At 42.3% G+C, this 121,896-nt stretch overlaps 1 protein-coding gene across 1 annotated transcript; it reads left to right on the top strand.

Moving 5' to 3' along the window:
* Positions 1 to 1,168: 1,168 nt before the first annotated feature.
* ZDHHC17 (zDHHC palmitoyltransferase 17) lies at positions 1,169 to 113,740 on the top strand. Its single transcript, XM_077474116.1, has 17 exons — positions 1,169 to 1,313; positions 21,917 to 22,023; positions 30,516 to 30,638; positions 35,342 to 35,419; positions 48,571 to 48,715; positions 57,401 to 57,465; positions 60,084 to 60,246; positions 61,078 to 61,203; positions 64,756 to 64,898; positions 71,675 to 71,775; positions 89,741 to 89,865; positions 92,119 to 92,181; positions 92,790 to 92,883; positions 99,113 to 99,196; positions 100,042 to 100,199; positions 100,810 to 100,904; positions 105,231 to 113,740. Exons 1-17 carry the CDS (start codon positions 1,251 to 1,253, stop codon positions 105,367 to 105,369), a joined length of 1,872 nt encoding a protein of 623 aa, XP_077330242.1. The 5' UTR covers positions 1,169 to 1,250; the 3' UTR covers positions 105,370 to 113,740.
* The last annotated feature ends 8,156 nt before the right edge of the window (positions 113,741 to 121,896 follow it).

Genomic DNA, 121,896 nt, shown 5'->3' with positions numbered 1-121,896 from the left:
ATTCTTTCTGTTTTATAATATACAAATCTTTAGACATTAAAATATATTTTTTTATTGTGCATTTATAGCTTCTATATATACATAGACACCCCTCCCCCCGGGAGTTCATTCTCAGCTCTTGGCTTTCTGTGCCAGAACAAGTGTACTGTAAAGTGCTTTAAAAAGCCCACATAACGTCCCTAACAGCTATTCACCCCCCAAATGTCATGATTTCTACCAAGAGATACCAATCCTAATGTGATATCTCACTGGACTGAGATCTCGGTGCCAAAGACCACTGATCTTCTACAGGGGGAGCCCATTGTGGTTTATTATGTATGCAGCCTGCGCTGCCTGTTTAGTAGTCCTTGTTTTGTAATGATTCTTCCTCTCAATTCAATGTCATCATTCTGCTAAATCCTAAATAATAATGATCCCAGTATTCTGTATTTATTTAATTACTCTCTATAGTATTACATTAGTTATGCAGCAAGGGTGCAATTTGAACTAATATATATATATATATATATATATATATATATATATATATATATATCTCATCCATATCTATCTCCATATATTACACACATCACACATGCTGGATGTGCCTTTACAGTGTGTGTATATATAATTTATATATAGTAACCAATGTTTAAAAATGTCAGTTTTACCACGCTCGCGTGTAGAGGCTTCTTTTTATTAAATTACTTTATTTATTTTTTTATTAAATGGTCAAAAATGTATCTCCATTAAAAACACCTGTAAACGAAACTTGGCTAAATGCGATACTTACTCCCACCTTTTTTTCTTCAGGGTGCATTGTGGTAATAAATAGGGATTGAAATTTTGTAACCCGATGCTATGAAGCTCAACGCATGGAAACGAGCTACTATTGAGTGGCCCTCTATAAGGCGCCGTGTTGGGGCCCTCTCTAATTCCCACTGCTGTCCTATACGATGTCCAGACAAGTCTTGTCCTATCCCAGGAAAGTGGCCTTCCATCCTCCATTAGTAATGGCAGCTGTGGCACATAGGTGAACTGTTCCACCAAACTTTTTTTCTTTATTTTCTGTATAAAGTTGGTGAATTGGTGTGTGTGTGTCACCCTCAGGTCACTGTGTACAGCCCAGGCTGCTCTACTAATGAATGGGAGGATAGTTGAGGCTTCATTGAGACATTTGAGCCGAGCTCAGCACCATCCTGCCCTGTGTGTGTCAGCCTCTCCCTCTGGCTCCTCATTACCCAGCATGCAGCGGGGGATTTAACACCAAGATGGCTGACACTATGGAGGAGTATGAGAAAGACGCTGGCTGCGTCCCGATCCTGCACCCGGAGGTGAGTTGTCTGTCATCGGCGGGCCGGGCACCGGGGTGGCAGGGTTATAGAATTCGGGGAGGGGGCCCCCCAATAATGGACGGGCTGGAGGCCGGGGGGCGGTGTGTCCGCTGCTATAGAAGATGCTCGGGGAGGTGCAGGGGAGCATCGCGGCCTGTGTGTATCCAGAGGACATTATCAGCCAGTCCTGGGATACCATGGCTGGCCTCCCATCACTGTATGATCAGGGACTGTCACTGACTCCCCCCGGATGTGTCATGTCTCAACCCCGGGGTCACCGATTTGCCTGACAGCCAGGGGACGGAGACAGGTGTGATCAAAACATTGTGGCCCCATGTGTATGTCAGGGCCCCATAGAAGGTGCTGATTACCCCCATTCCCATCAGCTGACCATCTGACCCCCCAGAGGAGGGACAACCCGGAGCACTGAACAAGCCGGACAACTGGGTTTGGACTCTGGAGGCCTGAGTACAGCATGATCATAGATCTGATTGTATACACAGCAGAGATCTGTGAATGTATTCTGGAATCGTGTATACAGTCTGATCTGGATGATGTATACATAGATCTGATTGTACACACACTGGAGATCTGTGACTGTATTCTAGAATTGTGTACAGGCATACCCCACTTAAGTACACAATGGGGTTTGTTTACTAAATTTGGAAAGTGCAAAATCTGGCTCACTTCTCCATAGAAACCAATGAACTTCTAATGCCAGCTTGTTCAATTAAGCTTTGGTAATACAACCTGGAAGCTCATTGGTTTCAATGCAGAAGTGAACCTGATTTTGCACTTTCCAGCTTTAGTAAATAAACCCCATTGTGTACTTAAGTGGGGTATGCCTGTATACAGTCTAATCTGGATGATGTATACATAGATCTGATTGTATACCCAGCAGAGATCTGTGCATGTATTCTGGAATCCTGGGTACAGTCTGATCTGGATACTGTGTGTATATGTATCATAGATAGATGTGATTGTAGACACCCTGGAGATCTGACTGCATCCTGGAATCCTGTGTACAGGCTGATCTGGATGAAATCTATCTATTTCCATAGATCTGGTTGTACACACACAGCGGAGATCTGTGATTGGATTCTGGAGTCCTGGGTACAGTCTGATCTGTCAGCTGATCTATAGATATGGTTGTACAGGGTCCAAGGTCCCATGCTGCTTGTTCTTCCCTCTTCTTTTTTTTTTTTTTTTTTTAAAACAAAACTGTCATTAAAAAGTAAACATGACTGGGCCTATATGATTACATGAGAAGTAAAGCTTAGCCCAATTTTTACATGACCTGGCACCTGCAGACAAGGGGCCCCAGCAGGTTAAAGTGGTTGTAAACCTCAGACATGAAATATGAACAAAACATATCCCGCCATACAGTGTGTGCTTGTCTCAGTTAAGAGCACTAAGTGTCACTTTTGTCTGCTGCTTTGTTCCTCTGCTATCAGCATAAATCACTTCTGACAAATTTTCCTGACACCAAGAGAAAAAGGTGACGGGAGGGAATTCCAGCATACTGACATCCTCATTTCTCTTCTTCCTGTGCCCTCATCTCTCTTCTCTCCAATCAGCTCTCAGAACTCTCCTCACTAAGCTCTGCAGAGTCTAACTTTAGCTTTCCATCCACTTTTTTTCCTGAACTCTCAGACAAGCTTTAAAGTAAGTTCACCTTCCTCCTTTTTTTTTTTTCTTCTTCCATGCTTCCCTATGTACCAATATAGCATTATTGTACTTATTTTGCAAAAATAGAACAGTTTTCCATTTTGCCCTACACAGGCTTACCTCACTCTTCCAATGGCTGTTCAAAGCGGAGTTCCACCCTAAAGTGCAAGTTCCGCTCATCAGAATCCCCCCCCCCCCTCTGGTGCCACAGTTGGCACCTTTCCATGGGGAGGGGGGTGCGATACCTGTCTAAGACAGGTATTTGCACCCACTTCCCGGCATAGACTTCCACGGGAGTCTATGCTTCTTCCTGTCCCGCCGCACTGTCTGCTGGGACACACACGGGTCCTAGAGACAGCGCAGACCATTCCCATTGCGCTGCGTGACATGCGGCTTCACTTCCCGGTTCTCTACTGTGCAACGCTTCACTTCCTGATTCCCTCACCGAGAATGGCGGCAGCAGCCGAGTGATCTATCGGCCTCGGCTGCCGACATCCCTCGACCCTGGGACAGGTGAGTGTCCATTTATTAAAAGTCAGCAGCTGTAGTATTTATGCTGCTGGCTTTTAATAATTTTTTTTTGGGTGGACTCCCTCTTAAAACACACTGCTCAATTACTTCTGCCTTACTTCCTGGGCAGACTTTAGGTAATGACACAGGAAGGAATTGACCAGCTGATCTCAGTAGCACACACCCTGCATCATCTACCCTTCAGCTGGTAAACTTCTTCCTGTGTCATGACCTAAAGTCTTACCAGGAAGTAAGGCAGAAGTAATCGAGCAGTGTTTTTTTAACCAGTTTTTTTTTTTTTTTTTTTTTTTTTTTTTTTTAAAGCAAGTGAGGTGAGCCGGTGTAGAATTAATGGAAAGCTGTTTTATTTTTGCAGAATAAGTACATTAATGATATATTGGTACATAGGGGAGCTGGAATTTAGAAAAAAAAATAAGTGAACTTAGCCTTTAAAATTCTGCACTTTGAAAGGATGTGGATAAAACTGCAGATGGACAGGTACAACTTATGTAAGAGGATTTGTTTAATCTCTGTATAAGCTGAAGCCAGTCCCTTCGCTGGGTATATGTAAGGGTTTACAACTTTAAATGCTCTGTGCTGTTTTTCAAAATGTTGCTCAGGGTTCCTTCCCCACTCTTCTGCACAATCCAACTTCCTGTGTGGGTGTTGACTTCTGTTTTATAGAGCAAAGCACTGTTTTTTGTTTTTTCTTTTTCCATAACGTGATACTAAAGGATTACTGTTTTTGTTACAATAAAAAGGAGATATACTTGCCTGTTCTGTGTAACTACATTTCATAGAAAGATTCCTTACCTCCTCTTTGGCACTCTCCACCTGCGCTGTCATCTTCTACCTCCTCCACATATCTTCCGAACAATTTGGGCACCCATGCCCCGTTCCTGAGCCAGACTGTGCATCCATAGACGCACACAACACTGGTAATCCACTCCCCACTACTTCCTGACAGAAGTTTGACTGACAGCATTAGGAGCCTATGGCTTCCCTGCCCTCAGTGTCTTATTTGAGACCAGGAAGTGGAGGAGCTGTGCTACAGCCAGAACGGCCCTAAGGACCGTGACCAGAGCCAGGTAAGTGTTTTTTTTAGGGAGCCAGGGGCTAAGAGAGATAGTGGAGTGTTTTTTACCGTTAAAGCTGAGAATACATTAAGGTAAAGATTAGGGATGCACCGAATGGGTTTTTTGGTGCCAAAACCGATACCGAAAATGAAAAATACACTAGGCCGAAAACCGATACCGAAACAGCACCGATACCGAAAATGACTGTTTTTAAAAAATATTTTTATACAGGAGGTGGTCAGAGACTGGGGACATGGTACAGGAGATGGTCAGAGACTGGGGACATGGTACAGGAGATGGTCAGAGACTGGGGACATGGTACAGGAGGTGGTCAGAGACTGGGGACATGGTACAGGAGGTGGTCAGAGACTGGGGACACGGTACAGGAGGTGGTCAGAGACTGGGGACACGGTACAGGAGGTGGTCCGAGACTGGGGACACGGTACAGGAGGTGGTCAGGGACTGTGGACACGGTACAGGAGACGGTCAGAGACTGGGGACACGGTACAGGAGACGGTCAGAGACTGGGGACACGGTACAGGAGACGGTCAGAGACTGGGGACACGGTACAGGAGACGGTCAGAGACTGGGGACACGGTACAGGAGACGGTCAGAGACTGGGGACACGGTACAGGAGACGGTCAGAGACTGGGGGCACGGTACAGGAGACGGTCAGAGACTGGGGACACGGTACAGGAGACGGTCAGAGACTGGGGGCACGGTACAGGAGACGGTCAGAGACTGGGGGCACGGTACAGGAGACGGTCAGAGACTGGGGGCACGGTACAGGAGACGGTCAGAGACTGGGGGCACGGTACAGGAGACGGTCAGAGACTGGGGGCACGGTACAGGAGACGGTCAGAGACTGGGGGCACGGTACAGGAGACGGTCAGAGACTGGGGGCACGGTACAGGAGACGGTCAGAGACTGGGGGCACGGTACAGGAGACGGTCAGAGACTGGGGGCACGGTACAGGAGGCATCCCCCATTGCAGCCAGTGTGCCCCATTGCAGCCAGTGTGCCCCATTGCAGCCAGCCTGTGCACTGTGTGCAGGGAAGAGAGCCGCCTTCGCCGCCTGTTTGATCACAGCGCCGGGAACATCACAGCTTTCATTTCAATAGCTGCGTGTTCCCGGCCGCGCGCCGTCACACGCAGCCCCTCCCCCTTGTCCGGGCACTTTGATAGACAGATCATCCGTCCAATCCTGCGGATGATCTGTCTATCTAAGTGCCCGGACAAGGGGGAGGGGCTGCGTGTGACGGCGCGCGGCCGGGAACACGCAGCTATTGAAATGAAAGCTGTGATGTTCCCGGCGCTGTGATCAAACAGGCGGCGGAGGTGGCTCTCCTGCGCTATACACCCCCCATGATGGGCGTCACCAGGGACGGGGGCGGAGCCCCGCCCCCACCCAGGCCATGCCCCATTTTCGGCTCCATTATCGGACTTTTTCTCTTTCGGCAACTTGCCGAAAAGGGCATTTTCGGCCGATATGTTTCGGCGGCCGAAATTTCGGTGCATCACTAGTAAAGATAAACTTTAGAACTACTTAAACATTATTAAAGGTACATTCTATGTACTGCAGCTCATCATGGATATAGAAACATACAGACAGACCTATGGGCCCCATTGTAGTGTGGTCAGGGCATGTATTTAAAAAAAAAAAAAAAAAGCGCAGGTCACCGCACAAGTGTGAATGAGCCCTAAGGGCTGGTTCCCACCAGAGCCATTATGTGACGCTTACTAACACAATGTCAAGGGAAATAACATTGGTGGCAATTGGTGTTCTCACCTGTGCGTTGCCTTGCACTGTGGTAAAATGTTGCATGCATCATTTTTGCGCAACAAATTGCTGTAGCAATGCTATCCAGTGTCTCCCACTGCAATGGAACATGACGAAATGTGATTGCTCAGTACAAATAGTTTGCCACCATTGTGTTTTCCTGCGCTACATTCAGTCAGCAACCATGATGCAAGTGATGTTATAGGACAGTGATGGCGAACCTTGGCACCCCAGATGTTTTGGAACTACATTTCCCGTGATTCTCAATCACTCTGCAGTGTAGCTGAGCATCATGGGAAATGTAGTTCCAAAACATCTGTGGTGCCAAAGTTCGTCATCACTATTATAGGAAATAAGCACACAGCTCCATGCAACAAAAAATACACGTGTATCGTAAGTAAACACACTGCAAATGGGCTTCAATTTGTTACAGTAATGCACAGATTCTGTAATTTTTGCTGAGTTTTTAATGTAATTGCAATACCTGCAGACTTGTGCTAGGGGCCCCCCACCACCATACTTTAACCTTGAAAAGCCCACATAACTGTGGCGCAATCCTATCCAGCACAACCCCCAATAATTTTTAAATGGGACGTTCGACAACGGTGGTGCACACTGAACAGGATGGCTATATTTTGGCTGCAGCATGTGTACAGCTCCCTTTAGTTGCTGGTTTGGTTAGGGGGTCCGTAAAACCGCGGCTCAGTCATGTTAACCACCCCTTGGTCGCATGAGTGACCAAGCCCTTAGTGTGTTGGTGAGGAGCCTATGGCATGTAAGGGAGCTCTAGATTAAAGCTAGCCATAGATGGAGTGACATTCTGCCCGTTTGGCAGGACTGGCCAAATGTTGATATGTCTATGGCTGTTCTTGTTTGTGAGAAGTCAATCTTATAATCAACTTCTCATGAACGGGTATATTGGAAAATTTTTGTTTGCTCCGTGCTGCAGCCAATCGCTTGCAGCGCTCATCATTGTCCCACTTCAGTTTGGGCTGATCAAAAAAAAATAACTGCTTCATGTATGGGCACCTTCAAACTCTGTGTTTTTCTATGCCCTGGGAGCCGCAGGTGGCCCATACAGCTCATGTAAACGCTGATGTTCCTTGGCACCTAGCACAATGCCAATATTTTATTTTTTTTGCATACAGCCACATACATTTGAATAGAGCCATCAAATGAAATGACCTAATAAGTGTGCTATTGCTTTGCTAAGAAGTTTAGGCTATAACAAGCCCCTGGGTTGCTTTATTGCTCGCTTAAACCATACTTGTGTTTTATGTATTGCGAGTGGTGCACTGCGGGTCAGCGCGGCCCAGTGCACTCATATGCATGTGGTGTAAATGAAGGCCTCTTGAACCCTTTAGGGCAGTGATGGCGAACCTTGGCACCCCAGATGTTTTGGAACTACATTTCCCATGATGCTCATGCACCCTGCAGTGTAGTTGAGCATCATGGGAAATGTAGTTCCAAAACATCTGGGGTGCCAAGGTTCGCCATCACTGCTTTAGAGTAAGAGAGCCATGACTTATGGGGGCAGGACCAGGGCGGGGTTTTCAAGTGACCATGGGGTCGTCAGGAATGGTTGGTGAGGAAGGGGGCTGGGCCTGAGCTCAAAAAAAGCACTGCCCCCAGCAAGCACGGACCTTTTCGGAAGCATGCTGGGGAAGAGCTGCCCACCTTCCCACCGTAATTTTCATTGGTATGTCACAGCTTGTGGCGGTTTTTTGACCTTGCCAGCTTAAAATGGCGGTTATGGGGATATGAGTTTGACGGAAATGTGAAGCAGACGGCCTGTCCAGCACTTATGGTAAGGACAGGCCCCTTCTTATCTCCTTCCCCCTTCTTTGGAAATTATGTGCTCACAGTATAACTGTGACAAGCACTGTCTGAAGTTGTTGGATTTAAATAAGTTGGAAAGGGCAAGGCCACAGCTTTAACAGTTACATGTGTATTATTCAAGGGGATGAAGGGCAAGTGATGGTATGCAGACGTTATGCCTTTCGGCCTGGATTCATTGCACCTCGGCAGGCAGTCATGGATCCTAAATGATGCCAGAATAAACTAGCTTCCTGATGACCATGAAATGCATTGAGGCTGCATGTTTGCCCCTATGCTGAAGTCATTTCCAGTACGGCTGGTTCTGTGTTGTGTGTGTGTGTGTGTGTGTGTGTGTGTTTGTTTTTTTTTTTTTTTTTTTTTTTGCTGTGGTGGATCGCACAGTGAGATGTTGGGAAATGTTGTATTTTCTGCTGTACATGTTGGTGCTAGCACATTAGCACCTTATAACCAGTTGCCGACCGCCGCACGCCGATGTACGTCGGTACAATGGCACGGGCAGGCATAAGGACATACATGTACGTCCCTTGCCTCCCGCGGGTCGGGGGCCCGATCGGGCCCCCGCCCGGTGCCTGCGGCGGTCGGTATTCGTACGGGAGCGATCCCGGACGAGGGGACGGCCATTCATTCATGGCCACCCCCTCGCGATCGCTCCCGACGAATAGAAATCCCCGGTGACATCACTTCCTCTCCTGTAATGTAAACACAGGAGAGGAAGTGATGTATTCTCTCCTCCGTGTCGGTATTTTTCGTTCCGACACGGAGGAGAGCGGATCAGTAAGTTGCACCAACACTCTACACACACAGTAGAACATGCCAGGCACACTCACACCCCCCCTTTACCCCCCGATCACCCCCCCAATTACCCCTGCCCCCCAGTCACAGTGACACCAATGTCATATTTTTTTTTTTTTTTTTTTTTTTTTTGCATTGGTGTCATTTGTGACTGTAATAACTGTTAGGGCAGTTAGAGTTAGCCCCCTTTAGTTATAATGTACCCCCCTAACCCCCCCAATAAAGGTTTAACCCCGTGATCACCCCCCGTCGCCAGTGTCACTAAGGCTGGGTTCACATTGCAGCGGTTTATGAGAACGAATGTGATTCGCACCGCACTGCAGTGCAAATCACATCCGATCTCTGTGCGATTCGAGTTCAGCCATTCGCCGCACCCGCCGCACCCGCCGCACCCGCCGCAAATTCGCACGGGACCCTTTTTTTGGCCCGCAGCAGAATCGGATCGCATGGGTGTTCACACCATGCGATCCGAGTTTGCAGATCGCACTGCGATATGCGAACTGATCTGGGGGTGTCAGTAACATTTCACTGACACTCCCAGCAGTTCGCATAGGGCAGTGTGAACTGCCGCCGGGAGGCATGCGATGCGGGAACCCGCCGCGCATTCGTGGCGTTCCCGCATCGCTCCAGTGTGAACCCAGCCTAATAAGCGATCGTTTTTCTGATCGCTGTATTAGTGTCACAGGTGACGCTAGTTAGGCAGGTAGGTATTTAGGTTCGCTGCAGCTTTTTATAGCGCCAGGGACCCCCATATACTACCGCATAAAGCCCCCTAATTGCCCCCTAGTTAACCCTTTCACCAGTGATCACCATATAACTGTTACAGGTGACGCTGGTTGGTTAGTTATTTTTTTATAGTTTCAGGGCACCCGCCATTTATTACCTAGTCTGACTAGTGTACCCCTAAATTTAGGGGTGTCTACTTTCCAAAATGGGGTCATTTGGGGGGGGGGGTTTGTGCCATCTTGGCATTTTATGGCCTTCAAAACTGTAACGCCCTTAGAAAGCCTGAAGGCGGTGCTTGGTTTTCGGGGCCCCGTACGCGGCTAGGCTCCCAAAAAGTCCCACATATGTGGTATCCTCGTACTCAGGAGAAGCAGCAGAATTTATTTTGGGGTGTCATTTCACATATGCCCATGGCATGCATGAGCAATATATCATTTAGTGACAACTTTGTTAAAAAAAAAAAAAAAAAAAAAAAGTTTGTAATTTTCCCGCAACTTGTGGCAAAATATAAAATATTCCATGAACTCAACATGCCTCTCAGCAAATAGCTTGGGGTGTCTACTTTCTAAAATGGGGTCATTTGTGGGGGTTTTGTGCCATCTTGGCATTTTATGGCCTTCAAAACTGTAATAGGTAGTGAGAAGTGAACTCAAAAATTTACGCCCTTAGAAAGCCTGAAGGCGGTGCTTGGTTTTCGGGGCCCCGTACGCGGCTAGGCTCCCAAAAAGTCCCACATATGTGGTATCCCCATACTCAGGAGAAGCAGCAGAATTTATTTTGGGGTGTCATTTCACATACGCCCATAGCATGTGTGAGCAATATATCATTTAGTGACAACTTTGTGTAAAAAAAAAAAAAAATTTTTTTTTTTGTCATTATTCAATCGCTTGAGGCAAAAAAATAAAATATTCAATGGGCTCAACATGCCTCTTATCAATTTCCTTAGGGGGTCTACTTTCCAAAATGGGGTCATTTGGGGGGGTTTTGTACTGCCCTGCCATTTTAGCACCTCAAGAAATGAGATAGGCAGTCGTAAACTAAAAGCTGCGTAAATTCCAGAAAACGTACCTTAGTTTGTAGATGTGACAACTTTTGCGCAAACCAATAAATATACAATTATTGACTTTTTTTTTACCAAAGACATGTGGCTGAATACATTTTGGCCTAAATGTATGACTAAAATTGAGTTTATTGGATTTTTCTAATAACAAAAAGTAGAAAATATCATTTTTTTTCAAAATTTGCGGTCTTTTTACGTTTATATCGCAAAAAATAAAAATCGCAGAGGCAATCAAATACCATCAAAAGAAAGCTCTATTTGTGGGAAGAAAAGGACGCAAATTTTGTTTGGGTACAACATTGCATGACCGCGCAATTACCAGTTAAAGCAGCGCAGTGCCAAAGTGTAAAAAGACCTCTGGTCATTTACCAGCGAAATGGTCCGGTCTGAAAGTGGATAATGTAAGTGAGCACTTTACCATTACTGCCATTTGGTTTATGCAATCGGTGGTCCCATCATGCTTCTGCCTCTGGGTGTCATGCTTGTGTCTGTCAGTCTTGCTGTGCCTCATGGGACTTGTAGTTCTGCAACAGCTGGAGGTCCGCTAATTGCATATCCCTGGTTTACAGTATATTGAGGCATATTGCGCTATGTGAAATTTTTTTTTTGCTTTTAACCGAGCCATATAGTCCTATGAGCACAAGGATACATCAAAGAATTTATTTTATCTTCCAATGGATCTGAGCATATGAAGTCCCATGATTTAGCCATCTGGTGAGTCTGTATTTCTCCCACATGAGTGAAGGTGAAGCACAGCTAATTAAGCGCACCTGTTATCGCACAGACTTTCTTTGGTGCTTTGTTCCTTTTTGAGGACTTTCCTTCATTTAATTTTGTATTTGTGTGGTTTATGCTTATTGTTATGCACTTGTTAATCACTAAATAACTAGCAACTATATTTGCATTAGCGCCAATTTTTTTATAATTTTAGATTGGGGGGGGGGGTCAGTTCAGTTTGCGCTGATCAAAAAACCCCAAAAATTGCTCCATGTATGGGAACCTTCAGCCTAGGTTCAGACTAGTGCGATGCCGGTGTCCTATAAGATACTGTTCCCCCATCACATAGTGTCCGCTGAGAAGCTGAACATTTCCGAAGAAGAACGGCGCCTGCACATTGTGTCCAGGTTCAAGCCCCACCATCCATGTGGACATAGTTAGAATATAAAAGAGCCAAGAGAAAATTGAGTACTGTCCGTGATACTTTTTTTATTTGCACTAACATACAATTTTTCAGGACAAGCTTTCGGGTATGTCCCCTTCTTCAAGGTCCAAGCAGTACTCACTGAAATCGCACTGGTTCCAGTGTTCTGACAACAAGTGTCTGCCTATCGGATAGTGTCCGGGCCGTACTGCGCAGGCGCAGCACGGGGGACGAGGAGGAGGAGGAGGCGGAGTGGACATAGGGTTGCAGAGTAAGTATGATAAAAGAGCCAAGCAAAGCGAGCCCGTGAGGGGCCCTCTTACTCTCTGCAACCCTATGTCCACTTGGATGGTGGGGCTTCAACCTGGACCCTCTTCCTCCTCCTCCTTGTCCCCCGTGCTGCGCCTGCGCAGTACGGCCCGGACACTATCCGATAGGCAGACACTTGTCAGAACACCGGAACCAGTGCGATTTCAGCACTGGTTCCTGCAGGCAGTTCACCCTGCCCTCTGTGAACCGCTGCAGGTGTCAATACATTGTTAATGACACTGCCAGATCAGTTCACAGATGGCAGTGCGAACTGTGAACTCGCACCGGAATTGGATTGCATAGGTCAGTACACCCATGCTATCCAATGCCAGTGCAGGGGAAAAACAAGTTCCTGCACCTTTTTTCTATGTGAATCCAATGCGAGTATGGCTGAACTCGCATTGCTCAGACATCGCATGTGATTGGCACATGCAGTGTGTGCGAATCACATGCGATGTGAGATCGCACTAGTCTGAACCTAGGCTCAAACTCTGTGTTTTCCTATGTCCAGGGAGCTGCAGGTGGCCCATACCGCTCATGTAAATGCTGATGTTGCGTGGCACCTAGCACAATGTGATGCTTTTTTGCATACATCCACACACCTTTTGAATAGAGCCATCAAATGTAATGACCTGATAAGTGTGCTGTTGCTTTGCTAAGAAGTTTAGAGTATAACAAGCCCCGTTGCTTTATTGCTCACTTAAACCATATTTGTGTTTATGTATTGAGAGTGGTGCACTGCGGGTCAGCGCTGCCCAGTGCACTCCTATGCATGTGGTATCAATCAGTGGTCATCAACCCTGTCCTCAGGGCTCACTAGCAGGCCAGGTTTGCAAGATAACTGAAATGCATCACAGGTGATATCATTTTGCTGCTCAGTGATTGCAGTATTCTAGTCTGCATCTCCCCAAGGTAATACATAAAACCTGACCTATTAGTGGTCTCTGAGGACAGAGTTGATGACCACTGGTATCAATGGACCTTAAGCCCTGGTTCTCGCTGAGCTGCGGGAATTTCACTCCCGAATGTTAGTCCAGATTTCAGCAGCGAATTCAGACATCTGTGCAGGTTTCTGCACAGATGCCAATGGAAATTGCAAGCTGAAATCGTAAAGTAGTACAAAAACTATTTATTTATTTTTTTAAATCTGTGCGGTGCCGCACCAATTAGGATGGTGCCATTGCCACCGGTTTACATGTCAAATCGCACCAGTGTAAACCAGAGATTAGCGTTCACCTTGGTACGATTCGACATCCGAATTATGTCAAATTGGTGACAATTGCCAGCAATGGCACTGTCCTAATCGCACAGTTCCTGTACTACTTTTTGCAATTTCCGGCTGCGATTTACATTGACATCTGTGTAAAAACCTGTGTGGTTGAATGCTTGCTGTGCTTGGTTTCTGCTGTTGATCTCTTTTGTAGATGGTGTCTGAACCAGCAGGGTATGTGGATTTAAGGGGCAGATGTCTTCTTTGTTATAGTTTGTTGGTATTGATTTCAAGTAAACCTGTCCTATGCAGGAATACGAACACCCATGCTGAACAGCAAGCACCATAAGGCACCCCCACCCCCCTTCCCTAACAAACACTGAAACCCTCTTTACAAAAAAAACAACTGCTATTGATTACAAATGTACCTCCTCCCTGACTGCTCACCACAATGCAGGGCTTTAGCATGTTTTGCACTTATGTTTTATTTTGCCAACATTGTGAACTGTAAACCTGTCACAAACTGAGTATGAGATGGAACGCAACGTAAGCAAGACATAAATTAATAAAAAACTAAAGGCAGTACTTTTTTTTGGAAAAAATAAGGAGTTGTGGTAGAACATGTGTGTGAATAATTTTTTATTTTTTTTTCTTCTATGACCCCATTGGGTACATTTCCCTTCATTTCCTGCCCCATACCCAAACCAGGAAGTTAGAGGAAATCCTTCCAAAGTAGGTGTCTGTTTATTTATGAAGCAGTGAACAGCGTCGATCCCGAGGATTGCCACTGGTCACAGTCCATAAACGCTTTATGAAACGGAGATAATCGGGGGAGAACATGTTTGAACACGTTCTTCTGCTGATTATCTCCACACACAGAGAATCCTCACTGACAGACACAGAAATGGCCAGTTTATGAAGCTGCGAGCTGAGTCAGAATTCACACTCCATGCTTCATAAACGGACAGCGTGGTGAGGGGATGCTTGGTTTTCACCAGAACGAATGTCTCCGTTGGGTCATAAAGAAAATGATTCTGGATGGCTGCACTTCCAAAAATCCTCTTTATTGAAGCTCATGTGACTGGTGGTTAACAGATGGAGCAGGGGACAAGGAGGTAGATGTGTTTTGTACAAATGTTAGCGCTTAGGTAATGACTAATTGCTAATGTGTGCAAAATGCATCTACCCTCTTGTCCCCTGCTCCATCTGTTAACCACCAGTCACATGAACTTCCATAAAGAGGATTTTTGGAAGTGCAGATGTCCGCAATCGTTTGATTTGTGAGATAAAGCATGTAAGCCGGGCTAGCACCTGACTGTGTGTGTGTGTGTGTGTGTGTGTGTGTGTGTGTGTGTATGTATGTATGTATTAACCAGAGACTCGCTCACCTGGAGCGACTTTCCTTGTTTCATTGAGGACTGTCCCCATAGGATGTTTCCCCCACTATTTCTGTTTTGGTGACAACCACACACAAATGGATAGGGGCGTCTCTCCCTAATGGGCGTGTAATCCCTCTCCACAAGTAAAATACTGCATTTTGGCCACTAGCTGAAGTTGATGATCTTAGGAAATGAATACATTTTAGGTTCCACGCACACTGGCTTAAAAAATGCTGCTTCTACAGGAGTTTTGTGTTCTGTCTGTCGAAGCAGCTCAATGTTATCCTACGTGACCATACACATTGGGACGATTTACAGGCATATTTTGAGCTCCGCATATATGCTGCATTCACATCTCAGTGATTTGAAAGCGCTAATGTGTAAATGACAAATCAGGGGAGTGGACTCGCATTTGAGTTGACACCTCAAATTGTGGCACGGGTCTGCCGTGATTACAGCACGATTTATCATGCGACAATCTCAGCAACATGATTCACGGGAAGCATGTCGCCCCAACAAAAAGTTCAGGCGCTACATTTGAATGACGGGCTTCCTCTGATGTGTGTTGCCGCGATTGCAGCACGATTTATCGCGGCAGGCCCGCGCCAAAATTTGAATTGTCATTCAAATGAATGACATCTCAAATGCAAGTCCTGCGATTTGCCATTCACCCTTTAGTGCTTTCAAATTTCTGCCAGATTTGCTGAATTGTAAATTCAGAAATTGGGGGGGGGGGGGGGGGGGGGGGAGCCTAGTTTGTGTTTTGGAGATTTCAGCCAGAAAGGCGCAAAACTGTGTACAAAAATACTCTATATGAGTGTTTTTTTTTTTTTTTTCTGCAAAGGGAACTGCCTTTTTATATTTTATTTAGATTCCTATGTATCCATAGTAAGAAGAGATGTAAGAGTTCTAGAAAATGCTGGCAAATGTAACCATTGCTACTACGGGATGCCAGTTTTATATGCGACTTCCCTCCAGAGTTCTTTGAAATTGTTAAATAACTCTTCTTACTAAAGTGTATTCATTTCCTATGATCCTTAGCTCCTGTGGTGGCCATAATGGTAGAAGTGGCGGATGAGGAAAGGATACTGGCTGTGTGGATCAGCACTGTGTTTAACCCTTAGGCTACTCTCACACTGCGCTGGGCGCGCTGGCGGTAAAGCGGCGCTATATTTAGCGGTGCTTTACCGTCATTTTAGCAGCGCCTTTTGGCCGCTAGCGGGGCAGTTTTAACCCCCGCTAGTGGCCGCAAAAGGGTTAAAACCGCCCGCAAAGCAACGCTGCAGCATTGTTTTCAATGGGAAGGGGCGTTTTTAGGAGCGGTAAATACAGCGCTCCAAAGATGCGGCTTGCAGGACATTTTTCAGCGTCCTGCAAGCGCACCGCTCCAGTGTGAAAGCCCTCGGGCTTTTACGCTGGAGATACAGCAGCGGCTGTTTGAAGGCGCTTTGCAGGCACTATTTTTAGCACTCTAGAGCCTGCAAAGTGCCTCAGTGTGAAAGGGGCCTTAAACTACTGCAGTAGGGTAGAGCAGCACTGCTAACATGCCCGGTGGGTAGATGTTTTCCCTGACCGTAAGCTCTTTTTTTTTTTTTTTTTTTTTTTTTTTTTTTTACAGTACCAACCTTGTGCCTGCAGTCATATGATAACAGGGACTGTCCTCATTTCATGAATTGGTGACTGACAGGACACTAATCGCATTATTTCGCCACACTTGGCTATTCTGCCATTGCTACTAAGTTGTTTACTTTGCTGTTGTTGATACCTGCATTGTCTCTGTCTCTACTTCCTGGTCTCATCACCAATGCTTTTTCTTCAGGTTAGAGAGCAATGAAATTGGTGTTGATGTTCAGTGATCTCTTGAAGTGTCGTCAGTTCGTTGAAACGTCACTACGTTCGTGTTTGTTGCCTAAAAAGTCCTGCCGCGTGTATGTAATACAAACTTGTGGACTACGCCCTTTGTACAAAAGTCCACGGGAAAGTTTGTACAAAGTCCGATCGTGTGTATGAGGCTTAGACCTTTCACAATGGAGGTATTTTTCAGGTGCTTTAGCGCTAAAAATGGTGCCTGAAAAATGCCTCATCTGCAAGCAGAGTTTGAAAGCCCAAGGGCACTGCGCTAGAAGGACATCAAAAAAGTCCTGTAAACAGCTTCTTTTGAGGCACTTTAGGAGTGGGCTCAGGTAAGTATTTGGGGGATCTGCAGAATGTTTGTGTTTTATTTTTTTTTTTTTTTTTTTAACCTTCCTGCATGAAGGTAAACCTTGTGCCTTTTTTAAGGCCTGGTTCACGCCTATGCATTTATTTTTATTGATTTTTTTTATTTTTTCAGTTTTGAAGAAACGCATTACAGTCCAGATAACATGGTCTCCTATAGCGTCATGTTCACATCTGTGCATTTTATGGAACGGGCCAGGGACTTTTTTCTTCTTTCTTTTTTGGTTCCATAGACGTCAATGGATCAAAAATGTCTATTGAAAAAACGCAAAATTCACCTGGAATATGCAAACTGCAACCTGCATAGGTGTTAACCAGGTTTAAAACCATTTTAAGGCCCATTCATACAAGGGGACACTGCTGCAATGTATGTTTTTTTCTTCATACATCATGGCTTGCGATAGATATGTGCTTAAAGTAATTGGTCTTTTTTTTAGTTTACAATAGAGTGGGGAAGCATTAGAGCTCCATTTGAGGTTTTTACAGCTATTGGGGGCTCTGTTAGAGTGATTTAACCTAATTTCCTGTCCGGCTGACAATGGTTTCCCCAGACAAGAAGTGAGGGAAAATTTGCAATAGCAACACAGACACAAAAAAAAAAATATCTGACTAGTTCTCTTCTACTAATGATAAACTTTTTTTTCCCCTGTATATGCTACATAGTTAGTCTGAAGAAAAAAAAAAAAATGACAAAAGTCCATTCAGTTCAACCAAGATGAACTATCCAAACCTTGGAGAGTTCACCCACTTCCTGTCAGGTAAAATGTTGGTGGTGAGGTTATATCTATCTAGCAAATCTCTGGGTGAAGAGATGGATATAGATATATATATCTCTATCTATTAATATAAAATATCTCCTTTTCATCTAAACCAGTTCTCCAGAGGGAAAAGGCAAAAAGTTGCTTTCTTTTAGTAACAATTTTTAAAAAAATGTGTTTTGCCCGAAGTTTCCCTTTTAAACTCCTGTATGTTCCATATAATATTAGGAGTGAGCCTGCATTTTGTTGCGATGACACAGTGAATACGATATGGTACCGTTACTGGAATATCCATGAAAATAAGAGCTGAATGAATCGGATCACTCGTATCAAATCAAAATGACCCACTTTCTGAAGGAATAGCTCGGGCTAATGATTTTTGTGTTAAGCCCTGCTCTTTATTTTATTTCCTCTCTAATCGTGGTTGTGCCTGTAACTGTTCATCTGTTTCTCCTTCTTTTTTCCCTTCTCAAATACAAGATTTTGCTTCCTAGTTTTTTGGGTTAAAGGAGAAAATTCCTGGTTTGTAATGTGACCAACAAATAGAGGGCTAGGTAATCCACAGTGCACATCCCATGTAATTATGAAAGGTGAGAGTTTTAACCATGTTGAACCACGTTGTCCTTGGTTCTTCTAAAACAGGGGTAGGCAAGCTCTGCCTTCCAGCTCTTTTTAAACTACAAGACCCTGACAATCACAGGCATGACTCCTAGAGGCAGAGGCATGATGGGATTTGTAGTTTCACCACAGCTGGAGGGCCCAGGATGCCTACCCCTGCTCTAAACTGTTGCCAATCTGGTCCAAAATCCTCTTCCTTGGCTACCCTTGTAATAAAAGAAAAAAACTCAATTTGGACACCCACACCCTGTGCTGGTGGCGAACTGAGCACATCAATTTATAATCTGCTTTTTAAAAACTGTTAATTTATACAGCTATTCATCCAGGAAACCTTTTATCTGCAGATTGAATGTTATGCTATTGTGAAAGGAAAAAGAGCCCAGCATGAATTGGAAAAATACTGCAATATGGCCACTAGATTGGGATCATAGGAAATGCTTTTTCCATATGATTTTTGAGCTCCATCTGGTGGCCATAATGCAGTATTTTCCCAAACCTCGCTATTTTTTTATGGTGGGTAGCATTCATGTAATAGAAGAAATAGGAGAACATTGGGTTCTGCTCCATTCACACAGAGTTAATGTGCCAGCAATGTCGCATGATGATGAATATTTATGCAATAATTATGCACACTTTGTTTAAAAAAAAAATAAAAAAATTCACCCCAAGGAATCTGCGCAGTGGTTGACCGGTTCTCGAAAAGCTGCCCATAAATGTATTCCCACTACCATTTTTGCAAAATAATATATACAGTTTATTACGTTTTTATTATTTTGCGGTTTTTGCACAAATGGTGGTAGGAATGCATTTTATGAATGTTTGCACACAGTAAAAGATTTAGGAATAAGCAGTACCCTTTTTCTCATTATAATACATATTTTGATGTGATCGAAAGTAGGACAGCAGCTCTTTCTGATTTTCATTATTTTTGAGTTTCATGTGTTTGCAGGTATAGAGGTTATAGTTAATTGTTTGACATCTGTGCCACAGTTCTAATTCAATCTCTTTTAATAAAGTTATATTATTATTATTTTTTTTTTTTTTTTCATTCAGCCAGAATGCAACGGATTCCCCCATCCACACACTATTGTATTCTGACAGTGGGGAGAATTATCAGCTTGCAGAATACACTGATGAGAGCTTCAGCTGTTAAGCAGCTTTTATTCAACAGGGTGGTTGAATTTACAGTTGTGCTCATAAGTTTACATACCCTGGCAGAATTTGATTTCTTGGCTGTTTTTCAGAGAATATGAATGATAACACACAAACATTTTCACTCATGGTTCGTGTGTGGCTGAAGCCATTTTATTATCAATCAACTGTGTTTACACTTTTTAAATCATAATGACACCAGAAACTACCCAAATGACTCTGATCAAAAGTTTAGATACCCTGGTGATTTTGGCCTGGTAACATGCACACAAGTTGACACACAGGGATTTGAATGGCTATTAAAGGTAACCATCCTCACCTGTGATCTGTTTGCTTGTAATTTGTGTGTGTGTGTGTGTGTGTGTATGTATGTATAAAAGGTCAATGAGTTTCTGGACTCTTGACAGATCCTTGCATCTTTCATCCAGTGCTGCACTGACATTTCTGGATTCTGAGCCATGGGGAAAGCAAAAGAATTGTCAAAGGATCTGCAGAAAAAGGTAGTGGAAAGGTATAAAACAGGGAAGGGATATAAAAAGATATCCAAGGGATTGAAAATGTAAATTGGCAGTTTTCAAACTCTCTAACCAAGAAGTGGAAAATGAGGGGTTCTGTTGAAACCAAACCACGATCAGGTAGACCAACTAAAATTTCAGCCGCAACTGCCAGGAAAATTGTTAGGAATGCAAAGAAAAACCCACAAATAACTTCAGGTGAAATACAGGACTCTCTTCAAACATATGTTGAGGCTGTTTCAAGATGTACAATAAGGAGACACTTGAAGAAAGATGGGCTGCATGGTCAAGTCACCAGAAAGAAAGCGATTAATACGCAAATTCCACAAAGTATCCTGCTTACAATATGCTAAACGGCACAGAAACGAGCCTCAAACGTTCTGGCACAAAGTCATTTAGGGTGATGAGACCAAAATTGAGCTTTCCGGCCACAACCATAAATGCTTAATTTGGAGAGGAGTCAACAAGGCCTATGATTTCCTATGTATGATTTCTACAGTGAAACACGGAGGTGGATCGCTGATGTTTTGGGGGTGTGAGCTACAAAAGCACAGAAAATTGTTCAAAATTGATGGCAAGATGAATGCAGTATGTTCTCCAAAAATACCGGAGGAACATTTGCATTCATCAGCCAGGAAGCTGCGCATGGGACGTACTTGGACATTCCAACATGACAATGATCCAAAACACAAGGCCGAATCGACCTGTCATTGCCTACAACAGAATAAAGTGAAAGTTCTGGAGTGGCCATCTCAGTCTCTTGACCTCACTGTCATTGAGCCACTCTAGGGAGATGTCAAATGTGCAGTTTATGCAAGACAGCCCAAGAATTTACAGGAACTGGAGGCTTTTTGCCAAGAAGAATGGGCAGCTTTACCATCTGAGAAGAGCCTCATCCACAAAAGACTCAAAGCTGTCATTGATGTTTTAAAGGGGACAATACACAGTATTAAGAACTGGGGTATGTAAACTTTTTTGATCAGGATCATTTAAATAGTTTCTGTTGTCATTATGATTTAAAAAGAGTAAACACGTTTGATTAATAACAAATGGCTTCTGCCAAACACTAACCATGTGTGAAAGAAAAGTTTGTGTTATCATTCATATTCTCTGTAAAATGGCCAATAAATTATAAATTCAGCCATGTAAACTTATGAGCACAATTGTAAGTCAATCACTAGATCAACTGTGGTGATCACACATGGATCAAAATTCAGCTGGTCCCTGTTGAACTGGCTGAATTTCAATCTGTGTATGACCAGTTTACATGGGCAATGCTCCTTTATCTTTCTGCTTGAACTCTCCATAGAATACCCCTGCATGGTAATGCATTGAAAAAAAAAGTACTAGTAAACCACAAAATAAATAAAAATAAATTGGGCACCTTCAGAGTAATGTCATAATGGGCTAGTATGCACCATAACTTGGCACATAATGACAGACCTAACTAAAGCCCTCCAGCGGTGTACTGTCAACACCATCAGGGCTTCCATCTTCACCTGGTCTTCCTTCTTGGTTTGCAAGTTCTGGCCGTTTAAATGGCCAAGCTTTGATTGTGTCGCTCCCATGCATGCACGTGGGAGTCATGGCCGTGGCAGCGCTCTCTAGTGATGTCACCAGCTGCTACACATGTAAATTATCTCCTGTACGGTCCATGTTTAGGAACTTTACTACCAATTTAACTGCAAGGATTGCTAGAAAAAGTAGGTCAGGAAATGCAGTGCCTTCTTGCAATAAACCCAGACCATGTACAAGTTTCTGTCCTTCCCTTTATTTTTGATGCTTATTGTGCTGTCCTTTTGTTCATTTATGAATACATTGTAATGATATATATATTTTTTTTCTTTCATAGGAAATAAAGTCTCAGGGTCATTATAATCATGCATATAGCAGTGAATCCATGGGTCGGAAAAGTCACATAGATGACTACAGTACATGGGATATTGTTAAAGCCACACAGTAAGTCTTTAGTAGATAATATTTTTGTGTCTGTCTGTTTTTCTTTATGCTCAAGTCAAGCAGTGGTGCTCGACTCTTTTCTAGTTTTCACCACGAAAAGGTACAGGTATGCTCTGGTATATTAACATCTCCTTGTCTGCTAAAACATATGGACACCTATGGGATTTCAACTAAAAATAAGCTACCAACAAGTGAGCAGTTAGTGCTTGGATACCGCAATAGTAAGTCTAGCATACTCTGAAAACGTAGAAAAAGACTATAATAAATGTTTATTTGTAAAGGATCTACAAATAATTTTTTTTTCTATTTATATATCACAAAAATTATTGGGATTCCTGCCATTACAGAAGGGCTTGACAAATTTGCTTGAAATCTAGGAGCCAGCTAAAAAAGTTAAGAGCCAGGTCCGTAAACTGCAATCTGGACCCGTCCCTGGCCTGACATGGAGACGAGTGAGGGGAAGATGGCGCGGCCCCCACCTGTCTCCAAGTCTTTGCCCATAGCTCTTCGAGGGACTTTTTTTTTTTTTTTTTTTTTTTTTTTTTATTGCATTTTAGTGTTAATATAAGATCTGAGGTCTCTCTGACCCCAGATCTCATATTTAAGAGCACCAGTCATGCTTTTTTCTATTACAAGGGATTTTTACATTCCTTGTAATAGGAATAAAAGTGTCAATTTTTTTTATTTTTTAAAAAAAAGAACAGTGAAAAAATAAAGTTAAGATAAGAAAAAAAATAAAATTTTAAATGCGCCCTGTCCCGCCAAGCTTGCGTGCAGAAGCGAAAGCATATGCGAGTAGCGCCCGAATAGGAAAGCGGCGTTCAAACCACACATGTGAGGTATCGCCGCGATCGGTAGAGCGAGAGCAATAATTCTAGCCCTAGACCTACTTTGTAACCTGTAGAATTTTTTTTTAAATGTCGCCTGTGGAGATTTTAAAGGGTAAAAGTTTGTCGCCATTCCATGAGCGGACGCAATTTTGAAGCGTGACATGTTGGGTATCAATTTACTCGGCGTAACATTATTTTTCACAATATTAAAAAAAAATTGGGCTAACTTTACTGCTGTCTTAGTTTTTTTTTTATTTTTTTAATTTTTCCCCAAAAAAGTGCGCTTGTAAGTCAGCTGCACAAATACGGTGTGACAGACAGTATTGCAACAACCGACATTTTATTTTCTAGGTTGTTAGAATAAAAAATATATATATAATGTTTAGGGGTTCTAAGTAAAGGGGAGGAAATGGGCGGGCAGTGAAAGCTCCATTAGCTTTGTTGGCTGTCATACCAACAGCCACCACTAGAGGGCACCAGATTCCAGAATGCCTCAAAGCCGCAGCCTCAATTACCGGGGGTCGTGGCCCGACGCGATCATGCCGGGGTGGTGCACGGAGACAGGACACCCCCAGCTGTTCTGCCCCAGGCGCCATGTTGCTAATCCTAGTCGCAAATGCGACCTGTCGCCCGGCTATTGTCGAGCCCTGCATTACAGGCACATGAACTTTGATGGCATCCCAGCCTTAGTCCGTAGGGTTCAATATTGAGTTGTCCTACCTTTTTTCAGTTCAGGCTTTCATTTAATTTAATTCTCCACCCATGTGCTGTCCTAAAGCATGATTTTGAGATCCTCTGTGCTTAAAGCGGGATTCCACCCTAAAGTGGAACCTCCGCTGATCGGATCCCTCCCCCCCTCCGGTGTCACAATTGACACCTTTCAGGGGGGAGGGGGGTGGAGATACCTGTCAAAGACAGGTATTTACACCCACTTCCGAGCATAGACTCCCGTGGGAGTCTACGCCATTTCCTGCCCTGCCGCACTGTCTGCTGGGACACACACGGGTCCCAGTGACAGCGCGGAGATTACCTATTGCGCGGCGCGGCTCGCGCATGCGCAGTAGGGAACCGGGAAGTGAAGCCGATTCGCTTCACTTCCTGATTCCCTCACCTAGAATGGTGGCGGCAGCAGCCGAGGGCCGAGCGATTGATCGGCCTCGGCTGCCGGCATCGCTGGAACCCGGGACAGGTGAGTGTCCATTTATTAAAAGTCAGCAGCTGTAGTATTTATAGCTGCTGGCTTTTAATAATTTTTTTTTTTTTTTTTGGTGGAATCCCTCTTTAAAGTATAACTAGAGGCAAAACGTTTATTTATTTTTTTAGGCGTGAATAGAGTGTACAGGGGTTTGAACGCTTGCCGTTTTTATTGCTGTCTGTGCCCCTGTTATGGAGAGCCACGTTATCATTGAAAGAGAAAGTAAAAGAAAATGCAGAATTTTGGGTTGTCCCCGTAAAAGTAAGAGGGGAAATCTTTCCTTAATTCCTCTCACTTTCTGTTTTGGCTATGGGACAGGAAATGAAGGGCAATGGAACACAGATAACCCATCAGATTTCTTATTGATATAACCCTCCCTTGCTCTATCCAAAATGGGGGGGGGAAAAAGTTTTGCCTATAGTTATAATTTAAGGGTGTGATCAGAAAAGATGAAGGGGAAGTGGCAAATTGCACATCATGATCCATGATGGCACCATGGGTAATTTTCTAAAATATTTATTGACCTGTTTTGTTTTACCATGGAATTTTTAAAACAAGTTTTTTTTTTTTTTTTTTTTTTTTTTAGATTAAATAATTTCACATGGTAAACATATTTTCACGGAGGAAACAAATCATATTTAGTTGCTTGTTATTACTAAAGCACTTTGAAGTCACTCCAAATGTTGCCTAACTGTCAATTGCCATTGATTAAAGGAAAAGAGGAACATTTAGGGATTTTACACCCTTTTTTTGTCAATTGCCATTATTGGATATTGAAACTTGAGCTATTGAGCTCTGTAAACAGTGCTATTCATTAACTGCTTCAATACTGGACACTTTTACCCCCTTCCTGCCCAGGCCAATTTCCAGCTTTCAGCAATTTCACGGTCACGCAACACTGTACCCAAATGTAATGTCTATCATTTTTCTTCCCACAAATAGCGCTTGAATAGATTGAACGTTTTGAATTTCTCCTAAATGCTCTTTAAATTTGCAGGCCTGGCCATGCAACTAGCTTTGTCTGCAATTTCAATATGTCCAACTGCAGCTAACTGAATTAGGACAATGGTCAACCAGCATGGCCCTGTATTTAATGATCTTGCTGTTACAGATAAATTACAACAAATGCCTTCTGTTTTACTTTTTTTGTGTAGATGCCCTAGATTAGCACATTATGACCAAAATTTCTAGAATGTCTTTATTCTCCATTTTTATATGCGCAGAATCTTTTAGTTAAAAACTTGGATGGCAGAATCTACTTGTAAAAGGCACATTAAACATATGCCTTTCCAAAGAAGGCATTTGTTCAGTGAGGGACTTAATTTATCGTGTCACAAGTGGAAAGGTTTTACTTCCACAGCAAATGGTCCCAAAACCACCTTCTTCAGGAGCCCTTAGCTCTCCAAAACACAGGGCACCTCTTTGCTTTAAGCAAGCTTCAGCTTAAAAACATATTCTAGAAGGGTAAAGATCGCACTAGACTGACTTGTTTGGTCACTGGTTGTAAAGAGGAGGTCCAAAAGGCAAGGTAAAAAAGGTTTATTTCCAGAGTTTGATGCCCGACTGTTTTGTAAACACTGTTATGGGCATGGGCTGCTACCTCAGGGTGCTGCCGGTTGGTCGCCCCCATAGTTATCAAAGGAGGTGAATGTAAAAGAGCACCCGAAATGCAGCAGTTATGAAATGAACCTCCTTTATTTGGAGTATAGATGGTAAAATATAGCCAATGCATTTCAGGGGGCAAAGGACTAAGCCCCTCCCCCCCCCCCCCCTTCCTCAGGGCATGTCTGGGAATGTCCGACCATCACCTGAGGATTGAGAGGCAGCATTGACATTCAGTCCTTCTTTTTATTTTAATTATTTTTTTTTTGGTCTAAGACTTGGCCCACTAAGGTTACCAAGCCTTTTCACATTGAAGGTGCTCCCTCACTCCCTCACAGTATTAGGGGTGGGGTGGGGGGGAGGCAACATCTGTTACAGTTTGCCTTTCTCTAGGTCACAGATTGAACTCCCGGACCTGTGGGTTCAATCAGCCTACAAAATAGAGATGAAAACTACCACCTCACGATTTTCTTCTTTGTAATTGGCCAAAAACTGCCCAAGGACAGTTAGGCCTGGGTTCACACTAGCTGCGGCCATGGCTCGCAGCAGGGTGTCCGGTGCGTCCCTGTTCTCCGTTTCAGGGGCGAATTGGGTCTGCATTTTTTGCATGAATTCGGTCCTGAAACTGAGCCACAGACGCACAGGACCCTTTTCCAGTGTAGACTGCGGCTGCCCTGGAGGTGTGTGAACCGGATCCTTTGAGAAGCCAGTCGGAGTATCCCGTCATGCGCATTGGAGTGCAGGGAAACCTGCATCCAATTCTCATAAGTGTGAACCCAGCCTTAGATTTGAAAACCACCTCTTGTCCCAGAGAGTTCTTGTGCCAGCACTGCAACAAGACTGCATTAGAGGTTTTTTACTCAAGTCTGTTCATTGTACCAAAGGCTAATGGGGATATTTGTCCTATTCTGGATTTTTAATCCCTCAATATATTCCTTCAAAATCCAAAAATATTGCACAGGTTACACAAGTTGAGTAAATGCTTCCCCGAGACGAGGAGAATTTATGGCATCTGTTGACATCCAAGGTGCCCATCTACAATTTTCCATTTATCCACCTCCTCAGCGCTTTCTGTGATTTGCATTGACAGACAACCACTTCCAGTTTGTCACAGTGCCCTTTGGCCTATCCTCTGTATCCAGAGTGTTCACAAAGGCTTTAGTGCCTCTGTTGCCCTGCTCAGAACTTGGGACATAGACTTCACAGGTTACCTGGATGACCTTCATCTGAAGGTTTCATCTCTCTTCCGCTAATCTATCAGAAAATGTCCACAAGACAATTCAGTTGCTCCAGACCTTCAAGTGGGTTATCTGTTTTAACAAATCTGCTGTCTAGCCTTTCCTTCTCCTGGAATACTTAGATTTGGTCCTTGACAGATCCCAAGCAAATATTTTCCTCCCAGAAAAAGTTATTTTTCTTAAGAGCACATGCTCAGCTCTTGGGATTTTCCATGAGAGTTCTGGGCCTAATAGAAGTGTCCTTTTTTAAAGCAGTATGATTCGCCCAGTTCTATTCAGGAAATCTCCTACAAAATATCTTGTTGGTCTGCAACAAACGGGCTTCTTCTATTTGCCAATGCTCCTGTCAGGCCAAGCAAGGAACTCCTTAACAGTGGGAAAGTCCTTTCTTTCCGATCACTGGAAAGTGATCACAGCAGACAAGAAGTCTGTTAGACTGGAGAGGAGTGTTCCAATCCCTAACATTCCAAGGAATATTGGGGGTTATTTACGAAAGGAAAATCCACTTTGCACTGCAAGTGCACTTGGAAGTGCAGTTGCTCTAAATTTAAGGGGTAGATCTGAAATGAGTGGAAGCTCTGCTGATTTTATCATCCAATCATGTGCAAACTAAAATGCTGTTTTTTATTTTCCTTGCATGTTCCCCTCGGATCTACAGCGACTTTACTTCCAAGCGCACTTTCAGTTCACTTTCAAGTGCACTTGCAGTGCAAAGTGGATTTTCCTTTAGTAAATAACCACCATTGCACCTGAGAGAAGTCAACATTCCCATCAACATCTTGGACCTCTGAGCAGTCAGATTGGCACTGCAACACTAGACCTCGCTTCTGAAGGGTCACGCAATTGGGGTGCAGTCAGAAAATGCCACAATGGTTGGGCACCAGGAGTCTGTTTGCCTTGAGGGAAGCAAAACAGTTCATCTCTTGGACATAAACACAATGCAAGCCACATTTCAGGAGTGGAGAACTGGGGAGTGGATTATATCGGCCACTATTGCCTGGTTCAAGGGGAATGGGCCCTTCATCAAATTTCTTCAATCTGATATGCCAAAAATTGAAGTTTCCAGATGTGTAAATAGTCTCCATAGTCAACAACAAATTGACTCCATTTATTTTTCGAATTGGGACATTTAGCCTCAATTGCATTGATAATCCCCTGGTCTCCGTTCAAGTTAATTTACACCTTCCCTCTAGTGCAAATCGTGCCTTGTCTGGTCAGGAAAATAAAGCAAGAAAGATGGAGATTGGTTCTAATTACACCAAACTAGCCCAGAAGAACCTCTACACAGACATAGTCGGACTACAGACAATCCCTGGCCTATTCCAGCAGACCAGGTCTGCTATCTCAAGGCCCTCTATTCTATCCTGCTTGTGAGTTTCTGGCTTTAACAGCATGACTGTTGAACCCCAGGCGTTCAAGGAGAGAAAGGTATCTGCCTTTGTGATTCCTACCTTTGTTTAAAAATAAGAGAGGTCACTTCCAGGTAATTTTATCATACCTGGAAATCTGTGTTAATTTTGTGGATGAAAATGTTTTCGGCATAATTTTTCATCGGCTGCATGTTCTAAGTGACGTAAACCAAAATTAAAATTTTAATTCAGTCGTTTGATGAAAATCTATTCCCATTTTTGGCAACAAACAAAAACGGAACTAAAATGTTAGCCCTTTCCTTTTTAAAGAGCTTTTCCTTATTCTTCTCAATGGTAAGGTTGTCTTGTTCCCAGGGCCATCCTTTCCTCTGAAAGTGGTATCTGCATACCACCACAATGAGGACGTTGTTCTTCCATCCTTATGCCATGCTCCCAAGCATCCTATGGAAATCTCTTTACATTTCCTGGAAGCCATTAAAATATACCTCAACCCTACTGCTCCAATCAGACAAACAAATTCCTTCTTCTGTTCTCTAGCCCTCGCAGAGGACACTCTGCTTCAAAGTTCGTCATTTTACGATGAGTTCCAAATTTGATTACAAGAGCTTCTACATGCCCATTTCACCAGATCAGTGTATGTGTGTGTTTCCTGTGCATTTCAGCACCAAACCTTGGTGGCCCAATTGTATAAGGCTGCCACATGGTCTTCTGTTTATACTTTTTCATAGGTTTACCAAGTGGATGCCCAATCATCTGCTGATGCAGCTTTGTGAATGTGCCTTTTGGTCATATCTTTCACATCATCATGTCACTCGAGATCAAGATTTTCCACCCGTCTCAGTATCTCATAACAAAGGGAAAGGGACCTCATAGCGTGATCCTGTTAAGGCTTTATTCCCATAAGAACCCCCCTTTTTTACATTGCACTTAGAAATTAAAATAATTCTTCTGAACCTACGTACCTATTCCCTCCCATTCCCTTCCAGACACCCTCCCCTTACCCCCGACTATACACTACTCTATGAGTTATAAGTTCGCTCTCCCCAACACTACTCTAACTCCCCCCATTCCTTTATACCTTTATACTATTTCACTGTACTCTATATAATAAAGTGAGTCAAATTTATTGTATCTTGCTATTGACTAGCGGCTGCGTCCGCACTTACTATATGTCCAATTTTTTTTTACAACCTGTGATGCATATGTCTTGTGATATCTTGTTTATGTTCTACTCGTATATCGCAATAAAAATTGTTTATTTAAAAAAAAAAAAAAGAAAGAAATTAAAATAATTAAAAACCAGCATTTGATTATATAAAAGATGCTCCTGCAGTACGATCTCTCTCACCGATCCTTGGAAATCCTGTTAGCAGTTATTCCTGGGTAGAGTTTGTAGCTGCTGGCATTCTCACAAGCCGCGTGGCTCTCTGCTGAAAATGGGTTACAGGAGTGCAAAACAAATTGCACTCCTATGATCCATAGAAGAAGTACAGCCAAATGAGCTTTTGCTATACTTCTCCTTTTTAAGGTAAGAGGAATTTTTGACTTGCCAGTAAATTTCACATCTTGGAATAAATGACACAGCCCGCCCACCCTTCCATTCCTTAGTTTACTCCCTATTGCATGCTACTAACCTGAGGCCTTACAGAGTGGAGTGGTGTTATAGGGGAGGGCTCTGGAGAAGGGGGTCCCAATCTCCATTCAACTGAAGGTACACACCTATAACCCATGGTCTATGAATATTCTGTTTGTGTCCTGTACTGTGCTTCAATTGTCACTTTAAACTATGTCCGTTCCCTGCATGTTTCTGTTTTGTTGGAGTTCCACATTAAACAGAACTATAAGCATTTACATTGGGAAAGCTTGAAAACAAAAATTTTAGTTTTTGGAGTGCATGCTTAGCTGGGCTAAATGGTGGGTTTTGCATAAAGCACTGTTGATTTTAGAGCAACAACTAATACTTGTGAGCTCAGGAAGTACTCATCGTGTTCAAAAGTCCTGTGAGCAGCGGTCCCCTTTTATGCATTGTAAAGGCATGATCCCTTTACCCCATCTAGGCAACATCCAAACTTCAAATGATTTATGAGGGATGGTGATGATTTGAAGTGAAGCACAGGCACTTGTATTTCTTGGGGACAGATATGTCCTTCTCCCCTTTTTTGTGTTTTTTTTTTTTTTTTACAAAGTAGATATAAAATGTATGCAGTAGTTAAGTGCTTTTTTGTTTTGTACTTCATTTTTTCTTTTTTCTTTTAAGGTATGGAATCTATGAGCGCTGTCGAGAGCTAGTGGAAGCAGGCTATGATGTGCGACAGCCTGACAAAGAGAATGTTACTCTGCTTCACTGGGCTGCCATCAATAATAGGATAGATCTGGTGAAGTAAGTATCACATCATGAAAATGGCATCCTTGTTACTATCTCACAGCTAGGAAAGTCATGTCCACACTGAACATGGGCTGTCTGCAGACTGTATGGCGACAGCTATGTAGACATCTGACGTCTCTGTAGAATCTGCGATAAGCTATTTACAAGCAGCTAAGCTTGGAACCTGATTCAATGTAACAGGCAGTTTTGTAAAATTATTAATATCTAGAAATTGAATGCATTTATTCTGAGATTAATTGTATGCTCATGGTTATGTCATTAAAAGTGATTAGTGGCATAAACGGAGGAGAACAGCTGCAGCAACCAAATTTAGATTAATGAAATGAAGCAGCCTGGTTGTAGCAAATCCACTCAAGTCAAATATTGTATATTTCATTGTCTTTTAATGACTGTATATGTTGTCATTCATTTAACTAGATTTATGCTGAACTTTGGTTGGCTGGAGCCTAATGTATCCTTCAGACTTGGAAGTGTTGAAGTGGAACCCCAGGCTCCTTCAGAAAAAGAATAAGTCAACAGCTGCAAATACTGTAGCAGTGTAGCTGCTGACTTTTTTTTTTTTAAATATTGGGACACTTACCTGTCCAGAAATTCAGCGGTGTCTTCACCCAAGCCGATTTATCAATTGGCTCTGGTGCTGCTGCTGCCATCTCAGCTAAGGGAAGCTGGCAGTGAAACCTTGCCGCTTCACAGCCCGATCCCTACTGCGCATGCACGCTGTGCTTTGTGAATGGCCCAATGGCAAGGGGCGGCTCATCCAGAAGTGGGAACGGATACCTGTCAAATGCCAACTGTGGCAGCGGAGGGGCAGACAAGCTTCCCCTTTTGGGTGGAGCTCTGCTTTAAGGTGACCATAAACCATGCCAGTGATGGCAAACCTTGGCACTCCAGATGTTTTGGAACTACATTTCGCATGCTGGTCAACTACACTGCAGAGTGCATGAGCATAATGGAAAATGTAGTTCCAAAACATCTGTGGTGCCAAGGTTCGCCAAAATGGCGCTATGCAGTTTAATTGTACAATCTCTTTTAGCTCTAACTACAACTATGTAGTACAAGTGCTTGCTTGATTTGAAATTGAATTGATTGGTTAAGCATACACTTGGTAGATATAAAGAAATTGTACAGATTCTATAGTGCATGACCAGCTTAAAAGAGAAGTATGTGTTTTTTTTTTTTTTGATTTGAGATTCACCTTGGTGGATGGAGCATCAGATTGATGCTTCAGCTGTCCCCCACTGTCTCTGCACTGAGAACCGAGCCACCGAACACCGCCGATGGCTCGATTCTCACTCCTACCCAAGCAGAGCGATGCTGACTGTCAGTCAGCATTGCTCCTGCTCTCCTCCTTTACGCTCATTGGAGCACTGAGCTGTGGAAGGGTGGGGTACTGCCGTCTTAGCGGTTCTCTGGGACTATCAATCAAGGCAACTGGCAGATCCAGACTTCGGAAGTCGGGGGATGACGTGCTGCCTCGACTGATGACAGTGATGCCAGCTGAAAGTGGACTTCAAACCGCTCTCCGCTGAAAACGGGTCACAGGAGAGCAAAATGAATTGCACTCCTGTGACCCAGAGGAGAAGTCCAGCCTAAAAAGCTCAGGCTGGACTTCTCCTTTTTTTTTGAGGGAAATTTTCCTACATAAAACACACATACAGGTTTGTTTATAGGTTTTTAGTGCAGTGCTTGGGGGGGGGGGGGGGGGGGGTTTAAAAGCTATGATTTCATTAAAAAAAGAAAAAAAGGTGATTTGTTCCTGTCTGCCAGTTGTCCTGTCACACTTACTTGCATTTCCAGTGGAGATTATAAGTGGCTATCCTGACATTTGTTGAACAGGTGTGGTCAGCCCTTGTCTCCATCAGGAAGCCCACACTGTCATGACCTAATGCATGACATATTCAGCCCCTTTAATAAAGCAACTTGTACTTTCTAACCCCTGCTGTAGGTGACCTTATATAATTTACTTGTTGCCTTTTATGCTTTTTATTACTATACCCATCAGTTGTGCATAAATGTTTTCCCTTTATGTATTTAAGTTATTAGCAAATGTTTTTAAAGCCCAATTCTGGGCAAAAAAAAAAGTTTCCCATGCAGTGGGGCTGTGCCTGTACTGCATGGGTCAACCGCTCATTTTGTCCTGGGGAGAGGATAATGTCTCATACTCTACTGATCCTCCATTCTACTGGCAATCAGTGCCCCCCACAATTTAGCAGTGGACTGTTCCCGGTGTCCAAAACCTTAGCAGGTCAATGGGCTTGATGACTTCAGGATCAGTAGAGCGTGGGGGTGCAGGAACTGCAAGGACCGGTCTTGTGCATGAAGGATCAGGTAAGTATGTATATCTTCATCTTTCACCTAGACAGAAACTCACAAATGACCTTTTAGCTTCAAAGCATAACTAAAAGCAAAGCTTTCTGTGTCACCATTGACAAAATTCAGGCTCTCCATTTACCCTGGTGACTGTTATTCCTGAGAGGGAAAGAAAAGCCAAAATTTTTAATTGCAAATACAAGGGCAGCCATTGCTGAACTACTTCTGCAGATTCCAGAAAAACACGTTAGTGCTTATTCCTTTGGTACAAACACAGTGAACACCTCAAATTGGCTCACTGGCTAAGGTGAGGCTGCTCTCAGACACCGGCCTTACTCAATGGCTACCTGGAAGCAACTTAGATTTTAAACCTGCAATTGGGTGCCAAACCACAAAGTGAGAGTCTAACATGCCTTTCATTGTTCGTAATTACTACTTACTTTCGAATTGTTAGACTTCCAATCCAAAAGGAGGATTTGCACCAGATCAAATATACAGTGGATCCAATTAGTTTAGTTTCATTTTCAGCTACAGTAATGTGCAAAAGTTTTAGTCATGGGTTTAGAAATGCTGTGAAGGTAAGAATTATTTCAAAAATATATATTTTAATTGGTTATTTTTACAAAATGCAAAGTGAGTGAACAGAAGAAAAATCTAAATCAAATAAATATTTGGTGTGACTACCATTTTTGGCTTCAAACCAACATCCAATCTTTAAAGAGGCAGTAAACCATGATGTTTTTTTTTTTTTTTTAGTTCCCTGCAAAGTAAAAGCATAATGTACTAGTATGCATTGCATACTAGCACATTATGTGCCACTTGCCCGTGATGACCTTGCTGGAGGCCGCACCCATCTTCGCCCCTCTTCCTTCCAGGGCCGCGGACTCCGACTCTGTGACTGGCTGGAGTCGTGTGATGTCACTCCCACGCATGCACGTGAGAACTGCCGGTGACAGCACTCGCTAGTAAAGAAATGGCCCGGAGGGCCGCTCTTATACAATGCATGCGCCAATGACATCAGCGCACTACAAGGTAAATATCTCCTAAATGGTGCACATTTAAGAGATTTGCTGTACCTATAGGTAAGTCCTATTATAGGCTTACCTATGGTTACAACTTCTGCATTGGGGGCTTTACAACCACTTTATTCTTGCACAAATTCGGCCAACTTTTGAGGGCCGTAGATCGGTGCTTGGCCAAGGAAACTTAATGCAGCAGATGAAAGACACATCATGCTTACTTCCCTTTTGACATCGGAAGATATCCAGCAGTGCCATCAGAACAGAACTGGCGGAAACCAGTGGGACCCAGGTACAGCCATCTACTGTCTGGAGTCTGACCAGAAATGGTCCTCCTGTAAGAATTGCAGCCAAAAAAATCCATGCCTCTGATGTGTAAACGGGGTTAAGCAATTTAACTGTGTACAAAAACATAGGAACTGGGGTGCTCTGAATTCATGAGTTAAAATTTGAAATATTTTGGCTGTAGACAGAAGTGTCTACAGGCAACAGTGAAGTGTGGTGTAGGTTCCTTGCAAGTTAGAGGCTGCATTTCCTAAAGTGAATTTGTAGCTTTGGTCAGGATCAATGGTGTCCTCAATGCTGAGAAATACAAACAGATACTTACCCATAATGCCATACCATCAGGGAGATGTGTGATTTGGTCCCAAATGTATCCTGGTGGCAGTTTTGGCCCCCACAGAGCCTTGATCTCAACATCCAGTCTGTCTGAGATTGCATGAGGAGACAGAAGGTTATGAGGCAGCCTACATCCACAGAAGATCTGTGCTTAGTTTTACAAGATATTTGGAACAAAGGGTGGTCACACCAAATATTGATTTAGATTTCTCTTCTGTTTACTTTGCTTTTATTTTGTTAATTGATAAAAATAAACTATTAACACCTCTAATTCTGAAACCATTCTTAACTTACAGTATTATTCACACCTGCCTAAACTTTTGCACAGTACTGTAGCTTCTGAATATATCAGTTACATGGCTATTTTTGAAATTGTAACTTCGGTTCTTGCTCACTACTATTGGATTTATGTTTTTTTTTTTTTTTTTTACTACTAAATGTATTTTTCCTTTTGAAAAACAATCTTAATTAATCTTTGTTGCAATGCACAATTTATTGTATGTGAAAACATGTATGGTAATGCCTTTCCACTGATTTCAATTGATTATTATTTATTATTATATTTTTATTTTTTTAAATGTCCTTCAAAAATGTATGCCTGGCTCCTTGTATTGGTGTATTTCATGTTCTTTTGATTTCAGTTATTTGTCCTGGAACCATTCTTTGTGTATTCACAAAAAATAGCAAATAAAAAAAAAAAAAAATAATAATTTTATGTGAAGATAATTTTTATGTGGTTTTTGCTCATAGGTTCTACATATCGAAAGGTGCTATAGTAGACCAACTTGGTGGGGATTTAAATTCTACTCCTCTGCACTGGGCTACAAGGTAACATTATAGCTTGTGGAAATGAACAGAATCTTTCATCCGCTTACCCGTCTAAAAATCATTTGCTAAAAGCATTTAATGTGCCAGGTTGAATTCTGTTTTGCTGAATGGATAGAATGTGCTTCACAAATACATGGAAAATATAACCTGTTGATTTCTGAAATTATCAGTGAAGTGTTGAAAGTGCCCTACACACAGTGGTGTGAATTACAATGTCACTGGCAGCTCTATTTTTAGTGTGTGCTTCATACATTAACTGCTCCATGCAATGTGCGAACAAGCACTCAAAAGGATAATAAAAAGATCCTCAGTTTGTTTCCAACAGCGTTCATACTATTTAATAACTACATTTTTATCTTTTTCTGGCTAAAGCTTTTTTTTTTCTGCACATGTAAAAATGCATGTTTTGGGCTTGAAGTTCACTTAAAACCCCCCCAAAAAAGCAGAGTCCCTGTGGAATCAAATGGTAACAGTTGCATTTCTTTTTATATCACACATCAATTGTGCTACTGTTTTATCAAATCTAAATTTTTTTTTTTTCTTTTTTTTTGTAAAATACACACATTTTACTGCACACAGACACAATATATAATAGCCAATTTTTTTGTCAAATGTGAGTTTGCGTTGAGTAAATGGATACCAAATATGTTGAGTCTTAAAATTGGTTCACCTGTAAAACGGCAAAGTACTGTAGTACCCCCCCCCCCCCCCCCCCCCAAAAGTATCCTTGTTGCTCTCACACGGTGGGAGCTATTAAATCCTCATAGTGATTGTGTAGGCAGGCTCTCTTTAGGAAGTAAGGTGTGCAGATTGAGTGTTTCTGCTTTCACATTTTGACGGGGGAGATGAGCCAACATTAGCTCAACTCCTGCCACTCTACATCCTGATGCCCACCATTGAGGTCTCGGGCACGCAGGAAGGACTGATAAGCCTGGGACACATGGCTTCATATGTAGAATTAAATCAATTCCATTGCATAGTCTGTAAGGCTAACCAGGAGTGAAAATGTAAACCTAATATAGTGCCCAGGAGTTTAGTACATTGGCAGTGGTGCCAGCATGTAAAAAAGTTACATTGGTGGCAACAAAAAGGATTGAATGATCCCCTAGAAGCACATACTCCCTATTCTTTGCTTTCCTGCTTTGGCCGCAGGAAGCGATGAGAGTATTTACCACTTAAAGGTATGGTGGAAAATGTGAATGTGCATGGAGTGGTAGGTATGCGAAAAGAAGGTACTACTAAGGAAGGGAGAAGAAAGATGACATCTGTAGACTAAGCACATGTTCACCTTCTTGTAATTGCTTTTCTTTATCTCACTTACCATCTCATAAACTTGCCTTTTTCTCAATTTGAAAGAAACCTGTACGGAAATAAAAGAAAAAAAAAATGTGGGCTACCATTGCTGGTTTGCCCTTTTTGCAAATGCTAGTTGCCTGGCTATTATGCTGACCCAATAGATTCAATACTGTCACTGTCTTAGAACATGTATTTGGGGTTTGAATTCTGGCATTACTTATTCTGTAGTTGTGTTAGATTAGAAACATAAAAAATGGTTAAACCAGGGATACCAGAGAGATTATATTTTCAGCAGTGCATTTTACATATTTCCTTCAGTACAGAATTCCTTTATTATTCCTCATGACAAAGAGCATCTAGAAGTGGCTGAAAAGTCCTGGTTTAGAAAAACGAATTGTTTTAGATTCTTTCTTATGCAAAGCTACTTGTGTGTATTCTTTGCGATCAAAGGGCCGTACACACTGGCTGAATGTTGGGCTGGTATTCGACCCATGTGTATGGCAGCTGCTCCGACAGAACTGAATGGCATGACCGAAAAGGGTCTGCCCATCGGCACCCGATCAGTGGCAATGAGAGCACTGACCGGAGTGTAATGGTGGGGCGACGTCGCTGTACTAACATTGGATTGTTAGCACAGCGGCTCCTTCCGAGCTTTTTGTCTTTTTTTTTTTTTTTTTTTTTTTTTATCATTCAACCCACTGTGTTGAAAGAAAAATAACTTGTGTACCAGGTATTACCCAAAAGGTTGAAAAGGCATTGTCTGTCCATCCAGTCAATGTTTAGGAGATCAATGAATTGCATTATATCTAAACTCATGGCAAAATGTTATTTTTTAAAATGGAGTTGGGAAGTGTTAGACTGGTGTTACCTTACGTGGTCCGTATTGGACTCCACAGGTCTCTGTAGCTGCATGCCTATCCCTATTCTTGAAAATTGAAGTGGCTAGCAATGAGACAGTGATTGCCCAAAAATGGATGATAAGCCGCTAGCAAGTGATTTTGTCCTGAGTTGCCTCTATCGGCTGTGTGTCACTGGCCTCATTTACCAATCTGGTTTGTGTCTTTAATTTCTTTTCTTGCATCAGGAGACACAGAGCCATAGTAATTACTATGTTGGTTATAGGGCAACTGATAGGTGATGGTCACTGGCATGCCATAAGGCAAGAAGTGCACTCCCTATATAACCCCTCCCACTACTAGGAGTCCTCAGTTTTTTCGCCAATGTTTAAGGTGTTGGTCATGAGTAAAGATGTGCTGTGCTGAGCTCCACTGGAAGCTTCCCTGCTGGGGCTAGCCATGCTGACTGGATCTGTTCTGATGTCCTTTTCATGGGCTAAATGAATGGTACCCAGGCCTTGTGTTTGAAGAAACAAGGTTTTGCTTGCGAACGCCTCTATTTTAGAGGGCTGGACCCTGGGATCCAGTACTTTTTGGTAGTAACGCCATGAAGTTTTTTACTGGCACGGTGCTGTCGTAGGTCCAGGATTGTGGGTAACCTGAGGTTCCCCTGTTCCTGAAGGTTTCGGGGCCCACCGAAAAGGGTGAAGATTGGGTTTATCTCAGATAACCCTGCTTCAAGGAAAGGTAAGGGAGATTTTCTTAGGAATTTCTCCTGCTATGTATAATGCTGTCACGCATATGTGTCACCACTGGGGGCTGTATTGAGCACTCACTGCCTGATGCTGGAAACAGCGCAGAAGCCTTAATTTCTCCTCTCCTCCAGCCACAAGCAGATCCTCTGGTAAGAAAAGGGGGTCTGGTTCTCCTCCTGCGCCCCCAATGTTGGTCCTTTTTCCCCTTCGGTGGATTGATATACCAGAAACCGTTTCCTTTAAAAAAAAAAAAAAAAAAAACGGAACTTGTGGCCGCTCAGCAGAGGATTTACCCCCTCGCCATGTCTGTTGTTTCACAGGACGTCTGAGCTGCCTTTCGCATGGGAAAACACTTAACTTTGAAAGGAGGAGGAGGGGGGGGGGGGGTTGTAATTCGCGTGGGGGCCTGGCTAACGGCGTCAGACACTGGCCACATGTGGAGGAAGTGTTAAAGCAGTGTGTGTGTGTGTGTGTGTGTGTGTGTATGTGGCTTCTGCTGGCTGTGGAGGGCCAGAACAGAAGGATGGCTTGTTCAGGTTAGTGACACAGGCATTTCCATTTGACACATTATACTTTTACCAGGCTAGGATTAATAGCAGCTTACAGCGCTGGACTATAGCCTAGCAGGTTATTCTTTTGCTGGTAATGCCTCTGCTTTATGCTTCAGGCTATGAGTGGTAATGAGACAAGGAACTCCTCTAATGCCGCATACACACGTTTGAAATTCTGGACAGAAAAAGACAGATGAGAGCTTTTCATCGGAAAATGCGACCGTGTGTATGCTCCATCGGAATTTAGCTGTCTGAATTCCCGCCAGGCAAAAATTTATAGCATGTTCTCAATTTTCCTGACGGAAAAACTTTTCTATGGGAAATTCCGATCATGTGTATGCAATTTCAAAACGCCAAAAATCACGCATGCTCAGATTTAACTACGAGACGGAAGCTTTTGGCTACTGGCTATTGAACTTCCTTTTTCTAGTCCCATCGTACGTGTTGTACGTCACTGCGTTCTAAACTATCGGAATTTTGTATGACCATGTGTAGGCAAGACAGCTTGAGCGGAACTCCGTCGGGAAAACCATCAGAGCTTTTTCTGACAAGAATTCCGATCGTGTGTACGCGGCATTAGGGTTCTAAAGGGGTCAATGGTTTCACAATAAACAAACTAAATCCATTTCCAAAAGAATGTCATCCTCCTCAGAGAGGGATGCAGCTGGTCAGATTATGCAACACCAGTTCCCCCTGACGGCTCAAATACTTCAGTCCCTATATATATCGTACAAGAGGTTTTTTTTCTTCTACCATTTGTAATTTGGAAAGAAGATAGATGCTATGATGTCTCTCCATAGTGGGGCTAAACATAGCAGATTCCCATCTAATGTGTAGGACCCTCTTATTGAGGTGCTAGAGGCTGGGGATCAGGTAGATCTTCCCAAATATTTGGAAGATGCTTATTTATCATCTTCTGAGGATCCTAATATTGGAGTAGTATCATCACAAGACAGGTTGCTTGTGTACTCCCTTACTCAACCTTTTTGCTGCCTGCCGCGCAGGCTCTTGAGGAACCCCCCCTCTAATTTTGGGTTCATTAGAACCTCCCCTGTCTGGGGGTGTTTTTTCCTATTCATGCATGGCTAAAAAAGCTTGTGTATTCTGAATGGGAACATCCGGATAAACAATATTATACTCCTAAGAAATTCTCCACACTTTATCCTATGGAAGAGGATTTCTATGAAAGAAGATGGGGGGGTTCCAGCAATTTGATGCTGCAATCGCCTCAGTGAGCAAGAATCTCACATGTCCGGGGGATAATGCACTGATGTTAAAGGATCTAACAGTTAAAAAGTTGGAACTTCTAAAAGCAATATGTCTTTAGCAAGTAAAGTAGCACAGCCACTTCTTGCTGCAATTGGTGTATCTCAGTCCATTTAAGGAACAGTTTGTGGAGATACTTAAAATTCTGCTTGATCAGCAGGCCCAGCAATGGACTGGTGTATTGGATGCACTATGTTTCACAGTAGATGCTATGAAAGTAGAGGTCGACCGATATATCGGCCGATATTTGCCGTTTTTTTAATTAATCGGCATCGGCCGATTGAGCTGATTAAAAAGGCCGATTTAGAACAGGGTGACTTGGAAATGACTTCTGTAATAGAAGTCCGTGTAAGTTGCCTGAGTCGTCATAGAAACGACTTTCCTCCTCTCTGGGCAGTCTGCCAAGAAAAGAACAAAAAGATACAATGTTTACACTTGAATGAATGAACTCATCTCTGTGTGTAGAGTTCTCAGTTTAAAGTGGTTGTAAACCCTTACAAACCACTTTGACCTACAGGTAAGCCTAGATTAAGGCTTACCTGTAGGTCCAAGCAATATCTCCTAAACCTATATGGTTTAGGAGATATTTGCCCGAAAACAGGCACCGCTGTCTACGGCGCATGCGCCGTAGACAGCGGCGCGCAGGCGCACTGAGCGCAGCATTCTCAGCGACGGAGCTGCCGCGCGTGTCGGCTCCCATGCGCGGGAGTGACGTCATGGCGGCTTCGCCGAATGACAGCGACGGAGCTGCGAGACCCCACCAACAAGATGGATGCGGCGGACTACAGGGGACAGCGGCGACTTCGCTGGCTCCTGTGTCAGGTAAGTGACACATAATGGGCTACTATGCGATGCATAGTAGTCCATTATGCTGTGCCTTTGCAGGGAATGAAAGAGGAAGTAAACTCATCAGGGTTTACTTCCTCTTTAACCATTTAAAGACTAAGGCCCCTTTCACACATGCGGACGATATGTCCATATTTCATCCATCCGTTTGCGGATGAAATACGGACATACATTCATTCCTATGGGATAGCGGGTGTCTGCGGATGAGCATCCGCAGACACCCGATTTCGTCCGCCTCCGCAACAGTCCGATTCTGCAGACGGAGGAAAATCCTATTTTTCTATCCGTCTGCAGAGCGGATCGGACGAACACGGACAGACGGTCCGTGCTCGTCCGATCCCCATAGAGGAGAGCGGAGATCTGACAGGGCGGTCCCTGCAGCCGGCTCAGCGGGGACAACGGAGCGATCCCCGCTGAGCGAGCGGATCTTCACGGGGCGGATCATTACTGATCCGTCCCGTGTGAAAGAGGCCTAAATCTTTTCTGACACTTGTTGCTTACAAGTAAAAGTCCTGTATTTTCTGCCAGAAAATCACTTAGACCCCCCCAAAAAGTATATACTTTTAGCAGAGATCCTAGGGAATGAAATAGCGGTTGTTGCAACATTTTATGTCACGTGGCATTTGCGCGGAGGTCTTTCAAATGCATTTTTTTTTTCGTCCAAAAGTTTTGAGTACTTGTTTTTATTTTATAGGCTGCTTGCACACTGGAGCGGGCAGGCGTTGATGGTAAAATGTTGCTAGTTTTAGCAGCGCTTTACCATCATTTTAGTGGTGCTATTCTGCTGCTAGTGGGGCGCATATAATCCAGCTAGCGGCCGAAGAAGAGGTTAAATGCGCCCATGAAGCACCGCTGCCAAATAGCATTGCATGTGCTTGGGCAGTGGTGCCCATTAACCACTTCCCGACCAGCGCACGACGATGTACGTCGACAGAATGGCACGGGCAGGCATATTGGCGTACAGGTACGTCCAATATTCAATGCCGCCCTGCCATCGGGAGCACGCCGCCGGCGGCGCGCTCCCGCGCTGGTCGGGGACCCCCGTGAGTCCAGTCGCGGGACCCGCGGACTCGATCGCCACGGGCATCCCCGCGATCATCTCGCGGAGCGGCCGAATGGAGGAAATGCCGAGTAAACAGCATTTCTCCATTCTGCCTAGCAACTAGTGACGCTGATCTCTGCTCCATGTGATTTGGACCAGAGATCAGTGTTCACTAAATGAAAGCCCAACCCCCCCACAGTTAGTAACACACCCCTACACTGCCACCCACTGGTTAACCCCCTTCACTGCCAGTGTCATTTACACAGGAATCACTGCATTTATATAGCAGTGATTACTGTATAAATGACAATGGTCCCAAAAATGTCTGATGGGTCCCCCACAATGTCGCAGTCACAATAAAGATCGCTGCCATTACTAGTAAAAAAAAAATAATAAAAAATGATTAATAAAAATGCTATAAAACTATCCCTATTTTGTAAACGCTATAACTTTTGCGCAAACCAATCAATAATCGCTTATTGGGTTTTTTTTTTTTTTTTTACCAAAAATATGTAGAATACGTATCGGCCTAAACTGAGGGAAAAAAATGTTTTTTTTATATATTTTTGGGGGATATTTATTATAACAAAAAGTAAAAAATAATGCGTTTTTTTTCAAAATTGTCGCTCTATTTTTGTTTAATAGAGCGCAAAAAATAAAAACCGCAGGGGTGATCAAATACCACCAAAAGAAAGCTCTATTTGTGGGGAAAAAAAGGACGTCAATTTTGTTTTGGAGCCACGTCGCACAACCGCGCAATTGTCAGTTAAAGCGACGCAGTGCCGAATCGCAAAAAGTGGTCTGGTCTTTGACCAGCAAAATGGTCCGGTCTGCAAGTGGTTAATATCAATAGGCAGGAGTGGTGGAGAAGCGGCATACACCACTCCAAACATGCTGCTTGCAGGACTTTTTTTTTTTTTTTTAACATCCTGCCAGCGCATCGCCTCAGTGTGAGAGCACTCTGTCTTTCACACAGACTGCAGGGGAGCCATTTAGCAGGCACTTTACAGGCGCTATTTTTAGCCCAAAAGCGCCTAAAAAAAACGCCCCAGTGGGAAAGGTGTCTGTTTAGGTTTTATGAGATGAAGGGAGATAAAAAAAAAAAAATAAAATAAAAAATCTGCCTAACATATCGGCCCAAAAAAAAACGGCATCATATATCGGCCATCGGCCGCCATGATTTCTAAATATCAGCTTTGACCAGAGAAAAACCCATATCGGTTGACCTCTATATGAAAGATTCTATCATTTAAGCCTCATGGCTTATGCTTGGACTAGTGCATTCTCTCAGAGTTCTGTGGCTAAAAAATTGGTCAGCCGAAGCACCGTGTAAAAAGCTCTTAGCCAGTTTTCCCTTTCATGGTGAACGGCTATTTAGACACGATCTAGATAAATACATCCAAAGGATCTCAGTTCTCTTTTTACCTGTGAGGAAGAAGTTCAAATATTTCTCCTTTTTAATCGTGCTGCCTCTCCTGTGCCAAAGGCATCAGCTTCAGGTAGTCTCGATGGCCTCAACTGTCAGGTTCAAGGGCAAGTCGCCAAGGGCAGCACCAAGGTCAGAAGAGATCTTGGGGCAGAAAGCCACAAACAGAATGCTAAAGCCTCCTCATGAAGAGGCACCCCCGCTCGCTCGGGTGCGGTGAAGGCTCCTGCAATTCTCAAAGATCTGGCAGGAACAATGTCAAGACAGATGGGTGGCTTCTACAGTTTTTATCTAGGTTACACTAGAGTTTCGAGAGTTTCCGTCTCCTCGTTTGTTCTAAGGGAAAATGTTCCCAGGGATCCAGAAAAAAAAGAAGTGTCTCTTTCTGGCTCTGGATCATCTATTATCCCAGTCGGTGAAATCAGGTTCCCTTAGTGGAACGGGGCACAGGGTTTGATTCAAACCTTTCATAGTTCCAGAACCAAAGGGAGAGGTAAGACCCATTCTAGATCTAAAAGCTCTGAATTGGCACTTAAACATCCAATCCTTTTGCATTGCGTCAATCCGATCGGTTGTGTCCATCCTGCAAGGAGGGGAGTTTTTGGCTTCAGTCGATATCAAGAGGCATATCTCCATGTGCCAATATTTCCCACTCACCAGAAACTAATGCGCTTTGAAATATAAAATCATAATTTTCAGTTGTGGCCCTGCCATTCGGTTTAGCCACAGCACCACAAGTTTTCTGAAAGATTCTGGCACCTATCTACCTTTTTAATAGATCATTCAGTCTCAGGTCTAAACCAGAGTCTGATTGCAGAATCTCTGGGTTGGATGCTCAACCTAGAAACACCCTCCTTTTAAAAACATCAAGGAGATTGCAGTACTTGGGGCTGGTTATGGATACCATACAGAAGAATGTATTCCTACCCCAGACAAGAATGAGTTCCATTGTAGGACTAATTCAACTTATCAAAACCAAAGAAATTCTTCCATTCGGATTGTTGGGGGGGAAATGGTGGCCTTCTTCAAGGCCGTCCCTTACGTACAGTTTTCACACAAGACTGCTTCCAAACACCATCCTAGCGGTCTGGAATAAAGGATTCGGGCCTTGTTTTTTTTCCAAATACGCTTGGCTCCCGACGTAAGTCAGAGCCTAAATTGGTGGTTGATATCCAGCAAAAGGGAAAATCTTTTCTACCTGTATCCTGGAAAGTGTTAACAACAGATGCCAGCCTTCTAGGCTGGGGAGCAACCCAGGAAGAAGATTCTGTCCAGGGGAGATGGTCCAGGTTGGAGGACCTTGCCTATCAACATTTTGGAAAATTGGGGCAGTACGTCTGGCCCTTGAATCTGGGACGGTCAGACTATGGGACAGTCCTGTCAGGATTCAGTCTGATAAGGCCACGGCTGTGGCTTACATCAATCACCAGGGGGGCACGAGAAGTCGTGCAGCCCAAAAAAGAGGTGAATAATGTTCTAGCTTAGGCACAGAATGTTGTCTTCTGCCCATCGGCAATTTTCATTTCAGGAATAGGGAGTTGGCAGACGGACTACTTGAGTCGCCAACAATTATTTCCGGGAGAATGGTCTCTTTGCCCTGACATCTTCCTAGCGGTATATCAGAGATGGGGTATTCTGGACATGAACCTATTCGTGCCCAGGTTCAACAACAAAGTCGACAACTTTGTGTCGGGAACAAGGGATCTATTAGCAGGCGGAACAGACGCATTAGTCTTCCTTTACTGATCTATTCATTTCCTCCAGTTATGCTACTTCCTCACCTTCTCCGCAGGATTAAGCAGGAACGAAAGGCTGTGATTCTGGTGGCCCCAGCAGGTACCAGAAGATCTTGATTACCGAGATCATAAAGATGGCAGTAGGAGTCCTTTGGACTCTGCCATTATTATAGCCAGACCTTCACGCACAGTCCGGTATTCCATTCTACCTTATGGACAATTTATTTTATTTTTTTTACAGGTTTGACTGTTGAATCCCACTTTATAAAGGATCTTGGATGATCTCCTTCAGGTAGTGTCTACTTTGATTAATGCCAGGAAGCCGGCTTCCAGAGTAATTTACTCTAGGGTCTGGAAGACAAATGTTTCTTGGTGTGGATCCAGGGGTTGGCACCCCAGGAAGTATGTCATAGGCAGGATCTCTGACTTCATGCAAATGGGATCTGAAATGAAGTTGTCCTTGACTTCCATCAAGGGCCAGATCCAGGCCTTGTCAGCATTTCTTTTCAATGTCCTCTTGCTTCCCAATCTTGGTGCGTAGCTTATTCAGGGGGTAACACGGATTAATCCCCCTATCAAGGCACCTCTAAATCTTTGGGATTTAAATCTTGGTCTTATCGCCTTTGCGGAATCAGCCATTTTAGCCTTTTACGAGAAATTCCCTTGGTCCTTTTGAGAATAAAGGTAATCTTTCTGGTTGCAATTTGTTCTGCTAGAAGAGTATCGGAACTAGCAGCTCTGTCTTGTAAAGAGCCATATTTGATCATGCATAAGGATGAGGTGGTTTTATGTCCTCATCCTGAATTCCAACCAAAAGTGGTAACAGGTTTTCATTAAACCAAGATATTCTTGCTTCTTTCTCCCCAGAGCCTCAATCTAGGGAAGAGAAGGCACTACATTCCCTTGATGTAGTAAGAGCTATCGGAGTCTATTTTAAGGCAACCGCTCAGGTTCGCAAAACACCATGTTTTGTTTGTATTGCCAGAGGGTCCGAAATGTGGACAGGCAGTGTTGAAATCCACTACTTTCCAAGTTGATTTGTCAAGTGATTGTTCAAGCTTCAGCTTAAAGAAGAAAATTCTTCCTTCTCATGTTAGAGCACACTCCTCCAGGGCGATAAGTGCCTCTTGGGTGGTGCATCATCAGGCCTCTATGGCTCAGATCTGTAAGGCCACGACTTGGTCTTCGGTTCATAAATTTATCAGATTTTATCAAATCGATATTAAAGGTCATGAGGATATTGCCTTTGGGCGCAGTACACTGCAGGCTGCAGTATAAGTCCTCTGGCCTCTTTTTTTTTTTTTTTTTTTGTTGTCTCCTTTTCAGTTGTCATTGCTATGGGACATCCCATATAGTAAGTACTATGGCTCTGTGTCCCCTGATGTAAGAAAAGAAAGCAGGATTTTTAAAACGGCTTAGCTGTAAATCCTTTTCTTTGATGTACATCAGGGGACATGTAGGTCCCTCCCTTCTTGGTGTACACTTGTATTGCTTGGCTACAAAACTGAGGCCTCCCAGTAGTGGGAGGGTTTATATAGGGAGTACACTTCTTGCCTTAGGGCGTGCCAGTGTCCATCACCTATCAGTGGCCCTATAACCCACACAGTAAGTACTATGGCTCCGTTTCCCCTGATGTACATCAAAGAAAAGGATTTTACAGGTAAGCTGTTTTAAAAATCCTGTTTTTCCACCATTCCCCTTCTGGTGGAAGAATATGAATACATACTCACTACTTTTCCAACTGGGCATACTCTTTCACCTCAAATTCTGTTGGAGAGCCAGTGAGTATGCTCATAGTTATGGGAATGGTGCCAGAGCACTAATTGCTATTTATTTAGTAAAGATGCAGCTTTGAAACAACCATGATGTCCGCTGCTGATTCCAAGAGGAAATATTGACTGTATTCACAAATATCATTTATTTTGTATTCACATCTATTCTTCTTACTACTATTTGGGTAGCACAGTGGTGTAGTGGTTAGCACTCTCACCTAGCAGTAAGAAGGGTCGCTGGTTCAAATCCCAACCACAACACTACCTGCCTGGAGTTTGCATGTTCTCCCTGTGCCTGCGTGGGTTTCCTATGGGTACTCCGGTTTCCTCCCACAATCCAAAGACATGCAGGTAGGTAATTGGCTTCTGTCCAAAATTGGCCCTAGTATATGAATGGGGACCTTGGATTGTGGGCTCCTTGAGGGTAGGGACTGATGTGAGTGTGCAATGTACAGGGATAGGGACAATTGTAGACACTCACTCAGGTTGAACTGGATGGACTTTTTTTTAAAGTGGTTGTAAACCCATGGTGGGGGGGGGGGGGGGAAGCAACCTGCAAGGCAAAGGCATATCGAGCTAGTATGCATAGCATACTAGCTCATTATGAATCGCTTACCTGAGAACGAAGCCCCTGAAGCGGTCCTCCGTCTTCATGTCTGCCGCTGCCATGGATCCCGGAGTGACTTCTGGGTCTCGCTGCTCCGGCGCTGTGATTCGCCAGAGCAGCGATGACGTCTCTCCCGCACACGGGAGCCGACACTCGAGGCATATCGTCGCGGCCTGCCCAGTGCGCCTGCGCGCCGCTGTCTACGGCGCATGCGCCGTAGACGGCGGTGGCTGTCTTTTTGGAAATATCTCCTAAACCGTATAGGTTTAGGAGATGTTTCTTGGACCTACAGGTAAGCCTTAATCTAGGCTTACCTGTAGGTCAAAGTGGTTTGTAAGGGTTTACATCACTTTAAGTAGAATATGTTAAATGAGCATATATTAAATGTTTGGGAGCCATCTATAATTTTCCTGAAGATACCAATGAGCTGACGAGTTTGTGGACCCCAGGACTGAATAGATAATTTTTGTGTGTGTCCCCACTGGGTAGTTTTTTTCACTTCGTGAAATGGCAACTACACAGAAAATGAGAAGGAAACCTAATCAACAAGAAAAAAAGATTGTTGGATTCTAATTCACCTTCATTCTACTAAGGTACTTTTTATTGGAGAGAGATCCCATGCTTGGTTTCATTTCCCGCACAGAACGTTAAGGTAAACATGCCTAAGGTGCACACAAACTGCCAGAGAAACGTATACGTTTTATTTTACACCACCGGTTTTAAGAATGGAAAATAAAAAGCCCTCTATGAACCTGTCATACTGCATACTGGGTTTCCATTGAAGTGAATCGAGGCCATGTCATGCAAGCTCTAAATCAGAAAAGGAAGATTCCAACTAGGATGTTAAGAACTATGTCTGGATGGGGGTGTAAATAAGTATGTAGTAGGTCACTAAACGTTTAGGGCCTAAATACTAGGTCAGCCAACTAGCGATTAAATGAAGAGAAGAGACAACAGTTATAGCTGTGATATTGAAGAATGTATAACTCACCATTGTATTGTTTTTTTTTCTCTGTAGACAGGGGCATTTGTCTATGGTTGTACAACTAATGAAGTATGGTGCTGACCCCTCACTGATTGATGGAGAAGGTTGCAGTTGTATTCACCTAGCCGCTCAGTTCGGACATACCTCGATTGTTGCATATCTCATAGCTAAGGGACAGGTAAGAAACTATTTCTAATCTTGTTTGCTCCCTATGTATGGATAATGCGGGACATTTACACATTCCAAGAGCCAGGATGCCAATGCACCAGAAATATAAGGCATTTTTGTACAGCAATGTAATTGTCAAGGTAATGAATTTCCTTTTATTTGCATTTATCTGCTTTATTGTGACTTTTCAATAAATCTGTGCAGCTGATGTTATTTTTTTGGTTTGTGTATAATTTCTTTGCCTACTTAAAAAGATTTTTAGTACACAAGCCATATCCTTCCCTAAAAACCAGCTTTTTGGTAACCTTTATATCTCTTTAGGCACATACAGTTTCTATTGGATATGTATAGCTACAGTGCCTTGCGAAAGTATTTGGCCCCCTTGAACTTTTCAACCTTTTGCCACATTTCAGGCTTCAAACATAAAGATAAACAAACAAACAATTTTTTTATTTTTTGTGAAGAATCACCAACAAGTGGGACACAATTGTGAAGTGGAACGAAATCTATTGGATTTTTGAAACTTTTTTAACTAATAAAAAAATGAAAAGTGGGGCGTGCAAAATTATTCGGCCCCCTTGCTTTAATACTTTGTTTAGCCACCTTTTGCTGCGATTACAGCTGCAAGTCGCTTGGGGTATGTCTCTATCAGTTTTGCACATCGAGAGACTGAAATTCTTGCCCATTCTTCCTTGCAAAACAGCTCGAGCTCAGTGAGGTTGGATGGAGAACGTTTGTGAACAGCAGTTTTCAGCTCTTTCCACAGATTCTTGATTGGATTCAGGTCTGGACTTTGACTTGGCCATTCTAACACATCTGGATACGTTTATTTGTCAACCATTCCTTTGTAGATTTTGCTGTATGTTTGGGATCATTGTCTTGTTGGAAGATAAATCTCCGTCCCAGTTTCAGGTCTTTTGCAGACTCCAACAGGTTTTCATCCAGAATGATCCTGTATTTGGCTGCATCCATCTTCCCCTCAATTTTAACCATCTTCCCTGTCCCTACTGAAGAAAAGCAGGCCCAAACCATGATGCTGCCACCACCATGTGTGACAGTGGGGATGGTGTGTTGAGGGTGATGAGCTGTGTTGCATATCGTGTTGCATATCATGTAAAAAACAGCTCATACTCACTGATCATCAGCCGGCTGCAGCGATCTGCTCTGCTCTCCTCTCCTCAGCGATGACTTCTGTGTGAGGAGAGGAGGAGCCGATTGCCTAGCAACCGGCTGTTTGTTTACATCACATGACAGCCATGATTGGACACGGCCGTCATGTGATCAGGAGGGCCAATCACAGAACCCTCCTGCCGATCTGAGCTGCGCCGTATCCGGGTGACACGAGCACATCGGGATCGCGCCGCTGCGCAGGCACGCGATCCCGCTCCTTCTGAAGGACGTTCCTGAACGTCCTATCAGAAGTAGACGGCTCCCACCAGGCCGTATATGTGCATTGGCCGGGTGGGAAGTGGTTAATGTCACTTCAATAGCAAAAAGTAAGACCCCCAGCCTGGCTTTGCTTTCTACTACACACAAATTTAATGATAATGACAAACAAACATCCAAGGTAATTTCATGATAAAATTGGTTCATAGCAGGATAGAGCCAGTGGGCCTTGGGGTGCCAGACACACTCCCCCTTCATCAGGGTTTAGGAATTGTGACACTGCCGAAATGGACTCAGTTGAGCAGATACCAAAGATGCATTCACCGACGCTGGCGTAGACTGCCCTCCTGAAACTTTCCAGGCAGGGATTTACAGTGCAGTTTTATTTTATTATCTGCTCACTGGAGTACATATGTTCAGTCAGGATTCTTAATACCTGGTGAAAGGGGTAATGTGTTTGGCCCACCCAAGGAGCTTTGGCTCTATTCTGTTATTAATCAATTTTTACATTAAATTAACTTGGACTCCTGGATATTTGGACCACTGATTGGATTGTATGTGTGTGAATTCCTTATTCTGGGTCCTTTCCCTATTTTTTCTGACAGTGGTACCTGTTTTGTGGAGTGCTGCCAATGCAGAGCCTATGTGCCCAGTGACAATTTACGTGACCCTTGGTGGTTGTTCTTGTGTTTGGCTTTGCTCCCTAGTAGGGATACCTGGATCACAGGACTAGTCGAACACGATTACAAATCCTTTAGAAGCTAAAATTAAATGGACTTGTTTCACTCCATATTTTGAATGATCATATTGCTGCATATATTTCCCTCTGAATTCAGGACTAGAGAGTCTTTTATAGTGCAATATGAAAGCAATTTCTATTTGTTGCCACACTTCAAGCCATTTACTTCTTGCCAACTTTCTCTTTTTAAGCTCAATCGAACTTTTATGTTAAATCGGGTAAATACGAGCCAGAACCTCAGCATGCCCCCCTGTCAGCCTGCTGCAGAGAATGACCCTTGCTTGGTGTGAAAGTGGGTCTCTCCTTCCAGAAGCAGGGGGCAAAAGCTCTACTGATTGTAGAGTTATAGGTCCGACTCAGCAAAGGCTGTGTTGGACATTTTCATTGAGACCTCTGCTTCCACACAGAGACCAAAAGTCTTTTTCTGCATCCAGACATTTGCACCTGAAATGTATTTAGCATATTACAACTGAAAGATCTTTTGGGCCTTAATGCTGCTCCTACAGATTACTAAGCAAAATCCATAAACCTGACAGCACTGACTGTATGCGCAGTAAAAGTATGAGCAGAAAATGGTCCACAAAAGATCGATGAACTGATTTCCTCCTCTACAGAGGGTACCATTAGATTACATATCGCCAAATATTCTTTGCCCTAGCTAATGATTCCCATTTCTGGTAAAGCTGGTAACTGTTTAACTTAAGTGACATAAATTAGGTTAAAAGTTAATCTATCGGCTAATAGGAGGTAAACGGAGGAATTCTACTGCAGTAAGCGAGGGAACAAAAAGCATATATAGTGCCTTGAAAAAGTATTCATACTGCCTTGAAATTTTCCAAATTGTCATGTTACAACCAAAAACGTAAATGTATTTTATTGGGATTTTATATGATAGACCAACACAAAGTGGCACATACCGGTAATTGTGAAGTGGAAGGAAAATTTATTAAAGCTTTTCCAGATGTTTTACAAATATTTGAAAGTGTGACATGCATTTGTATTCAGCCCCCCAGAGTCAATACTTTGTAGACCCCTTTTTCTGCAATTACAGCTGAAAGTCTTTTTGGGGATGTCTCTACCAGGTTTGCACATCTAGAGAGTGCCATTTTTGCCCATTCTTCTTTGCAAAATCGCTCAAGCTCTGTCAGATTGGATGGATAGCGTCTGTGAACAGCAATTTTCAAGTCTTGCCACAGATTCTCAATTGAATTTAGTTCAGGACTTTGACTGGGCCATTCTAACACATGAATATGCTTTTGATCTAAACATTTTCAACACAGAGAAACCCTTGAAATAACTTGCCCGTTTCAGAGGATCCCATGCTAAAAATTACTATCTATAGCTCATGATATGTTAGTGTGATGGTCAGTGAGAAAAATGCACCTTACACTTGTGGTCACTAGGAAGAATTTCCCCCTTTCAGACAGCTAAAAAGATCAGCGGTGTCATTGGTAACTTGTCTGAAAGGCAGAAATGACTAATTGCTCTAGGAACCTCTGGAGGAACCCTAGTTGTGAAAAAACCCTTATATAAACCATTCCATTGTACCTCTGGCTGTATGTTTAGGGTCGTCATTCTGCTGGAAGGTGAACCTCCGGCGCAGTCTCAAGTCTTTTGCAGACTCTAAGCCCTTGTACACACGGTCAGACATTCCGACGGAAAAATGTCCGATCGGACCGTGTTGTCAGATAATCCGACCATGTGTGGGCTACATCGGAGTATTTCCGTTGGAATATCGGACCGACAGAGTTTTAGAGCTGGGCTACAACATGATCCGATCGGACTTTGTCCGATCATTTGTAGAGAATTCTGATCGGACAAAGTGCCACGCATGCTCAGGTCAGATTCCTAGACCAAAGCTATTGGCTACTAGCCTGAACGTAGTCCAGTCGTAACGAGTTAATGTCATCACTTTGTCCGACCGTGTGTATGCAACACCAGTTTGGGACAAAATCTGACGGATTTTGTTGTCGGAATGTCTGACCGTGTGTACAAGGTTTTCTTTTAAGGTTGTCCTCCTATTTAGCTCCATCCATCTTCCCATCAACTCTAACCAGCTTCCCTGTCCCTGCTGAAGAAAAGTATTCACATAAGATGATGCTGCCACCACCATGTTTAATGGTGGGAATTGTGTGTTCAGGGTCATGTGCGGTTAGTTTTCCGCTATACATAGAGTTTTGCTTTTAGTTCAAAAAGTTCATTTTTGGCCTCATCTGAACAGAGCCCCTTCTTACATGTTTGCTGTGTCCCCCGCATGGCTTCTCGCAAACTGCAAACGGGATTTTTTATGGAATTCTTTCAATAATGGCTTTCTTCTTGCCACTCTTCCATAAAAGCCAGATTTGTGGAGTGCACGACTAATAGTTCTTCTGTGGACCGATTCTCCCACTTGAGCTGTGGATCTCTGCAGCTCCTCCAGAGTAATCGTGGACCTCTTGGCTGCTTCTGATTAATGCTCTTCTTGCATGGCCTGTCAGTTTAGGTGGATGGCCATGTCTTGGTAGGTTTGCAGTTGTGCCATACTCTTTCTATTTTTGGATTATGGATTGAACAGTGCTCCGTGGGATTTTCAAAGCTTGGGATATTTTTGTATAACCCAATCCTGCTTAAGGCTGGGTTCACACCTATGCGCATTGGATGTGGCGTGACATTTTAAAATGCGTTCATTTGAATAAGGCTGGTTCACATATGTGCATTGCATTCGCACTCCACATTGCCCAAAAAAGTGTGTTTTCTGGGCATTGCGGTGCAAATTGCAAGCACATTATCTTCTATGGGGACGCATCTGATTCGCAGATAAAATCCTTACCTGATCCTGATGGAAACCTAACCTGATACTGATGCAATCCTGACTGATGTCAATTAGCTGTGAAAACGGAGCTTTAATTCGCACCACACATGTGTGAACCCAGTCTTGAACTTCTCCACAACTTTATTCTTGACCTGTCTGGTGTGTTTCTTGGCCTTCATGATTCTGTTTGTTCACTAAGATTGTCTAACAGACCTTTGAGGGCTTCACAGAACAGCTGTATGTAATTAGTGAGATTAAATTCGATCTGACAGAGCTTGAGCTATTTTACAAAGAAGAATGGGCATAAATGCCACTCTATAGATGCACAAAGCTGGTGGGGGGGGGGGGTTGAATACCAATGCACATCACACTTTCACATATTTATTTGTAAAACATCTGGAAAAGCTTTAATAATTTTCCTTACACTTCACAATTATGTGCCACTTTGTGTTGGTTTATCACATAAAATCCCAATAAAATATATTTATGTTTTTGGTTGTAACATGACAAAATGTGGAAAATTTCAAGGGGTCTGAATACATTTTCAAGACATTGTAGGCTAGGCACTCCCGAGAATATATATACAGAATATTAATTGAAACTTTGCTAAGTCGGCCCATTTTGTGACCTAGATACCTCCCCCCCCTCAATGCAAGCTACAATGCAAATAAGCAAAGTACAAGGTCAAGGATACATCCAGCCTGTGATGGGACATAGAAAAGCAGCTTTGCATTCTCTACTCCTGTAATTGTGTCCAATGTTTAACTAAACAGTAGTGTGTGAAGTAGAACCTGGCTGGCTGACACTATTGGACCACCATCTCCCAGTTCCAGAGTGCTGCTGTGCAGGCAGTAGCAATGGGTTCAGTTATGTATGTTCTATAGAAAATTACATCCTTCTTCTTCTTCTCCTTCTTCTCCTTCTTCTCCTTCTTCTCCTTCTTCTCCTTCTTCTCCTTCTTCTTCTCTTTTTTTTTTTTTTTTTTTTTTGTGAGAGGAGCCTGTACATCTGTATATGACTGAAGCTAAGGCTGGAGTTTAGCCTTAAGTTCAGTTGCAAACTACAACTATGTATGTCACTGTCATGGTATCTGATATTCCGACCTTTATTTATATTATTAATTTTTAACTTTAACCACCCTACCCTAAGTCCACCTTGTGTTATTTACTTCAGCCCCAATTAAGCAATCTTTACTGTGCAACTCCGTTTTGAGCTGCACAACCTTCCTCTTCATAAAGACCTGCTTGGTACAGTTGCGATCTTGTTCATTCCTATTGGAAAGCTGTACTAGTGGCATGCCCACGAGCAAAAGGAGGGTAGAAGAAAACGCCCTCCATCATCCACGCTATGTTATTTGGGCATCACAGAGCATCCAGTTGCTTAAAGTTGGAATACTTTTCTCTGTTGTATATTATAATACATTTAATGGATTATCACAAACTAAATGCCTGTGTGAGAAAAACCTAAAAATAAAGCCTAGAATCTCACTTTTGCTTCAGTTTTTTTTTTTTTTACAAATGCACTCCCACGTCGCCCTCTACTTTGTAATTCCACTTGTGATGCACAAATAATTTCTGCCAGCAGGTGGCACTAACTGCTTTATCAATTTTAGGGAACGGGATGCCCGTTGCAGTCAGGGTGATTTCAAGGAAAATTTGACATGCTGCAGATTCTTTTTGTTTAAATAACAATTTTATTTAGTGATCTTTTCCATTTAAGTGTATGCCATACATTTTGTTCAGGTTTCCTGCATTCCCCCAGGATAATGGGAGATTAGCCTGTGTTTACTACATCCCTTGTCTGCCAGATGAATTTTGTTTATTATCCTTGGAACAATGGCTCAGTGGAAAGTTTAATTTCACAGCTCGTATATTGGTTACCTTTTTTATATGGTTACAGCATCAGCTAAGATTAGAGTTTAAATTTTGTCTGAAAAGACTATGAAATGTCATTTGAAGAAGTAGAACATTCTATATCTTTACAGTATACTGTTTGTTCAGAAAGAGATATTGTTATTGTGTTTCTTTATCTGAAATCCATTGACTACTGTAATACTTTGCGTTCCCTTATCATTAGGAGTCTTCAGGTAGTCGTGCCCTTTTCACACCTAGCATAGTGGGAACGCATGTTTTTACTCGTTTTTCGCACTCAGGGCAGCTCATTCACTTGTATGGGCTGCCCTTCACATGACAAATAAGCCATTTAACCCTTTCATGACTAAGCCTGTTTTTGGAATTTAGTGTTTACAAGTTAAAATCCATATTTTCTACTAGAAAATTACTTGGAACCCCCAAACATTATATATATTTTTTTAACAGAGACTCTAGAGAATAAAACGGCGATTGTTGCAATATTTTATGTCACACGGTATTTGCGCAGCGGTGTTTTTAAATGCAACTTTTTGGGAAAATGTACACTTTCATTAATTAAAAAAAAAAAAAAAACAGTAAAATTATCCCATTTTTTTTGCATAATGTGAAAGATAATGTTACGCCGAGTAAATAGATACCAAACATGTCACACTTTATAATTGCACGCACTTGTGGATTGACGACAAAGTACGGTACCTAAAAATCTCAATAGGCGACGCTTTAAACATTTTTTACGGTTACCAGGTTAGCGTTACAGAGGAGGTCTAGTGCTAGAATTATTGCTCTCGCTCTGACGATCGCAGCGATACCTCACATGTGTGTTTTGAACACCGTTTACATACGCGGGCGCGACTTCCGTATGCGTTTTCTTTGCTTTGCGAGCTCGCGGGGACGGCGGGCGCTTTAAAAAAATTTTTTTTATTTTATTTATTTTAAAATTACTAAATTGTTTAAAAAAAAAAAAAATTTTTTTATCACTTTTATTGCTGTCACAAGGAATGTAAACATCCCTTGTGACAGTAATAGGTGGTGACAGGTACTCTTTATGGAGGGATCGGGGGTCTAAAAGACCCCCCACCCCTCCTTTACACTTCAGTGTATTCAGATCGCCGAAAACGGCGATTCTGAATACCGGATATTTTTTTAAAACCGGCGCCATTGGCAGCCGAGTAAACGGGAAGTGACGTCATGACGTCGCTTCCGTGTTTACTATGAGGAGACTGGAACGAAGCCGATTACGGCTTCGTTCCAGTTCCTCCCCAGCGGCCGGAGCCATCGGACATGCAATCGGTGCTCCCGATCGAGCGGGAGCACCGGTAACAGCGGCGGGAGGGGGGGACGTCCCCTCCCGCTCCTCCGGCATAACAGCCGAGCGGCTTTTAGCCGCATCGGTTGTTATGGCTGGATAGCCAATCGCCCGCTGTAAAAGGTACCGGGATGATGCCTGCAGGTGCGGGCATCATCCCGGTATACCCCCCGGAAGCCGAGTACGCATATCTGCGTACGCTCGGCGGGAAGGGGATAAGCTCCTGTGCCTTTTCCGCTGTAGCATGGTTTTAATGCACATTTAGGAGTTTTCGTCGCATGCCTTGCAGCATGCCAAAATGTGCATAGGTTGCCCACATTTGAGGTGCCATTAAGCATTTAATGGCACTGCAAACATACTTTTTTTTTATTTTATTTTTTTTTATTTTTTTCCCCCCCCAAGCGTTTTGGAAAGCACATTTTCCTGCACGTTTTTCTGAATGCACAGGTGTGAATGTGTTGTAGGGAGAGGAAATGATACAAGTGAGTGCCTTAATCTCTGATAAAAATCTTCATAGACAAATTTTAAGTTAATAATATATTTGGCATACAAATTTTCTTTATTTTATATGTGGTTTACCTTGTTCAATATTTGTGTTCCAGGATGTCGATATGATGGATCAAAATGGAATGACTCCCTTAATGTGGGCAGCTTACAGGACTCACAGGTAACCACTACACAGTCAACATAGAAACTAGTTGTCCACAATGTCCCCCAGTCCCGTATAGATCTGAGCCCATTTTTTAGATGCTGCTGTCATGCTTTCACAAGTTTGACTGACTTTCACGTTTTTGTTGTGTATGTATCCACATTCAGGCAGCCCTTTTTATATCAGTTGCAACGCAGCTGCTAAACGGACACAACGGCTGCTCCCAATTTGCCATTTGTGTGGGTGCGTGTCCTCGAACTTACACTGTCTGCATTCAGGGGCCTGCACCCATGCGCATCTGTCTATGCAACTGCCACTTCCCAATTGACATGAATGGAACTGCCTGCATGTGGATGCACAGAACACCTGTGCTTCCCTTGTGGGCAAATATGGGCTGCAAGGCTGCTGGGTTTTTTGTTTTGTTTTTTACACCTGCAAGGTAAAGCCATAATGTGAAACTTATTTTAGAACAAAGCCTTCCAGCGGCATGCTGTCGTGTCTTCCATCTTCCCCCGGTCTTCCTTCTGGGTTCGCAGACCCCGGCTATTCGAGTGGCCGGAGCCGCAATGACATCACCCCCGGATTTGTGCGTGCTTCTTGGGTTTTGTGGAGTCTACAGTTTTCCTGATTTGTAAAGCTGTCACCTGGTTCTCGATTGACGCATTCTCTAAGTTTTTGCTGATGGATGTTCAGATTCAGGCAGTTCATTCGTGTGTGTGTGTGTTTTTTTTTTTTTTTTTTTTTTTTTTTGTGGGCCTGTTAGTGGTTTGTTGTTGTTGCCCACTCCTCAGTTGAACTGCTTTTGGACTTCATGACAGTCTCTAAATTCCTGTGTTCCCCCATGATTGAGACAGACTTTTCGTGCTTGGTGTTACTAAACCCAGAACCCGGCATTCACTATATCTGGTCACCCACAGTATACAGGACATGGAAAATGCAATTATTTTAGTAAATTTAAACTCCTAAATACCTTTTCACGTCAGCAGTATATAGCAGCCTTATGACTTTGATCAGTGGCCAGCCAAGCACTGGTTAAAGCTAAAGTTTTCATTCTCCCCTGACTGTCCTATGAGGCTGCGTGACCCCTGACCCTCTGTCTGGACTGTGCTGATCGCATGCACCCTCCAAAAAAAAAATCACACCAAACTGAGCCTGTGCAGAGTGCCTCCTAGGGCTCTGTACTATCAGCAGATAGATAAGGGACATTAAAAAAAAAGGGGGGGATCAGAGAAGACCAACTCAAACAGCATTTTTACACAATGCGCAGGATTAACCCCTTAGGTTCCGCAATTAATATAACCACTGGCCATGCTGGGAATTGGAGGGGTGGAGGGCACTGTTTTATTTGCCTGTCTCCAAATCCTCCTGTAGGCAGCAGTATATCCCAACAATCACTGAATTTATTTCACAAAATGAACGCCAGGAAATATTGTTTTCAGCGTAAGTATAAAAGTCTAATTTTAATATTTGTCCCTGATTGAAAATGTTTTTTTCTTTTTGCCTTTAAAAATATATAGAAGATAATACCACGAAAAAAGAGTTTTCTCACCTGCCCCCCACACAGAAAAGGATGTATAAAATATAGTGGTGCACTGAAATTTCAGCTGCCGAAACATATTGACTGAAAATTGTGTTTTCGGCAGGGGCTTGAAAGAAAAAAGTGCCGATAACGGAGCAAGCCAAAAAGGGGGCGGGTGCTGCACATGTCCTACTGGTGCGCCCCAGTCAGAGTGCCCCCCCTCCTTTCCTCACAAGTGTCATGAAAGGCAGCCTCACCAGTGCCTGGTAGCGTGATCTCACACTGAGTCACAAAGCTGGATCTGAATTGCCGTGTAGCCGCTGTAACAATGTCCCCGCCTTCTAGACCGCCTCTTGTGATAGCCGGCGCACTAATCTAATGCCGTGAATCATTGTGCTGCATGTCATAGGTGGCGATTCAGATCCAGCTCTATAACACGGTGTGAGATTGCGCTACCAGGCACTGTCAGGCTGTATTTCATGGGCACTGCCAGGCTTTATATCATGGTCACTGATGAGGCTGCATTGATCTCTTGTATATTGGCTGCAGTCTCTGATCATCTTCTCTCGTATCATGTCTGCTAGAGGTGCTCCGAATAGAAATTCTGGCAATACTATTAGCAATGTGTTTCAATTAAAGTAAGAGATTGCAGACTGCATTTTTCTTAGTTTTCTTGCACTGAAGGTGCCAATAATGCCCAACAATAAATGCATATTAATTTAAATTGATAATATTAATTAAAAGTGTAATATAATACAATTTTGTATATAAACATATATTTTAAAAACTGTCAATTTCGGTTTTCGGCAAAGTGCATCCTGCATTTTCAATTTTGGCACCAAAATATCCATTCAGTGCACCCCTAGTTAAAATGTGAAAATGGCTCTTAATGTTTAATATAAGTATATTTTAGTTGGTCTTCATTCTTCATTAATGATCAACAGCCATTAGTGCAATCTACAGATTTGTAAATCTCTCTTCAAAATGTGGAAAGTAATGCCTATAAAACAACCCTAAAATACTTACTTTAAAAGGTACCCACAGAAAATCAACTACGGCTTGCCTTAAAATTGTTTTTAACTCCTTCTTTTTTATTTTTTATTTTTATTTTTTGCAGTGTGGATCCCACTAGATTGCTCCTTACGTTTAATGTGTCCGTAAATCTTGGGGATAAATACCATAAAAACACTGCATTACACTGGGCTGTTTTAGCTGGAAACACTACAGTCATAAGTTTGCTTCTAGATGCTGGTGGCAATGTTGATGCTCAGAATATTAAGGTAATGTTTTTGTGTGCAGAAAAACATAAATTCTTATGTAGTTGTTTTTTTTTTTTTTTTTTAGAAAAAGCCTTGGCTTACAGTGTAGACAGAATTGCTTAAGCAGAAAGAGAAAATCTTCTATCATTTAAGTAGATTATAAGTGTCTGTCTATGGACAAGTAGTCTGTGTGACCTTAAATCATCATCTAGTTACATAATAACAAAATATGCATAAGACAAAGCAACATGTGACCTGTATTCTTACAGTATTATACATGGTGTAAAAGGAAGGAAGAAATGTGTTGTATTACACCGGTTTCAGTGAGTGCAATAATAACCCCCTGCATTGATGTCGGTGGACACAGTTATAGCCCCCTGCTTTAATGTCGGTGGATGCAGTAACCTCCCAGCATAGGTGTCGGTACTTACACATTCACATACACACACCCCCCCCTGTATTGGTGGTCAGTGGCAGTGAACATTACCCCCATCCACCTGCTTAGGTGGTCGTGGCATGGTGAAAGTACCCTAACTATGTTTTACCCTCTCCTGCCATAATTGGGGAAGTTTAAATTAAACCTAAAGGTAAGACATTAAGTATTAGTGTGGTAAACTGTTCAATCGTGTACCTAATATGTATAATCTGTACTAACTTCACTACACTATAAATATCTAAGCTAAATGCATATTAAATATTTTTTTTTTGTTCAAGCCATTTAATTTACTGTATAAAGAAGATGGAAAGTAAGTTTTATGGTACCCTTTTAAAATACTACAGTAGAGCCATAACAGAATGTGCTAAACAATTGCTTGTTTTAACTTTAGTGTTTTCTGCCTGTGTTCATTGCAGGGAGAATCACCACTTGATTTAGCAAAGCAAAGAAAAAATGTTTGGATGATCAATCATTTGCAGGAGGCAAGGCAAGCCAAGGGCTATGACAATCCCTCATTCCTCAAAAAACTAAAGGCGGATAAGGTAAGGAGTGGCTTTTGTATTGGTGGACAAAAAAAAAAACCTTCAGTCCTAACTTAAGCTTTCCAGTCCGTAGTCATGAACGAAATTAAAGATAATATCTACTGTATGATTGGTGCCTAAATTCCAAAGAACGATCACCTGTGAGCTTGTTGGCTTTAAAATATTACACTTTAAGATTTGTTGAAGAGCATTTACCCATAAAAGCCTGTTATTACATTAATCTGTCATAAAATCTCCTTTGTGCACCTGTGGTTCCCTGGGCTAAACCCATTGCACTCTTCAAGCACTAGTTCAGTTCATTTTATTGATTACTTTTATCTTGTTGTTATAACAAGGCAACTTTTTCTATGTACAGTGCCTTGAAATTTTCCACGTTTTGTCATGTTGCAACCAAAAATGTAAATGTATTTTATTGGGATTTTATGTGAAAGACCAACACAAAGTGGCACATAATTGTCAAGTGGAAGGAAAATAATAAATGGTTTTCAAAATGTATTACAAATATCTGAAAAGTGTTTCTATTCAGCCTCCTTTTACTCTGATACCTCCAACTAAAATCTAGTGTAACCAGTTGCCTTCAGTCACCTAATTAGTAAATAGAGTCCACCTGTGTGTAATTTAATCTCAGTATAAATACAGCTGTTCTGTGAAGCCCTCAGCGGTTTGTTAGAGAACCTTAGTGAACAAATGGCATCATGAAGGCCAAGGAACACACCAGACAGGTCAGGGATAAAGTTGTGGATTAGTTTATAGCAGGATTAGGTTATAATGATAAAAAGAAAAAAAATCTCAAGCTTTGAACATCTTGCAGAGCACTGTAAAATCCATCATTCGAAAATGGGACAACTGCAGACCTACCAAGACATGGCTGTCCACCTAAACTGACCGGCAAGAAGAGCATTAATTGCAGCGAATGGGGAGACGCCATCATAACTGATACCATCAATACCATTGGCGTATATATGAAGATAGGGATTACTTGTAGTTGCCCACTGATTTTGTGGATTCATTGACTCCTATCCCTGATCTTCTATGGAGCGCATATATGGTCCGTGCGCAATGCTGGAATTCAGGCCACAGCTCCACACCTGCTATTGAACAGATCTGGAAAATTATTATATATGTCCACACTCATCCTAGGTTGGCGTTTATCTGCACCGCCATCCTGACAGTTGTCTCATCTGCTCGCTACATGGAATCACTTCGTTTTGAGCTAAACTATAAGTGACCGTACTTATCATTGCTCTCTACCCCAACGAAGGTGTTAAACTGGAAACTCGTTGGGTACCAGGGATTACCTTCCACTGGAGAGTACGAGTGTCATTTTTAGATGTACTTTTATATTTTGCTGTTTGTTATGTTTGTCATGTGTACTTAGTACTAGACGCTAGGCGTCTTTTTATGTTTGATCATTTGTTTTGATGTGGTATCACTCTTTCATGTAATAAATCTTTTTCTACGTACCTCAGTGTTTTGTGGCCTTAAAAGTCCTATCTAAGGGGGAATATCCTTTTTGTTCTATATATTCAGGGATGTGGCCTATGCACTGACTTTTTTGACCTATTAAGAACCTATTTTCTCTCTATAAGAAGAGCATTAATTAGAAAAGCAGCCAAGAGGCCCATGGAAACTCTGGAGGAGCTGCAGAGATCCACAGCTCAAGTGGGAGAATCTGTCCACAGGACAACTATTAGTCATGCACTCCACAAATCTGGCCCCTATGGAAGAGTGGCAAGAAGAAAGCCATTGTTGAAATATAGTCAAAAGAAGTATTGTTACTGAAAAGCCATGTGGGCGCATTGCAGACGTGGAAGAAGGTGCTCTGGTCAGATGAGACCAAAATGTAACTTTTTTTTTTTTTTTTTTGTCTAAAAGCAAAACGCTATGTGTGGCAGAAGACTAACACTGCACATCACCCCGATGCACCATACCCACCAGTGGGGCCTGTGACACTGACGTAATCACGTTTTCCTCTTTGGAGGTTGATAGTTACAGTAGACAGCGAACAGAGGATTCGAGGAGACACCGCTATTCTGATCCATTGTGATAAACTGCGCATAGAGAGTTTTATCATGTAAATGCAATACTTTTGAGCATATTCAATTTTTACTCAAATACTACACTATGATCTTTTCTTGTTTGTTTTCGAGTAACACGGATCTAGCAGCTTCAGACATCCATATAGGTTTTTAGGAGACCGATTTTCCCTGGGCTTCGTGAGACCGCCTTAGTGGTCTTTTCAGTTGGTAAGGAGATTTGATACTCACTTTGGGTGTAAAGCCATCTGGAGGAGGCGGGATCGATCTTCACGATTTTTTTGACCTCTTGATTTACATCTATATGAAAACACACTGGTCAATTTTTTTTTTTCATCACATAATTTGCTTTGGTCTGCGTTTTAAATTTTTTAATTTATCGTTCTTGGTACCCCGCTTCAGTCTTTTTATTTTTTTTATTTTTTTTGCAGATCTTTTTCACTAAATGTATCTGAGAATTTCTACTATTTGTGTATGGTGTCAGATCATTGCCAATGCACTTAGTGATTTTGTATGTTCTCAGTATTTAATACTATGTATGCAATTGAGAACCTTATCATTCTTTATTTGGCATCATAGCATGATATTGGTGATTGTACTGTTGATGTTTTTTCACATATATTTGTTTGCAGTTTTTTAATTTTTTGTGCTTTGACCTGTGCCTTAGTTTTTTATTTTTAGACTATTTTTTTTACCATTTTAAAATGTTGGTACACTTTTCCTTTTTCTCATATTATTGGGAATATAATTTGCACTAGCGCTGCACCCACATTTTATTATCACGTATTTGAGTTTTGTATTTAAGACTTTTGGTGCTGGCAGCTTTACTACTTGATTTATTTCTAATTTATTTAGTTTTATCGCAGCGTTGACCTTTGGGTTGTTCTACCAATCTTAAAAGAAAACCTGTTAGAGGCTGCAAAAAGACTTGAGACTGGGGCAGAGGTTTCTTTCCAGCAGGACAATGACCCTAAACTTACAGCCAGAGCTACAATGGAATGGTTCGGTTTCGTGTGTTTAATATATTCCTGTAAAAGTCCAGACCTAAACCCAGTTGTGAATCTGTGGCAAGACTTGAAAATTGCTGTTCAGACACTCTCCATCCAATCTAACAGAGGTTGAGCTATTTTGTAAAGAAGATGTGCAAAGCTGGTAGAGACATCCCCAAAAAGACTTCCAGCTGTAATTGCAGCAAAAGGTGGTTCTATAAAGTATTTGGGGGGGGGGGGGGGGCTAAATACAAATACATGCTTGACTTCAGATATTTGTAAAAAAAAAAAAATATTGGAAAACCATTTATCAATTTCCATCCACTTCACAATTATGTGCCACTTTGTGTGTCTATCACATAAAATCCCAATAAAAAACATTTACGTTTTTGGTTGTAACATGACAAAATGTGGAAAATTTCAAGGGGTATGAATACCTTTTCAAGGCACTGTATATATGATTATGTACACATTTAAATGTGCTGAAATACAGACCTAAATTTGTGATCATTGGTTTTATTTTTCAGGAGTTTCGGCAAAAGGTGATGCTTGGAACACCGTTCTTGGTGATTTGGCTGGTTGGTTTTATAGCTGATCTTGACATTGACTCCTGGTTAATCAAAGGTCTTATGTACGGTGGAGTTTGGGCAACGGTGCAATTCTTATCAAAGTGAGCAACTTTTGAAAAATTCCTTCATCATAACTAAACCCTCCTATAATTTTACAGCTGTAGATGGTGCCCTCTTAAATATTTGTAAAAGTCACATAAAATTTGGTTGGGTGCCCCAACAAACGAAGAAGTAGAAACTCCGATCCACTGCTCAAATTATCTTCTGAGACTAATCCTAAAGCATCCTTGCATCACTAGTGCTCCGTGTGCTAGTGCCCCACGTATATCACCACAGTTTGGCCTTTCTCACAAGTGGTAATAGTGAGGCTCCTAAGAGTCCAAACTGTGGTGAAATTAATTGCAGTGGACTAGTGACTGGATGCTTTGTGCATGCACTTGGCAGATTGGAAGACTGTCAGAATTGGGGCTTTGTATTCTTGGTGCTATTAGGGCAACCTAATAAAGTTAGTGGGATCTTGCTAGATTTGGCAAATAAAATGATTTTACACTTGGTAGGTTCTCTTTGTCTGATGTATCATCTAGATGAGCATGGGAGGGAAAATCAAAGGAGTAAGGGCCGGTTCACACTGCGGGCGATGCGAGGCGACACGACTTGCCTCGCCGCGATCTGACAAGTCGCCCCCGTTCTGTACAATGGAACCGTTCTGAGAGGAGCGACTCGAGTCGCTCCGACTCAGAAAAAAGGTTCCTGTACTACTTCTGGGCGACCTCGGGGCGACTTGCATTGACTTCTATACAGAAGTCATTTGCAAATCGCCGCTGAGGTCGCGGCGAGGCAAGTCGGTGTCGCCTCGTAACGCCCGCAGTGTGAACCGGCCCTAAGTCTAAAAGAGAACACCACAGATGCAGGAGAGGTGTGAGGGTCACATGAAATTGCCTGGTGGGCTGGATTCAACCGCAGGCCTTGTGTTTGACACGTGCTGTAGTATACATACATCTATACATATAGTAAAGGGAGCTGTGTTAGGGGAACAGTAAGGGTTGCTTCTTGGTCTGCTGCTGGAATTAAAGTGAGTCGGGCTGAGTTTGGTCCAAACAAACCGACCGATTCCTGACTGGCACACGCAGATATACTGAGGCAGAATGGCTCTCCTGTGTGTGTGTGTGTGTGTGTGTATATTCACGAGATCGCATTCACGAGAGCTAGCACACAAATCCCTGCTCTGTCAGAGGAGAGCAGACAGAAGTAGGACCAGCGATGTGTCATCTCTCCTAGTTAGTCCCACCCCCACACAGTTAACACCTTGATCGCCCCCTAGTGTTAACCCCTTCCCTGCCAGTGACATTTATACATTAATCAGTGCTTATTTATAGCACTGATCGCTCTATAAATGTCAGTGGTCCCAAAAATGTATCAAAAGTCTATCTGTCTGTCACAATACCGCTAGATCGCCGCCATTACTAGTGAGACAGATAAATCAGTTTTTCAGACCTTTTTTTTTTCCCCACCTTTTTAATGTGACCTATAAACTGTACAACTCAGTTGAACAACAAGCTGAAATCTTTTAGGTGGAGGGAAATAAAAAAACTAAAAGAATATATTTGCATAAGTGTGTCAACTTTAACCACTAGAGATCCGCGCTATAGCCGAATGACGGCTACAGTGCGGACCTGCTTTGCCGGGACTACATCTATTGACGTCGTCCCGTGCACGAGCGGCCTGCGCTCCCCCTGAGGGGCGTGCGCGGCGCGCTCTGTGATTGGAGCAAGGGGTCGATTCCGACCCCTTACCTCGTGATCAGCTGTCAGCCAATGACAGCTGATCATGTGACACAACAGAGCCGGTAATCGGCTATTTTTCCTCCTCGCGCTTACAGCGCGAGGAGAAAAAAAAACGATCGCCGCCTATCATTGCCACCTTATCAGTGCCCACCAGTGCTGCCTCATCAGAACATTTCAATGAAGGAGAAAAATGACCTGTTTGCAAAATTTTATAACAAACTATGAAACATGATTGATTTTTTTTATTTATTTTTTTTGCATCTTTTTTTGTTTAGCAAAAAATGAAACTCCCAGCTGTAATTAAATACCACCAAAAGAAAGCTCTATTTGTGGGAAAAAAATTGATAAAAATTTAATTTGGGTACAGTGTTGTATGGTCGCGCAATTGTCATTCAAAGTGCATCAGCGCTGAAAGCTGAAAATTGGTCTGGGCAGGAGGGGGGTTTAAGTGCCCAGTAAGCAAGTGGTTAAACTAATACTTTGTTGAAGCACCTTCTGATTTTATTACAGCACTAAGTCTTTTTGGGTATGAGTCTATCAGCATGGTACATCTTGACTTGGGAGTATTTTCGCACTTAACAAAAACACTCCAAATCTGTCAGGGCATCTCCTGTGCACAGCCCTCTTCAGATTACCCCACAGATTTTCAATCGGATTCAGGTCTGGGCTCTGTCTGGGCCATTCCAAAACTTTCATCATCTTCTTGTGAAGCCATTCCTTTGATTTTGATGTATGCTTTGGGTCATTGCCATGCTGAAAGATGAAGTTCCTCTTCATGTTCAGCTTTCTAGCAGAACCCTGAAGGTTTTGTCCCAATATTGACTGGTATTTGGAACGGTTCATATGTCCCTCCTACCTTGACTAAGGTCCCTGTCCCAGCTGAAGAAAAAGATGATGCTGCCACCACCTTGCTTCACGGTGGGTATGGTGTTCGTTTGGTGATGCGCAGTGTTGTTTTTGCGCCAAACATATCTTTTGGAATTATGGCCAAAACGTTCAACCTTGGCTTCATCAGACCAGAACACATTTTCCCACATGCTTTTGGGAGACTTCAGATATGTTTTTGCAAAATCTAGCCGGGCTTGGATGTTTTTCTGTCTTGACTCTTTACCCCATAGCCCAGACATGAAGAATACAGGACATTGTTGTCACATGTACTACACAGCCAGTACTTGCCAGATATTACTGCAGCTCCTAATGTTGCTGTAAGCCTCTTGGCAGTCTCCCTGACCAGTTTTCTTGTCTTCATCAATTTTGGAGTGACGCCCAGTTATTGGTAATGTCGCTGTTGTGCCATATTTTCTCCGCTTACGCAACCACATTATTTTAGTATTTTATTCCCCCCCCCGAAAGGTTTTAGGCCCCTTTCACACATGCGGACCGTATGTCTGTATTTTATCCATTCGTTTGCGGATTAAATACGTACATACATGCATTCCTATGGTATAGCGGGTGTCTGCGGATGAACATCTGCAGACATCAGATATCGTCCGTCTCCGCTATGGTCCGATTCTGCAGACTGAGGAAAATCCTATTTTTCTATCCGTCTGCAGAGCGGATCGGATGAACACGGACAGACGGCCCGTGTTCATCCGATCCCCCATAGAGGAGAGCGGAGTGCTGACAGGCGCCTCGTCATCCGCCGGCTCAGCGGGGATAAACGGAGCGATCCCCGCTGAGCAAGCGGATCATCACGGGGAGGATCATTACGGATCCCTCCCGTGTGATAGGAGCCTTAGTTTGTTGTTCAAAAGAGTTGTACAGTTTATAGATCACATTAAAGGTGGATTCATTTTTGAACTGATTTTATTTGTGTCCTTTTTTTTTTTTATTTATTTTTTTACATCACAGAAACCTGATATTTTAACAGGGGTGTGTAGACTTTTTATATCCACTGTATATGCTTTTGTTCTCTGTATGATCTGCTTAGTGAGGTTTGCCTTGTTTATTCAGAATATGCCCCATAGGCATTACTCAGCATTCTATGGGAAGGTATGTCATAGTCTCAAATTCCCCTTTCATCCTTTTTCATCTGACATACCATCAACACATCTTGTTCCAAATAACAGATACAAATTATTATTTATTATTTTTAATTTTTTTTAAACTTACAATCTCTATCGATTTTCTTTTTGTAGGTTCCTTCACTGTCCTTACTGTGTTGTCTAGTGTTTTCAATTAGCACAATGCAGAAAATTGTTTTTTTTTTTTTTGTTTTTTTTATCAGCTGAACACAAAATGTGTGTGTGTGTGTGTGTGTGTGTGTGTGTTTTGATGTTTTGTTTTTCCTTTAGAAGCAAAAGTAATTGTTTCTAGTACAATCCTTAGGAGGGAGCGTATTATGATGCTGTTTGTGTAATGCCATCAGTGTCTGTGAACGGGTATTTAGTACAGGTTCATGTGAGGTAACTGTTAACTCCGTGTGGGCTTTCATCAATCACTGCCTCCTACTCTTGTGTGAGCGGCAGATTGTCTATTCTATGTCTTTTACACTGGATGAGCTGTTACCACTACTGTATATCCAACATGATCCGATATATCTTTATGGTCCACATTCATTGGATCTTTCTTGTACCGTTTTTAATAGAGGTAGAACTCAAAACATTTGCATGTGATGTTGCTTGGGAAAATGTGAAGGTTTTGGCTCTTGCAGCTGTCACCATGATGCTGGCCACACACAGACAGAATTTCCTTTAGAGCTGATCTGTTGGAAGTGAGAGTATCTATTAGCGTTGCATGATTAATCGTTAAAAAAACGCAATCTCAATTCAACCCCTCCCTCACGATATTAATTTGCCATTTCCACAATTCATGTAAGAAGCACAGAGCTGTGAAACTTTGCTGTCTGCCTTTTTTTTTTTTTTTTTTCACACCATTGCTCAGCGCTGAGATAAAAAGAAACCTTGTATCATTTGGTTCTTTTAGATCAAAGGGATGAACTTTGGTCTGCAAATGAGGGCAGTTTAACCACCTTTTTGTGGCATTTGTTGGTTATAAGTTAAATTCTGTATTTTCGGCTAGAAAAGTTCTCTGGAACCCCCAAACATATCTATATATTTTTAGCAGAGACCCTAGAGAATAAAATGGTGGTCGTTGCAATATTTTATGCCCACGCAGCGTTCTTTCAGATGCAATGTTTTGTGAAAAAATAAACTTGAATGAATTAAAAAAAAAAAAAAAAAAACTAAACCGTAACGTTAGCCCAATTTTTTTTCTTTTATACTGTGAAAGATGTCATTTCTAGAATCATGATCTTTATTGTAAGCAAAAAAAATTGATTCTCAGTTCATTCAGAATTGTGCAGCTCTAGTATCAGTTGTGCACCGAAAATTCAGGATTATATATATATATATATATATATATATATATATATATATATATATATATATATATATTATTTTAGTTGTGCTCATAAGTTTACATACCCTGCCAGAATTTATGATTTATAGGCCATTTTTCAGAGAATTTGACTAATAACACAAAAATTCTTTTACTTATGGTTAGTGTTTGGATAAAAAAAAACATTTATTATCAATTATCTATGTTTACTTTTTAAATCGTAATGGCAACAGAAACTACCCAAATTACCGTGATCAAAAGTTTACATACCCCAGTTCTTAATACTGTGTATTGCCCCGTTTAACATCAATGACAGCTTGAAGTCTATTGTGGTATTTGTGGATGAGGCTCTTTATCTTCTCAGATGGTAAAGCTGCCCATTCCTCTTGGCAAAAAGCCTCCAGTTTCTGTAAATTATTGCGCTGTTTTGCATGAACTGTACATTTGAGATCTCCCCAGAGTGGCTCAATGATAATGAGGTCAGGAGACTGAGAAGGCCACTCCAGAACCTTCACTTTATTCTTCTAGAGCCAATAAAAAGAGGAAAAACAGTTGATAATAAATGGCTTCAGCCAAACACCAACCATGCGTTGAAAGAAAAGTTTTTGTGTTTTATCATTCATATTCTCAGAAAATCATAAATTCTGCCAGGGTATGTAAACTTATGAGCGCAACTGTGTGTGTGTATATATGTGTGTGTGATATATATATATATATATATATATATATATATATATATATATATATGTATATGTGTGTATATATATATATATATATATATATATATATATATATATATATATATATATATATATATATATATATATATATATATATATATATATAGCAAAATTATAAACGCAACTCTTTTTTGTGTTTGCCCATGTTTATCATGAGCTGAACTTAAAGGTCTATGACTCTTCCTCCTCTTCCTCTTCCTCTTCCTCCTCTTTTTCTTTTTTTTTTTCTTACAAAAAAAGGCCTATTTCTCTGATATTCACAAATCTGTCTAAATCTGTGTTGGCGAGCACTTCTCCTTTGCCGAGATAATCCATCCACCTCACATATGCAGCACATCAAGATGCTGATTAGACAGCATGATTATTGCACAGGGGTGCCGTAGGCTGACCGCAATAAAAGGCCACTCTAAAATGTGCAGTTTTACTATATTGGGGGGGGCGGGGGGTCCGACAACCAGTCAGTATCTGGTGTGACCACCATTTGCCTCATGCAGTGCAGCACATCTCCTTCGTATAGAGTTGATCAGGTTGTTGATTGTGGCCTATGGAATGTTGGTCCATTCCTCTTCAAGGGCTGTGCGAAGTTGCTGGATATTGTCGGGAACTGGAATATGCTGTTGTATACAGTGATCCAGAGCATCCCAAACATGCTCAATGGGTGACATGTCAGATGAGTATGCTGACCATGCAAGAACTGGGATTTTTCAGCCTCCAGGAATTGTGTGCAGATTCTTGCAACATGGGGCCGTGCATTATTGTACTGCAACACGGGGTGATGGTCGTTGACGAATGGCAAAACAATGGGATCTTGTCACTGTATCTCTGGGCATTAAAAATGCCAGCAATAAAATGCACGTGTGTTTTTTTATATATATATATATATATATATATATATATATATATATATATATATATATATATATATAGTGTGTTATTTTATTTTTTTTATTTATTTTTTAATATCAGTTTGTTTTATAAACATACATTTAAACTGAGTTGTCTCTTGTTTTTCAGGTCTTTCTTTGATCACTCCATGCATAGTGCACTTCCTCTTGGGATTTACCTTGCAACCAAGTTCTGGATGTATATCACCTGGTTCTTCTGGTTTTGGAATGATATCCTTTATCATGTATTTTCTTTGAGCAGATAGTCGTCAAACTACAAGTGTCACTCTCTGCTCTCTTAATATTTCATTTTTATGTTTCCCATGTAAATGAATGCAAGTAAGAACGTGATTTGAATTCCTGCAATGATTTGCATTTTAAACGATAGGATGTGGGATGTTTTCGCACATTTGTTAGGGCGAGAATCTAGGAATATTGGTAGCCTTTGCCCATTTCACAGTCACTGTTTTATAATTTTACTTCTGACTGAATTATGCACCTCCTACTTATAGCCATGTTTTTAAAGGTGACTCTTCATAGTACAGTCTTTTCAACTGTTAAAAGAAATGTTTTGTTTAATTATGATTTGTCCACTTATAGCATAAATCATGTATCCAAATTCCACAGATAACCTCCAATTTATGCACTTATGTATCCCAAAAATATATATTTTTAATTACAATTGGAGAACATATCTGTATGTGTCTTTAGTTGCACTTCCTGTATTCTTGGCAGATTTGGAAGTCCACCTGTAACATAGAAATAGATTAAGACCCCTTTCACACTGAGGTGTTTTTAAGGTGCTAAAGGGCAAAAAATAGCGCCTGAAAAAATGCCACCCCAATGTGAAAGCCCAAGTGCTTTCACACTGGTGCACTGCGCTGGCAGGACGTTAAAAACAAGTCCTGCAAGCAGCATCATTTGGGGCGGTGGAGGAGCGGTGTATACACCGCCCCTGCCCAGTGAAATGAATGGGCACCGCTGCCGAAGTGCTTTGGCAGCGGTGCCCATTCACAGATGCTTTTAACCCTTTCTTCGTCCGCTAGCAAGGGTTGAAATCACCCCGCTAGCTACCGAATGGTGCTGGCAAAAGTAGTGGCGCTTTACCACTAACGCTGCCTGCGGCTCAGTGTGAAAGGGCTCTAAGTGTACTCCTATGCTACCAAGGCTATTTTCCTAAATCTATTGATATATATTCAAAACAATAAATCATAAAATATGTGACCGGTGCTGCTAGCAGCAAATAGTGTTCTCACAACTATCTATTATATGAATAAGATCAAATGATGCTGTGCTGCTATTGTAAGTATATTAACAATAAAAACAAAATTATGTGTATCCTTATTTTAAATCCAATAACGTGTGCTATAATGTTTACAAATTAATATCCTTAATCCACAATCCTGTTGATCAAACATGCGTATAATCAGTGTGCAAGGGGATTGTGGATTTAGTCTGGCCATAGATGGTTCGAATCTTGGCCAGTTCCTGCTGAACTCAACCGTGTGGGCAGGCTGAATGTACCAAGTTGCTCAATCAACTTGGGTACAACCAGCCTGCTAGATTGACTTGCGATTATCGCTAGCAGCTGTTTAGCTGCTAGCAATTATCAATCTCTTCTCCAAGCGAGAACAGCTTCCCCTACTCGCCCCCACCTCCCTCATACAAATTAGTAGTTTTTTTTTTTAGTTTTTGTTCAACCCAGTAGGGCTGAACAAAAAAGACTGATGGCTCAGGAGGAGCCGCTGTACTAACAATCCAATGTTAGTACAGCAATCTCCCCTGCTGTTCTATTGAGTTCTGGCCAGAACACTCCAGTCAGCAGTCTTGGCCATTGGCTGAGTCCGCTGTTTTGGAGCCAATAGGAGAACCTTTTTCGATCATGCCCCTTCGACAGAAGCCGGCCAAACCTCTGTTGGACCAACTTCAGTACACACGTGTCGAATGTTGGACGGTTTCTATTGAAATGCCCCATGTCCATGTGTACTAAGCTTAAGGATAATAATTTGTAGACATTATTTGTTAATATTTTAGCACACAATAATCTCGTTGAAATTAGGATACATGTATAATTTTGTTTATTTTATTGTTATTGTTAATATATGTGCAATGGCAGCGCAGCACCTCTTAATCTAATCCACCTTTAACATAGTTGTACCAGGTTTTCATTCTGGTAGTTGATCTGATTTTCACGATGACGAACCTCTTCGTTCTGCATTGCAGTCACTATGGCCTTGTCACCGTTTGCGCAGGGTATTTTTAAGCTGGCCATACACTGACCAAAATTTCAGTCAATGTGTGGGCTCTGTCATTCGTTTAATCGACTTCTATTGAAGGGACATGTTGGAAATTTTCTATTGATCAGCAGTTGTAGCCAGTCACTGCAGCCCTCTGATCAGTGTATTCCGACAACAGCATGTGCCACTATATAAATACAATGTCCTGGTGGAGAGATTACTCCATTCACTCAGATCATTTGTTCAGCCTACTTGGCTGAATTGGGGGGGGACCCCTGTATGCCCAACTTAGATAGATGGGTAGCTATTGTTTTAAGTAAGTGATGAATTAAAGACCAGCTGCAGTGAACATTTTTTTTTTTTTTTTTATTTTTTTAAGCAGTTACACTTGCACGCGACTGGACTTTCCGGCAGACTAGGTCCGAACGGATTAGTCCATTGGACAATCCGATCGTATGTGGGCTAGTCTGATCGTTTTTCAAAAAATAAATCAGACGGACCTAGAGAACATGTTTCAAATCTAGCCGACGGAATAAAATTGGGAAAACAGTTTGTCTGTGTGCTGGTCCGATTAACCAAATACGATGCAAGGGAAGCTACTGGCTATTGAACTTCCTTGTTTAGTCCCGTTTACGCCATCTTGTTCAAAACGAACGGACTTGGTCCGTTCGTGTGTGGCCCAAGTCCGCTAGTTCGGAAAGTCCGTCGGAACTCCGTCGGGAAGACCGTCAGACCTAGTCTGCTGGAAAGTCTGGTCATGTGTACACTGCATAATAGTTGTTTTCGCTTTGGGGGGAAAAGGTTGAATGATTAAAAGCAGACTATTGAGAACACCTTTTGGCATACGTTCTAGGTTGTCCTAGACCAGGCTTTCTCAACCTTTTAACCCTAGAGGAACCCCAAAAATATTTTTTATGTCTCGAGGAACCCTTCCTAAAACCAAATCATCAGGGCTCAATAGGAACAATGCTGCTTATATCGGTGGTCAATAGGAAGAATGTCCAACTTAAAGCGGTGTTCCGAATGCCACCCTTAAAGACCGCTAAAAAGATATGTGGTGTCATGCTGCTGGCTTTGCTAAGCCACTGAACCTTGGACTCTGTAGATATCATCAAATAGGTGGTTCATCAGCCACAGCTCAAGGAACCCTTAGCAGCCTCTGGAGGAACCCCAGGGTTCCATAGAACCCTGGTTGAGAATGGCTGTCCTAGATATTATCTGGTCTGCATGTACATGGCAGAAGGCACAACAAAAAAATGTTATACTGAATACTACAGTTATTAACCACATACAGCTGGCAGAATATTTTTGTCATAGTGGGCCTTCAAATTAGACCTCTACAAAGAATTCCAGCTAATGGCAGTGGTCACCAGGACAGAAGGTTTAGGAGACTGTTCACACCAAACACCTCAATGCATCAAAAACATGTGTTGACATGGGTTTAAGATGCATTTTTCTCAAATCGCCTTTCAGGACAACCCCGGAGAGAGTGTAGCTCCACCTTGCAATCAGGAAACACATGCCCACTTTAAAAACACCTCCTCTTCCTCCATGGCTTCAGTTATTGTGTTTCCTCCTTGGAGGAAGCATGTGCCTGAACCAGGGAGAGCTACACTCTCTGCAGGGGAGTAAGGCTTACCTTTTGTTGCAGGTTGTTTCTCTTTGACCCCCAGCAGCATCTCCACGGGGAGAGGACTCCTGGAGCTCCTGGTCCCGCCATCTCACGGGAGTAAGGACCCTCGGAGTGCCGGCGTCGGGTGCCCGGTGTCCGCTTGTTAGCGCAGGGAGGGCTCTGTTGCTGGCGGAGGCCGCTGCAGGTCAGCGGCATGGCTCCGTTTTCGGCGCCGGGTCCCGGGCGGCGACGGCGTCGTTCACGGTGACGCGCGGGCGCTCTGAGGGGGCGTGGCGCCGTGGTTCAGCGCCTGGAACGCAGGGGTCATGGGGCGGGTCAGGTGACCGTGTGCTTCCGCTTCCGGCCGGCCTTGATGACGCGGCGGCCGGGAAAATTTAAAATGAGAGCTGTTTGTAAAATAGCTGCCTCACTCAAACGATGGAAGAGTGCAAGCCAGCTATGGCGGAGACAGGCGCCCCCAGCACCGGTCCAGCCCAGGTACGTAAGGTGCACTGGCACCCTCTGCTTTACTGTGGGTATGTCTTTGTTTGTTCCCCCCTCTTGGGGGCCTGTCGCTGCAGGTCAGAGGTGGACTTCGCTCTGACCTTTTGCAGCCTAGTTCTGGGGTCTCACTAGTAGGTCTGTTTGGTGGTGGGTCTCTGCACTGGCTTGGTGTTAAGCAACTGGTTGTTGAGAGCTTTTAGTGAATTAAACCTGTATGTCGTTTCAGGAAAAATCACTAGGAAAAGCTAGACCAGGTCAGAGAAAATGTCCTTCTTGCAAAACCCCCCTCAGAGATTCATGGCAGAAGGCAATGTGCAGAAATTGTATCAGAGAATTGATGGAAGAGGAAACATCTCAACAATATAAGGATTTGTTTTCTTCGGTTAAAGAGCTGACAAACTCTTTGAGTTCAGTCAAGTCCATCCTGATACAAAACCCTCCCGCACAGACCGAGCCTCAGAACTTACCGCCCAGCCCCAGGGCGTCGTCATCCAGACAGGTGGAAACTGAAGAGTCTGGAGACGAAGGGGGTAGTACTCTCATCTCCTTCAGGGATTCTGAGGAGGAGGAAGAGGAAGAAGATAGCAGGGGCTCCAAATTCAAGCTATCACTAGAGGAAGTAGATGATATTTTAAAAGCAATCTACACTACTCTAGAAATTCAGGAAGAAAAAGTACAACTGTCAGTTCATGACAAAATGTACCAGGGGTTGGACGAAACAAAACGGCGAGTTTTTCCTGTCCACAGGGTCCTCTCAGACTCAGTGAGAAAGGAGTGGAAGGACCCAGAAAAAGCCCCTTTCTTCTCTAAAGCTCTCAAAAGAAGGTTTCCCTTCGAAGATAAGGACTCAGAGGTTTGGAACAAGAAACCCAGAGTCGATGCAGCTTTCTCGCAGGTATCCAGACGAACGGATCTAGCCTTTGAAGATATGGGGATCCTTAAAGACCCAATGGACAAAAAAGCTGACTCCATCCTTAAAAAAGCTTGGGATGCTGCGTCAGTCAGTCTAAAACCAGCAATGGCAGCTACGGTGGTGGCCAGGAATCTGGAATGTTGGGTAGAGAAGCTGAAGAGCCATATTGAGGCGGGGACACCCCGCAAGGATCTCTTAGAGTCCTTTCCACTGATCCTGAATGCAGTCAAATACATGGCGGATGCATCAGCAGAATCAGTTAAACTGGCCGCTAGGTCTTCGGCTCTTGTAAATTCAGCCAGGAGAGCAGTTTGGCTGAAAACATGGTATGGGGACACTGCCTCTAAGGTCAAGCTGTGTGGTCTTCCCTTCTCGGGTGACTTGCTCTTTGGTCCTGATTTAGAGTCTGTGCTGGATAGAACAGCCGATAAAAAGAAGGCTTTTCCAGTTAAGAAAAAGCAGATTGCTAAAAAGAATTTTCGTGCTTTTCAGCAGTCCCATAAAAAAGACCAGGAGCACAAGAGCAGATGGGGTTCACAGAAGGGCAAAGGCAGGGGTGGAGTCCTCTTTAGATCTCCCCCAGAGCAGTCCCCTAAGAACAAGTGACAATATCTCCCCAGTGGGGGGGAGACTGTCAGCTTTTCGCGAACAATGGGACAGGCTGTCTCCAAATCTGTTCGTGAAGAGCGTTGTCAATCAGGGGTACAGGTTGGAGTTTTCAGAACTACCCCCGAGCAGGTTTTATGTGACAACATTGCCAAGGGATCAGGAGAAGGCCTCTGCAATGAAGCTGTTGTTACAGGAGCTGATACAGCAAGAGGTTCTGATTCAAGTCCCAGTAAACCAGCAGGGCGGGGGTTTTTATTCACATATTTTTCTGGTGAAAAAACCCTCAGGGAAGTACCGTCTAATCCTGAATCTGAAATTCCTGAACAGGTTCATTCGGTACAAACATTTCAGGATGGATACAATTTTCTCCATCACAAAGCTGTTGACCCCAGAATGCTTCATGGCATCCCTGGACCTAAGGGATGCCTACCTTCATATACCAATTCATCAGGCATCGCAGCAGTTCCTGCGCCTGGCATTGAAGGTAGGGAGTTCGGTATGGCACCTCCAATTCAGGGCTCTGCCGTTCGGACTCTCGTCCTCTCCCAGGGTCTTTACGAAGATTATGGCAGAGGCTTTGGAACCCCTGAAATTGAAGGGGATTCCAGTCGTTCCTTATCTGGACGACCTTTTGTTTTTTGCAGACTCCAGGGAGCAGGCCCTAGTCAATCTCCAGAGGGCCCAGTCTCACCTCGAGGGCCTGGGATGGCTTCTAAACCTAGAGAAGTCAATCCTGACCCCCTCACAGGAAATGAAATTTCTGGGGTATACATTAAATTCGATTCTCCAGAAAGTTTTCCTGCCGTTGGAAAAACAGGAAAAGTTACAGCTAGCTGTACAGCGGATACAGAGCAACCAGACAGTCTCAGTCAGGATGGCTATGGCAGTTCTGGGCCTGCTTACGGCAGCAATCCCGGCTGTTCAGTGGGCCAGGTTCCATTCCAGACCCCTTCAGAGGGAGGTTCTGTCAAGCTGGTCCCATCAGGATCCTTTGGAAAAACAGCTAAAAATTTCGTCAAAGACGAAAAGGGCTCTTTGGTGGTGGAGAGACCAGGCAAACCTCTCAAGGGGCCTGGTGTGGACCTTTCCTGTGGACAAGCGCCTTACTACAGACGCAAGTGCCTGGGGCTGGGGAGCCCATCTGGATGGTCAGACATCTCAGGGGGTCTGGTCCAAACAGGAAGCTCAAAGATCATCCAACTGGAGGGAGTTGAAGGCGATCTTTCTGGGTTTAGTGGCATTTCAGCAGAGTTTGAGAGGTCACCATGTTCAGGTGTTGTCAGACAACACAACAGCGGTTACCTACATTATGAAGCAAGGGGGAACCAGAAGCAGGAGCTTGATGGAGCTGGCCAATCTGTTGTTAGCCTGGGCAGAACAGAACACAGCCTCACTATCGGCAGTGCATCTGAAGGGCTCTCAGAATTTGTTTGCGGACCTCCTAAGCAGGCGCAAATTGCTAGAGGCAGAATGGAGTCTGAATCAGGAAGTGTTCCTGATGATCTCCGAGGCCTGGGGGGTTCCTCAGGTAGACCTTTTTGCCAGCCAGCAGAACTCAAAGGTGGACAGATTCTTTTCTCTTCACCGAGGAGATGCAGCAATAGGGTTGGATGCATTCGCTCACCCCTGGCATTACCAGCTGTGCTATGCCTTTCCCCCCTTTCCTCTAATTCCACTAGTACTGAGGAAATTCAGGGAAGAAAGGACAGACTTAATACTAGTCACTCCTTTTTGGCCAAAAAGACCCTGGTTCGCGGGTCTTCGAAACCTAGCCTCGAAGCCCCCATGGAGGTTACCACTCAGAAAAGATCTGTTATCCCAGGGGACAGTAAGTCATCCAGAAGTGGAACTCCTGCAGCTAACCGCCTGGTTTCTGAGGAGGACCTGTTAAAGGCTAAAGGTCTCTCAGATAAAGTAGTAAAGACCCTGCTGTCCAGTAGGAAGGCAGTTACACAGGCAATTTACATGAAGGTCTGGAAAAAGTTCAACTCCTGGTGCAGTTCTAGAGAACTCAAGGTCAAGAGCACGGTGTCCGTCTTGGAGTTTCTCCATGAAGGAATGGAGAAGGGTCTCGCAGCCAGTACCCTGAAGACTCAGGTGGCTGCCTTATCAGTTTTCTTTGAAAAGACTTTATCTAAAGAAACTTTAATTTCTAGATTTTTTAGGGCTCTTGCTCGAAATAGACCAGTAGCCCTTAAAGACTTTCCCAGTTGGGATTTGTCTACAGTTTTACAGGGTCTCTCGGGAGCACCGTTTGAACCCTTACAGGAAGCTTCTTTGCAGAAGGTGGTTTTAAAAACAATCTTTTTGGTGGCCATCACCTCGGCCAGGAGAGTCAGCGAGCTCCAAGCTCTAGCTATTACAGAACCCTTCCTTAGAATTTATCAGGACAGGGTGGTACTGAGGACGGATCCAGCATTCCTACCGAAAGTATCCTCAACTTTCCATCGATCACAGGAAATAGTGTTACCTACATTCTCTGCAAGCCCAGCAAATGCAGGAGAGGAAGTTTTTCACACATTGGATGTGAGAAGATGTCTTTTACAGTTTCTGAAAGTTACTAAAGAATTTAGAAAATCAAACGCCCTCTTTGTGATATTTTCTGGATCACGCAAGGGGGAGAAAGCTTCTAAAAGTACGCTGGGTAGGTGGCTTAAGTTGGCTATAACAGAAGCCTATAAAGCAAAAGGAGAAATACCTCCCTCAGGTATTGCTGCCCACTCTACTAGATCCACGGCAGTTTCCTGGGCTGAAAGGGCCGGTGCCACGCCTGAACAAATCTGCAAGGCTGCCACTTGGTCCAGTTATTCGACATTTCTCCGGCATTACCGGTTAGATCTACTGTCTGCAGCAGATCAGGCCTTCGGCAGGAAGGTACTGCAGGCAGTAGTCCCGCCCTAGGGTAAGTTTCTCGGTTATCCTCTCCGGGGTTGTCCTGAAAGGCGATTTGAGAAAGACTCAGTTAGACTTACCGGTGACGGTATTTCTAAGAGCCTTTCAGGACAACCGTTACTTCCCTCCCTAGGTTATGCTTAGTAAATGTATTAAGTTCTACCATGGTGTTGTGCTTTCTGTGCTTTGTTTTCCAGCGTCGGAAGGCCACAATAACTGAAGCCATGGAGGAAGAGGAGGTGTTTTTAAAGTGGGCATGTGTTTCCTGATTGCAAGGTGGAGCTACACTCTCTCCGGGGTTGTCCTGAAAGGCTCTTAGAAATACCGTCACCGGTAAGTCTAACTGAGTCTTTATTACTGTTAGCATGCGTTTTATTTTCACCCTTTGTGTGAAGCAACAGGTCCCTGGAAGTTGCTTTGTGTTGCGCTTTCATGTGTTCAAGTGCATTAAAAAAAAAAAAATGCAGACGTTGCATTTTACCATAACACGTCTTTACAGTATTTTGTTATGAATGAGAGACATTTAAAGCAATTTTTTCCTATGTGTCCTTGCAGTGAACTGTGTTGATCTAGGATGGGAAACCTTAGTGTTTGTCACCCCAACACTTCATATTCCTGATATGTACCTGCTGTACCATATACTTGTATGAGAAAGTCTCCTGTTCTCTTTGTATTACTTTCTTTATGTGAAATCCCTGGTGTTCCTGCTAGTCCTCTTGATTTCCTATTAAAAACTGATCACACTAAGCAGGCAAGCACACTGCGATCAGTTCTCCTAGCTATGCTGGGAACTCTGTGTGCTCTCCTCAAATGACCAGACTTGTCCTGACACGCCCCCACTGCACAGCCATTCACTGGGAAGCTCCGTGTGCTGCTGTTGCTTCTCCTCCAGCTCTTTGCAGCCGAGAACAGAGGGAATGTGATCACTTCTTAAAAAAAAAAAAAAAAAGTGGGGGGTAAGATATTTTAGTGTGTGTGTGTGTGTGTGTGTGTGTGTGTGTGTGTGTGTTTTTTTTTTTTTTTGTTTTGTTTTTTATATCTTTACAAATATGTTTTGTATTTCATTTCTATTCTAAACTGAATGGGTTGTTTTTACAAGGTAATTGTTTACAATCACTATAAATCACTGCACATAGCAAGATTCAGGAACATTCACACAATCGGGGACACAGACCAGAATAAAAATTCTGGCAGAGACTCTAGCTGTTCCTTACTGTGTCCAACCTAGAAAATACTTTGCCTGAAATACCGTATTTATCGGCATATAAAATGCACAGGCGTATAACACGCACCTTTATTTTTGGAGGGTAGTTTCAGGGAAAAAAAAAATGTAAATGAAGAACTTTGAAGCAAAATAAGGGTCAGTGCCCATCAATGCAGCCTCACCATTGCCAATCTGTAGCCTGATCAATGCCATCTGCAGCCTCACAATTGCCCATCATTGCAGCTTGATTAATGCCCCTATGCGGACTCACCTTTGCCATGAATGCAGCCTGATCAATGCCCGTCTGCAGCCTCACCTCAGATTACTGCTGCCTTGAAGGGGACAGGGATGGGGGTGGGACGAGCGCCTTCAGATTACATACAGCGCAAATCTCCTGTTTACTCGGCAGCCTCTTTAACCAGATCCTGACCGGCGCATGCCGATGTACGTTGGCAGAATGGCACGGGCAGGCATATTGGCGTACAGGTATGTCCAATCTTTAATGCCGCTCTGCCATCACGAGCGAGGCGCTGGCGGCGCGCTCGCGTGCCATTTGGGACCCCCGTGAGTTCGGTGGCGGGTCCCGCGGACTAGTTCGCCGCGGACATACCTGCGATCGTCTCACGGGGCGGCTGAACGGAGAAATGCCGTTGTAAACAGCATTTCCCCATTCTGCCTAGCAACTAGTGAGGCTGATCTCTGCTCCATGTGATTGGAGCAGAGATCAGTGTTCACTTAATGAAAGCCCAGCCCCCCACAGTTAGTAACACACCCCTAGGAACAGTTAACCCCTACACTGCCAACCACTGGTTAACCCCTTCACTGCCAGTGTCATTTACACAGGAATCACTGCTTTTTATATAGCAGTGATTGCTGTATAAATGACAATCGTCCCAAAAATGTCCGATGCGTCCGCCATGATGTCGTAGCCACAATAAAAATCACTGATTGCTGCCATTACTTGTAAAAAAAAAAAAAAAAAAAAAATTATTAATAAAAATGCCATAAAACTATCCCCTTTTTTGTAAACGCTATAACTTTTGCGCAAACCAATCAATAATCGCTTATTGCTTTTTTGGTCAAAAAAAAAAAATATGTAGAAGAATACATATTTGCCTAAACTGAGGGGGAAAAAATTCTATATTTTTGGGGGATATTTATTATAACAAAAAGTAAAAAATAATGCGTTTTTTTTCAAAATTGTCGCTCTATTTTTGTTTATAGCGCAAAAAATAAGAACCGCAGAGGTGGTCGAATACCACCAAAAAGCTCTATTTGTGGGGAAAAAAAAGGACGTCAATTTTCTTTGGGAGCCACGTCGCACGACCGCGCAATTGTCAGTTGAAGCAACGCAGTGCCGAATTGCAAAAAGTGGTCTAGTCTTTGACCAGCAAAATGGTCTGGGGCTGAAGTGGTTAATACAAAGTTCTGTGATAGACAGAACACTGGTCCAATGCTGGCCCGGGAGACGGGACTTCCTATTGGAGAGGCCGCTGAGTAAACAGTAGATTCTCGCTGTATGTAATCTGACGGCTCTTGCCCTGGTCCCTCATAGGTAGCCCAAATTACAGTATTGGCGTATAACACACACACACACACACACCGTTTGCACCCGATTTTCAAGGTGAAAAAGTGAGTGTTATATGCCAATAAATACAGTACTTCTAATGCCTGCTTTAGCAGATCGGCTCATTTGTATTAGAATGATTGGTTGACTATCTGCACGCTATGAAAATAAGCTGGCTTCTAAATTGTCTGGAAGCAAAGCTGTTCTACACGCACACTTTATTTTTAGTTGCACGCAGTTTTCTTCCCTGCAGACGTGTGTTAGATGAGCTTGGATTGGATCACGCTGAGCACATTTATGTCTGGAGTATAGTATGTAAAATGACAATTTGTTCCAGAAGCCAGACTAGCTTTGCCTCCTCATTTCCTGCACTCCGCTTTCCCCTGATTTCATGCTTTTTATCCTGCTGACTCATACCTTTTGCTTGAGAGGCATTTGTGTTCTCACATTACATCCATTTGTGTTCTGCTCAGATAAAGCATTAAGTCGTCACATAGTTAAATGATGAGGTTTGTCTAGACTTGTGTTGAATACATGTTGCAATGTTAGTGAATCATACATGACAGCATGTACCTCCTCTGACTGTGACTACTCGCAGGCTTGACGTGATTTATTTAAACTGTGATGCAGTCATTTTCCATTGTCTTTGTCTGAAGGCCCAGTGGAGATGAGTGATGAGTACTGGTTTATCTATAAAGCCTTGAACAGTATTGTGGAAAATGGAACGAATATACTTTAGCCGTGACAAATGTGACTTCTTCTTTTATAGTGTCACACAGAGCTATTTTATAGTGTAGGAAGGTGACGATTGTTTTCCCTGCATCCTATGGACTAGATTAGACATGGTTTATGTTGGCTGTGGTTGGGCAATGAGTGTTGCTTGGGCTGAAGATCATTTTCTTTGATGTAGCCAACAGGTAAATGCCACGCATTTTGGGTTTTTATCCATACATAGAACAGTGCCTGCATAGAGAATTTCTGACCACACTTCATTTTATAAGACCATCCCTGCTTTAAATATTACATATTTATTTGTTGTGAATGTTTTGAATTTAAATCTAGTTCTATCTTTGTTTCAGAACCAAATAGAAGTTAGTATGCAGTAGCAAACCAGCATAAAACTCTTAAACCCCTGGAATGAAAAACGGCTGGATTGAGTCTAGCCAATGCAGCAGCGCTATGCTGGCAGTAGAGCCGCGCTGCCCCATTGACTTCAATGGGCAGGAGCGGTTTATACACCGCTCCAAAGATGCTGCTAGCGCGACTTATTTTAGCGTCCTGCCAGCGCACCGCTCCAGTGTGAATTGGAGACTCAGCAACAGCTCTTTCAGGGCACTTTGCAGGCGCTATTTTTAGCGCTGTATCGCCTGCAAAGCGCCCCAGTGTGAAAGGGGTTCTTCTGATCAAAGCGTGTATAAAAATACATAAAATATAGTTAATAACACATACATGCCTGCAAACAAACTTGAATTTGCACATTTATCTTTTACTGCAGAGATGTGAAGTATTTTAGAGTTCTACTTCTCATCTAATCCATTTTGTAAATGGCAATTTTCTACATGGAGGAAATGCATTTGTTTTACTTTGTAAAGTTTGCTGTTCTACTTGGAGTTAATACATTTGAGGAGGAAACACCTCCAGGTTTTTCATTGCCAGTGAAAGATTTCTTCAGTGCTTTTGTGAAATGCAAGCTATGATGAAGTCCAGTCAATTTACAGCAACTCAGTCGTGCATTATTCAGGAATATTGACATAGCTTATCTGACTGGTAACTATGTCATTTAGAACTACTGGAGAAACAAACACCTTGTTATAGCTGTGCTCCCTGCCATTAGCACCAGGGTGGTCTTTCATCTGCTTTATTCTGATATAATGATATCCTTATTAGAAACTAGGAGCCCCATGGAGAGGCCTAATCTATGGTGGTGTTTTTTTTCCTTTTTTGTAAAGAGAGGCAGTGATGAGGAACATTTTGTTCTGCTTCTCCCCCCCCCCCCCCCATCCCAACCTATTGTCCTGTCCCCCTATTAATGAACGTATTAAAAAAAAGTATATTTTACATTTTTATTGCCTCCATACCACATGTAGGCTTATATAACACCAAACATTCAATGTGGTAAATCACTCCCTGCCATTTTAAAACTTGCACTTGAAAGATTCCCCTGTGGTGAATATTTGGCAAATGTCATATAAACTGCTTTATAAATCTACCTCATAGAGTAAAGTGAACTTTTGCCTTAAGCCGCTTACACACGGGCGGACTGTCTGGCCAACTTAGTTCGTCGAAACACATTTCTGCGGACAGTCCGTGTGTGGGCTTCAGCGGACTTTTTCAGCGTGCAGTCTGGCGGACTAAGTATTTCGGAATTTCCGTAATATTGTCCGTCGTACTTTGGTTTCAGCGGACAATCCGCTCGTGAGTAGGCTAGTTCGACGGACTAAGAATGGCGCATGCTCAGAAAGGATTTACACGGCGAAAGGTTGCATTGCTGTGTATTGGACGTCCTATTTCTAGTCCCGTCGTACGTGCTGTACACGTCATCGCGCAAGCTTTCAACGGACTGTTTGTGCATCCGTGTGTGGTCAAGTCCGTTCATTCGAAAGTAGGACGGACTGTCCGTCGGATTGTCTGACGGACTAAGTTGGCCATACAGTCCGCCCGTGTGTACGCGGCTTCAGGTAAAGTGGTAGTAAACTCTAACAATTTGATTAAATGGTCCTCCTGCAGTGTTATGCCATAATTTGTGCAGGGGTCACGATCACGGCACAGCACACTGTGATGTAATCGGCTCCTGCCAGTGTGAATATCTCCTAAACTGCACAACTTTACATGATAGTCACTGTACCTACTGGTAAGCCTTATTATAGGCTTACCTGTATGCAGCTCTGCCATTAAAGGGGTACCCCCAGTCCTCTCGTGTGGGATCCATGTGCCATCAGTTCAACAGGGGGCCTGGGCACCTAACATGCAGGAGGGCCAGCTGTACTGCCTTATCAGCAGTCCTGTTTGTACACATGAGCGATCCCCCTGTGTCTACCTTCACAGTTCTCTTGCTCTCACTCTCTCAGGGTGGGACTCTTAAGGGGAATTTTCCACCAACACAGTCCACATATATTTACCAGTCCTTTAATTTCCAGAATAAACACAGTGAACATCAGTATTGATGGCTTTTGTGTTTGTTCTTTGCTGAAGCATAGTAAATTGTTTAAGACAAATATAAAGAAGGGTAGTTATGGCGCTCTCCTGTTTTTATATCTACTAGGTGTCTGCAATAGTCTCGCCTTATTTTTAAATTATCCACTAGTAGCTGACATGTGAAAAAATGATGAAACTAAAAATAAAAATAAAAATCCTTATGTGCAGTTTTACAACCAACAGTGTATACCGTGCTTAAAAATATGTAACAAAAATGCTATTTGGATTGAATTACTATATGCTGATGTGCAATTACAATATACATCCTATAGAAGTACTTTTGTGCGTTTTTTTTTCCTGAAGTGCGTTTTTTCAAATCACATGATGAATAAAGTGCTAAGTGCCTAAAATAGTGCCACAGCTTCAATAGGTGCAATAAAGTGCTACGTGCTAATGTAAATACATAAGTACAGTGCTTCGTATTCAATAAATAAATGAAAAGTCGCTACCAAAAAAATTACAACAGATAAAATAAAAAATCGCTATAGGAAAAAATTGCAGATACAAATTAATACAGATGTCCTAGCAGCAGAAAAATGATATCAGAAAGTCCTATCTGGGACAAAAAGTGACAATGTGCTTTAGTGCTTGGTGACTTCCTGGGTTGCAACCGGTGCGATTCCCATGCATAAAGGCAATAATCCGCACTCACCAGCTCCCCTGCCCCTTGAGGGGTTAATGCGCCTCCACAGTGTAAGCCCCTGTGTCGCTATATGGAGCTTTTCTATAGTAAATTGTTTACTATGCATCGGTTGGTGAATGAACAGACTCTGTATAGAGCACCTCCTTGTTCATTTATGTGCAGCGCGTCTGAGCTTGCAGTAAAAGGATTGGGGATTTTTGTCCTTCCTTTCTCTGTCTCAATTTTGAGACATCAGGGATCTGTTTAGGGCTGTTAAATGTAAACTAAATAAATAGAATTGTAAAAAACAAAACAAAGAGCTTCATCCGTGCTTTGCTCTTTGAATCGCTCTTTGAATCGCTCTTGCGATATGCGTTCAGATTGCTCTCCATCGAGCATTTGATAGGTGGTGAGGAGGCATTGTATCGCCACTACCTGCTTACCCCATCAGCCTTGCATTAGCACGCTACAGCGGTGTGTATTCCATGCAGTTGAATGGGTCGTGTTCAACAGGGGGGGATAATTTACTGCTGTGGCTGCAGCATGTGTAGGCTCCCAGCCAGTACCTATGCAGCTAAAGGGGGTAGCAATTGGAGGGGGCAATAAAAGTGCAGTGCATCTGTGGGATTTTACTGTCCACTTACACTCTGGCCTTGTGAATGAGTGGTTTATGTGGCTGGAGCCACCTGTTACTCTGTGAGGCTGCAGCGGCTGTAGTTTAACATGGGATGCCTTCACACAGCTCCAGACACATAAACCACTGATTCACACTGAATAGGCCACAGCACCAAGACCTCATTCTCAGTCACAATTTTATTATCTCAATACAGTTACCGTTTATATTTAGCAGGAGTTATGTAAGTAATGTGTTTTTTTTTTGTCTATTAACCAGTTCCCAACTGGCGCACGCCGATGTACGTCAGCAGAATGGCACGGGCAGGCAAACTGGCGTACAGGTACGTCCGGTTAAATTTGCCGTCCTGCCACCGCGCGCCGGTCGGGACCACCATGAGTCCAGTCGCTGGTTCCGCAGACTCTATAGCCGAGGAGATTCCAGCGATCGTCTCACGGATAAGGAGAACGGGGAGATGCCATTGTAAACAGCATCTCCCTGTTCTGCTAGCGACAAGTGACGCTGATCTCTGCTTCCTGTGATTGGAGCAGAGATCAGTGTTCACTAGCACACAGCCCAGCCCCCCTCAGTTAGTAACACGCCCCTAGGACACACTTAACCCCTACACTGCCACCCCCTTGTTAACCTCTTCACTACCAGTGTCATTTACACAGGAATTGGTGCATTTGTATAGCACCGATTGCTGTATAAATGACAGTGGTCCCAAAAATGTGTCCAAAATGTCTGATGTGTCCGCCATAATGTCACAGTCACAATAAAAATCGCTGATCGCCGCCATTACTAGTAAAAAAAAAAAAAAAAATTAATAAAGATGCCATAAAACTATCCCCTATTTTGTAAATGCTATAAATTTTTTGCAAACCAATCAATAATCGCTTATTGTGATTTTTATTATTTTTTTTACTAAAAATATGTAGAATACGTATCGGCCTAAACTGAGGAAAAAACATATTTTTTTTTTTTTTATACATTTTTGGGGGATATTTACTATAGCATTTTTATTTACTATCACTTTTTTTTTTTTTCAAAATTGTCGCTCTTTTTTTGTTTTATAGCGCAAAAAATAAAATCTGCAGCGGTGGTTAGGCTGTACGGGGCTCCATGTAAGGTACAAGAGAAAAATCTGACTTTACTACTGCTTTCACAGGGCCCAGATACCCCGATAACGCTACACGTAACTCATGACCACATTTCTGCAGGCGGTTTTATACTTGCCAATAAAAGGTATTGTTAGACCCTTTTCACACTGAGGTGTTTTTCAGGTGCTACAGTGCTAAAAATAGCACCTGTAAAGCGCCTAATAAAAACTTCAGCTGCAAACCCAGTGTGAAAGCCCAAGTGCTGGAAGGTAGGAAAAAAGAGTGAATATGAGTAAGCACTGTGTGAAACGCGTCAGTATTTTGTTCTGTATCACTTTTGCTGTGGATCGTGTTATGTGATCTTTATTCTACAATAAAAGGCACAAGAAAATAGATCCTTCTTGGTGGGCCGCTGTCCAGAGTTTTTTCATTTTCTCTCACCTGCTTTCACATTGGGGCACTGCGCTGGCAGTGCTTAAAAAAAAAAGTCCTGCTAGCAGCTTCTTTGCAGCGATGGAGGAGCGGTGAATACACCGCTCCTGCCCATTGAAAACAATGGAGCAACGCCGTGATACCGCCGGTCCGTTTTTGTGGGCAGAATTAACTTTTTCGGCCACTAGCGGGGGGGGGGGGGGGGGGGCGGGTTATAGCTGCCAAATACTATCTGAAAAAATAGAAATAGCGTCGCTTTACCACTAACGCCCAGGGCGGCTTAGTGTGAAAGGGGTCTACATGATAATGTGATTGACAGAAATGTGTATCTTGTGATTCTTTTGTCTCCTGAAAACACATTGAATACAGTGATCTCCTTGGGACGCTTGTGACCGTCTCATGACTGGAAAATCTTCACTGGGCTAGTATTTGTTTTGAATACTTATTGTCATATGATGAATAGTGGTATACAAGTGTAAAAGTCTATTTGGCTGTGTTTTATCTTGTTCTGACTCCTGGCAGTACAATATTAAAGAGTTTAAGGCAGGCAGTATATTTTTGCTTTCAGTGCAAGTTTATTTTACGATGCTTGTAGAATGTATATGGCCACACGTGCCAAGCAGACATTTCCTGGGTCATTGAAGTGTTTGTTTTTGTCTTTCATGTATTCCTACATTTCCTTAATTCTTATTGCACATTTAAACTTTGTGTACATCCATCTTCCCTTCCTGGCTAATAGTGTAGCCTTGTTCTACAATTTTGGCAAATCTTGGAAATCTGATCCAGGAATTATCAAAGCCACAGAGGAGCAAAAGAAAAAGGTAATATGGTAGTTCAAAGATATCACCATATGAAACATTGAATGTATGTTTGTCAGCCATATTACTTAGGCTAGGTTCACACATGTCTGGTGCAAATTTCCCATCAGTTTTCACTGGAGAATTTTCCTAAGCAGTGGTTCTGCTGGGATTTAGATGCAAATTTTCCGATCCGGCAGCCACCGGTATCTTTAACATTACCTGATTGTTAAAGCGGTAGTACACCCGCACATTTTTTTTTTTTTAAACCTGCAAAGCAAAAGGCATAATGAGCTAGTATGCACTGCATACTAGCTCATTATGAAATTCTTACCTTAGAACGAGGCCCCGACATCCGGCCCGATCCACGCCGAGGGAGCTGACATGCTCCCTCGGCGTTTCTTCCGGGTATCGCGGCTCCGGCGCTGTGAGTGGCCGGAGCCGCGATATCGTCACTCCCGCGCATGCGCGCGGGAGATTTCATTTCAGCCGGCCACTGCCGGATTTTCAGGCCGAGAATCCCCTTGTGCGCATGCGCCGCTGCAGTCAGCGGCGCATACCGAGGGGAATATCTCCTAAACCGTACAGGTTTAGGAGATATTTTTTTTACCTACAGGTAAGCCTTATTATAGGCTTTCCTGTAGGTAAAAGTTAAAAAACTGAGTATACAACCACTTTAAGGAGCGGGCTGGAAAGCTGGCTGCCAGGTCCTTAACAAGGGATTACTCATCAGCTGTCAACAGGGTTTCCCGCTGACAACTGAATGTAAAAATAAAAGCATGGACAAAAAAAAAAATGGTTTGTGCTTTTGGGTCGAGTACAGATTTAAAAAGAAATTAAAATAAAAAAAATGGTATGGGGCTGGTATGGATTTGGGGGGACCACATGCAGGTTTTTTTTTTTTTTTTTTTTTTTTTTTAAGTGGGGCTTCCCTTATCGATCCTTACCAGACCTGAAACGGCCTGGTATTTTATACCTTGTTTCTCCTTACCAAAAAAAAAAAAAAGTTGCTGAAGTGGTAGGACCATAGTAGAAATGTATAAATTGCTCAGGTCCATAAGGGGTGTGATGGGTAAAGCGGTTAAAGGAGAAGTATGGCCAAAGCTATTTTGGTTAGACTTCCCCAGTGCATCACAGGAGTGCAGTTCTGCACTCCTGTTAACCTGTTTTCAGCTGACAGTGGGCTAAAGCCTCACTGACCTCACTCAGCTGGGCCAGGCTCAGGAAAGATCTCAACTTTACAGTCGGGATCTACCCAGATGCCTGGATCGGCAGCTGGCTCAGCCTCTCAGTATGCCGCTAAGAGCCTGAGCCAGTCCCTCCCGCCCAATCCAGAGCCCAGCACTCCAGTGAGCGCTGGAGGGGAGAGCAGAGAGCTGGTGACTGACAGGTCCCGACTCTGCTCAGAGTGGAGGGGAGAACTGAGCAATCAACGATGTTTTGTCGCTGGGGTAGAAGTGGTGGGGGACAGGGGAATATGGTTTGTTTTCTTAATTTCCAAACTTCTCTTTGCATTTCTGCAGTTTGCTTAACCAAAGAGGATTCTCCCGTCTGGACTTAAAATAAACATTTTAATATGCATGGTGAAAATACAGTGAACTGCTTTGATCAGCGTATTTTGTTAAAGCTTGTTAGTTTTTTTTGTTTTTTTTTGCAATGGTTGTTGATTCACAAGCTCCAATGATAGCCAGCTACATGACTAGATGTCGAGTGATTGGTTGTGTGATCAATATAGGTAAACTCTATATCTGTTCTTTTGCCCCTCCTTAAAGCGGAGTTGCACCCAGAAAAGGAACTTCTGCTGATCGGAATCCTACCCCCCTCCGGTGTCATATTTGGCACCTTTCAGGGGTGGTGCAGATACCTGTCAAATCCAGGTATTTGCTGCCACTTCCGGGCAAAAGAGTGCCTCACATTGTGAGGCCAAAAGTCTTCACTGCCTGGTTCCCTTACCAGGAATGGCGGCAGCAGCAGCACCTGTGAATTGATCCGAAGATCGGATTCGGGTGCCGACATCGCGGGCTCCTTGGACAGGTGAGTGTCCATATATTAAAAGTCAACCACTAAAGTATTTGTAGCTGCTGACTTTTCTTTTTTTTTTTTTCCAGGCGTAACTCTGCTTTAATGTGGCAACATATTCTCTTGTAAGCTTTAGACTGATGTGCCTTTCATCATGCTGTTTAGTTAAGAAAAAAAAAAATCTACTTTGTTTTTACATGTCATTGTTGTGTAATGCTTCTAGTAAATTAATGTGTGCTGCACTCTGTCATTTTCTAGACAATAGTAGAGCTTGCTGAAACTGGCAGCTTGGATCTAAGCATATTCTGCAGTACTTGTTTGGTAAGTTCTCTGATTATGGTTTATGTGGTCCATGCATATGTTATGACATGAGCAAAAAAACACATAAGATTATAACCCATCTTTGTCTAGTTGTATTATAGCTTGGTTATAAATTTCATTTTTACCCATTGTAATAGTTTTTGGGGTTTGGGAGGCTAGCATGGTATTCTGAGAGTCTAAAGGAGTGTTCTGTTCTTCCCGGTGTTGCGATATGACTTTATATCCTAGCATGAACACTCCAGTCCTGCTCTCTAAAGAAGCCGCAATCAAAGAGCCAGTTGGGGGAAAAAGTGGTTGTTAACTTGTTATCTGCCTGAATTTTTCTGTTTATCAGCTATCCTTATTGTTAGTGTATTTTATTTGTGGCCCAAGACAATTCCTCTTCCAATATCTCCAAGGAAAGCCAAAAGGTTGGACACCCCTGGTGTATACCAATATGCAGAAAATAAATTGGCAAGTTGTGACAAAATGTGTCAGGTTGTCATATCCCTCTAGCGTCTTATCTAATAGATCATGTAAGCTGTAATATAGCAACATATCAATTGTATGTGCTGCATTTGATAACCTAAGTTTTCACTGTATTTATTTGCTCTTTAATTGGCTTATAGATAAGGAAGCCAGTGCGGTCTAAGCATTGCGGAATTTGTAATCGCTGTATAGCAAAATTTGACCATCATTGTCCTTGGGTCGGTAACTGTGTAGGTAAGTAAAACATATGTATACATACCCTTTACCATGAAGATTGCTTGGTTATGTGTTAATTTTTATATTTGACAGTTTGGCAGGTTCTATGGTAACCAATATAAGAACCTCAAAAATGTGAGAAGTAATCAAAAACAAAAGTAAATGGTCCCTCTCTCCCGGCGCTCATAGAATAACACTGATGTTGCCTAACACAGATACATAAGCAGCCGCTATAAATATAAACAAATAATCGCAAATATGCTACAATGAAACGATAATGTTAGCAGCGTTAAAACGTAAAGCTAGAAAAATAGTGTCCAAATTTAAATTGCGCACGCCGGGCTCTCGCATTCGCTCGTGACAAACACACAGATCCTGTTTTTTTTTTTTTTCAGGGGAGAGGAGACAGATCGTGTGTGCATACTATGTATGAACACCAATCTCTCTCTCTCCTAGACAGTCCCACCCTTGATCGCCCCCTAGTGTTAACCTCTTCCCTGCCAGTGACATATACACAGTAATCAGTGCATTTCTTTTATAGCACTGATTGCTGTATAAGGGTCAATGGTTTCAAAAATGTGTCAAAATTGTCCAATGAGTCCGCCATAATTTCGCAGTCTCGATAAAAATTGCAGATCGCCGTTTATTACTAGTAAAAAAAATAATAATAAAAATGCCATACATCTATCCCCTATTTTGTAGACCCTATAACTTTTGCGCAAACCAATCACTATACGCTTATTGGGATTTTTTTTTTTTTTTAACCAAAAATATGTAGAAGAATACATATCGGCCTAAACTCAGGAAAACTTTTTATTTTTTTTATAAAAAAATGTGGGATATTTATTATAGCAAAAAGTTATTGTGTTTTTTGTTTTCAAAACTGTCGCTCTTCTTTTGTTTATAGCACAAAAAATAAAAACCACAGAGGTGATCAAATACCACCAAAAGAAAGCTCTATTTATGGGGATAAATGGACGTCAATTTTGTTTGGGTACAGCGTCGCACGACCACGCAATTGTCCGTTTAAGCGATGCAGTGCTGAATCACAAAAAATGGCCTGATCATTGAGCAGTCAAATCTTCCGGGGCTGAGGCGGTTAAAGGCTCTTGTGCTCATATCAAACATTTTCTGTTGAAGGCACATCTGAGCCCTCTTAGTGACTTAAGAGAATTCACCATAATAGTGTATTAATCATCTTCTGATACTTGGTCATAGCAGTGGGTCTAGAGAAGGAAGACAGGTAATTCTCACTTTTTAGAAGCAAGGACAACTGAGGATACACAAGGGTTCCAGTCACATTTCTCAAGCCTTATCTCTTCACTTCCTTTGAATATTTGATTATCTCGGACCTGTAATTTAATCAAGTCTATTGTTTTGCAACTCAATTGTATCATGCCAAGATGCATAAAAATTATAAACTTACTAAACATAAAAGAATAACTGACATTATTTATTCCTCTTCATATCTAGTTGATGCATGATTAGCGGTTTTTCAATTTCTTTAGTCTAAACCATTCCTGGAAATGACAAAGGCTGGAAGCTAAAACATAAAAGGGTTAAAAATACTAAGGACTGCTGGAAAAAAGGCAGATAACCTATGATCCAAGGAATCCCTCTGAACCCCCCTAGATGTGTTTGATCCTTGCTTATGCTTGGTTTGGGCAGCATGATCGGGCACATTTTATGATTTTCAATGTTTTTTCTTTTTTTTTTTTTTTTTTTTACTTTAACTCCTGTGCTTGAAATGTTTAGATACATTTTATTTGGTTTGGGCTGATAAATGTAACTAGCAGGTTAAGTTTTTGGTAGAGTTCTTCTTAGCAGTGGGTACCATAAATGTAAAAAAGATTAAAGGCTGCATTTTCAGATGTAGTTTGATTTATCCTGGCTATTTTAAAGCTACAGTACACTCTTCTTTGTCACTTTTACCTGTGAGTAGGCTTATAATAAAGATTCAAGTACATAAAACAGTGAGCACTCAGAAATTTGAAGCAGCTACCACAAAAAAAGGCGATCAACCTAGTAATCAAAATGAACATTAAAAGTGCAGTGCATAAAATAATGTGCATGTAAAAGTTCATAAGACCATGAACATAAGGTGCATCCAAAATGTATACAATTTAAAAAGTATAAAAAAAATAAAATAAATATATATATATATATATATATATATATATATATATATATATATATATATATATATATATATATATATATATATATATATATATATAATGTGTGTGTGTATATGTATATATATATATGTGTATATGTATATATATGTGTGTATATGTATATATATATATATATATATATGTATGTATGTATGTATCCGTCTATAACTTTATTGATTATATATGAAAGACCTTGTAAAAGTGTCACCAAAATGACTATAAAGTGCCAATGCTCATTAACCATTTCCCGCCTGGCCTATAGCAGAATGACGGCCAGGCGTTGGTTGCGTTATCCTGACTGGGTATCATATGACGTCCCTCAGGATAAGCTGAGATCGCACACCCGTGGGGGGCACATAGCGTGGCGATCGGTGGTGCTGTGTGTCACTCTGAGACACTGCAACTCCGATCGTGGTAAAGAGCTCTTTACCCCGTGATCAGCTGTGACCAATCAAAGCTGATTACAGCGTGTAACCAGGAAGTGCCGGTAAACGGCTTTCCTCGGTTCACGCTGACGGGGAGAGCTGATCGGCGACTCTTCTGTCAGAGGAGGAGCCTCTGCTAATAATCAGCACAATCAGCTCAGCCCCCATCAGAGGTGCCCACCAAAGTGCTAGTCAGTGCCGCCATCTATTAGTGCCCATCGGTGCCCCATATCACTGCCCATTAATTCTACATATTAGTGCCAACTCGTTAGTGAAGCCTCATCAGCGCCCGTCAGTGGCGAAAACAAAATTTTATAACACAGAAAAACTTTTTTTTTCAAAAAATGTGGTCTTTTTTAGTTTAGAAAAAAAAAGTGTTGATCAAATGCCACCAAAAGAAAGCCCTATTTGTGGGAATAAAATTATAAAGATTTTGTTTGGGTACAGTTTTGCATGACTGAGTAATTGTCATTCAAAGTGTGACAGCGCTGAAAGCTGAAAATTGTCCTGGGCAGGAAGGGGGGAAGTGCCCTGTATTGATTTGGTTAAACAAATAAACCATCCAATGAGTGTCCCAAAGATCAAACTGTATCTGCTTGAAGATCTCCAACACTAATGATTCCCAGTGCAGCAAATCATGTGTAGTGTATCCAGCATGTAAATGGACCATCACTATGCAATCATCGGAAAGCTGATGAGGATTAGCATATGTCACATCAACCTCACAATGACTCCATATTTAGATATTCAATATAGACCATATGTACTCAGAGTGGAGTCCTGTGTGAAAAGAGAGTGCACCACACAGAGCCCCAGCATGAAGTATATAGTTTAGTATTTATTAAGATCAGCTTAAAAAAAACATTAAAGTGGAAGTAAACCAATGGATTTAAACAGTTAAAAAAAAAAAAAAAAAGGCATGCCGGGAATGCTAACTGCACATTGGCTGTGCTCTCAGCCAAAGTATCAAACCATCCAATGGCTGGTGTCATAACGAATCACATGTGCAGCACCATAGCAGTTGAAGATTAAACAGAGGCAAAGATGGCAGCTTCCTTGGCTGAAAACGAGAGGGGAGTTTACTTCCACTTTAAATTCCACAAGAAACAAACTAATGCGGCCAGACTTGCTAAGATGGCTGCTGATCCGGGACCTGGAAAAATCAGCTTAATGTCAGCATGTAGGGCCCACCCAATGTGTTTCGTACATATCCTCAGGGGATATGCATACTAGCACATTATAACATTAACTTGCAGGATTCTTTAAAGTGTTTACCACCTCTTTAACCACTTAAGGACCAGGCCTCTTTTTCGGACTTGGTGTTTCCATGTTTAAGACAGTTTTTTTTGCTAGAAAATTACTTAGAACCCCCAAACATTTTATATTGTTTTTTTTCTAACACCCTAGAGAATAAAATGGCGGTCATTGAAATACTTTTTTTCACACCGTATTTGCGCAGCGGTCTTAGAAGCGCACTTTTTTTGGAAAAAAATTCACTTTTTTGAATAAAAAAATAAGACGACAGTAAAATTAGCCCAATTTTTTTTATACTGTGAAAGATAATGGTATGCCGAGTAAATTGATACCCAACATGTCACGCTTCAAAATTGCGCCCGCTCGTGGAATGGCGTCAAACTTTTAGCCTCAAAAATCTCCATAAACGACATTTAAATTCTACAGGTTGCATTTTTTGCGTTACAGAGGAGGTCTAGGGCTAGAATTATTGCTCTCGCTCTACCGATCGCGGCGATACCTCACATATGTGGTTTGACCACCGTTTTCATATGCGGGCGCTACTCACGTATGCGCTCGCTTCTGTGCGCAAGCTCGTCGTAACGGGGTGTTTTTAAAAATTTTTTTTTTTTTTTTTTTTTCTTATTTATTTTAATTTATTTTATTTATTTTTACACTTTTTAAAAAAAATAAAATAAAATGGATCACTTTTATTCCTATTACAAGGAATGTAAACATCCCTTGTAATAGAAAAAAGCATGACAGGTCCTCTTAAATATGAGATCTGGGGTCAAAAGGTCCTCAGATCTCATATTTGGGCTAAAATGCAACAAAAAAAAAAAGAGAGAAAATCTGACATTTAAAAAAAATATATACCTTTAAGAGGTATGGGCGGAAGTGACGTTTTGACGTCGCTTCCGCCCTCCTATGGTATAGAGACGAGTGGGGGCCATCTTAGCCTCACTTGTCTCTATGCCAAGCCGACGGAAGGACCCGATCGCCTCCGCCGCTACCGACGGCTCCGGTAAGCGGCGGAAGGTGCGGGAGGGGGGGTGGCACCTCTCCCGCCGCCGATAGCGGTGATCTCGCGGCGAATCCGCCGCGGAGACCACCGTTATCGTACAGCCGACCGCCGCCTGAAGAGATGGATATCTCGGTCGTGGCAGCAGCTGCTGTCGTTACCGAGATATCCCTCTTCAAAAAATGTACGTACATCGTCGTGCGGCGGTCGGCAAGTGGTTAAAGAACCAGAATGTGTTTTAATAAGGTCTTTCTATGCATTAAGGTGAAAAACCTTCTGTCACTCAGCAGCCCCCCTTATACTTACCTGAGCCCCCCTTATACTTAACTGAGCCCTGTGTTTACAATGATGAGAAAGAGCACACCAGCTCCGGCCATTATCTTGTGTCCTGATTGGATAGATTGATTGGAGTGCAGCCATTGGCTCCCGCTGCTGTCAATTAAATCCAATGATGCGGGAGCTGGGGGGGGGGGGGGCGCGATGTGAGGACGGATCCTGCTTTCTGTGTCAATAAACGCAGAAGCATGACACGGGAGCACGCCCGCACGAGTGTCCACGAAGGAGAGCACTTCTCCGACTGGGCACTCGAGAAGAGGGGGCGCCGCTGAGGCACCCCAGAAGAGGAGGATCGGGGCCACTCTATGCAAAACCAATTCCACAGCGGAGGTAAGTATGACATGTATGTTGTGTTTTTTTTTTTTTTTTTTTTTTAACCTTTACAACCCCTTTAATAAATACTCTTTAACAGAGAAAAAAACTTATTTTTGCAATAAAGTAAAAAAAAAAAATGTGTACTGTAATACAGAATTTTGGAAATGTATAATACTGTTTTTAATATGATCTTTCTTCTTATCTTACATTGAGTATGCAAGATGTTATATTTTAGACCCCTTTCACACCACACCACACCTTGCGTCGTCGGTAAAACGCCGCTATTTTTAGCGACGTTTTACCGCCGTATTTGCGGCGCATTTCGGCCGCTAGCGGGGCACTTTTACCCCCGCTAGCGGCCGCGAAAGGGTTAAAACCGCCGGCACTACGCCGCAACAGTGGCGTTTTGCCAGTGGCATTACAGCGCTGCCCCATTGATTTCAATGGGCAGCAGCGGTGGCGGAGCGGTAAACACACCGCTCCTTCACCGCTCCAAAGAAGCTGCTGGCAGGACTTTTTTTCTGACGTCCTGCCAGCGCACTGCTGTAGTGTGACAGCCCTCGGGGCTTTCACACTACACACAATGGTGCATTCTTTAGGGCGTTTTGCAGGCGCTATTTCTAACGCTATAGCGCCTACAAAACGCCCTGGTGTGAAAGGGGTCTTAGTGTTTTATATGGTTCTTTGTTTTGCTTGATATAAGCCTGAGCTGCTAACATTTTTCTTTCTGTGGCTTATAGGTGCAGGAAACCATCGTTACTTCATGGGATACCTGTTTTTTCTGCTCTGCATGATCTGCTGGATGATCTATGGTTGTATTTCATGTAAGCATTTGTTCTGTGCTCTGGGGTAACAAAGATATGCAGTACAAATAGATTGAGAGATTGAAATGTATACATTCTACTTTACATAATTATATGGAAATTACTCTCAAAAATGTATTTTTTATGCAGAGATGGCCATAGATTCTTCTATCCAGTGACTAATTCAGATGGAAGTGGGATATTGCAGAGTATCAGTATAATCTGTTAGTTATTGTAAAGTCTCATTTAAAAAACAAAAAACAAACACGTTATACTTACCTGGTCTGTGCAGTGGCTTTGCACAGGGCAGCCTGGATCCTCTTCTCGGGACCCTCTTCGCTGCTCCTTGCCCCTCCCTGCTGTCGAGCAGCTTGCTATGGGGCACCTGAGCTGCAGCTCCCTGTGTTCATTCAGACACGGAGCTGCGGTTCTGCCCCGCCCCCTCTCTCTCCTGATTGACTGACTTTGACAGCAGCGGGAGCCAATGGTGCTGCTGCTGTGTCTCAGCTAATCGGAAGGGAGAGTCACGGATGGTCTATGGACTCGTGGACATCGCTTGATCGAGACGGGCCTCAGGTAAGTGTGAGGGGGTCTTGCTGCATACAGAAGGCTTTTTATCTTAATACATTAGAATGCATTAAAATAAAAATAAAAAAAACCTTCTGCCTTTACAACCCCTTAAAGATGTTATACACTGTATAATGTTTTTTTCATTATACACAGATTAGATTTTGAATGCCCTGTGGTAAACCCATCTGAAAAGCCACAAACCTGACATTGTTTGTGATGTTGATTTTTGATTCCCTAGTTATACGATCTTTATATGTTTTATGTGAAGATTTCAGTAGAATGTCTTGTTTCCTTAGACTGGGGAATACACTGCGAAACAACGTACAGCAAGGACGGCTTCTGGACATATGTTACACAAATTGCTACCTGCTCCCCGTGGATGTTCTGGATGTTCCTTAACAGTGTGTTTCATTTAATGTGGGTGGCCGTGTTACTGATGTGTCAGATGTACCAGGTATTACACGTCTTTCTGGGTCTCTTGCTGTAAATATTTTAATATGTTTTTATAATCCTTTCCTAGATAGTTTTTCCCTACTCCTAGACTGTGTTAGCTTAGAGAGATTTATAGGTCAGTAATGGATCCTGATTATAGTAAAGGTTTTCTGAGTCTTTAAGTCAGGTGAGCTTTAATAAAAACATATTGAAAAACCCATCTCCCTTTATAAAGATTCATATACTACTTGGGAACATTTTGTGACGTCTATTTAAAGACTGGTTTTACCCAGAAATATAATCCTGTAGTAACCTATATCCAGTCCTGGCCAACTACATGCTTAACAAAAGTTATGTGATAAGGTCATCCAAACCAGGAGTCTAACATTACTGAGGGAGCATTGTTCTTGTGGGGAGAGGAACAACGGGAGCTGCTAACTATTCCAGTTAAATAGTTGGAAAGATCTTCAGAAATCATTCAGGACTCTAGGTAGAAGTAGCCGACTTGGTCTTTCTCACTTTTAGAGTACTTAGTACTGTGAGCAGCACCAATCTGTGCAGGGATTGTATGCCTGTTGTTGGACTATGTCTAGGACTGTAAAGCTATTTAAAGTATTTGGTTACTTCTACAGATATCTTGCCTGGGTATTACAACAAATGAACGGATGAACGCTAGGAGATATAAACACTTCAAAGTCACAACCACATCCATCGAAAGCCCTTTCAAGTAAGATGTTTGCATTTGTTCTCCAGAATAATCACAGGAAAAGGAAACGCATGATTTTTTTTACTGGTTTTGTATTCTAGTTTGTGCAGTTGGGGCCCAACTTCCATTAAAACTGAACTCTGGGCAGATGATTAAATATGCAGTTGAAATGCTTATTTATGTGGGAGCCGTTTGCCTATGAAAGAATTGTAGTCTGTGAGTAGACAACGAAGGAACAGCCGCAACAGCACATCACTCCCTCTTTTCTGTAGCATGTTTTGTCAGAACATGTGCTTGCAGCAAAGCCCAGTTTGTTTTAAGTATTAATGCATCCTTTTCCAGTCTTGGCACTGCTGTACTGGAGATTAAAGAAGACCATACACTATATAAAAATATTTCTTAATGAAGTTGCCAAAATTCGAAATGTGCTTCCCCCCCAGTCCCCCCTCCTTTAAACACTTGCCTGAGCCTGGTCTCAATTCATCACTGACAGTCTGTAGAAGCTCTTCTTCCCTCTCTTCATTCTCACAGGAGATTTGGCAGCAGTGGGAGCCATTGCCTGTTAATTTTTTTTTTTTTTGTTACTTACACTTTCATGAGTATTGCTATGTGGTCCCTTATAATTTGCCCCTTCCTTTCTGCGGCACCCGACATTATTTCCATCGGCGCCTGTGTTCGCTAGTGCTCCTGGGAGATGTTTATCATTTCCCAGGAGTCCAAGGTTAGCGCCGAGGCTACAATTGTGATATTTTAAAACCGGAAGTTACGCAGGCAAAGGCGGATTATATCTTAGGGTTATCTTTGTTGCCATCACAACAGGGCGGGCACTTCCGACGACGCCTCACGTTGTGATGGCAACCTGTGAAGTTTCCCGCACGCTCTTACTGCGCATGTGCGAGAATGGGCGGTGCATGCTGGGAATACATACCGTATCCTGGAAGTTTATGCTTGTGGGCTTTGCCTGCCGACAAGTAAGATGGGAATGCCTAAGCAGGATGCATCAAAGGTAACTTTTTTTAACAAAATATTAATAAATGCAGCGATAACGTCAAGACTAACCAATGCTAATTATACATTATGTAATTCCAAGAGATAGATATAAAAATAAATAATAGTATTAGTTATTTGAACTCCGCTTTAAAACTGGTCATGCATGACTTGATCTCTCTTCAGCTCTGTGGGCTGAATGAGAGAAAGCCGTTGATTTCCCTGTCCATGCTAACGGGTGATGCATCTTATCAGTGACTGCATCTAATAGGCTGCAGTCACTGTTAGGTTGGCAACTTTCCACCTGGCCCAGTCAATTTTAAATTGAAAACTTTTGCCGAACTGGGAAGTGCTTGCAGGGCCGCCTACTGCTCAAATTTATTAGCAGGAGTTAGCCAAAATTTAAGTCGGTGGCTAGCTTAAAATAAATATAGTTTCAGTTAATTATATCAAAAATACATGTAATGATTTCTATTGAACACATAACTGCATGGTGTTTATCTAAATATGCTTGGAGTTCAGCTTAAAAATTAACACACATAAAATATGACCGCAACAGTAGATATCTTTGTGTCTGAAGTAGCTTGTTTATAGGTTGGCATTGCACATGGCCATATGTTATGGTGTATAGCTATACAATAAAAACAAATTATTGCATAATTATTCCTATTGACATGCATTACAGAATATGCTGTGCTATACCCATAATACTGCCAGTACTAGAATTTGTACGTTTATGGGTGTAGGTTTCAAAATGTAAAATTTTACATTTTAAAAAAATACGCCCATAAATGTGTATGTCTTAATGCAGGTACTAGTGGTTCCTCACATAGTTTTGCCCCGAATATTCTGTAATGGGCAAAATTATGCTGCAGCTGTGGCTTCTAGGCTCAAAACTGGCTTATTTTGCTCTGTATAACAATATGCCCTAGTGTGTGGCAGTGTCAAGAAACTTAAATTTAAAACCGCAGCCATAATTCAGTAAAGATGGCTGAATGGCATTTGAAGTACAAAGTGTAGCTGTTTAAGAAATATGACAGAGGCAAAAAACAAATAGCGATGGCAGAAAGTGGGAGGATGGTGTTAATTATGGGCTAATTAAAGCAATCTTTTATTTAAAAAAACAAAAACAAAAACAAAAAAAAAAAACAGGTTTGCTGCAGCAACAGTCAGGATGAGTTCACAAAACACATCTATGATCTGCACCACCAGGTCTTTCAATCATGCAACTTTTGTATCGGTTTCGCAATGTTACACTTAGCCCGGGTTCACACTATAACATGCTGCGGAATGCACAGGAGTGCTGTTCGTCCCTGTTCCCCATTTCAGGGACGAATCAGGGCCGATTCTGTGCTTGAATTCGGCCCTGAAACTGAGCCAAAGACGCAGGCGTTTTTTCTGCAGTGCGCTCGGCAGCCGCCCCGGAGATATGTGAACCGGCTACATAGGGAGCCAGTCACTTTCTCCTACTATGCGAATTAGATGCTGGGAAACGCACATCTAATTCGCATAGGTGTGAATGGGGGCTCCATGTTCGGTGCAGCTGGCTGTTGCTGTGATCATTTATTTGTAGGAGCCATTCTGGATGGCTGCTGCTAGCAGTCTGGGACTTCAGCTGACAAGTAGGTCCTAGTGGGGAACCACATGGCATGGGAAATAATTGAATATGTATTTAAACAGCCTGATGGTTTAAAGCTGCATTCCAGGAAAAACTGCAGGCATACCATGAGTTAAGTCTAATGGGGTGCCTGCCGACTCCTAGACTTAACTATATCATTCACATTTGACAGGGATATTATGCTCCAGGAAGATAATTTCAACTGTGGTCTCAGTTCCTTTAGGAGCAGAATCGTTAGAACTGCTATGCTCACCCCTCCCCCTTTTTCCCCATTCACAGAAGCCTTTGTATTATGTGAACTCATTAATAAAGTACAGATGCTTCTGTGAATGGTCAGCAGAGGGGATGGGGCAGGCATAGCTGCTCTGTGTGCTTCTCTCTTCTCGCAACCGGAGTATATCTTTCGGGAGTGCAGATAAGTCGTGAAAGTGTATAAAATTAGACTGAACACTTAGTGTGCTTGCACTCTTTGCAAAGTTGCTGTGTTTTTGGAATTCAGCGCAAAGCTAATTTCACACTGGGGAGTTGGGGACATCGTCAGTAAAGCACCGCTATTTTTAGCGGCACTGTACCGTAGTTTTTGCAGCACTTTTCGCCCAACTAGCGGGATGCTTTTAACCCCCGCTAATGGGCGAAAAAGGCTTAAAAGGGCCTCGAGGATGCGGCTTGCAGGACTTTTTTTGTAGTGCTAGCACACCGCTCCAGTGTGAAAGCACTCTGGCTTTCACACTGGAGTGAGAGGAGAGGCTCTTTACAAGCATTATTTTTAGCACTATATCCCCTGTAAAGTGCCTCAGTGTGAAAACAGCCTTAAGTAAACTCCCTTTAAAAAACTTAAACAATAGAAGGACTGTTTACTTTAATACTATCGTTTCTGAACTACACAATTAGTGTTGCCTGCAATAGGCATGCCTACAAGCTAATGTTTTCTCCAAGCTACCTAGACAACAGGTGTGCTACATAGGGGAGATTTCATATAATTCTGCCTATTTGACATCTGCCATTCAACTAGCCACACATTGATACAATTCCAATGAACTAGCCAAATTTCTTTGTGGGTGGTCCTGTCACCACCCTTCTGCCTGACATCCTTGAAAAATTAAAGGAACCAGATGGAAACTTTCAGATGGTCAGTGGCTATAAAAATACAATGGGTGAAGCTGAAGACTCATTCAGCTATGCTGTATAGCATGAATTGAGGAATCTCATTTCTTTTTTGCCCTTAGGCTGAATGGAAAAAAGATCTGAGTGTATTGCAAGCTTAAGATTTTTGCTTGTAGTTAGATGGTATAAAATGATCTTTCATTTTAAAGGCAGACTTGGCTGAGTTGGCCAAGATGCCTGTGATGCCTCAAATCTACATACATGTTGAGTGGTGGCTGCCTGATGCTGACTAAATCTGTAGAAACTAGTAGTATTTATCATTGCTTATGAGTACATGGAACAGGGGTGTTGTAAGGAATTGTATTACACCATGCACCCTTCAACCGAACATGTTGGATAAAGATTTCATTTACTCTGTTCATGCTGTTTGGTAACCCATACTTGATATTCTGACCAGTAGATTGTTATTTCTTCATTGTATATACAAGTGTACAACTTATATGTTGGTAATTCTAATACAGGAAAATATAGCCACTTATAGTCTAATGCTGTTTCTTAAACGATAAATGGTTGGCTTTTGTGCATTACAAAAAAAATTTTTTTTTTTTATTCTAATACTGTGAACTTTTATGTTGCAGCCATGGATGTATCAGAAATATCATAGACTTCTTTGAGTTCCGATGCTGTGGCCTCTTCCGCCCTGTTGCTGTGGACTGGACAAGGCAGTACACAATAGATTATGACCAAACATCAGGCTCAGGTTACCAGCTGGTGTAGTTTCCACTTAAGCGCTACTTGGCCCCGTCTGGTTGGTGCCTGAAAATGTCTACTTGTCTCTCGCGAAAACTTGCCCCTTGAACTATAGCATGCTGTTTGTAGGGCTATTGAATCTTACAGTACCTTCTCTGTCAGCATTTTATCAACCACAGTGACCATGGACAGGACCTTCTGCCCACACTGACGTAGAGGAAGAAGAAATTTGGGAGAGGATTTTGAGGAATCCTTTGGATTATTTTTGAACAACCGTAAATCTGAGATTATAATTAATTTTTATTATGATTATTTATTTTGCACCGTTCACGACAAAGCATGGCATTGCTCTCTCAACAAGTCAGTCGTCTCCTGCTTGAACAAAACCCATTGCCATTTTTGTTTTTCGAAATACGCCCAGCGGAGTAATGCTTTGTAGTACACCATCATAATCCCCCAATGTGGCCTGGCTTGAGCTAAGAGTCTGTGGCATTATTATTCCTGTAATGTGATCTCCCACAGTTGTGCTCTGTTATTGTGTCGTTGATAATGTGAATTTTGATGCCAGGCTGAAGAATCGTGAATTTCTATTGGCCTTTCAGCCTGTTGGGTTAAGTTGGTGAGACGGGCACATGAGGATAACAACTGAATGTATGTTTCCTACATTTTATGACTGTCAGCTGTTCCTACCATCTGTTTCTGCATTGTGGAAATCCAACGTTACATTTCCTTTTCTGCAGTAAAAGCAGATCTCTGCAGATGCATGCAAGTAGTGTTCTCTAGGATCATGAAGAAGCTCTCCATAATAAATCGCCAAATAAGTCGCTGTTTTTGAGATCTTGCACAGAACTGGTGTGATGACTGGATGCTCTCATTTCTTGGACTGCTCCGCATTGTGCACTGGAGGGACGGCGCTGGACACCCATAGAACGTCAAGGAAACACAGTGTTTATTTTTTCTTCTTTTCTTTTTTTTTTTTCTTCTTTTTTTTTTTGTTATGTTCTAAGTAGAATATGTTCCTTTGTAAGATGGTGAAAAAGAATTGAACATTTTTAAGACGCACAAATGTTTTATGATGCTTTGAAATTGTGATACCTTAAAGCAGTGATTTGCAATTAGCGGACCTCCAGCTGTTGCAGAACTACAAGTCCCATGAGGCATAGCAAGACTCTGACAGCCACAAGCATGACGCGCAGAGGCATGATGGGACTTGTAGTTTTGCAACAGCTGGAGGTCCGCTAATTCCATATCCCTGCCTTAAAGCAATCTGTGCACACCTTCATTTTATTAACTGGCTAGCTGCAAAGTTCCTACAGTGCAGTTCACTTGGACAGCTTCTCTTTGGGTACAGAACTGTTAGGAAAATATACTAGAGCTGTTTAGCTTTGGAAAATCCACAATTGGCTGTAAACCAGTTTTATGCTGGCAAAGCTTGAAACTCCAATTTTCTTAAACAATATCCCAGTCAGCTATATACATTGCAAGGAATTTTGAAAACCTTTTTATTACATGTCTACCTTCGCTTGTCCTGTAGATGTTAGGTGCTTAGCCGGTGGGTCTGCCTTCGAGAATGACCAGTGCAGTAATGCGACACTGTGCCTTTTAGTAATCAGCTGTGGAGTTGATTAATAAAGGCAAATAGGCTGATTACTTTGCAAGGGAATTTTCCCTTCGCTTAGTGAATGAGGTGAATCTCTGCTGACTTCCATCATCCAAACATGTACAAGCAAAAATCGTGTGTTTGTTTTTTGTTTTTGTTTTTCCCTTTTTATGTAATTGAGTATTAGTAGCAAGTGACTTTTCCCCACATTCACTAAGCAAAGGGCAAAGTCCCTTGCAAAGTGAAAAATTCCCTTGCTAAACAGCCTATTTGTTTTTAGTAAATCAACTTGTGTGCACTCCCCTCCCCCTGACATTCCCTTCTATAGAAGGCCTTCTTTGCAATTATCTTACCAAAGATTACATTTATTGAAAGACTTTGCAGCGGATGCCTCTAATTTAAAAGAAGAATATTAGAAAAGCAATGATTAGTTGTAAAAGCAAGATCCTAAAAAAATGACTGTCTTCAAATCTGGTACTATTGACATGGCTACAAAAAGAGAAACCCCTGGATGTTTAGATGGCCATTTAGATTGAAATGGTACATTTTTATATCTTGCTTTTTAAAGCCATTTTTAAAAATGTATGTTGGTTTATTTAAAAAAAATAAAAAAATAAAGGTTGTTTTCAGAGAAAATTGAGGATAGTGAAGATAAAGTTATTCAAGTAGAAATTTGTATCTACTGTACAATTAAACAACTATCCAGTGGCTCTGATTAACTGAGGGCCTGTGTCAATGGCACCAGTTTGAGACACTTCTGAGATGTATTTAGAATTCATTGATGAGTTCAATTGACTTTCTTCTAAAATGTATTTGGCCTGCTTTAAGCAGGTTTTGCATTGTCATAGATTTGTATGGAAATGCAAACAAAAGCTTGCAGACACCGTACCTAAAATTGCTGATAACCCAAGTTTTGTGCGAATGTTTTCTATACTCTACTCTGATTTGACAGACCACTGTGACACACTAATGAAGTTAAGTGTTAACCCAAAAAAAAACTAAAATGCACATCCTGGTCCCTTTAAAGGAGATTACACAGTGGTTGTGCTGTGTAATCTGCTCCCTCTAAACTAAAAAAAACCTCCCTGAATCTGCCACATCCTGTATGCCCTCTCTGCACTGACCACAAAAATTGGGGCTGCTCAGCCCTGACCACCGTGGTCAGAGTACCGTCCCTCCGACATACGTATCTGTCCCCTCAGCTCTCCTCTATCCTCCCTTGCCCCTCTTTCCTGCCTGTCATTTCCCTGTCTGTGTCTGTCTGGGGATTTGGTCACACCATATTGCTATATGGTGCTTAAGCCCACTTACGGCAGCAAAGTACCCCATGGTTAGTGGGTCCTACACTATCCATAGACTGGGAGATCCTGCTCCCAGTCATCTCCCAGTCTATGGAAGTGTAGGACCCTTTAACCATGGGGTATTTTGTCGCAGTAAGTGGGCTTAAACACCATAGAGCATACATTTTTTTTATTTTTTTCAAGGCATAATCGTAGTTTCAGATAAAACATATTAGATCATCCAGGGGTTGCATACAAAAATAACTTTTTAAATGCTTTACATTTGCCATATATTTTAATTTTGTTCCAGCACCCCCTTCAAGTCAGAATCCTGGAGATAAGGACTGCTGCTCTCCATTTGCAGCCATATGTAGCGTGATACTTTGAGTGACAAAATCCTAGCTTTGTCCTGCAATTATTTGCTGAGCGTAATATTCTTTAGCAGTTGTGGGATGCTTTGTTATAATAGAAGCAAGTGGATTAGCCCCATTGAAACCAATGCCCATAGCCATTAAACCGGTTTTATCTTTTCATCACTAGCTGACTGGCTAACATAACAAGAAATCTGGTTTCTATAGGCAGCTATTCTTTGTTTTGTTTTTTCCCCCAGATTTCCTTGCCCTGTGGTTTGGTTTGTACATCAGTGGTGCACTGGATAACATTTTAATCCAAATAGGATATGGTGGAGAATGGTGATTAGTATTTAAAGTGATTGTAAAGGATTGTTTTTTTATTTTTTTAAAATAACAAACATCTCATACTTGCCTCCATTGTGCAGCTCGTTTTGCATAGAGTGGCCCTTGTGGCTCCTCTCATCAGATAACCCCCTAGGACAGTGATGGTGAACCTTGGCACCCCAGATGTTTTGGAACTATATTTCCCATGATGCTCCACTACACTGCAGAGTGCATGAGCATCATGGGAAATGTAGTTCCAAAACATCTGGGGTGCCAAGGTTCTCCATCACTGCCCTAGGAGATGCGCTCTCCCGAGGGGGTTACCTTGCAAGCGCGTGCCCGAGTCCAGAATTTGCATCCACAGACACGAATGTCGGACTTTACCCCGGTGCCCGCGTCGTTGGATTTGATTGACAGCAGCGGGAGCCAATGTGTGCTGTTATCAATCTATCCAATCAAGAGCCCGGACCCTGTGGAGAGAGGGAAAGCGTGCCCCTGCCGAGGAGATGAAGGGGCGCAGGTTATAAAACAGGGGGGCTGAGGAGCCAGTGACAGCCAGGTGTTTTTTCTCCTTGATGCATAGGATGCATTAAGGTGAAAAAAACATGAGGGTTTACAACCCATTTAAAGTGAAATCCCACATAACCGTTTCCATTGGTTGGAATACTTGCAGGTTGTAATGGGATGTGTGTGTGTGTGTGTGTATATAATATGCAAGGTCATATCAACATGTTGCTTTTTCTGTTGTTTAAAAAATTAGAAGTACAAAGAAATAGTGTGATGATGTAAACTTATCTTTTGCATAATAATCTTCAGGTTGCAGCATATTTTTCTAAGGCTGCATTCACACATTAAACACCTGAAAAACACCCAACAAACAAAATCCCATTCATTTTAATGGCACCTGTTCACAGCTGAGCGTTTCGTCACCTGAAAAATGCCTGAAGCTCAAAAAAGTACATGAGCCAACCCCCCTAGATACTTTTCTGAGCCTGATCTTTAAGCAGAGAGTCCCTCTCCTCTCCCTCTCCTCTCCCTCTCCTCTCCTCTCCCTCTCCTCCTCTCCTCTCCCTCTCCCTCTCCCTCTCCTCCTCCTCCTCCTCTCCTCTCCCTCTCCTCTCCTTTGTTAATCCACAGCCTGTAAAGAGAGAGTGAAGGGGCGTGGTCGAGTTGCGCTGTGTATGTCAATGGACACACAGAGCCTGGCTCAGTATTGAGCCTGCACCAGTGCCCTCTAGCATGTGACTTGCTATGGGGACACTTGGAAGGGGGAGAAGCTAGGAGAGGAGGATCGGGGCCGCTCTATGCAAAACTATTCCACAGAGCAGGCAAGTATGACATGTTTGTTGTTTAAGAAAAAACGTACCTTTTAGAATCACTTTAAGATGGTCTTTAATTTATTACTGTATTAATATTTTTTTTTTGATCCATATTTATAGAATATGGCTGCTACTAACCAAGTGTAATAAAGCTGTCTGTAAACATTCTATGGCATATAGCATCTGCCTTCCAACTGCCAAGCAATCGTTCTTGCATCATATTACGTATAAATTCATGTTCATATACAGCAAAGGTGCATGCCATGCACTCAGCAGACACCCATGATTTTAGTGTTCTCTCTGGACAAGGGTATTAGATAAAAAAACATTTACAATGTTCTAGATCGGCCTTTCAACCTTTTTAATATGGAGGAGCCCTTAGGAAACTCCTACTATTGATTCTATCTACGGCCCCTTTCACACGACCAGCCCACTTGGATACACCTGTCAGTTTTTCAGGTGGATCCGAGCGGGCAATCCATTGACTCCTATGGGGAGATGGATGTCAGCGGAGATGTGTCAGCTGACACCCGTCTGCCAGACATATGGTGATACTTTCGCCACCCGCCTTATCGGATCAGATGAGATCTGATGGAAACGGACATGCTGTCCATTTTCATCGGATCTCCACATAGTAATTGGTGGCGCTCTGACAGGCCCCTCCTGCCTCTGAGCAGAGACGGACCTGTCAACCGCCGGCTCCGATCTCCTGCTGAGCTGACGTACTCCGTTAAACTAGTCCGCGTTGTGTGAATGAGACCTAAAGTTGATAGTACATTAGTGCAGACAACAGTTTGATAGAAAATAATAAGGAATGTGGTGTATTTGACACCCAGGGCTGCCTAGTACCAACAAAATAATTTTAAGTAATAATGAAATGGAAATAAATGATAATGGCCAGAAATAAGACAGAGAAAGTTCCCCCTTATTGGTGATCAGTGGTGAGATGTCACCTTAGTAAACCCCATACACACGATTAGAAATTCTGCAGGAAAAATTCTGATCATCTGTACAAATTCCGACGCACAAAATTCCTACACGTGCTCGGAAGCATTGAACTTAATTTTCTCGTCAGTGTTGTACGTCGCCATGTTCTTGATGGTCTAAAGTTCAGAGTACTTTTGTGTGACCGTGTCTATGCAAGGCAAGCTTGAGCAGAATTCCATTGGAAAAACCATCCAAGTTTTTTCTGACTGAATTTCTGATCTTGTGACCTTATGCCCCGTAAGGAATGTGTTTTTTTTTTTTTTGGTGTATCTAACACCAAAAGAAATGAATAAAACAAATAATGGCTAGAAAAGCAAATGGTAGTCAGTGGAGATATGGCATCTTACAGTGGTGGTCAGATGAGAAGGGTCCCTTTACATTGGTGGTTAGTGCGAGAAAAGCCCCTTTAAATTGATGGTTATAAGGAATATGTGCCTCACATTAGAGGTCAGTGAAAAAAATGTCCCTTGTACATATGGCTGAAAAGATGGTTCATAGTTATTGCTTATCTTAAACGCAAAATTAATTGTTTAAGGAACCCCTAGGAACTTGTGGAGTGTTTTACTGAACCCCGATTGGGAAAGGCTGTTCTAGACAGTAACTATAAAACACAAGCAAAAGATTGTGCAACCCACCTAGTGCATTATCCCACGTACCATTTATTTTTTATTTTTTTTCACATTTTTTATTTAACACAAGAAGACCAGTATACAGGGATCAGAACAAACAGTATAGACAACAGTACAACTGTAGATAAACAAACGGCAATATATCTATACCAACTCAGACAGGACGCTCGTCACTAAGACTTCACCATTAGGTGGGCCTAGAGCGTAAGGCTATTTGGACACAAATTACTTCCACGGCCGACACCGTTTCCTCCGGGGGAACAATTTATTATTTATTCACGTTAAAATATACTCACAAGCTATGTGAATAAAGCAGCTTAGCAAGCTACACATCCATAGTACAGTTGTACATAAGGCGCAGCGTACTCCGATACTCTGGAGAACTTCACCAGGATCCTAGCTGGCTGACATGTTTTGGGGGCTTTACCCTCTTCTTTAGAGCCAACGTTTGGCTCTGAAGAAGAGGGTATAGCTCTCAACGCATAAAACAGGATCCAGGTGAAGCTCTAATGAGCATAGTCACTGAGTCTTCTTTACAACTGTGCTATGGATGTGTAGCTTTTTATTCACATGGCTTTTAAGTATATTGCAATGTGGATTAATATTACAGTTTACATGAGATAATGCACTAGGCTGATGCGCCCTCTTTTGCTTGTGTTTTATTGCGTTTGCTGCCCTCTCTTTAGAGGGCAGCAAAGCTTGAAGGCGGTGTCCTGTGTTGAGAAATAGCTACTGTTGAAGAACCATTACCAGACTGTCACATTTATGCACAGTAGGTGTTTGTGTTGGTACTATCAGGGCAGTTAAATTACTGTCTAGAACATATACAACTGCAGCATCCCCCCTAATACCTGAGCCTCACCTCGATCCAGTGATGTGCACAAGACAGCTGTCCGGGACTTTCCCTCCTGATTGGCTGAGACACAGCAGTGGGTGTCATGCACTCCCGCCGCCGCCAGTCAGCGAGCCAATGGAGGGGGGGGGGCGGACATACTGAGCCTCTGCTCGTGTGCTCCATAGCAAGCTGCATGCTGTGGGGGCACTCAGCAGCAGGAGGGAGGGGCCAGGAGCACAGAAGAGGGACCTGAGAGAGAGGAGGATTCGGGCAACTCTGTGCAAATCCACTACACAGAGGAGGTAAGTATGACATGTTTGTTATTTTTACGTTTACTTTATGTTTACGTTTTGGAATGCTTGTTGATAGCCAGGCTATGCTGATATCAATTGGTCATAAATTTTTCGCTATTACTAAGTAAGCAAAGCATGTTACTGTGGGTAATGGTCCGATCTGTAAACTGCAGCGTTTGGAATTTTGCAGCTATGCATTATTCAGGATTAATCCCTGTGACAACCCAAATCCTTGGGCGTTTTTTTTTTTTTTTTTTTTTTTTTTAAGTAGGTACTACCTGCTACACATGCACCATGGATATAGTGCTAATGAATCATCCCTCTGAAGCCTAAGATATCGGGAGCTATTTTAAAATCTACAGATCAGCAGAGGGTGTGCAGAGAGTCACCAGTGTGTAAGACTGTTTCATTCACACCTTTCTGCACTATACTTTTATTTGTAGTCCTGTTTTTTTTTTTTTTTTTTTTTTTGTCTAAATTGATGTATATTTTTTTAAATATGTCAGAGTTTTTGCACATAAATGCCATTTTACATTTGTTCATGTGTTTTTTTTTTTTTTTGTTTTGTTTTGTTTTGTTAACGCGTTACGAGATGGAAATACAGACCAGCCTAGACTGTATAACGATATGCACTGATGATCTGTGGTTACACTGATTGGCTGCCTGGACTCAAGCAGTACTTCACACACAAAAGCATGATTGGGAAAAAGGCAGTGGTATCTGTGGAAAAACCATATCTGGAAACTAAAAAAATAAAGTTTTGTATAGTGAAACCTAATTTTAGCTAAATGTGTGTCCTTGTTTATTCCTCTTTAATGCTTTTTTTTTTTCTTTTTTTCCCCCATTTTTTTTTTTTTTTTTTTTTTCTTTTTGGCGAGTCCACAACAATACTGCAATACATTTTTTTTAAAGCTATTGAATTGTATGTATATTTCATTTTGTATTTATTTAACTGTGCCAAGTATTATTTTACTACTGTCTGTCTTGATGTACTACATTGTGAGCAACAGAAATTGTACATTTTCATAATTTAGCTCTCCTTCCATAAGTTAATTTAATCATTTTTGTAAGTTATTAATCAAATAAATATTGACAATTCTGTTTAGTGTTTGTTATTTATAGGGATTGACAAATTTTCTACAAGTAGAAAATTTGTCATAGCTGCCCATCCAGCAAAGTGCATGTACACCCCCTTTGAGGAACACTCAGTTGTGACACCTGAGCAAATGCTTAAAGAGACACATGGGATTTAAACAAACAAACAAAAAAAAAACTACTCGCCTCCATGCTGCATCATCTGTCCCACACTGGCCCCATGACTACTGATTGTGCAGTTCTCCATCATTTCCAAGCTGAGGACAGTGACTGTGGGTCATCACTCCCTGGGGAGGAGGGGTCAGGAGCCTGGATCCTGACAATATTGCCAGGATGCTCCCTGAGCCTGGAGTAGCTCTAGCCCGCTATCAGCTGACTCTGCGTCACAGGAGGGGAAAAGTAACTGTTCTGTCAGCCACAGGAGAAGTACAGCCATACCACTTTTAGACTTCATGTACACTGCACGGACATTTAGGAGCAGTTGGATGTTTGTTTGTTTTTTACCGCTGCCCCTGAACTCTCCTCCGTTATCTTTTCAGTACATGTACACTGAGTTGTTTCTAGGCAGTTGAGTTTAGAAGCATTTTTTTTAGAAAGCAAAAAAAAAAAATGCGTTCAGAACGGACGTTCAGAGGCATTTGAAATGCCAAACGCCTGTAACAGCTTGTAAACGTGGTAACTGGCATTTAGCAGCATTTTGTTTACAGGTGTTTTTAATTTTTGACTGAAAAAAAAAATGTGGCTTAGCGGGTGGCGGTGTGATGTGAGAGCTGACTCTTCCCTTCCAGCGTCCCGCTTGAGAAGCCGAGAAGCTGACGGCAGCCCATGGTTTGCAACCCTTATGAACGCTGACCTGCTGAGAGAGAAGCTGTGGCCCTCGCAGTGTTCCCGCTGAGCGCTCCCGCTGTTTGTTGTGCTGCCAAGATCCCACTGAGCCTGAGCCATCTGTCTGTGCTGTGCTGAGCCGTGTTGCGCTGCCTTCCCCCCCCCTGCTGGGAATCGATCCACTCGGAGTGGAGGGCGGATGCTCGGCGGTGGGGTGGAGGAGTAGAGGAGACGGAGGAACAGCTGTGAGAGAGAGTGGAGGCGATGGTGGATGTGAATGTCAGCGTAAGAAGCTAGCCCTGGGAGTAACAGGACTGCTAGTGCAGCCAGTGCTTCATATCTCTGCCTAGATCCAGCCATCCCTCCCTACTCATCCCGCCCATTTAAATGACAGGAGCCTTGAGAGCCCTGGGAGAACTCTGAAAAAGTAAGCTGATTGACGGAATCTACAGGTCTGGAGGCACAGAATTGTAAGGAGCACGTGGAAGTACATGGAGAGGTGAGCCTATGTTAGATTGTTGGAGAAGTGCTGAACCTACACTATTGTATATATTGAATTAAGACTGAGTGAAGACTGCTAAAGAAGCCTACGCTGAGCCTCTGTTTAAAAAAAAAAAAAACTGTTGGAGAGTGCTGTATTTATATTATTTTACATACAGGGCTAATACTGAAATATAGGGTACTGGTTTTTTTTTTTGTGTCTTTTTTTTTTTTTTTTTTTTTTTTTTTTTTTTATCCACTCCCCTCATTATTGATTTCTAAAAACGGGAATTTGCCTCCTCAAAGGGGATGCACAGCACAAGGAGGAGGAGAGAGGAAAAAACTGTGCAAAAGGAGTCAGTCCAACAGGAAATTAAAGGTTTCTTTCCGCATACACGAGCAGCTATAGCTCGGGCATCCACGCTAGAGACTAGGAAATTTTGGAGGAGCCAGCCTACAAGCGGTATGGATTTAAGGTCTGTAATGCAAGCCCTTCCAACTCACCAAGAAATAGAGGCACTCAGAACAATTATGCAGGCTCTCCCAACACGCCAAGAAATGGAGGCCCTGGTGTCTCGATTGGAGGAGGGACACAGAAGGGAAATTCAGTCAATACGGTCAGAGGTACATGCTTTAACAGAAAGGGTAAATGTGGAAACATCAGCTTTCAATAGTATAGAGGATAGGATCTCCAAATTAGAAAGAGAGCAGATAGCACAAACATCCATTATACAATTAAAATTTGAAGTAGGAGAAACAACCTTAGATTTAGAAGCATCCCCGAAAGTATTGAGGAAGATCATCTACACAGGACTGTGGTCTCTATATGCCATAACCTGGGGGTTAATATGGCCCCAGGAGAAATTGAATTTGACAGACCCCATAGAGCTGTCCAGACCGAGGGATGTAATCGGGTGCTTACATAGATATGCTCATAGGGAGAGGAATAGTCGGAGAGCATGGGATGTAGGCCCGATAGTTTATGAAGGTGCCAAGATCAGTATTCTACCGGACTTATCCAAAGCTACTTTACAGCGGAGGGCTCCAAATCTCCCTGACGGTTAAAAGGGGATCAGCCTCTTTTGTGCTTTCATCTCCACAGGATTTACCGGCTCTATTTTCTTTTTTGGAAACCGATCGGTGTGAGGTGCAGAATTGGCTTCAACCTATAAAGAAAAGACGTTTAAAAGAGGGGGCTTTAAGGACTGATGTTGAAAAAGTCTCAATGGGCAGTAAAGAAGCAACTGCACAACAAATAGCTGATGCAGGCTCCTTACCCTAGGTTAATGTGCTATAAAAGAATAAGGGTTATGTATATATACTGGATGATACCTCCCCTATTGTTAAGGGCCAGGGTTCAGTATGGACTACTTTGCATAATATATATATAAGATGATATGAAATAATATATATATGATTGCCATGTTATCTTTCACTCCCCCCCCCCCTTTTTGGCTGTTGTGTTTTTGTTTTGTTTTTTGACATTATTAGATAGACACAAATATTAGTTAACAAAGTAAATTTTGGGTGTTCACTATTTACACAATAAAATATGGGGATCTGATATCACTGGTTTAGGGTTCACATGAAATTTGGTTTGTTACAGGATTTGGGGGTAATGGGGTAGGGGTATGAAGGGAGGGATGGGGATTCAGGAAGGAAGGTGGGTGGACGGGAGGCGATATAAAGGTTGTAATTATAATATACACTAAAAATATACACTTATTTTGGGTTAAGGGGATAAGGAATGGAATAACTCAATAGAAATGAAAGGGCAATATATATATATATATATATATATAGATTTTTTTTTTTGTGGTTGGGGAGAGGAAAGGTGTTTTGTCCCTAAATAGTAGGGCATAGCTCCTGGACTGGCCTGGGGGATTATAGTTGGACCTGATTTGGAATACATGGCAAGGGTATGGGAGAATTATATATATTGTATAATATTGAATAGAGGGAGGGGGAAGATGAGAAAAAATGGATTAAATTATTGAAGCTGCCGGAATGGATGTTAATATAAAGGGACTACCTGGAGGGGGAGTAGCGTTGCATGCGCTCCGTATTTGCTAGCCACCCGCCCATACCTTACACCTACGGGAAACTTAGAACCCAGAGGTAGGTGTAGGGGAAACTTGAAAGATATTCCCCAATAGGGGGACCTCTTCCCCCCCCCCCCCTTTTTTTTTTTTTTCCCCCCTTCTTAGCCCAGACAAGATGGAGGGATTACGTGTAACATCACTTAATACCAGAGGACTTAATGTTCCTGAAAAACGTAAAATGTTATTAAATGATTTAAAACGTGCCAAAACTGATATTGGCATGGTACAAGAAACCCATCTGAAGGAGGGAAAATTTCCCTACCTCCAAAATAGAAACTTTCCAAATGTTTATCATGCCATAAATTAAGAGGCTAAAATCAAGGGAGTGGCCATTTTAATTTCTAATTGTATAACGTGGTCTCTGTTGGATAAATGTCAAGAACCAGGGGGAAGATATCTATTCCTTAAGGGGCTTATAGGAAATGTTAAAGTAACCCTTGCTACAGTTTACGCCCCAAATATACATCAAGATGGGTTTTTGAATAAAGCCTTATCAAAATTAATGGAATTTAAGGAAGGGATACTTATTATAGGGGGGGACTTTAATGTCCCTCTAGACCCCAAATTAGATACCTCGAATGGGACATCTTCTGTCTCTGGAAGAATTAGGAAAAAAAATATCCTTTGCAAATTAAACGAACTTCAATTGGTTGATGTATGGAGGGCTTTCCATGCAGATAAAAGGGATTATACATTTTTCTCAAACCCCCACCAACGGTATTCACGCATCGATTTCTTTTTACTATCTCAACAAACATTATCGTTAGTACAGGACATATGTATAGAAAACCTAACATGGTCTGACCATGCGCCAGTCACGATCAATATTCTTCTGAAGGAGACTACACACAAGATGGATTGGAACTGGAAATTGAACGAAAGCCTCCTGCAACGTCCTGAAATCCGAGAAGAGTTGGTTAAAGAAATCGATTCGTATTTTAAAATTAATGACAATGGAGAGACTGAAATGGGGATAGTGTGGGAAGCCCATAAAGTAGTAATTGGAGGAATTCTAATAAAACATGGGTCCCGAATAAAGAGAGCTAGAGAAGAGGAAACAGGTAGATTATTGGAGAGGATAAGGGAGAGAAAGATACAATATAAGAGGTCAATGGAGAAGGATAAAGGGATAGAATTAGCACATTTAAGAAGACAATTATCTGATCTCCTTTCGGTATAAGGCAAGGGCTATTTTACAACAAGAGAGGAGAGTAATATATGAATCAGGAGATAAATGTGGTCAAGTGTTAGCAAGGAAACTAAAAAAGCAACGACTCCGCTCATATATACCCTATATCAGAACAAAAGGAAATTTTAAAACCTCACTACCGAAAGATATTGCAGAGGAATTCAGACAATACTATACTTCATTGTATAATCTTCCAGCTCCCTCCCATTCCTCTTCATCATTAGAAGAATATCTCGAATCCTCACATTTAGCGAGATGGTCATCTCCAGCGCGAAGAAAACTTGAGTTACCAATAACAACAGAAGAAGTAACTTCGGCAATAAAGATGCTGAGGCAAGGAAGGGCACCTGGTCCAGATGGATTTACTCTGCAATACTTTAAAAGCTTCCATTTACAACTAGTCCCCTATATGGTGAAAACATTTAACATACAAGGAAAAACCGTGCCTCCACCTGTAGAAGCATTAAGGGCACATATTGTACTTATCCCAAAAGAAGCAATCAATATGTAGTAGCTATCGTCCAATATCATTACTAAACACAGACTAAAATATTCACAAAAGATACTTGCATCTCGCCTACAGCCATTTATGGTGCAGTTGGTCCATTTGGACCAAGTGGGGTTTGTCCCCACACGTGAAGCTAAGGATAGCACAATTAAAGCTTTGAATTTAATTCAATATGTAAACCATAGGAAGCTGCCGAGTATCTTTGTCAATACAGATGCAGAAAAGGCCTTCAATAGGGTCAATTGGCCCTTTATGTTAGGAGTCTTAAAACAAATGGGCCTTGGGGACCTAATGTTGGACTGGATAGCAGGAATATATTCAAAGCCACAAGCATTGGTGAAGGTCAATGGGATAAACTCTAAAGATTTCCCAATATCTAATGGGACGCGTTAGGGATGCCCCCTGTCGCCTCTTTTATCTGCGTTGTCATTGGAACCTTTGTTAAATAGAATTAGACAGAACCCCGATATTAAAGGTATTCCCTTAGCGGATCAGGAATATAAACTTTCAGCATATGCAGATGATTTATTATTTTCACTTTCTAGTCCACAAATATCACTACCCAATTTACTGGGGGGAAATAGAGTGTTATGGAGCTCTGTCTAATTTTAAAATAAACTATAGTAAGTCGGAGGCGATGGGGATATCACTGTAGGGTTCCATTCAAAAAAATTTAGAGGACAATTTCAAGTTTAAATGGACAGCTACAGCGCTGAACTATTTAGGGATACAGATTCCACCTAATTTAATGGAAGCACACGCATTGAACTTTCCACCTTTTATTAAGGGAAATTAGCATAACGTTGAATGAATGGAGCAAATCCTGAGAGAGGGGATGTTTTCAGGCATCACATTTCTTGAGGTCTAAAAAATGGCCATCAATAGAAATGTTAATGCAATCAGGAGGACAATATGAACTACCCCTTTGGCAGGCGTTACAGGTTAAACACTTTTTGGATACTTTGGGATCGACTGAGGATTATGATCGGCCACTTACTAAGTTTGAAGGATATTGTGAGGAGAAGGAGTCCCTTTCCCATATTATTTCTAAGATATATGCTTTATTAATTTCTCCTTTAGAGGATATTGATATAATGATTTTAGATAAATGGGAAAGGGATCTCGGACAAACCTTTACCTAGGCCCAACGTCAGAAAATCATACATTTGACTTTTAAATCATCTAGATGTGTCAAGATACAGGAATTAAATTACAAAGTATTAATGCGTTGGTATTATACTCCATCACGAATGCATACTTTCTTTCCAGAGTTATCAGATAGATGTTGGAGGTGCGGTAAGGAGAGAGGCACTATTGCCCATATTTTTTGGTATTGCCCAGTAATTAGACCGTTTTGGGAAGAGGTTCGGAAAATCTCTCAACTGTTTACTGAATATTATCTTGAGGAAGACCCGGGCTTTTTTCTATTACAATGTACACATATTCCATCAGAGAGATAAGAACTCAATGTTATGTCACCTGGTGAATGCAGCTAAAAGCTACATCAGCACCTGCTGGAAGGAAACAGGGGCACCGTGAATTTCGCAATGGTTAAACAAAGTAAGGAAAATTGGGATCATGGAGAATTTGATCCCTATGCCTCTGGAGGAAAGGGAATCTATAGTGCAAGTCTGGGCCCCATGGGAAATATTTTTACAGGCGGAGGAAGGAAAGGGGTTGATTGTAGAGGAAGCTGAGGATTAGACCAACTGGTTGAGTGATGTGAACCTTACCCTTCGTTGGGCGGGGTCGGTTTCCACCCCTTTTCTCCCTCTTCCTTATCCTCCAACTGCTCCCTCTTTTCCCCACCCTCCCCTTTTAATTTTTTTTCCCCCATTGAAAAGGGAGAAGGAAGAGGCCCGCTAGGGGGAATTGATATTGTATTAATATTGTTTTGTTTGTAAAAATGGCAAGAATATAATGTGTTGTTTTCTTATTGTTGTTGTTTAATGGAATATGTGGCTATTAGAAAGTGTTTCGTATATGTAATCATCATTAACAACTTATGTTTTGTATTTTTGCAAAGAAATAAAGAATTTAAAAAAAAAAAGAAAAAAAAAAGTTTTTAAAACGCAAATGTGGCAAAACAGACTTTTTAAACTTTGGTTACTATCTGTCAAGTTAAATTATTCAGGAGAGGTTGTAAAACATCCCATGTACATTAAGCCTTAAAGTTATTTTCCACTTTTACAAGCCAATTGGAATATATATACACACACATGTGTTACATCTTCCCAGTTTTGGATGCTCTTCTCAAAACTCCAGCCCTAAACATTGCTACTTATTTCTTGGTTTATATGGATGCCAGCCTTATTTAACCCTGTGTTGGCAGAATTCATTATCACTTGTAAACTAGAATTCAACACAGTCCTAAATATAGGGATAAAGATTTAGAAACTGACCTAATGTATGCTGGTAATGAAAGGCGATTGCAGTTAGCCATGACACCTTCTCCTAAGAAGCATCTAATAGGTTAGATATAGTATTATATAGATTTATGCTTTGTGAATGGGAACACTAACATACAGTATAGTGAGGGGCTCTCAATATTGATTGGAAAAGTGAAAATGCACTTTAACCACTTGCCGCCCGCCCTATAGGCAATTGACGGCTGCAAAGTGGTTGCATAATCCTGACCGGACGTCATATGACGTGATCAGGATTATGAGCCGCTGCGCGCCCCCGGGGGCGCGCATCGTGGCGATCGTTGTTGCGGGGTGTCAGTCTGACACCCG

Source organism: Lithobates pipiens, unplaced genomic scaffold (assembly GCF_037356315.1).
Source record: "Lithobates pipiens isolate NorthernLeopardFrog02 unplaced genomic scaffold, aLitPip1_a1.2 Scaffold_8, whole genome shotgun sequence".
In the NCBI taxonomy this organism is placed as follows: Eukaryota; Metazoa; Chordata; class Amphibia; order Anura; family Ranidae; genus Lithobates; species Lithobates pipiens.
The sequence above is the reverse complement of the archived record's forward strand: the minus strand, read 5'-3'. Positions and strand labels throughout refer to the sequence as shown.

Excerpts from the sequence above, each read along its gene's own strand:
- ZDHHC17 (XM_077474116.1), top strand. The coding sequence starts at position 1,251 with ATGGCTGACACTATGGAGGAGTATGAGAAAGACGCTGGCTGCGTCCCG. Across the intron at positions 64,899-71,674 it reads ACGGTGCAATTCTTATCAAA|GTCTTTCTTTGATCACTCCA; the intron begins GTGAGCAACTTT and ends CTTGTTTTTCAG. Across the intron at positions 100,200-100,809 it reads TGATGTGTCAGATGTACCAG|ATATCTTGCCTGGGTATTAC; the intron begins GTATTACACGTC and ends TTACTTCTACAG.